At 66.6% G+C, this 124,531-nt stretch overlaps 7 protein-coding genes and 1 long non-coding RNA gene across 15 annotated transcripts in view; 5 read left to right on the top strand and 3 right to left on the bottom strand.

The window, feature by feature from the left end:
- FGFRL1 (fibroblast growth factor receptor like 1) overlaps window positions 1-9,089 on the bottom strand; it is a 12,016-nt gene extending 2,927 nt beyond the window's left edge. The window contains exons 1-2 of the mRNA XM_054724305.1: window positions 9,069-9,089; window positions 8,512-8,604 (exon numbers count right to left, since the gene is read on the bottom strand). Coding sequence (XP_054580280.1) covers window positions 8,512-8,590 — 79 coding nt within the window. The 5' untranslated portion in view covers window positions 8,591-8,604; window positions 9,069-9,089. The remainder of the gene's footprint in view (window positions 1-8,511; window positions 8,605-9,068) is intronic.
- A 6,977-nt stretch (window positions 9,090-16,066) lies between these two features.
- On the bottom strand, window positions 16,067-33,001 carry IDUA (alpha-L-iduronidase). 4 transcript variants are annotated; one of them, XM_054708787.1, is made up of 14 exons: window positions 32,746-33,001; window positions 31,839-31,979; window positions 20,861-20,946; window positions 20,577-20,684; window positions 19,802-19,897; window positions 19,468-19,670; window positions 19,203-19,382; window positions 18,898-19,114; window positions 18,413-18,625; window positions 18,189-18,310; window positions 17,980-18,105; window positions 17,812-17,892; window positions 17,401-17,501; window positions 16,067-17,282 (listed from the first exon to the last, which is right to left on the bottom strand). In XM_054708787.1, exons 1-14 carry the CDS (start codon window positions 32,889-32,891, stop codon window positions 16,658-16,660), a joined length of 2,445 nt encoding a protein of 814 aa, XP_054564762.1. In that variant the 5' UTR covers window positions 32,892-33,001; the 3' UTR covers window positions 16,067-16,657. The 4 variants fall into 4 exon arrangements, with proteins under 4 accessions (XP_054564762.1, XP_054564760.1, XP_054564761.1 ...); XM_054708785.1 differs by having other exon boundaries at window positions 18,898-19,000; window positions 32,746-32,957; XM_054708788.1 differs by having other exon boundaries at window positions 17,083-17,282; window positions 17,816-17,892.
- SLC26A1 (solute carrier family 26 member 1) lies at window positions 28,187-30,823 on the top strand. The gene is made up of 2 exons (XM_008150927.3): window positions 28,187-28,771; window positions 29,291-30,823. Exons 1-2 carry the CDS (start codon window positions 28,187-28,189, stop codon window positions 30,821-30,823), a joined length of 2,118 nt encoding a protein of 705 aa, XP_008149149.2.
- Window positions 33,002-33,101: 100 nt separating the features above from the next.
- On the top strand, window positions 33,102-36,093 carry LOC129150958 (uncharacterized). 2 transcript variants are annotated; one of them, XR_008557752.1, is made up of 4 exons: window positions 33,102-33,259; window positions 34,745-35,224; window positions 35,520-35,698; window positions 36,010-36,093. It is a non-coding gene; the product is annotated as an uncharacterized LOC129150958 (long non-coding RNA). The 2 variants fall into 2 exon arrangements; XR_008557750.1 differs by having other exon boundaries at window positions 35,520-36,093.
- A 1,350-nt stretch (window positions 36,094-37,443) lies between these two features.
- On the top strand, window positions 37,444-49,394 carry DGKQ (diacylglycerol kinase theta). 3 transcript variants are annotated; one of them, XM_054708790.1, is made up of 23 exons: window positions 37,444-37,823; window positions 40,199-40,278; window positions 40,845-40,944; window positions 41,215-41,300; window positions 41,404-41,529; window positions 42,265-42,418; window positions 42,485-42,556; window positions 42,654-42,754; window positions 43,079-43,317; window positions 43,446-43,536; window positions 43,640-43,694; window positions 43,783-43,844; window positions 44,177-44,327; window positions 44,690-44,728; window positions 45,121-45,236; window positions 46,785-46,936; window positions 47,097-47,245; window positions 47,364-47,542; window positions 47,807-47,907; window positions 48,023-48,169; window positions 48,304-48,415; window positions 48,483-48,635; window positions 48,900-49,394. In XM_054708790.1, the coding sequence occupies exons 1-23, from the start codon at window positions 37,544-37,546 to the stop codon at window positions 49,011-49,013; spliced, it is 2,859 nt and encodes a 952-aa protein (XP_054564765.1). In that variant the 5' UTR covers window positions 37,444-37,543; the 3' UTR covers window positions 49,014-49,394. The 3 variants fall into 3 exon arrangements, with proteins under 3 accessions (XP_054564765.1, XP_054564764.1, XP_054564766.1); XM_054708789.1 differs by having other exon boundaries at window positions 42,265-42,556; XM_054708791.1 differs by lacking the exon at window positions 42,485-42,556.
- Window positions 49,395-49,853: 459 nt separating this feature from the next.
- TMEM175 (transmembrane protein 175) lies at window positions 49,854-60,240 on the bottom strand. Of its 2 annotated transcripts, XM_054708797.1 has the most exons (12): window positions 59,966-60,240; window positions 57,725-58,168; window positions 57,269-57,438; window positions 56,971-57,009; window positions 55,758-55,852; window positions 54,196-54,247; window positions 53,966-54,001; window positions 53,399-53,482; window positions 52,922-53,086; window positions 52,114-52,192; window positions 51,855-51,990; window positions 49,854-50,697 (listed from the first exon to the last, which is right to left on the bottom strand). In XM_054708797.1, the coding sequence occupies exons 3-12, from the start codon at window positions 57,428-57,430 to the stop codon at window positions 50,043-50,045; spliced, it is 1,503 nt and encodes a 500-aa protein (XP_054564772.1). In that variant the 5' UTR covers window positions 57,431-57,438; window positions 57,725-58,168; window positions 59,966-60,240; the 3' UTR covers window positions 49,854-50,042. The 2 variants fall into 2 exon arrangements, with proteins under 2 accessions (XP_054564772.1, XP_054564768.1); XM_054708793.1 differs by lacking the exon at window positions 57,725-58,168.
- A 118-nt stretch (window positions 60,241-60,358) lies between these two features.
- On the top strand, window positions 60,359-100,749 carry GAK (cyclin G associated kinase). The gene is made up of 28 exons (XM_054708807.1): window positions 60,359-60,592; window positions 62,641-62,702; window positions 63,370-63,429; window positions 64,198-64,312; window positions 66,281-66,423; window positions 70,611-70,736; window positions 71,639-71,728; window positions 75,225-75,360; window positions 75,622-75,734; window positions 76,944-77,034; window positions 78,540-78,663; window positions 82,753-82,802; window positions 83,272-83,420; window positions 83,864-83,986; window positions 84,722-84,855; window positions 87,647-87,841; window positions 88,151-88,268; window positions 88,507-88,586; window positions 90,436-90,629; window positions 91,195-91,341; window positions 91,483-91,929; window positions 92,243-92,416; window positions 92,853-92,963; window positions 95,074-95,190; window positions 98,338-98,562; window positions 98,844-98,992; window positions 99,743-99,919; window positions 100,303-100,749. The coding sequence occupies exons 1-28, from the start codon at window positions 60,448-60,450 to the stop codon at window positions 100,402-100,404; spliced, it is 3,897 nt and encodes a 1,298-aa protein (XP_054564782.1). The 5' UTR covers window positions 60,359-60,447; the 3' UTR covers window positions 100,405-100,749.
- Window positions 100,750-108,602: 7,853 nt separating this feature from the next.
- CPLX1 (complexin 1) lies at window positions 108,603-121,260 on the top strand. The gene is made up of 3 exons (XM_008150921.3): window positions 108,603-108,633; window positions 117,664-117,839; window positions 121,063-121,260. Exons 1-3 carry the CDS (start codon window positions 108,603-108,605, stop codon window positions 121,258-121,260), a joined length of 405 nt encoding a protein of 134 aa, XP_008149143.1.
- Window positions 121,261-124,531: the final 3,271 nt, after the last annotated feature.

Raw genomic sequence — 124,531 nt, forward strand, 5'->3', positions numbered from 1 at the left:
CTCCCAGACCGTGGCCGGCACCCGCCGGGGCCCACAGCCGCTGGGCGCCAACCACGGGCCGCTGCACGGAAGCAGGAGCCCCGCGTGGTTCAGCAGCTCCCGGACGCGTGTCCACGGGAGAGCGGGGCCCCCCGCACGACCCCGCAGGGGCACCCGAGTGTCTGTGTGTGCAGCCGTGCCCACGAGTCAAGTGGCACCCGCATGGGACCCCAGGTCTAGGGCCCATTTCTGTGTGTGTGGGGACCCGTCGCCTGGGCCAGGGCCTCCCTGCTGCCAGCCACACCCAACACGTAGCTGAACCCAGGCCCGGGGGTCACGGGGCCAGTGAGGGGCAGTGGCGACCAGGGCTGGAGGGGACTGTGACCGGCTGGCTGGGAAGGACACTGCCCGTGTCAGAAACGACAGCCCCCGCCCCCCCAGCCTGTGGCCGAGGCTCCGAGCCGGGGGCGGTACACGGTGCAGCTCCTGTGTGTGGGTGGCCCCCGAGCGCTGGGCTCTCGTGCAGTCGCCCGCCCACTGTGCCCCAGCCCTGAGGAGGCAACCCCAGGCACCCAGCTGCCCTCCCCAGCTCCCGGGACCCGCTAGCGCCCCGCCACGGCCACGGCCCGTGTCCCGGCCTCACGGGGGTGCCGGGAGGTGGTGGGGCCGGGACGCGGCCGGACGGGCCTTTGGCGCACGTGTTTTCAGGAACCAGCCGCTCCTCCTTCCACAGGCGACTACCAGCTGGCGACGGCGGGGCCGGTGCCACCGGGGCGCCAAGGGCCCTGCGGGTCCGTCGAGACCGCCAGCGGCAGCTTCTGCCTCGTCATCGCCCGCCCCCGGGACCGCCCGGGGCACTGAGCCCTCACCACTCATCTGGGGCTGAGGGAGGGGCAGGCGCCATCCCCTGTAAACAGGGGTCCTGGCCGGTGTGGCCTGCGGACCGAAGGACCCGGGTTCGATTCCGGTCAAGGGCACGTACCTCAGCTGCAGGCTCCCAGCCCTGCTCGGGGCCTGCAGGAGGCACCCGGCCGATGTGTCTCTGACATCGGTGTTTCTCTCTCTCTCCCTCTCCCCTCCACTCTCTAAAAGTCAATGGAAAAGTCCTCAAGCGAGGACCTAAAAAATGAGAGGCAACTTCCAGCTCAGGGTTCGGGGTCTCTGGGCTCCCAGTGGGGAGGGACTCCTCCCAGGCCCCCCGCCCCGCGCCCTCACCCTGCCCGGCTCACCCCACTCCGCCAAGCCCCCCGGCCCAGATGCAAGCCCACTCCCCATCCTGCCTCTACTCAGGTCCCTCCCACCCACCACGGGGCTCCCCGACTGTGCACCTCGGGCCCCAGGCCGCTGCGCTCCCCGCCAGCCCCTCCTCATCAGCTCCCACCCATCCCCCGAAGGGATGAAAGCAGAGGGTCAGGGGTCTGAGACCCACCTTTCTTTCCCTAATGACTGAACTGTCTGCAGCCCCCCCCCCCCCGGCACCCCCCTCGGACCCACAGACAAGGTCCGGCCTCCTTCCCAGGCAGACCCTGTCCACCACCTGTCACCGCCTGAAGTCCCACCACGCACAGGGCCTCCCGACCGCAGGACAGAGGGTCCCCGCCAGCCTGCCCGGCCTCCAGGGCTGCCACCTGGGCCGGCGGACCCCCCGACTGTTCGAGTGCAGGGAAGGGGGACAGTGCCAGGCCGGAGGGGCCTGCCCGTCCCAGCTCTGCCGGAGGGCACAACGGGGCTGGTCCGACACCCGTTCCCCAAAGGAGCCTGCTCCCTGGCACAGAAAGGACCGAGCTGCCCGGGGGGTCCCCTCCAGGCCCAGCCCACCCCGGGCAGAGGCGCCGGGGCCGTGGGGGTGTCTACAGGGCCAACAGCCGCTGACCGGTGCGGCCGGGGAGGTCAGGACGCCCCTCGTCACCGCAGAGGGACAGAGCCAGGAAGCGTGGCCCCGGCTCGGCCCTGAGCGGTGCTGGGGGCCGGCCGGCTGGAGCCAGCCTTATCCTAAAGCAAACAGCCCCTCCCCCGCCCTGCGGCCAGCCCGCCCCACCCACCCCTGCTGGACCCAAGGCCAGGCAGGGCCCGGGGCAACCCCCACACCAGCCTCTCAGAGAGAGACCCCGCAGGCGGGCGGGCGGCCACGGCCACGGGAGGGAAGCCCTCCCCCTGGCAGATTCCTGGGGATTCTGGGTCGGCGTGGCTGCTGCGGCTCTATATTTAGCCTGGGAAACACAGCCCCCATTGTGCCACCTGGGCAGGCGTCCGCCCTCAGCCACGGACACTGAGGCAGGGCCGAGCCCGAGGGCACCGGGAGGGTGTGGCGTGCCTGGGAGGCAGGGTGTCCGCCCCTCCCCCAGCCCTTCCCTGCGGCACCTCCTTCAGGAAGCCCCCAACCTGCCCGCAGCCTGAGCCACAGCCGGGGAAGCTCCGGGCACAGGCAGGACATGGTGGCCGTGCGTGGAGGGGGCAGCCGTGGGGTGAGCGGGGCCGGGGCAAGGTCTCGCCCCAGTGAGAGCTGAACCCTGAGGGGGGAGGGAGGGAACCCTCTCCTTCCTCCTCCCCCAGCCGTGAGAAGGCGGCAGGAAAGGGGTGCCAGGAGGGGCCAGCGGGCAGCACCCTGGAGCCTCGCACCAGCCAACACCAGGCTTCCCAGCTGCTCCCCGGAGCCCAGGTGCACACAGACCTGTCACACAGCCCCCAGACACGCAGGCTGCCCCAGACACACTTGATGTCCCCCCTAGACCCATGCTGTCCCCTGAATGCCTGCTCTGCCCTCAGTCCCCAGGTGTGCAGGCACACGCACACGCACATGCACACGCACGCACACACATACACACATACAGTGGATGCAGGCCCCTCCCTGAGGGACAAAACCCACCTCCAAGCACCTGAGACCCCAGGCCACCCACCACCCGCCCCCCGCCTGCCGGCCGGGTTTAGTAAAACACGGCCCCTCTGTAAGCCGAGACGGCCCAGGCAGGGCAGAGAGGCAGGGCGCTGGGTAGGCGGCGAGGTGGCCCAAGAGGGGGGGGGGGGACGGACCCGCTGCACCACCATCAGCCTCCACCGCCCTGGCCCGCACCACACCTCGCTGACCCCAGGGCCTCCACTCTGGCACCCTCCCTCCCCTCCTCCAGGGCTCCCACACCCCCTTTTGGGGCGGCCTGGGCACATCCGTCAGGGGCCTGGCCCTGGGCTATGAGTCTCGGGCCCTCCCACTGCCCAGGGCAGCCTGTGGGCCTGACCTGCTGACCAGCCGCTCCCTCCAGGGGGCTGGGCCAGGCCCCACCCCGCTCCAGCCCCACAGGGTGGCAGGGGTTCGGCTCCGGCTCGCCCCACACTCTCCCCCTAGTCGGGTCCCCCCGCCCTGGTGGCCGCAGACGCCGATGGGAGGGAGCGTCCAGGGACCCCCTGGCCAGCTCATCGGGGTCAGCTCCGCCCCAGCACGCCCTGCGAAGCCCCAGGACGTCCGGCCTGGCGATAATTCTCTGGCCGGGGTGGGTGGGCATCAGGCCCCTCATGCAGGGACCAGCCATGGGGCGAAGGTGCCACCGGAGCCGCTGACCTGCTGGGCCCACCCCTCCTGGAGGAACTGAGCGGCCTGGGCACAGCGGGTGGGGCCTGTCCGAGAGGGAGGGGCGGCAGGTCCAGCCTGAATGCCCGCACCGGGCGGGGCAGGTGGGCACGTCCAGGAGGGCGGGGGCCCACGTCCTCACCCCACAGTGAGAGCGCTGGCAGACCGGCACACGGCGCCCCCGGGGCCAGCCCCCCCCCAAGAAGGCGAGACGTGGGGGCGGGACAGGGATGCCCACAGACGGGGGCACAGGGGACAACCAGGGCAGGGCCCGAGGGGCAGGCCAGCGCTGCCCAGGCCCCGAGCCGGTCAGACACCACACACACACACACACACACACACACACACACGCACACGCACACTCACACACATGCACACACACACGCACACACACACACACACTCACACACACGCACACTCACACACATGCACACACACACATGCACACACACACACACACTCACACACACGCACACTCACACACATGCACACACACACGCACACACACTCACACACACGCACACTCACACACATGCACACGCACACGCACACGCACGCACACGCACACACACACACGCGCGCGCACACTCACACACATACACACACACGCACACACACACATGCACACACACGCACACACACACGCACACACACACACGCACACTCACACGGGCTCCCAGTCCCTGGGCGGCCCCCGGGGCTGGACCCACAGGATCCGTGGTGGAACTGGTAGGACCCGCAGGACAGGTGGTTGCCCCAGAAACCAGGCCATTCTGGGCGGGGCAAAGGGACGGCCTGACCCACCGAGCAGCCAGCGGGCGGGCGGGCGGGCTGGAACGTCCGTCCCCACTCCTGCCCAGCGGGGCCCCAGGCGAGCCGACAGGTCTGCTTCCTTCCCTGGAGTCCTCAGGGGGTCGGTCACAGGAAGTCCCTGACCACAGGAAGTCCCAGGGGGCACAGAATGTCACACCGATGATGCCACGGCCCTGGGGGAGCCCCAGGTAAACGGCCAGCAGCCGGCGGTGACCAGGTGCCCAGCCAGGGGCTCAGCCCGCCCCATGCCCAGTCCACCGGGCTCCGAGGTGACCCCGCACCCGGCAGGTCACAAACTCCGTTCCCCTGGACCTCGGGTCCCCACCCAGCTGACGGGGAACCCAGAAGGCTCTTTCCGCTGGGCCTCCCTCGAACGCCAGCCTGGCCCCTGCCCACCTGAGCACATGCCCCCTGGACGTGTGCGAAGAGCCTGGAACCCTGGGCCCGAGGGCGGGCTCTGGCAGAACGGATGCTCTGGCACACGGGGCAGCCCAACCCACCCAGCACTGGCACTGGGCACCGCCAGGCCTGAGGCCCCTCGCGCCCGCCCTTGCCGGCTCCCGCACCATGGCCCGCGGCCCGTGGCCCAGCAGGCTCCCCAGGACAGGCTTGAGGCGGGGCCGCCCAGCTCGAGGGGTACACGTCAGGTTCAAGGCGTGCCCCGCAGCCCCACAGGGCAGGGCAGGCCACGGCGGGAGCCCAGAGGCAGCCCCAGCCCGAGCCCGGATGGACGAGGAGCCGCTGTGAGCTCGGCTCTGCCGGGCTCAGCACTGTGGGGGCCGAGGGGGTCCCCGCCCAGGTCTGAGGCCGGGACGAGGCAGAGCCCCCCTCCCGCCCCGGCCGCAGGCCCTCCAGTCCCTCCTCCGCACTCAGCGTGTGTCAGTCTCTCACGAAACGGACTCGCCCGGCAGGAAGAGCATTGTTCCCAGCAGGATGGGGAGCCTGGGTTCAGCGGCCGACGCAGGAGCACCCTCCTGCCTCCCCTCTGGGCACGGCCCGGCAGCCCGCACCCACCCACCCCTGCTGGCTGCCCCGAGGCAGGCCCTGTGTGAGGGTGGGCAGGCCTAGCTGACCTGCCCAGCTCCAGGGCCTACCCGAGCCGCCCGTGGGGGCACGGATATGGACTCCTTACTCGAGACGGGGGGCTGGGGACAGGTGGGAGAGCCCCAGCCCCCCAGCCCCCCAGCCCCAACCTGGCCTGTCCCCACTCACAGCCCCCCGCCCATCTACACCCGGGCACCCATGTACCCTGGGTGTCCACCTGGCCAAGGAGGGCCGCCCCTCTGCCCAAAGAGCCCCCCGCCCCCGGAAGCCTGTCCTCTCCCAGGCCTGTGTGCCCAGCCTCTCCCGGTCCCACCCACCTCCTTCTGGACGCGGCCCCAGGACAGCCCACACAGCAGCCCTGGGCTCGACCGAGGGCACCCAGGGGCCACCCCCAGGAAAGGAGCTGGTGGGCAGGGGGTCGCAGCACCAGGAAGGGTGCCCGTGGGGTTTGGGGACCTAGGCACCCTCCCTCCACGCTGAGACCTGCCCACCGAGGCCGCCCCCGGGACACACCAGGTGAAGCACAGAAGGAGCCAAGGAGGACGCCCCACGTGGGTAGGTAGCCGCCGGCCAGCGCTCCAGCCTGCGGGTCACACTTGCCCCCCCACCCCCACCCCCGGTGAGCAGCGCTGAGCCGGTCCTGGGCAGGCCACAGGCTGGGGCCGCTGCTGGCTGGGGCCGAGGTGCGGGGAGCGGGGCCATTGATCCCGCACAATGGAGGAGCCAGCCTTTCCTGGCCCAACCAAAGGCGACTTTGTTCGCAGCTCCCTCCTCCCCATCCCCCCGGGGGCAGTGATTTATCCTCCCGTCCAGGAGTGGGACCGAGTACAGGAGGCAGCTGGCCCGCACCCCACCTGGCAAGGCCTGGGCCTGGCTCCCGCACCCACCTCAGCCCCACCACTCAGGCCAGCGCCGCACAGCGGGGGCTGGGAGGCAGGCGGGGGCCCCCAGCAGCCTGGCCGGAGCGGCGCGCCCCACCACAGCCATCCTGACGACCGCACACCTTCCAGCCGAGTCACACACCACAGACCCCGACGGCCCCGAGACCGCCCTCCCCGTGGGGTCGGGGCCCCCGCGTGCCGGCCAGCACCCAGGCTTCTGGGACCCGTGTTCCGTTCACCAGGGCGCGGGCCGGCCTCGGGGCCGGCTGCTCAGAAGCCGGTCGGCTGCGCCAACCCGGGAGAAGTTCAGACGCGGCACTTTCCAGAAAACCCCGAAACAACTGCCCCCCAAGCCCCCGTGCAGCGCACTGCGCCCGAGCCTCCCGGGCTCCCACTGGGAGCGACAGAATGGAAGTGGAGAAAGCCAAATCCGATCTTTTCTCAAATTTGGGGAAAGAAAACAGAAAACGTTTTAGACAAACCCACCAAGATTGTGAAACTTTGGGAAAAGGGGAGCTTTAAAAATGTGATCCGACTCTGGAGACGTGACTCCAGACATTGTGACACCACGGGCCACGGCTGCCGAACCAGCCAGCACTCTGCGCACAGGTTCCCGGCCTGAGGAAGTCCGCGCGCCCGGCGCCCGGGGAGTGGGAAGTGCCAGCACATTTCAGGGAGAGTGCCCCCGCCCCTCCCAAAACCACAGAGGCCCTGCCCCTGGACGGCGGCCCCCAGCTCCCACTGCCCGGAGCCAGGCTGGGCTGGGCTGGGCTGGGCTCAGGCTGGGGCTGGATACCGACGCGGGCCCGCTGCCCACTACCATCCACTGCCGACCGCCATCACCCACTCGGCCTCGGGGCCAGCCAATGGCCAGGCCGGGACGGTCGCCTCAGAGCCTCCCTGACCAAGTGGCGAGGGGACAGGCAGGTGCGAGGATGGGGGGTCCAAGCAGATAAAAGATCCGCGTCCGGGCCGCCCGCTGCCAGGAGGGCCTTGCTGAAGATGACCGGAGCGCCCGCTGTACCCAGGACGCTGCCCAGCCCAGTCCAGCCATGGCTGGGCAGCCCCCACCCTCAAGCCAGCGGCCAGTGCCCAGCCAGGCGGGCGGAGAGGGGGGGTACCATGGCCTGAGGCCCACCTGGGCCGCCGCCCGCCACCCAACACCGAACGCGGCCATATAAGGCCACGCTGGGCTCGGTGCGCCCGCTGGGTAGCAGGGGAGGGGTTCGAAGTCTCAGAGGACTGGTGGATGGGGCAGGGCCGATCCTGAGTGGTCAGCACACCCAAAGGTCCCGCCTAGCTGAGGGGAGGCCAGCACTGACCATGGCGGGCAAGCGTCCGCGGGCACTCATCGCCCACTGCCTACCCGCGAGGACGGCCCCGCTCGCCCGGCTGGGGGCGGGGGCAGGGTCCGGGTCCCTGGGGTGCACACCGGCCTGCCCACCTGGACATCGGGTGGGTGAGCACACACCCAGCCTGGCGTGGCGCAGGCGGAGGCAGAGTGCCACCCCAAGTAGGTAGGCCTTGGGGTCTGCCATGAACAGGCACCACCCCCTCCGTGCAGCAACCCCAGGATCTGTACTTAAGGGTGCACAGGCCCAGGGCGAGGGCTGGGTCACGAGTCCCAGGCACCAAGCATGTCCCCCCGTCCGCACACTGGACCCTGGCCACCCTGGGGGTCTCGGCCGGTCCCTGGGGATCTAAAAGAGTCCACTGTGGCCAAACACCTCACCCGCCAAGAACCCAAGGTGACCAGCTGCCCTCGGCGGCAGGCACGTGTCCTGTGGGGAACTGGGGCCAGAGCCCACCCTGCCAGCAAGGGCGAGTCCCCACGGCTGAGCTGGGGGTGCCCTGTGGGTAAGAAGGGCCCTGTGGGGTCCCAATGGGTGAGCTGGGGATCCCAATGGGTAGGAGGGGTCCTTGTGTGAGCTGGGGGTCCCCTGTGGATAACCTGGGGGGACCTTCAGGGTAGGCTGAGGGTGAACCCTGTGGGTTACCTGGGGTGCCCTGCAGGTGAACTGAGGGGACACCACGGGAAGGTTGGGGTGCCCCAGGGGTGAAAGGGGACACTCCACCGGTGAGCTTGGGCCTGCGGGTGAGGGACCAGGAGCGCGGCCGGCAGGGGCGGGGCGCAGGCACGCGCCAGGCGGGCACTGGGGCAGAGTTGAGGGCCGGAGGGAAAGGGGCGGCGCTGGCGGAGGCCGGGGCGCCGGGCCGGGCGCCAGGACTCACCTCGGGCGGCGGCGGCCGGCGGGAGGGCCCCCAGCAGCAGCGGCGGCAGCAGCAGCAGCAGCGCGGGGCTCGGCGTCATCGCGGCCTCCGGACCTGGGAGCGCGGGGCGGGGGGGCGGTCACCGGCGCGGGCGGGGGTCGCCCCCTCCGGCCTCGGCCCCAGGCCGCGGGGTCGGGTGCGGCCGGGGCTCCGGGCGGAGGCGGCGGCGGGGAGACCGCGGATATCAAAGCAGACAAAGGGTTCACACTAATTACCTCCCGCCGCCCTCCAGCCCGTCTGGATTCCGGCGCGGGGAGCCGGGCCTGCCCGCGGGACACGCAGCGCCGGCGGCCCCGCGGTAATCGCCTGCGCCATTAGCGGACAAATTTGCGCTGGGGGGCCACGTGGGGTGCCGGGGGGGCGGGGCGCGCAGGACCCCGGGCGGCGGCGCGTGCCAGTGCCCGCAGCGGCCCCGGACCGGGGACCCGGACCCCCGGGCCTGCGCCCCGGACCCCGGACCCGACCCTCCCGCTCGGCCCCCAGGGGTCCCCGGGCCGCGGGCGCGCGCAGGAGCTCACCTCGCGGGGCTCAGGGCGGCGGGCTCAGGGCCGGGCCCGCGGGGCGCGCTGCGCGGTCATCGCCGCCCCGGGCGCCGCACCCGCCGCCCCGCGCCCCCGGGCCCGGCCTCGGGACGGCGCGGCGCTACCTGGGCGCGGGCGGCTCGGGCCGGGGCCGGGGCCGGGGCCGGGGCAGGAGTCGGGGCGGGCCGGGCGGCTCGGTCGCGTCCGGGGCCGGGGGCGGCGCCGGGGTCCCGGGGCGGCGGGGCGAGGGGCCCGGGCGGCGCGCCGCGAGGCGTCCTTCCCTGCGGGGCTTTGTCAACTCTCCCGGAGCGAGCGCCGAGCCCGCCGCGCGCCCCGCCCCCGCCCAACTTCCCGCCAATCGGCGCGCCGCGGCCCGTCCGCCCCGCCTCTCGCCCCGCCCCCGCCCGAACTTTCCACCAATCGGCGCGCTCGCTCGCCCCGCCCGCCGGACCCGGGGGCTTAACCCTTGCGCTGCGGGCGGCCCGCGGGCGGGGCGTCTCCCTCCACCCCGCCGGGTGCGGTCCCGCCCCATTCGGCCCTGCCTCCTCCCGGGCCCGTCCCCTCCCGGCCCGGCCGGCCCCACACCCGGCCCCCGGCCCCGCCCCCACCAGGCTCCGCGCACCGCCAGGTGCCCTGGCGCCCACCCCACACCTGCACCCACCCGCGACCGGCTCAGAGGTCCCAACCCCAGTGCGCCCCGCTCTCCCGGACCCCAGAGCTGACCTCGGGCCAGTCCCCTCCGCGGCCCAGGAGAGGCAAACTGGGTGGCCTCGGGCGCTTCTGGGCCTTGAGGTCCGCGTTTCCCGGAGCTGTTGGGAGCAGAGGGGTGACCCAAACCCGGCTCCGGCCCAAAGCGGCTGCCGGAGCGGGGCAGGTCTCTGGGGAGCGGGCCAGGCTTACCTGGTGCCTTTGACCGCGGGCAGGTGTGTTCCCACGGCCCACCTGCGGGCGTCTGGCCTCCCACCCGCTCCTGAGAGCAAACAAGGAGTGAATGATAACAGGACACCGCGCTCCGCGCCGCCTCCATCCCACAGGCGGTGTCTGTGCGCAGGTGGGCCGTGCAGGCCAGAGGGGCCTGGAAGCGCCCGCCACCTCCCAGCCAGGGCGTGGGGAGCCGGGCTGCGGAGCCCAGCTCCCGCTGTCCCTCCTCCACACGGCGCTTTCCCTGCGCAGCGCCCTGTGCAAATGGCTCCCCCCCCCACCCCCCACCCCCCGCCGCACCCTCTGCCTGAACTACTGGGCCAGGCTCCCCTGGCTTCCCTCCCACTGTCACTGGACCAAACATCCTTTTTAAATACAGCCCTTACTCCGTGTGGCTCACCAGTGCCCACCACACAAACCCCATGACCTTTGGGGCCCTGGAGCCTGGGCCCTGTCCGTCTCTAACCCAGCTCTGCCCAGATGGCAGATGGCAGCGGCCTCGCCCCACCCCCAGGGCAGCAGCCTCTCCATCCCCCGGGACCTCTGCCCATGCTGTTCCATTGGGGTCCCCGCCCCCCCCCTTCCAGAGAAGACGGGGGCTGGAGAGCCTACAGGCCAGCACCCCCAGGGCAGAGGATAGCTCGGGGAGGGGTCCAGCCATCAGGGGCAGGGCCCATCAAGGCCCAGTCTGCCCACCCGTCCACAGCCAGTGAGCGGCAGGTTCTCGCCCTAGCTGGTGTGGCTCAGTGGATAGAGCTTCGGCCTGAGGACTGAAGGGTCCCGGGTTCGATTCCGGTCAAGGGCACATGCCCGGATTGCAGGCTCGATCCCCAGTAGGGGGCATGCAGGAGGCAGCTGATCAATGGTTCTCTCTCCTCACTCTCTCTCCCCCTCTCCCTTCCTCTCTGAAATCAATAATTATATATTTTTTTAAAAAAGAAAAAAAAAAAAGGCAGGTTCTTCAATCCTCTCGGCCAGTGTGAGCACCCCGGGATGGTGGGGAGGAGCCTGGCCGCCCGCCTGCCTGCCTGCACCGGGTGGGGACCTGGGCAGGCAGCGGGAGGAAGCTAGGAGCCACGCCCAGGGCCCACCAGGACCCCGAGGCTGCGGTGGCTCTGAGACACACTGGCATGCGGGTGGGGAGGTCCCAGGCCAGTTCGAAGGGGCCCGGACTTGGAGGACAGGGACACCCCCGGCCGTGAAGAGCGAGCGCACAGGTGCGCGGGCTGCCAAGGGCAGGTGTGTGGAAATGTGGCTCTGAAGTAGGGGGAGGTCAGAACAGGAAGTGGGGGGGCAGGGGGGAAGGGGTCACAGCAGGTGAGCAGGCCACGTGGGGGTGGCAGCCCAGGTGCAGGTGGCAGCCCGAGGGGTGGGTGTGATGGGAAGGGCTGTCCCTGCATGGTGACACGCTGCCCCCTGGTGGAGGCGCGGGGCGAGGCGGCCCCCCTCCCGGGCGGTTCCAGCTCTGACCCTGCGGTCCCTGCAGGCTCCCCAGCCCCACGCCCACGCCCGGCCTGCTGAGCGCTCAGCGGAGGCCGCTTCCTGTGAGAAGCCTGAGGCCCGCAGGCTCCAATGTCCCTTCATGACGACGGTCCGGGAATGAGGAACCCGTTCAAATCTCGCCCCTTTTCCACGGAGGCTCAGGGCAACTAGCTAGCCTCCGGTCTCGGCCCCACCTGGGCGACCCCATCGCGCAGAATTACCAGGAGGATGGCAGGGTTTCCGTCGCCCCCGGCCCGGCACAGGGGAGCCCCTCGAAGGACTGATTGGCTCGTCATAGGGTCCTCATTCAACCAGGCTCTGTGCCAGGCTCTGTCCCGGGGCTGGAGATGTGGGGTGCAGTCTGGAGGACGGGGGCGAGCAGGAGTGGACGGTCCGTGGCAGGGATTAGAACTGGCTGGTGCACAGCCTTCGGTTCCCAATCGGGCACAGGCCCGGGTGTGGGCTCCATCCCCAGGAGGGGGCGTGCAGGAGGCAGCCGATCCATGATCCTCTCTCATCATGGAGGTTTCTATCTCTCTCTCCCCCTCTCCCTTCCTCTTTGAAATCAATAAAAAATATATATTTTTAAACTATTTTAAGGAAAACTGACCAGAATCTTTCCAAATGTAACGAAAAACATAAACCCCACAGCTCGCAAAAGCGCGACAAAGTGTAAGCACAAGAAGCGGCGGGGGGGGGGCATCACTCTCAAAATGCTGAAAACATCCAGAAACATAATGGTTTAAAATCAGCCCACGGCAGAGAGAAACATCGTGTTTGCGGGAACAAGAAAAGGAAGCTTTGTTGATGTCTTGTCGCATGAACACAATGCAAGCTGAGCAATATCTTTAAAATACTGAAAAAAGAAGCCCAGTCAACCTCTATTCTTTTTAAAAATATATATATTTTATTGATTTTTTACAGGGAGGAAGGGAGAGGGATAGAGAGCTAGAAACATCGATCAGAGAGGAACATCGATCAGAGAGAAACATCGATCAGCTGCCTCCTGCACACCCCCTACTGGGTATGTGCCCGCAACCAAGGTACATGCCCTTGACCGGAATCGAACCTGGGACCCTTGAGTCCGCAGGCCGACACCCTATCCACAGAGCCAAACCGGTTAGGCAACCTCTATTCTTTACTAGCAAAAAGATCACTTGGGCCCAGCTTGTGTTGCTCAGTGCTTGAGCGTTGACCCATGAACCATGAGGTCACGGTTTAATTCCTGGTCGGGGCACATGGGTTGTACCCTCAATCCCTAGTAGGGGGCGTGCAGGAGGCAGCCATCAATGATTCTCTCTCATCATTGATGTTTCTTTCCCTCTCTCCCTCTTCCTTGCTCTCTCTGAAATCAATAAAAACATAATCTTTTAAAAATGGTTTTCTTGTTGTCCTGGCCTGGTGGCTCAGTTGGTTGAAGCATCATCCCATACACCACACACACACACACACACACACACACACACACACACACACCACACACACACACACACACACACACACACACACACACACACCACCACACACACACACACACACACACACACACACACACACACACACACACACACACACACACACACTCACACACACACACACACACACACACACACACACACACACACACACACACACACACACACACACACACCACACACACACGCACCACACACACACACGCACACCACACACACACACGCGCACACACACACGCACCACACACACACACACACACGCACACACACACGCACCACACACACACACACACGCACACACACCACACACACACACACACACACACACACACACACACACACACCACACACACCCACACACACACACACACACACACACACACACACAAACAGTTGTGGGTTCCATTCCTGGGAGGCAACTGATCGATGTTTCTCTTTGTCTCTCTTACCCTCTCTCTAAAATCAATAAAAGCATATCCTCGGGTAAGGGTTTTGAAAAATAAAATAAAAAGAGAACTCCCTGGATAGGAGGGTTTCCCCTTCTCTGTGTCTTAACAGGAAGACACGTGTTTTTCTCATTTCAACCTCTAAAAAAATGATCGACTGCTGAAAGCAAGAACACCGACGTGCTGTGGGGTTTGTCTTGCATAAAAAAGTAAAATGTGAGGCCCAGAGCACAGGCGGGTGGGGACCAGGACATAGAGCTGTGAGGGCACCTCGCTGCAGGGCGACGGCACCCTGTCCCTTCACAGCAGACACGGGCGCGTTCACCAGGTACCTCGTTAGATACCACGGTGGATGCACTAACGAGGCAGCCAGGGAGACATGTGGAATGGTGTTTTTTTCTTTTTTCTAAGTATATTTTATTGATTTTTTCCATATCAAACCTGGCTGACGTGCTCGGTTGGCTGAGTGCTGCCCCATGAATCAAGACGTCACGGGTCCGGTTCCTGGTCAGGGCACATGCCAGGGTTGCGGACTCGATCCCCAGTAGGGGGCGTGCGGGAGGCAGCGGATTGGAGCTCCTCTCTCACTGATGTTTCTATCTCTCCCTCTCCCTTCCTCTCTCTCTCTAAAGTAATCAATACAACCATTTTAAAAAATACAGTGGAATAAGTCGCTGTACCTCTCTGCCCACTTCTAAGAGGCACGGTGCCCGGGGGGCTGGGACTTGGGGGGCCCCCGGTACCACACCTGCAGCTCTGACCCGTTTCCTGGGCAACAGGTCACGTTGGCAAGACAGCCTCTGCGGCAGTGCAGGTGTGCCGTGGCCCCACCCCCGGCGTGGGCAGCCGGCTCCGGGGCTCAGGTGACCCGAAGCAGCTGAGGCAGAGACGCCTCGGCGGCACCGAGAGCAAGGCTCCTGCCCGGACCCGGGCACCCCAGGCAGGCCCGCTCGGTCCTCTCCGTCAGCCCTCCTCCCACCGAAAATGTCTCCGGCCTGCAGCTGAGCGCTGGGAACCGCCTGACCTGGGCTGTGACCCCAGCACCCAGCCAGCGCCAAGTGTAGGCAGCGTTCTGTCCAGAAATGAGTCACGTGTTGGACTGGAGGCTCCGGCTCCGCTGAAGTGCCGCCCTCCCTCGCCCGCGCTGGGCTGCCCGTCGGCTGCGCGGAGAGAAGGGAATGGCACAGACGGGGCTATGGCAGCGGGTACACACCCGCATCTGGGGGTGAACCAAGGTGGCACAGCGGGCCCGTGTGGCTCTCCCATGGGCAGCAGCCAGGAGGTCGACCAGTTAACCAGACTCAAGGCCCAAGATGAGATGTGTGGGGTGAGGAGGTCTGGGGTGCCCCATAGGAATGCCTCGTTGACCCCGACAGCCTCCCCTCTGGGACTCTCATAAGCGGGGCCCAGGGGCAGAGGCTGTGTGAGCCATTCATGTGGCCCCCTCCCCACCTCAGCACAGCGCCACGCCCAGCCCCAACCAGCCACGGCCAACGCCAACACAGCAGCCTGACGACCATCTGGCTACACGGAAGCCAGTCCCGGTGCAAACGGTGGCTTTCCCCCTGGGGACAGAGGGACGGGGCAGACGACTGCCCACAAGCCACAGCCACCTCCCAAGGAGGGGCCATCTTCCCAGGACAGGAACCCAAGCTGAGGTGCGGCCTCGAACGTGTGCTGCTGTTTTGCTGGAAGCCAGAGCGCTCAGGGCTGGGGAGGAGGATGGGGGAGGGCCACCCACCACCCCTCACTGCCCCACAGGATCTGCGCTCAGCACTTGCAGGCCCTGCTGTCCAAGGAAGGACGTGGTCCGCCAGGGAACCCAGTCCCCTCCCAGTGAGCAGGAAGCTGAGGTGGCCCGACCCAGCAGGCCGAGAGGCTCTGCTCTGCCCTTGAGGTGATGGGTCCTGACACCAGGGGACACAGGTCAGGGCCTGTAAGCTGAACCGTCCCCCCAAAGTTCATATGTTGAAGGTCTAGCCCCCAGCACCCCAGAAGCGGTCCTATTCAGAGATGGCGCCTCGGAAGAGGTGATGATAGTATCATGAGTAGGCCCTACTGCGTGTGACGCGTCCTCATACGTGGAGATCAGCAGCACACAGCCAGCCACGGAGATGGCACCGTCTGCCTCTGGGACTGTGAGAAGATCCATTTCTGTTGTCTGAGCCGCCCAGGCGGCAGTGTGTGTGTGTGTTTGTTTTTTAAATGTTTTTATTGATTTCAGAGAGGAAGGGAGAGGGAGAGATAGAAACACCAATGATGAGAATCATTGATCAGATGCCTCCTGCATGCCCCCTACTGGGGATTGAGCCTCAAACCCGGGCATGTGCCCTAGGCTGGAATCGAACCTGGGACCCTTCAGTCCACAGGCCGATGCTCTATCCACTGAGCCACACCAGCTAGGGCTATGGTAGTGTTTTGTTATGGCCGTCCGAGCTGACTCAGAAAGGGCTTCGTTATGGGGTAGGAACCCTTGTGCGGTCCCAGTGGTCAGTGGGCAATGGTGTCCCACAAAGACACAAGGCCCCCCCTGGCCCCGAGCCCTCAGGCATCCACATGGGGAAATGGGCATGGGGAACAGGTGCTGGCTTTGGGGTTCACATGGACATATGACCAACTGATGTCTCCCCCCCTCCCCCATGACAAGGAGTTGGTGGCCCATGAACGTTTCTTTTTTTAAAAAAATGTATTTTTATTGCTATCAGAGAGGATGGGAGAGGGAGAGAGAGAGAAACATCCATGAGAGAGAATCATTGATTGGCTGCCTCCTGCACACCCCACACTGGGGATTGAGCCTGCAACCCAGGCACGTGCCCTGACCGGGAACCGAACTGCAATCTCCTGGTTCACAGGTCGATGCTCAACCACTGAGCCACGCGGGCCGGGCTGAACTTTTCATATCAACACTGGATGGGCAGTCTGCGGGTGGACGGGGCCTTGTCTTCCGCCTGCCCTTCCAGACCCATCCCCTCCCAATCTGCGCTCAGGGCAGCCCAGAGGGCGGTGGGTAGGAGTGGGATCGGGCCTCCACACCCTCCACTCCACCCGCAGGGACCCCAGGCCCAAGGTGGGAGTCCGCTCCTGCCCGGGAGAGCTCTCCACACCTCTCTGGTCTGCACAGCCAGTGCTCCCTCACCTGCTCTGTCTGCCGGGAGCGGTGGGCTGAGGGGCTGAGGGCTGGGGTTCTGTACGCCCCTGTGGCTACCCTGCCCTGCCCACAGCCCTATAGATGTCCCCAAACCGTCTTCAACTGAGCACACCATCAGTCTCCCTCGGGGCCCAGACAGGGAACCAGGATGTCCGTGGGAGCGGGCACAGCCCACGGGCGGCCTTTTCTGCTGCTGGCCACAGTCTGTGCCAGGCAGCCTGGACCCCACCCTGTCCCCACCTGGGAGGTGCAGGGAGAGCCCAGCTGGGCCTCAGGAAGTGGGTGCCCCCTGTGGGCAGAAGGTGGGATGGGAATGGGGCCTGCTGCCCCTGGGTGCCACCAGAGACCCCAGCTGGACAGGGAACCACCGAAGAGCAGTGCCTCGGCCCCTCCGCCTGCTCCCCAACCTGGCACTCGCGGGGGGTGGGGGGTGTGAGTGGCAGGGAAGCAAGTGAGACTTGCTCCAGCCGGTGTCTCCACAAGGGTCAACTCCAAGGCCCAGGTGTGGGAAGGCACTTTAAGGGGGTGAGTGACCGGGCGGGGGGGTGAACAGATCTGACAACCAACGGACAGCTGGTGCCGGTCCAGCCCACCGGTCAGCACAGGCGCCAAGTCACTGGACAGCAGGGCCCTCACGGGGCAAAGGCCTCCAGGTACCGCACTGGGTTCGAGAAGGGGCCTGGCCGGGCCCAGTAGTCCACCGCTCGAACCCGGTAGGAGCCAGAGACGACAGCCGTGTCTGGGGACACAAAGGTACATGCGTGTTCTGGAGCATGGGACCCCCTGAACCCACATCCAATTCCTGGCGACCCCTGACCGCAGGCCTCGCGAGGCCCCAGGAGCTGTGGCGGACGCACCTGGGCTGAACACGAAGAGGTTGAAGGTGGACGGCTTCCGGCTGACGGGCGCAAACACCTGGCCATCCGGGGAGAACTGGACCTCGTAGGTCCACAGGCACCTGGGAGGTCAGTCGGGACAGGGCTGGGGTCCAGGTGGTGGGCGCGCAGGGCCCTCCCAGAGCCCAGTCCCCCCAGCCTCCTCCTGGCTCCTCCCAGGGCCCTGGGCACTCTGCCCGCTGGGAGGACAGGCCACGGGGGGGGGGGGGGGGGGGGGCAGGGGTGTGAGGGAGACAGCGTGGCCTCCGGGTGGTGAGGGTGGTGAAGGCTACAGTGGGGTGACCACGTGGGCTGCGCAGGCGCTGGGCGCATGTGGGTGGGGAAGGATGGGTGAGCGGCGCGCAGGGGCCGGGCCGGAGCGCCCACACTCACGCACTTGGAGCCCATGCGCTCATCCGACCAGACCAAGAGCAGCTGCCCACGGGTCAGGGGCAGAGCGCGGAGCCGAGTCACCTGGGAAGAGGGAGGCGGCTGACGGGGCCGGATGGGCGGGGTGGACGGGGGAGGGACGCAGTGGGCGGGGCCGGGGCCGCCACTTGCCTGGCCCGGGGGCTCCTCGGGGCGCGCGCACACGTGCACCAGCAGCAGCGAGGGCAGCGGGAGCTCGCGGCGCAGCGTCAGGCGGCCGTCGGCGGGGAAAGGGCGCGGCGCGGTGGCCACAGGGTCCTGGGGACAGAGCCGGTACTCAGGGCCCTTGGACCGGCGGGCAGCCCCGCCCCTCACCCCCCCCACCCACCCCGCCCGCGGACCTCGGCCGCACGCAGGCGCCGGAACTGCTCTGGCGAGGGGAAGACCGGCCGGCCGAGGCGCTGCCACTCGCCGTGGGGGCTGCAGCGCTGGTTGTCCAGGTAGAGAGAGACGTACACGAGCCCTGCGGAGCCGGACAATGGGCCCCGCCTCCCGGGCCGCCCCCGGGCCCCGCCCCAGACCCAGCCTGCTGGGGCCCCACCCCACGCTGGGGCCCCTCGCTCACCCGGGCCCGGGGGCACCCCGTGCAGGCGCAGGGTCACCGCGGCGCTGCGGTTGGCGTGGGCGCGGGTGTCATCGCTCGCGTAGACCAGAACCGTGGCGCGCCAGGCGTCGGCGGGGCCGGAGGGGCGGTGGGCGCTGGCCAGGACGCCCACCGTGTGGTTGGCGTCCAAAACCGCCCCAGCTTGCGACACTTGGGCCCAGAGCTGCTCGCCGTCTGCGGGGCGCGGGCAGCGGTCACCACACGGAGGCTGCCGTCCCTCTCCCCGCCCAGGGCCTGGCTGCCCTCCTTTTGCTCCCCTCCACGGGGGCACCGCCAGGAGGTCCCGGACACACCGCAACCTCTGCGCCCACCCGGCAGGGCACAGCCACCGGCTCCCGGCTCCTCGGGGCCTGGAATGACAGTCCCGCCCAACCCGGGGTGTGCGCGCCCAGCCCCGCAGGGATACGACCTGGGCCGGACCGGGCCGGGTCGGGCCGGGGGCTCACCCAGCAGGGCCAGCAGCCCCATGGCCGTGAGCACCGGCTTGCGCAGCAGCTGCACGTGGGGCGGGCGCGTGTCGTTGACCTGGAAGCGCGCGGTGAGCGTGCGCTGGGAGAAGGGGTGCGGGTGGTAACTCAGGAAGGCGTTGTCGTTGCTCAGCAGCGCGTAGCGGGTGGAGGCGCTGCGGTTGGCCACCAGCAGGTCCTGGTGCTGCGCGATGACCTGTGGGCACCAGGCGGCTGGGACCTTGGCCGCCACCCACCGCCCCACCTTCCGCCGCGGAGGGAGCCGCGCCCGGGGCAGGGCCCACCTTCACCACCAGGGCCGCGTAGGTCACGTCCGCCCGCCACGGCTGCGGCAGGGACCAGCCCACCAGCGGGTCGGCTTCGTCGTTGTAAATGGGGGTGTCGGCGAACTTGGGGAACAGCTGCTGTATCTGCTGCACGACCTCCTTCTCCTGCTCCAGGATGTAGATGGAGCTGCCCGCACCCTGCGGTCGGCAGCCCGGCCTCAGCACGGCCGGCCGGCGTCCACCCGAGAGACCAACCCCGAGGGCGCGCAGGGTCCCTGCGTACCTTCCTGTGGAGCGCGATGTAGTCCAGCCGCACGCCCCGCTCCCCGGTGAAGAAGTTGGCGCCCCGGTGGCAGTGCGCCAGGAGCCCCCAGCTGAGCGGGGAGCGCGGGGGCGGGCGGAAGGCGTCCCCAGGGCCGCCCAGGCGCAGAGCGGGGCTGGCCGCGCGCAGCCCCTCGGAGCAGGCGTCGTAGTAGTTGAAGAAGCCTGCGAGGGTCAGGAGGGCGCATCCGGCACTGGAGGCCCCGCCCCCTCCACCCCCCACAGGCCCCGGAGGCCCCGCCCCTCAGCCCGGAGCCCCGCCCCCTCCACACACGGGTCCCGGAGGCCCCGCCCACCTTGCAAAGTCATGGACACGTTGTCGAAGTCCTTGTGGTCCGGCTCATTCCACGTCTCGAAGTTCCACTTGGAAACCTGCTCCAGGCCGTACCTATCTGCAGAGTGTCCATGCGGTGGCGTGTGGGCCCCTGCCCTGCAGCAGGGCTGCCCAGGGTTGGGGTGTGGGTGTCGGGCTGTCTGACGCCTGTGAGTCTGCCCCCGCCCACCACCCTGACCTTCCTCCCCATCAAGTTCATGACAGATGCCCGGCCAGTGTGGCTCAGCGGTTGAGCATCAGCCTATGAACCAGGAGGTCACAGTTCAGTTCCTTGTCAGGGCCCAGGCTCAATCCCCAGTGTGGGGCGTGCAGGAGGCAGCTGATCCATGACTCTCTCTCATCACTGATGTTTCCCTCTCTCCCCTTTCCTCTCTGAAATCAATAACAGTTTTTTTAAAAAGGTCATGACAGCCAAAACCGGTTTGGCTCAGTGGAAAGAGCATCGGTCTTCGGACTGAAAGGTCCCAGGTTCGATTCCGGTCAAGGGCACGTACATTGGTTGCGGGCACATCCCCAGTAGGGGGTGTGCAGGAGGCAGCTGATCGATGTTTCTCTCTCATCGATGTTTCTAGCTTTCTATCCCTTTCCCTTTCTCTCTGTAAAAAAAATCAATAAAATATATTTAAAAAGAAAAGTTCATGACAGAGATTGGTGAGGAGGCTGCAGAGGTGCATGAGCACAGCCAGCCTAGGAGCACCCCCCCCCCAATCCCTCCAGGTCCCCGCTTCCTCACCCACCGATGTACCTCCTGGCCAGGAGGGAGACCAGTTCCTTCCACTCAAACACCTGCTGTTTGTCTTCAAAGTCGGTGAAGTGTCCAGAGGGGCTGCCCATCAGCTCGAAGCCTGCAACACAGGAGGCTGTCTGTCCTGCTGTCCGCCTCCCACACAGCCCCATGCTTCCCAGGCCTGGCCCCACCATGTCGTGCCAAGGCCAGTCCTGGGGGAGCAACCAGCCAGGACCCAGAGGGGCCAGGCCACGGGAGAGCGCACCGTGGGCAGAGGCCGGGCCAGCCACTTACCCGGGAAGAGCTGGTTCTCCCTGAGAAGGTCCAGGTACCCATCCAGGTGAGTGAAGTTGTAGCTCAGGCCCTGCCCAGCCGACCTTCTGTAGAAGAACACGGAATGTCAGGGCAGGAGGAGACAGCCCTGGGCTCGAACCGAGGCCACATTCATGCAGGTAGAGAATCCACAGGTGTACACAGGATTCAGCTCCAGACTCATGGGCCCCTCCCCTTGGAAAAACACCAGCTATGGAAGCCTATCCCTCACCGCCTAGTAAGAACTAGTGTGTAAACATTTCTCTCTTTTCCGCATCTAGCGCGGCTAGAGAGCGGTCTGGTTCCTGAGTAGGGGCTGCTGGGGATTGAGAAAATGAAAGAAAGAGACAGACACAGAGACAGAAGGAAAAAGCTGGGGCTGGGTGGGACAGCTGTCCTCTGATGGAGAGACAGAGACCCAGAGTTTGATACAGCGCATTTACTTTATACAGCAAAATACCAAGAAGTTTTACTAAAGCCCAAGACAAAGGAGATTATGTGCATTCTTGTGGGTTCTTTGTAATCGTCACTTCTGGGGGGGCCCGGATAATCATGTTTGTTCCTGGTGCTTGGCTGGATTTAGTTAATGAAACCCACCCCCTGGCGCCTGGGCGGAAGGTCAGACTGACAACACACCTGCCTCTGGCAAGGTGTGTTTCCGGGATGCAGCTCTGCCAATGCCACTGGATTCAGCTGACAACAATTAAAGAAATGCTCATGTGCCTTCCCAGGCGCTCTCTACACTAGTGCCTGTCCTGGAATCCCCAACCCAAAGCCATCCGGGGCTCTGAGCAGCCAGGGCCTCAGGGGCTCGGCAGGCAGACAAGTCTGAGAATGATGCAACAGGATAGAGCAGGGAGAACCGGCATCCTGCAGACAGCTGGCCTAGACCAGGGGCTGGGGGACAACGGTCGACGGGACCTGCTCTCCTCTGCCCTCCTGGAGGCCAGCGCCCCTGTCTCCTCTCCCACACTCCAAGGGGCAACCTGGGCAGACAGGAACGGGGAAGGCAGCCTCCCCTCCCTGCACACATCCCAGACAGAGGCCCACTGCCCTCAGGGCTCCTATTTGGAGAGGAAACGGGCATCACCAGGCAATTAAACAAAGCAGATGTGCTGGGAGGGGGATGTGACAGGGAGCCAGGGTCAGGCGGGGGCGGGCCTTCCAGGTAGCGTCCAGGACCCCCACGTGATGGGACAAACCAGCAATAAGAGTGCACAGGGGACAGCGTGTGCAGTCCTGAGGCAGAACCAGGGTGTGGGTGTGAGAGGTGAGGTCACACGGGGCCTGGCGACCACAGTGAGGAGGGACCCCGACTCAGGAGGAAATGCGGAGCCCTATCAGAGACTCAGGGAGAACAGTGCCATGACTTTTTTTGTTTGTTTTTTGTTGTTGTTAATCCTCATCTGAGCACATTTTCCCATTGATTTTTAGAGAGAGTGGAAGGGAGAGGGAGAGACAGAGAGAAACACCAATATGAGAGAGACACATCGATTGATTGCCTCCCGCACGCACCAACCAGGGCCAGGATCGAGCCTGCAACCCAGGTACATGCCTTTGACCGGAATCGAACCCGGGACCCTTCAGTCTGTGGGCTGATGCTCTATCCACTGAGCCAAACCGGCCAGGGCTGGGTTTGCTTGTTCATAAGACTTTTTTTTTTTTTTTTTAACAGCAGTTTTAGGTTTACAGCAAAATTGAGGGAGGTACAGAAACTTCCCATCCTGCCCCCCACAGCCTCCCATGATCAGCCTCCGCACCAGAGCGGGACATCTGTGACGACCAACGAGACGACACTGACACAGCATCGCCCCAGAGTCCTCAGTGTGCATGAGGGTCACCCTTGGGGATGCGCATCCTGTGGGTTTGGGAAGATGTCTAAGGACCCCTCTCTACGTCGTAGAGTCTCAGGGCCCTAAAATCCTCCCCTGCCCCCTCCCTCCACCCCACACCCGAGACAAACACATCTCTTTCCTGTCCTCACAGTCTTGCCTTTGCCGTGTTTGAAAGGATCCCCCTGGTACTAACTGGAGCCAGAAGATGGTCCCCAGGGGCAGGTGTGGCATTCAGACCAGGAGGGCTGAGAGGGAGGGGGGAGGGCTGAGAGGAAGGGCTGAAAGGGAGAGGGGGCGACCAGCACCTGATAGAGCCAGGGGAGTTGGGGGGCGTGGGGGGGGGGGGAGTCTAGCACAGCCCTCATTTCAGCTTGAGCAGTGTGGCAGGCAGGGGTGCAGGTGGCAGAGGCAGGCAGGGGTAAGCAGCAGTAAGATAGGCCACAAAGGTGGGCGTCCCAGGGTGGACCTGGCTTTGGGCTGGGAGGAAGCGGGTGGTCCTGGTCAGGCCGTGGGCCTGGCAAGCAGGAGGTGGCCCAGGCAGGTGGGGAGGCAGGGGGTTGAGGGCTCCCCTTGAGGGCATGCCCGGCCCACCCACAGATCTGAGGGTGACAGCAGGGGTGGGTGGTAAGAGGGTGATGGCAGCGGGTTCGTGGCCTGTGCACCTGGAGGAGGGGTCACATGGGTCAGGCCCTAAACAACCCTTGTCTGTCTGTCTCCAGCCCACCCACAGCCTGGCCGGCCCAGCTTGTCCCCTGAACAGGTCAACACCCTCCCAGGTCCTCTCTCCCCCACCCCTCACAGCACCCCATCCAGGCAGAGCCTGGGCCTGACCTGCCAAGTCCACCCACATGCAAACCCTCCTGCTCCTTCCGGCTGCTCCCTCGCTGGCCCCTCTGTGCAGGGGCCACTTCCCACTCTGGGCCCAGCAGGACAGGCGTGTGCACAGGACAGGCGTGTGCCCAGCAGGACAAGCGTGCGCACAGGACAGGCGTGTGCCCAGCAGGACAGGCATGTGCCCAGCAGGACAGGCGTGTGCCCAGCAGGACAGGCGTGTGCACAGGACAGGCGTGTGCCCAGCAGGACAGGCGTGTGCCCAGCAGGACAGGCGTGTGCCCAGCAGGACAGGCATGTGCCCAGCAGGACAGGCGTGGGCCCAGCAGGACAGGCGTGTGCCCAGCAGGACAGGCGTGTGCCCAGCAGGACAGGCGTGTGCCCAGCAGGACAGGCGTGTGCCCAGCAGGACAGGCGTGTGCCCAGCAGGACAGGCGTGTGCCCAGCAGGACAGGCGTGCGCACAGCGAGGCTACACCCCTCCCCCCACCTCCCTCCCATCCAAAGGTCACAACTGGTAGCAAAAAAAGAAAACTTAACAAGCTCTTGGGTAAAAATTAAATGCATGCAGCAGGTGGGTTCCAAAGTCCCACAGATGTGTGTGGGTGTGTGGGGGGGGGGAGCGGGGCGGAGAGACAGGTGCAAACAATGGTGACCGAGTGCAAAGTGAAGACACAGGTCCCTGCACACCTGCCCACACAGCGCTGGGCCCAGCAAGCCTTTCTAAATGTGGCCCCTGCTCGGCCCTGGCCAGTGGGGTGCCCCCGGGGCAGAGGTGTGCCCAGCCTCAGCCTGTCACCTGGATGAACTTGTGTGTCTGCTGGCCCGGCCAGCCTTTCCAGGGCCAGGAAACCCGAAGGCGGGGGCTAGGAACCCCGGTGCCTCCGCCCTGTTGGGAGGGGAAACGGTGCCGTACAGTCTGAGCTGGGGGCTGAGCGGTGAGGTGAGCGCACTGCCCATCCCAGGACGCCCCCCGCAGAGGCCTGGCTCGCACACGCGGCCTTGGCCACCGCCCGACCCGCAGGGCCCCTCCATCCGACGGCCCGGGCGGGTAGAACCGGGGTGCGCGGCACAGCGGAGTAGCCTCCCGCACGTGCCAGGGCGCGGCTGCGGCACAAGGGCTGCATTCACAGCGCGCGGGCCGGCGGTGCGCGGCCCCGGAGCCCCCACCCCAGGGCCTGAGCACGTGGCCCCGAGGACGGAGCGGCGCACCGCCCGGTGAGTGCTCGGTGCTGGCGGGAACCCAGCCAGCCCGTCGCCCGTTGCTTGGCAGGGGGGACGCGGAGCGGGGCGCGCGCGCGCGCACGCGGGGCAGGCGGTGGGATAGGCAGGTGGAGACCCAGGCCGGCGGCTTCCAGAGGGGGGATGGCGTGCCCGGAGGCGCGGTCTGCCCTCCCGGGATGGGGGTGGGAGGGTGTCAGGCCACGGGGCCGGGAGACGGGTCTGCTTGGCCTTCCTTCTGGAACCCGGGAGCGCTCGCACACGCGCTGTGGCGGCGGGGCTTTGGGGGAGGGGGGAACGGGACGGACTCGGGTCTGTCCTCAGGGGCCTGGAGGCTTCGCTTTCCTTGTAGGAATACAGTGTTTCCTTCTCCAATAACTGACCTTAACCATGAAAACCTCGGCTGGAAGACAAATATTAAGGAAGTAACCGTGTGGGTGTGGCAGGGAATGGGCAGGCGGCTGGTGCAAGGCCCTGGAGACCCCAGCCCCTGCCCTGAGCCAGAGCCTGCAGCTGGGGGGAGGGGCACGGGGAGGGGGAGGGGGCCCAGACACCTGCCCACGTGCCTGGCCAGACCACAGCGGCATTGTCACCCAGGGGATACCAGACACAAGAGCAGGCCGAGGTGGGGGTGTGGGTGCTAGACCCAGGTGCTCAGCCGGGTAGGAGCTGGGGGTATCAGGCTCAGTCCACACTGCCAAGGACAGCCGAGGCCAGGCCCCCACGCAGCTGACAGGATGGGGCGCACGGAAAACAGCCCTCCCCGAAATTCCCACCTGCCCAGAATCCCAGGTCCTGCCCGCTCCTGCGAGGGAGGAGGGGCCCCCTCCTACATTAGGGTTCCCCCCAAATAACCTCCCCCTTCCTAAGCCCCCCACATCCTGTCCCAGCACGGATGCTCATCACCCCCAGCCCCCAGCCCATGTCTGCACCCCAGAACGCTCCATGCCTCTTACATGTGTATATGGTATTGATTTCAGAGCATAAGGGAGAGAGATGGAAACATCAAAGATGAGAATCATGGATTGGCTGCCTCCTGCACACCCCACAGTGTGGATTGAGCTCCCAACCCCGGCGTGTGCCCTGACCCGGAACTGAACCGTGATCTCCTGGTTCCTAGGTCCATGCTCAGCCACCTCCACGCCTTTCAGCTCTGGTGTTCCCCACCCCAGGCAGTGAGCCCAGGGGAGTTCCCTCTGCCCTTTTCAGGTAGCTGGTTCAGGAGACAATTGTTCTATGGCCCCTCAGTAGCTGCCCTCCCCCACCCACACCTCCCTCAGAAGGGCACCTTATCTGCCCCACGTTGGGGCCTGAGGCCCTGAACTTCTGACTCACCCCACCCAGACTGTGGGCCCGTGAACTGCAGCGCCTGGTCCTGGCCAACGGCTCCCCGGGCCGACTCCCGGTCAGTACGGCCTGGCTCTGCCCCGTGCGGCCTAACCCACTCTTCAGGGACAAGGGATCAGATCTGGAGAGAGAGCCGGCCTAGCCAGTGGGGACCTCACTGCCTTGAGGTGTGGGGACCCCTCCCAGTCCCTGGCCATCCACCCCTGGGCACCACTCCCGTCTTTGCCCCCAAATGGGGCTCCTGGTCTCCCCAGCCAGGCCAGGACCTGAAGGCAGGCTTCCCAAGGTCCCCAAATGGGCAGAGTGTGATGTGGTCTGGAGGGAGCCCCTCAGCCCCTCACTGTCCCGTCTGGCGGAACAGAGTCCTGCAGGTTGGTGGCTGCTGACTCTGGCAGGGCCCGTGGGGATGGGAGGATCAGCTGGGTCAGGGCCAGGGCCAGGGCCTCCGGGACAGCAGCCAGGCCAGCTCGGCCCTCCAGTGCCAAAGGGACCACCACCTCCAGGACGGGGAGCCCTTGAGGCTTCAGCACCCCCAGGATCGTCCCCTTCTCACCCACTCCTTTACTTAAAAAACGGGGGACCGAGGTTCTGACTAACCACTGTAAACACAGCAGCCTGCCCTTAGCGTGTCGTGTGGGGCACGAGGCCGCGTGCCAGCCCTGCCAGGAGGGCCCTCCCCCCGGAGGGAATGCACCTGCAGGAAGCCAGGCGCCTGCCACTCACGGAGGGTCAGCACGGGGCTGGGGCGCAGGTGGTCGGGCTCCGGGGGACAGACTCCGGCGTGCCCACAGCAAGAGGGGCACGCCTGGCTGGTCCCAGAATCTCAGTCAGCACCTGGCAACCCCCCTGCCCTTGGCAACACACACACGCGCACACACACACACACACAGCAGCCTTTCACACAAAGACAGAGAACAGAGAGGATGTCGGGGGCCCTTCCCTGGTCCGTACCCATCCTTTAGGGTCCCGGGTGCCAGGGCCTTCTCCCAAGCATCCTGCCCAGCCACGCGCGGCCACGGGCGGCCCGGTCCCCCACCTGCAGCCCCGTCCCCGGAGGCTGGGAGCCTATCGAGGCCACACATGTAATTATTCGGGCCTGATTACAGCACAACTCCCAGGCTGGCCGCCCAGGTCACACGCGTCGGGGGAAGTGTGGGGGAACTGACTCAGCAGTCTCTGGGGTAAATAATTTAATGGCCAGCCGGGCTCGGGGTCCAGCCACCAGCCAGCAGACCCGGGCCGGGAGGACAGACAGCCGCCGGCCCTCACCACCCACCGAGCCCGAGCCCGGGAGGGTTCCCTCAGGTGAGAGCCCTGCGGGGCCTGTGTGGACCTGAAGGCCCCCTGGGGAGAGGAACGGGCCTGGCTTCTTTGGGGGACCCTCAGCACAAGGCAGGTGGCGTTTAAAGTCCCGGGCCGTGTGGTGAGGTCTCTGGACACAGCTTTCCTCGGTCCCCTAACGGGAAGAACCACCCGGAGTCCACGGGGCTGTGCCCACGCCTCGCGCCCTCCACGCCCCGGCAGTCCAGGCCCGTGTCCTGGCCCGGCTCTCAGCACAGGCGGGGAGTGACCAGGGTGAGGTCACTGAGAGGGCAGCGTCAAGGGCCCCAGGCCGGGCTGAGCAGCCGGGCCGGGATGCTCGCTGAGCGCCCGAGTGCGGGGACAGGGTCGGGCCAGATGGCAGGCACGGCCCAGCACGCGTGTTTGCACGGTGCACCCGTGTGTTTTGAGGCAAGACCGGGAGAGCTGCCTCACACGTGGAAAGGGGGACCCGCAGTCGGAACGGACAGCTGGCCCTGCAAGGCCCCTCTCCCAGAGCAGGTGCCAGGGTTCCCGCCACGGGGCCCGGCAGGTGGGGAGGGCTGCCGCTCCTTCCCCGGCCTCCGTCCCCCCAGGGCCACAGGGCAGGGGGAGCTCGGTGGTCTGGGCGGGGGCGTCGGGTGAGGGGCGAGGGCAGGGCCTGGACAGGGAGGTGGACGGGGCGCAGCAGAGCCTGGGTCCGCGACGAACCTCCCACTGCCCCAGGGTTGACACCACGTCTCCATGACAGGTTCCCGAGGGCCTGGCTCCCCACGATGGACGCGTCCCCCGAGCAGCAGGGCGGAGCACCGGTGCTGGTCCGCCGGCGGCCCCCGGCACCCCCGGGCCTGCGCCGGACGCTGAAGGCCAGGCTGCGGCGGAGCTGCGCGTGCAGCGTGCAGGGGGCGCGGGCGCTGCTGCAGGACCTGTTCCCCGCCACGCGCTGGCTGCGCAGGTATAGCCTGCGGGAGGACCTGGCGGGCGACGTCGTGTCCGGGCTGGTCATCGGCATCATCCTGGTGCCGCAGGCCATCGCCTACTCGCTGCTGGCCGGGCTGCAGCCCGTCTACAGCCTCTACACGTCCTTCTTCGCCAACCTCATCTACTTCCTCATGGGCACCTCCCGCCACGTCTCCGTGGGCATCTTCAGCCTGCTCTGCCTCATGGTGGGGCAGGTGGTGGACCGAGAGCTCCTGCTGGCTGGTTTCGACCCCGCCCAGGACGGCCCCGGCCCCGGGAACAGCAGCGGCGCCCTCAACGCCTCAGCTGCCGGCCTGGCACCCGGGCTGCTGGACTGCGGGCGCGACTGCTACGCCATCCGCGTGGCCACGGCCCTCACGCTGATGACTGGGATTTACCAGGTGAGGAGCGGGCGCAGGGGTCCTGCCGAGCTGCGGGGGGGCCCCTCTGGGTTCTCACTGTGCCCCGGGAGGGCCACGCCCGGGGGAGCGCAGGGCTGGAGCCTCGAAGGATGGGGGGGTTTAACCACAGGAACAGGACAGAGCAAGGCACAGGCAGAGGGAGGCCTGAGATGGCGCCCGGGGCAGAGCGCCTGGGCTGAGGGTGCCCAGGGCCCATGGAGCCTGGCACCCGGGGGCGGCCTGAGCAGGGATAGGTGGCCCACACGGCCTCCCCGGGCTTCCTGCCCCCGGTGGGACCCTGGGGGCTGCCTGCCTTCCTGGGGCCTCCTCATACCACCCTCTCCTGTACCGGCTTGTCCACCGCAACCCCAAGGCCCCCTCCATGGGTTCTGGGTCTCGGAGGGGGCAGTGCCACTTGTGGGGCGGGAGGGCGTGCCTTCCCGTGGCTGGTCAGGCTCTCTGTGCGGCCACCCCCTTGGCCGCAACGGACGGCCACTGCCTCACGACCTCTGCCCCCAGGTCCTCCTGGGCGTCCTGCGGCTGGGCTTCGTGTCCGCCTACCTCTCGCAGCCACTGCTCGACGGCTTCGCCATGGGGGCCTCGGTGACCATCCTGACGTCCCAACTGAGGCACCTGCTGGGCGTGCGGGTGCCCCGGCACCAGGGGCTGGGCCTGGTGGTCCGCACGTGGCTGAGCCTGCTGCAGAGCGCCGGGCAGGCCAACCTGTGTGACGTGCTGACCAGCGCCGTGTGCCTGGCCGTGCTGCTGGCGGCCAGGGAGCTCTCGGACCGCTGCCGGCGCCGCCTGAGGGTGCCGCTGCCCACGGAGCTGCTGGTCATTGTGGCGGCCACGCTCGTGTCCCACTTCGGGCAGCTCCACGCCCGCTTCGGCTCCAGCGTGGCCGGCGACATCCCCACCGGCTTCGTGGCCCCCCGGGCGCCGGACCCGGAGCTGATGTGGCGCGTGGCACTGGACGCTGTGCCCCTGGCCCTCGTGGGCTCCGCCTTCTCCGTCTCGCTGGCGGAGATGTTTGCCCGCAGCCACGGCTACTCGGTGCGCGCCGACCAGGAGCTGCTGGCCGTGGGCTGCTGCAACGTGCTGCCCGCCTTCTTCCACTGCTTCGCCACCAGCGCCGCCCTGGCCAAGAGCCTGGTGAAGACGGCCACCGGCTGCCGCACGCAGCTGTCCGGCGTGGTCAGCGCCGCCGTGGTGCTGCTGGTGCTGCTGGCCCTGGCGCCGCTGTTCCGGGACCTGCAGCGCTGCGTCCTGGCCTGCGTCATCATCGTCAGCCTGCGGGGGGCCCTGCGCAAGGCCGGGGATGTCCCCCAGCTGTGGCGGCTCAGCCGGGCCGACGCGCTGGTCTGGGTGGCCACGGCGGCCACCTGCGTGCTGGTCAGCACCGAGGGCGGGCTGCTGGCAGGCCTGCTCCTCTCGCTGCTCAGCCTGGCCAGCCGCACCCAGCGCCCCCGCGCCGCCCTGCTGGCCCGCATCCGGGGCTCCTGCTCCTACGAGGACACGGCGGAGTTCGAGGGCCTGGTCCCCGAGCCCGGGGTGCGGGTGTTCCGCTTCGCAGGGCCGCTCTGCTACACCAACAAGGACTTCTTCCTGAGGTCCCTCTACAGCCTCACGGGGCTGGACGCGGGACGCCTGGCGGCCGGGAGGGCGGAGCGAGGCCCGGGGGCTGGGGTCAGCGAGGGCGGCCCCGTCCAGGACGAGGACCGGGGCCCGGCGAGCAGCACGGCCGCGCTGGTGCCCGCGCCGGCGGCGGGCTTCCACACGGTGGTCATCGACTGTGCCCCGCTGCTGTTCCTGGACGCGGCCGGCCTGGCCACGCTGCGGGACTTGCGAAGAGATTACGGGGCGCTGGGCATTGCCCTGCTGCTGGCCTGCTGCAGCCCCCCGGTGAGGGACGCCCTGCGCAGAGGGGGCTTCCTGGGGCGCGGCCAGGAGGGCGCGGGGGAGGAGGCGCAGCTGCTCCACAGTGTGCACGACGCCGTGCAGGCGGCCCGGGCCCGGCACAGGGAGCGAGCGCCCGCCAGCTCCTCGCTGTAGCCGAGGCGGCGCTGCCCAGACCCAGCCCCAGCGGTGCCCACGCCGATGCCCTCACCACCGATCACCCAGACCGACTCCTCCAGGGCATGGGCGCCATGTCCTCCCGGGAGGAACAAGGGAGCCTTTACAACAGACGCCGCCTCTGTGCGGAGCTGGACCCTGGTGCTGGCACTCGGAGTTACTGTCTTATTTGAACGAGGACCCGAGACAGCCCAGTGGCCTGCAAGGTGCCAACAGGACACCGGGCCCTGGGTCCCCGCAGCCCCTCCCCCCGGGGAGAGCGGGCCGCTCTGGCCAGGCCGGAGGGTCTGAGTCTCTGGAAGCTCCCCCAACACCCCTCCCCCAAGTGTCCCTTACACCTGGCCGGGCCCCGCCGGGCCTGTAGGGCCAAGGCCATGGTGTGACCAGCGCAACCTCAGGCGGCCCGCGGGCACCACCTCCCCGCACAGCCGGCTCACGAACACCCAGCACATGTCTAGCCGGTGTGGCTCAGTGGATAGAGCGCTGGCCCATGGACTGAAAGGTCCCAGGTTTGATTCCGGTCAAGGGCACATGCCTGGATCGTGGGCTCGGTCCTCAGGGGGGTGCAGGAGGCAGCCAGTCAATGGTTCTCTCTCATCACTGATGTTTCTCTCTCTCTCTCCCTCTCCCTTCCTCTCTGAAATCAATAAAAATACAAATAAAAAACCCGGCACAGGGTCCGAGTGTGAATACTCGCCGGAGCGGTCCAGCCACAGAGCCAGGGCGGCGGGACCCAGCCCCACCCTGAGCGCCAGGCGACCAGCAGGAAGCCAGCAGTGCCCGTCCCGGACGGCCCAGCACCCACGGCCCCGTGAGCCCCGGAGACGTCTTCCCTCCTCCCATCCCCACAGGACACTTTGCTCGGAGCCAGGTCCCCCTCCCCGGTGCCCCCCCAACAGCCGCACGGCACTGTCCTCCCCGGACACAGCCTCGGTCCTGTCTCCGTCGAGTGGGCTCTGCCCAGCCGCTCGGCTGCCCACCCCCCACCACCCACCTGGCCGTGACGAGCTCCAGCAGCCAGTGGGTCCGAACCTGCTCGATGCCGCCGTGGGGGACGGCGCCCACGTAGGCCAGGTTGAGCTGCTGGTCCCAGCTGAGGTCGTACTGGTCAGCCCGGCTGTGTGGCAGTGGGGGGCTGGGGACAGAACAAGGGCGTGGGAGCATCAGGCTCCGTGAGGGAGGCCCGCAGACCAGCCTCACCCAACATCCGCACGGACGAAGCCCGGCCAGGCCTGCCCGGGACACGGCTCCGCAGGCAGGCTGGGAAGTGTCCGCGAGCGGACGACGCTCTCCTTGGTGCGACACAATGACCCCCAAGGCCGGAAATGTGATGAAGCCTCATGTTTCGGGGGTCGGGGGCTCCCTGAGAGAGGACCTCATCCCCACCCTGCTCCTTGCTCCGGCAGCCGCGGATCTGAGCTCGAAGCCTGACACAGAGGGGGTTGGGGACCCACAGAGTGGGGACAGGTGCCAGGGCAGGGGTGCCCTACCGCCCTGGGGCTGCCCCTGGGAGGGCTCTGGGTGGCCGAAGAGCAGGGTCCGGGGACAAGGCCCTCCCAGGGCCAGGCTGCCTCCCATCCCCGCCTCCGCCATCAGCCACTCAGCCTGGCCCAGGCCTCCACCACCCAGGTCCTGCCTCAGCTAGAAACCCCCGGAGGCACCCCAACACCCATGGAGCCGGGACAGAGGAGACCCCACCGAGTGAGGGCGGGCCTCAAGGAAGGAGTGGGCCGGCTTGGGCCGCCTTCCTGACTTGGTAGCGCCTACTGTGTGCCATGGGCGCAGGAGCCTGTCTCTCCACGCGCGACAAGGGGGTCCCAGAGGCCCGGGAGCCGGGCAGGGGCTCAGGTTAGAGGGGCGCTCGGCGGGAGAGGCGCGGGGGCCGCCCGAGCCCCGCTCACCAGAAGCCGGTGCTCCTCCAGAAGGGCCGGAGGGGCCGCAGCGCGCGAGCCGCGTCCACGCGCACCAGGTGCGGGGCCTCGGCCAGAGCCGCCGGGAGCGCGACCAGGAGCGCGAGCAGCAGCGCCCCGGGCTTCGGGGCGCGCATGGCCGGGCGCGGCGCGGGGACACCCCGGCCCCTGCAAGCCCGCGGGGTCCTCTGCGCTCCCAGCGCGGAGATCTGCGCCACGCCGGGCGGTTCCGCCTCCGGGTCGCGCGCCACCTGACGCCATCAAGGGGCGGACCCTCGGGGCCGGGCCGTCGGGGCCGGGGCGGGGCTTCGGTGGGCGGGGCGGGGCGGGGGGGCGGGGCCGGGCACCCTGGGTGGGGTCTCTGGGCTCCCGCCGCCCGGAGGTTGGGTTGCTGATTCCCCGGAAGGTTCCTTCCCGCTCGCCCTCCCCGCCCCCGGGATGGCAGTCCCGTCCCCGGCCACGCGCGGGACCCTGGGCAGCCGGGCCTCTGGGCAGCGGCACGCGGGTGAGCCCCGCTCCGGCTGCGTTGGAAGCGGCCCTGGAGGCCGGGAGGGCCGAATGGGGCTCGGGGCGGGCTCGCTGGCGGGCGGTGGGGTGAGGGGGCTCCTTGGGGCTGGATGTGTGGGAAGAGGAGCAGAGTCCAAGGCGGCCCGGGTTTGGGGGGCATTTTCTGAAAGTGGGGCTGTTGTAAAGGCACGGGCACGGCCCAGGACAAGCTGCCTCTAAGAAGCCAAGTGACGTTTCTTTTTTTGTTTTTTAATTTAAAAAATATATTTTTATTGATTTCAGCCCTGGCTGGTGTGGCTCAGTGGATAGAGCGTTGGCCTGCGGACTGAGGGGTCCCAGGTTCGATTCCGGTCAAGGGCATGTGCCTTGGTTGTGGGCACATCCCCAGTAGGGGGTGTGCAGGAGGCGGCTGATCGATGTTTCTCTCTCATTGATGTTTCTAGCTCTCTATCCCTCTCCCTTCCTCTCTGTAAAAAAATCAATAAAATATATTTAAAAAGAAGAAGGAGGAGGAGGAGGAGGTCCAATAGACATTTCAGAGAAACAAGCTCTGAGAACATTTGCCGTGAAGGGTGCCCTTCCCGGAAGACAGCGAACAGGCCTGGGGCAGGAGGGCGGGGCAAGAGGAAGTCGCGGGGAGCGGCCTGGAACACCGTGACAGGGTGTTGTGCGGGGCTTACCGTATGCCCAGGGAATCAAAACGTGTGACAGCGACACGGAAGGGGGAGGGGAGTGACCGGAGCGTGGCCCGCGGCCCGCCAGGCCTGTGAGTGTGACTCCGGGTGAAGGGACTTTGCGGGCGTGATTAAGTTAAGGCTCTCACACGGGAGATGATCTCAGATTATCCGAGCGGGCGCTAATGTCATCCTTGTGAGGGGAGGCAGGGGGACACTGGATGCGCAGAGGCCAGACCTCGGAGAGGAGGTTTGGCCCGGCCAGTGTGGCTCAGTGGTTGAGCATCGACCTATGAGCCAGGAGGTCACGGTTCAATTCCCAGTCAGGGCACATGCCCGGTTGCGGACTCGATCCCCAGTGTGGGGGGTGCAGGAGGCAGCCAATCCATGATTCTCTCTCATCATTGATGTTTCTCTCTCTCCTTTCTCTCTGAAATCAATCAAGACATATTTTTATTTATTTATTTTTTTAAGAGAGAGATTTGGAGATGGTTCTGAAACGTGTTTGTCTTTATCAGTAAGGCGAAGCAGCCACACGGAAATGATTGTCATAAAGGGAGCGCTGGTGCCACAGGCCCTGGGAACAGGAGGCAGGGCCACAGGGGGAGGGAGGGCTGGGGCGCGTTATTCCCCCTCCTCCTGGGAAATGCAAGGTCATTTCTCTCTGGCTGAAAGGAGAGAAGGGAGCCAGGCAGGGGCCGGAGGTCTGGGCAGCCCTCTCCCGGGCATGGCCCCGTCCACAGTAGCATCAGGTTTTCCCCTTCTTTCTTCTCTTAAACAAAACACCTATTGTCTTTTCTCTTAAACAGAGTCTGGCTTGCATCTCCAGACAGACAGAAATGTTCCCTCCTCCCCCCCGCCCGGCTGTCCGCCCGACTCTATCGACTGTATCTGCTTGTTTCCTGTATTCCGGACTCTGGGGGCCTTGGTTCTGGACAGACTGCCCCAACCCCCCGGCCCTCCAGTCCCTGGAGCCGGCTAAGACGCCCCTGTGAACACCTCTGATTACAAGTCAGTCCATCCAGAGCCCGCGCCCACCCGTTCACCATCGCACCTCAGACACCAAGCCAGGTCCCGGACAGGAGGGCCTGCCCTCCCTGCGCCAGGCTGCTGAGTTTGTCCCCACGATGCCACGCTAAACTCACCCTCTCCCTCCTGTGAACGCCCCAATCAGACCAGAACCCTGGGCCACGCTCCCTGGGCTCCCGAGTCTGCCTCCAGCCCGCACTGGGCCTTCCCTGTGGGGCCCTGCAGGGCACGGTTACCCCTTCTCCTGGGACGTGCAAGTGGTAAGTTGTTCCTTCAAAGGCAGTTGCCTCTCTCTGTCACCTTACCACATCGGACGGGAACGTATCCTGTGGACACATTTTATTTCCTCTCTCTCTCTCTCTCTATATATATATATATATATATGCATGTTGATTTTAGAGAGGAATGGAGAGGGAGAGAGTGCTAGAAACATCAATGATGAGAGAGAATCATTGATCTGCTACCTCCTGCACACACCACACTGGGGATCGAGCCAGCATGCAACCTGGGCATGTGCCCTGACTGGGAATCAAACCCTGACCTCCTGGTTCATAGGTCAACCCCTGAGCCATGCCAGCGCCCGGGCTTGGGGACACGTTCTGGAACACAGATGCTGTGCTGCTGCTTCGGCGGTGGAGGAAGGGCCACCGTGCGGGAACGCAGGTGCTGGACGAGGCGGGCAGCTGGCCTCTGGGGGACTTGGTCCTCCCCACACCGGACACACACAGAGGCAGGTGCTGTCCTAGACCCGGCCCCCAACGTCAGGGCCCTAAGACGGGGTGGCCCTGGGCACCTCAGGGACACAGCAGGCCCGCACAGTGGCGTGGACTCCCAAAGGGCCACATGGTTTTGTAAAAGTTGCTAAACTAAGATACCGTGCCCCCGGAGGTCCCCACACGATCGACCTCACGTTCCCTCTGCCACGCTTCCCCTCTTGTTGGGGTGGCGCTGGGGAGGCGGGGTGCCTTCGGGACCTGACGGAGGGGAGTCGAGCTGTGGGAACAGTGGCCGGGTTGGCTGAATGTGTCCTCTGTGTCACTTGCAGTCCCTTCTCTGCATAGCGAGGTTAGCGCCCGACACGCCGGCAGAAACAGCGTCCGGAACACCCGGGGCAGTTAACCGCGGGGAATCACACGGGGCAGTTAACCGCGGGGAATCACACTGGCTGCCGGGAGAGGGTAAAAACGGGCTGCGACTTGACAGGAAGTGCTGGGTTGGCCAGATCAGCTGCAGCCGCACAGCAGTGTGGCCAGGCCGGGATCAGAAGGGGCATCTTAGATGTCACCGCACCCAACGCCCCCGAAACTCTCCAGACAAAGTTCTCTCCAAATCTGACAGCGGAGGTGATGCGACCCGTGCGGGCAGTCCAGCCGGAGCGGCTGTGAACAGCCACCTCCATTTGCTTCCCAGCCTCCCGTGCTAGAGGGACTCGAGGCGCTTTCTCTTTGCTCCCTGGAAAATGATATTGTAAAAGGAGACAAGACAAAATTGGATTAAAAAGTATCATTGCCCCGAATAGTGTGTCTCCGGGGTGCAGCGTCATCGCCCTAAGAACCAGGAGGTCACAGCTCCATGCCGGGTCGGACACAAGCCCAGGTTGCGGGCTCGGTGGGCCGCCCCTCCGCAGAGCCGGGCGCCCAGCGGCAGGGCTGGGGTGGGATCCACTGCCCGGAGGGAAGGAGGGACGCCGGCGCCTTCCCGCGGGAGAACTGATGGGAGGGGCCCTGTAAGGCCGTCCGCAAACAGGCGAGGCAGCAGCAGCCTGGCGGGCTGCAGGTCCCGCGGACGCTGGCTGACGCATCCGTCCCGGTTGGCGGTGAGGACGGGGGCCGGGCGCCTGGGGTGCTGCGCACAAGGGGGTCCGCGCGCCCGAAGACGCCCAGGCCCGCCCAGCCCAGGGCCGTTTCCACCGCCCTCTTCCTCTCCCGTGGACGCCGGCCTGGCCCCGAGTCCAGCCCACCGGGGGCCTCGGGATGTGCCGCGCGCTCGCTGGGTCGCCCTGAGCAACCGGGAGTCACAGGCGGGATCCGGGGACCGCGTGGGAGGAGTCCCTCTGCGCAGACGCGCTCCTGGACGCCGCAGGTGCCGACGCCTCGCGTGGATGGCGGGAGGCCGCGTGCGCGTGCGAGGCAGGCACCGTCCTGCTCGCCCGGCAGCCCCACGCGGCGCTGTCGGGACCCAGACTGGGACCCCAGCTCCGCAGGCCCGGCCCCCGCCTCCCGCCCGGAGCCACGCCCCTCGCCAGGCCCCGCCCCTCAGGCCCGCCCCGGTAGGCCCTGCTCCCCTAGACCCCGCCCCAGGCCCCTCGGCCCCGCCCTCTCAGCCCTCACTTCCGCGTCAGCCCCGCCCCCAGCTTAACCCTGCGGCCCCGCCCCGCGTCCCGGCCCCGCCCCCTCGCCGCACCCCTCTCGGCCTCGCATCCTGCCCCGCCCGCCGCCCGGCCGGCTCGGTCCCGAGAGTGCGCGCCTGCGCAGTGGCGGCGGGCGCAGTCGGAAGCCTGGCGGACCGGACCGCGGGGGCACCGCTGGGACCACGGCCGCTCCGGCCCGCAGCGCGGGTCTGGGCCGCCCGGGTCGGAGATGGCGGCGGCGGCCGCGTCCGGGGCCCGCGCCTGGCTTGGCGGCGGCTCGCCGCGCCCGGGCAGCCCGGCCTCCAGCCCCGATCTGGACAGGGGAGGCCGCGCGCGGCCGGAGCCGGGGCCGGGGTCCGGGCCGGGGTCGGGGCCCGAGCGGGCCAGCGCCAGGTCCCCGGGCCCCGCGGCGCTGGGCCACGCTTTCCGGAAGGTGATGCTCACCAAGCCCACCTTCTGCCACCTCTGCTCCGACTTCATCTGGGGGCTGGCCGGCTTCCTGTGCGACGGTGAGCGCCACGACCCCATCGCCGCCCGCCGCCCGCAGCCCGCAGCCCCGGGCGGCCCGCCCCGCACCTCTGGCCTCTGCCCCCGGCGGTGGCTTCCCGCGGGGCAGGAGTGTGCGGGCCAGAACCTCCCCAGGGAGGCGGTGAAGACCAGCTCTGCTAGGGTTCGGGGCGTCCGTGCCCGCGCCCCTCCGGCAGGACTCCCTGGACGTGCTCACCTGGGCCGGGACCCAATGGGGGAAGAGCGTGGGGGCCCCGCCTGGGGCAGGGCGAGCGAGGGGCAGGTGCAGCGGCTGGGAGGGAGGCCCGCGCACCCGGGCAGCCCACTCCTCCAGCGGGGCTGCCTGGCTGGCTCCGTGCTCTGCTGGGCCTCCGCCCAGGGGCTGCCTGCTGTCTGCTGCTCGGGTTTGGCTCCAGCACAGCCCTCCCCAGGCTGCTGTCCCACCTGCGGCGTGTCCCGACAGGGCTCCCATCCGGCTGCCAAGCGTCTGGGCGAGGGGCCCTCCCTCCTCTGGCTCCTGGGCAGCCTGGGGGGGGGGGTGCTTCCAGGGCCTGCTGTCTTCCAGTCCTGCCCCCTCCCTCAGCCACGTGGGCGGTGGCAGGGTGGCAGGGAGACAGAGGGCCCTAGGCAGGGGTCTGGAGCCTCGGCTCCTCACACAGGATGCCTTCTGCCAGGGTACAGGGCATGGTTGTCCTGACCCCCCCCCCCGGGGCTGCCCCAAGGTGGCCTGGCAAGCTGGCGGGGGGGGGGGGGGTGTCAGGACAGAAACATGGCACTGTCCTGCCTCCCCTCTGGGAGTTCCAGGAGGCTCTCAAGGTGAGATGTGTGTGCAGGCCACTCAGCTCCAGCCTGCGGCTAGACCCAGGGCCCCCAAATAGGTGAGAGGTGAAGGCAGGGACCCCCAAACAAGTGAGAGGTGAAGGCAGGGACCCCCAAACAAGTGAGAGGTGAAGGCAGGGCCCCAGCTCTGAGGGCTCAGCAGCTCATTGGAAGAAGCTGGGCACGGGGCCGGGCGGGGGGGGGGGGTGTGGGGAGGGGAGGCTTTCACGGGGCAGCCGTGTGGAGAAGGGGCTGGTGATCTCGGCCAGTAGAGGCCTGACCAGGATGCGGGGGGAAGCCCCCCCGGCCCCCCCAGGAGCACCGGGACATGTGGGTGGGCTGATGGGCGCTATCTTCGTGGGCCAGAGGAGGAAGCTGGGTGCCGCCTGCCCACAGCACTGCCTTCTGTGGCAGAGCTGGTCCGGGTGCCGGGAGGGGAAGCTGGTAGGGGGCTCACTCCACATCTCCCACCTGAGCCCGGCTGCTTCTGGAATTTTCTGTGAAGCCAGGTCTCCGGCTGCTCCTGTCCGGAGCTTGTCTGCCTCCCTCCAGGGAACGGGTGGGCTGGGGCTGCCTGGAGGCCCGGTGGGCAGTCTTCTCAAGGCTGCTGGGAGAGTTGTCCCTCCACCACCTGCCCCTCCCCAGGCCCTGCAGCCTCGTCCGTCCCAGCCCCCCCCCCCCCCAGGTCCCCATCCTCACAGGCCCTGTCTTCTGTGTGTGCCACCAGCGGCCGCTCCAGCCACTCTTCTTGAGGTCCCCGCTCCTATTCACCTTGGGGTCCATCCCACGCTGAACTGTAGTCTCGCTGGGCCTCTCCAGGACGGGTGGGGGTGCCCCCATGCTTCTGGGGTGGGCCTTGGGAGCACAGTCTGAGTGCTCACCCCTCTGGACGGGCACATGCAGCCCTCGCCAGGCCAGCTGTCCAATGGGCCTCCGTGGTTCTGGTCTCACAGACTGGCTGTGGGGTGGGAGGGGTAACTGGGTGTATGCCACTGCGTGAGTGAGGGAAGGGCGTCCCTTTCCAAGCTGGTCTGCCGGGTCCTGCCTGTAGGGGTCCCATCCACCTGCCTGCCCTTGCAGAGCCCGGAGGAGAGCTGAGCCTGCGTGTGGGAGGAGGCCCACTCTTGGGGTACCAGAAATGTCATCCAGGATGGTCAGAGTCACCAGGCCCCTGTCCCCCAATCTGGGCTCTCGGGGGGGGGGGGGACAGAGGATCAAGGTGTCCCTCTGTGCTTCTTGGGGGGGGGTTCTGTTGCTATGGCTTCCCTCTCCCCCATGACTGTGAGGAGTGGGAGGGTACGAGGGGGGAAGGGAGATGGCGGGAACCACACCCCCACAGTGGGATGGGGCAGGGACTGCACTGACTCACCCAGGCAGGAATTGGCCCATCAGCCAGGGCCGAGTGCACCCACTGTGACGGGTACTCTGCCCTGGCAGAACACTGGTCCCATCACGGCCCTTGGGGTGCCGCTGGCTGAGGCTCCCCATCTGCATGCCAAGCCGGGGTCTCTGGACTCCTGGGCAGCACAGGGTCTGACTCCCGGCTTTGTTCCCACAGTCTGCAACTTCATGTCCCATGAGAAGTGCGTGAGGCAGGTGAAGACCCCGTGCACCAGCGTGGCGCCCAGCCTGGTCCGAGTGCGTACGGATTGGGGCTGCCATCCAGGCCGGCGGGCAGAGGGGTGGGAGGGGCATGAGGGCTCTGCGGGCAGGGCCTCAGGCTGGGTGGGATGGCCAGGACCAGCCTAGGGCCTGGGGTGGGTCCCCTCCCAGAGCAGCAGCCAGGCCTCACTGCCCACTGTGCTCACCCGTGTCTTCCGCGTCCCAGCGCGGCTCCTGCCTGTTGGTGGGCCCTCCTCCACCTGGGTTCCCTCTGGGTTGCCCCAAATGTACCACAAGGGAACAGACACAGGGAGCGGTCAGTGCCAGGGCTCCCTGGGCAGCGGCTGGGCAGGGAAGGACCAGCAGGGTGGCCCCCGGCAGAAGGGGCTTCCTGGGGTCGCAGTGAGGGCCCTGCACAGAGTGGGGAGGTCACTGCGAGGCACCTTGGGAAGAGTGCGCAGGAGAATGGGGCTGCGGTGGCCAGGCAGCGGGTGGGTGGTGAGGGGGCTCTCTGGGGTGTGGAGGGCTGGCTGGGGGGGGGGGCTGTGGTGGCCAGTGGCCCCCAGCTGAGGGGCTGAGGCTATGCGCCCCCCCACCCCCAGGTCCCCGTGGCCCACTGCTTTGGACCCCGCGGGCTCTACAAGCGCAAGTTCTGCGCCGTGTGCCGCCGGAGCCTGGAGGCGCCCGCGCTCCGCTGCGAAGGTACCGCTGGCTCAGGGCCCGGTCCCTGCTGCCCGGACGGCCTGGCGGCGGGTGGAGGGTGGAGTGGCGGGAGGGACCTGGTGGAATGTTCTGGATTCTGGAGCTGCCCAAGCAGGCGGCAGGCTCAGCGCTGAGGCTGCAGGTTGAGGGGGGCCGGCTTGGAGGGGGGCGTGTCGCAGCCCGGCCCCTCAGGCCCCGGAAGCTTGCCCTTAGCGGGGCTGGGGCGGGACCCAGGCCGGCGAGAGGCCCCTGACCCTGCCCGCCCCTCAGTGTGCGAGCTGCACGTCCACCCCGACTGTGTGCCCTTCGCCTGCAGCGACTGCCGCCAGTGCCACCAGGACGGGCACCGGGACCACGTGAGCGCTTGGCGGGGCCGGGCCGGGCCGCGGTGGGGTGGGGTGGGGTGGGGTGGGGTGTCGGGGCCGCAGGGAGCCTGCTGACGACCCCCCCCCCCCGCAGGACACGCACCACCACCACTGGCGCGAGGGGAACCTGCCCTCGGGGGCGCGCTGCGAGGTGTGTCGGAAGGCGTGCGGCTCCTCCGAGGTGCTGGCCGGTCTGCGCTGCGAGTGGTGCGGCGTCCAGGTGGGCGGGGCGGGCTGGAGGGCGGGGAGGACCCGCGGGAGGGGTGCCCGTCCAGGTGGGCGGGGCCGGGGTCCCTTCTTTCAGTTGGAGACCCGGATCTTTTGGAGCGGGGATCCCCGTTGTACACCGTTGTACACAGAGGCGGGCTCCCTGTGGTGGGGGCGGGGCTCCGTGTGGTGGGGGCGGGGCTCCGCGTGGTGGGGGCGGGGCTCCGCGTGGTGGGGGCGGGGCTCCGTGTGGTGGGGGCGGGGCTCCCTCGGTGGGGGCGGGGCTCCGTGTGGTGGGGCGGGGCTCCCTTGGTGGAGGCGGGGCTCCGTGTGGTGGGGCGGGGCTCCCGTGTGGTGGAGGCGGGGCTCCGTGTGGTGGGGGCGGGGCTCCGCGTGGTGGGGGCGGGGCTCCGTGTGGTGGGGGCGGGGCTCCACGTGGTGGGGCGGGGCTCCGCGTGGTGGAGGCGGGACTCCGTGTGGTGGGGGCGGGGCTCCGCGTGGTGGGGGCGGGGCTCCGTGTGGTGGGGGCGGGGCTCCGTGTGGTGGGGGCGGGGCTCCGTGTGGTGGAGGCGGGACTCCGTGTGGTGGGGGCGGGGCTCCGCGTGGTGGGGGCGGGGCTCCGTGTGGTGGGGGCGGGGCTCCCTATGGTGGGAGCCCTCAGTCCCGCCTGGGCCCTGCGGGATCGCTGAGGACCGCCTGGCCCCGGCCCCCCAGGCAGAGCCCCGGGCTCAAGGCCGTGCCCCCCCAGGTGCACACGGCCTGCTCCCCGGCGCTCGCCCCGGAGTGCACGTTCGGGCGCCTGCGGACCCTGGTGCTGCCCCCCGCGTGCGTGCGCCTGCTGTCCCGCAACTTCAGCAAGACGCACTGCTTCCGCGTCTCGGAGCGCGCCTGCCCCGAGCCAGGTGAGCTGGTGTGGGCGGGGGAGCCGGGGGCGGGACCCCGAGTGAGGCCCGTGTGTGCATCCACAGACGAGGGCGACGACGGCGAGGACGGAGGCGACCCCGCGGGCTCGGGCAGGGAGCTGCCGGTGCCGGAGTCCAGTACGTGCCCTGGGCCGCCGCCCAGCCCCCCGCCCCGCCCCGGCCCCGCCCCCGCTCCAGCCGGGTCAGGGTTCACACCCGCTTCGCTCTGGCCCAGACAAGCAGACCCTGAAGATCTTCGACGGCAACGACGCGGTGCATCGGAATCGCTTCCGAGTGGTCAGCGTCCCCCGCCTGGCCAGGAGCGAGGAGGTGCTGGTAAGAGGGCCCAGCCCTGGCCGGTGTGGCTCAGTGGTTGGAGCGTCCGTCCTGGGATGGAAGGGTCCTGGGTTCGATTCCCATCAAGGGCATGGACCTGGGTTGCAGGCTCGACCCCGGCCCCACTCGGGGTGTTTGCGGGAGGCAGCCAATCCACGTGTCTCTCACATCCGTGTTTCCCTCTCTCTGTCTCTCCCTCTCCCTTCCACTCTCTCTAAAAATCAATGGAGAAAATATCCTTGGGTGAGGATTGACAACCACGAAAAAGGGGGCGGCTCAGGGGTGGCAGGGCCATCCAGCCTGCCCCTTGGTCTGCCCCCACAGGAGGCTGCGCTGCGGGCCTACTACATCACGGAGGACCCCCGGGGCTTCGAGCTGCAGGCGCTCCCCTGCCCGCTGCAGGCCGGCGACCCCGAGGCCGGAGGGAAGGCCGGGAGTGGCAGGACTTTGGAGGAGGAGGGTGGCAGGGGCCCCAGGTCCCGAGAGGTCACCCCTGAGGCCTGGGTCATCCGCACCCTCCCTCGAACCCAGGATGTCCTGAAGATCTACCCCGCCTGGCTCAAGTGAGGCCCAGGCTCCGTGCGCAGAGTCTCTGCAGGGGTCGGGAGGGGTGGGGGGGTCGGAGGGGTGGGGGGGTCGGAGGGGTGGGGTGGGGCTGTGTGGCCCCAGCTCCCGAGCGTGTCCCCTGCAGGGTGGGTGTGGCCTACGTGTCCGTCCGCGTGACCCCCGAGAGCACTGCGCGGACCGTGGTACTGGAGGTCCTCCCGCTGCTCGGGCGCCAGGTGTGTGCGCGGGGCCGCCCGGGCCCGCCCCGAGTGGGTGCCCCTGGGTGTCCGGGGGGGGGGGGGGCTGGCCCAGGCCTGACACCCCGACTCTGCCCCACAGGCCGAGGGTCCTGAGAGCTTCCAGCTGGAGGAGGTGTTCATGGGCAGCAGGCAAGGTGAGGGCTGGGCGCTGGGCCCCGGGCCGGGCAGCTGTCTGCTCAGGCGGCTCGGTGCCGCGCTGACGGCGGTGCTCTCACCCTGCAGTGCAGCGGACGGTGCTGGCCGAGGAAGAGCGTTTGCTCGACCGGCTTCGAGACATCCGGCAGGTCAGTGGCGTGAACGCTGGCCCCTGGGAGCCACTGGCCTTTGGCCATGGTCGCTCCCTCAGAGAGAGGACCCCAGGGCCGCCTGGGGGCCGCTGGCCATTCAGGCCTCCCTCCCAGGCCTGGCGCGTCCATCTGCTGCCCAACGGAAGGTGGGGTTTCGGGCCACAGCCCCCTGCGTCCCCGAGGGGCCTGCAGGGCGGGAGCCTGTGTCTTCGTCCTCTCCTCTCCCTCCTTCCCAGGCCCCCTTTCCGGGTGGAGGTGGCCGGGCCTGGAGTGGGGAGCTGCCCTGCCCTGCGCTGTGCTCAGCGCTGCCCTGCTCCCCGCCCCCACAGACGTCCCTGCGGCAAATGAGCCAAACTCGCTTCTACGTGGCTGAGAGCAAGGCCGTGGCCCCCCGAGTCTCCCTGTTCGTTGGGGGCCTGCCTCCCGGCCTGTCCCCCCAGGAGTATGGAAGCCTGCTGGACAAGGCTGTGGCCACCAAAGGTGTGACCGCCTGGGCTGGCCTGGGGCTACAGCCACTGGGGGCGGGGGGGGGGCCCTGAGACAGACTAGGGGGGCTGCTGGGCGGGGCCAGGCCCCCCCACTCCCCCGTCGCTGCCACAGCCTTCCCCACCCCGTGGTCTCTCCTCCTGGGGCGCAGACTGTGACACCTCCTTGGAGGGGCTCTGAGCCTCCGGAGGCCCAGTCTCTGCTCTAGGCTCTGGGAGACGGGGGGAGGGGCTGTGCCTGGAGTTGGGGGTGGCCCTTCCTGGGGTCGCTGGCCCTGCCACGTGGTGTGCCGTTTCCCCTGAACACAGGGCTGGGCTGGCGTGGCCTCTGCCTCCCTGACCCGCCTGTCTTTGCAGCTGACCTGGTGACCCTGAGCCACGTCTACTCCTCCCAAGGTGAGCGCCCCACCCTGGTCCTTAGGCCGGAAGTCGCTCCTGCGGTTAAAGGGAAGAGCCCCGCGTGAGGGCGGGGGTGGGGGGTCAAGCTTTGCTAAACCATGACGAGGCCAGAACACTGCATCCTGCCCCTGGATCCGCATCCTTGTCACGGGAAACTTCGTATCTCCCAGAAACGAAGTGGGCTCGTCCCCCGTGGGTCCCGGGGGCTTGGTGGCCCGGGAGTGGGGGGGGGGGTTCCGTCCTGTGTCCCGAGAGCCTCCCTCACCTCCTCTCACAACATCCTGGCCGCCGGTGAGCTCCCCAGGGGGGTGGGCCTGCACCCTCTGGACGCCCTGGGGTGGGCGGACCTGAACCTGGCGAGGCCCGAGCTCACAGCCCACCTGCCACAGGTGCCGTGGTGCTGGATGTGGCCTGCTTCGCGGAGGCCGAGCGGCTGTACATGCTGGTCAGGGACACAGCGGTGCACGGCCGGCTGCTGACGGCCCTGGTGCTCCCGGACGTGCTGGTGAGTGGGAGCCGGGCCTGGGGGGACGTGGCTCCCCTACTGGTTTTATCTAATGCTTGGGCGTCTGCCACATACGCCTGATTCACACACGTGAGAGGCCTCCATGGACCAAGAGGACTTCCCACAGGCCCTTGCCCTCCCTGGGGTCCCTGGGCCTGGCCGCCCTGCCTGTGCCCTTGGCCGCCTCGGCCAGCAGGTGGCACTCTCTAACCAGATACCATTCTGCAGACCCAGCACTGCCAGAGGAGGGTGCCTGGAGGAGGGGTGCCTGGAGGAGGGGTGCCTGGAGGAGGGGTGCCGGAGGAGGGTGCCGGAGGAGGGTGCCGGAGGAGGGTGCCGGAGGAGGGTGCCTGGAGGAGGGTGCCGGAGGAGGGTGCCTGGAGGAGGGTGCCTGGAGGAGGGTGCCTGGTGGAGGGTGCCGGAGGAGGGTACCTGGGAGGAGGGTGCCGGAGGAGGGTGCCTGGAGGAGGGTGCCGGAGGAGGGTGCCTGGAGGAGGGTGCCGGAGGAGGGTGCCAGAGGAGGGGTGCCTGGAGGAGGGTGCCTGGAGGAGGGTGCCGGAGGAGGGGTGCCGGAGGAGGGTGCCGGAGGAGGGTGCCTGGCGCCAGCCCGGGACGAGGGTGGGCTCCGCCATGGGCACAACATGGGTCAGGGCAGGGTGTGGGGTCCCCAGGCATCTGCAGCCGCCCTGTCCGAGGGTCCCGGGGCAGCAGAATGACAGCTGTGACCTGAGCGTGACCGAGTGGGTGATGCCTGCAGGTGCCCGCTGCCCCTCCCCCTGAGCGGGCTCAGGACAGGGTGCCCACCAGCCCTGGGCAGAGCTGGCCGATGCCGACTCTCACTTCCCTCCCGGGAGCCTCCCGCCCGGTGAGCGGCGCATGGTGCTGCAGGCAGCTCTGCCCGTGGGTCACATGTCACCCCGTGTCCTGGGCTACTGTGTTAGTGCCAACCTGTACGTCTCACCAGCGGCCACCTCCCTGTGGGGACCCCGGCCTCCTGCCCGCTGTCTCCTGGGCACGGTGTCTGGAGATGGGGGAGGAGGGCTTCGTCCTGACCCTGAGGGGAGGCGCGTGGCCTCCCTGTGCCCTGGGCTCCTGGCTGCTGGGTGGTGGGTGGGGCCCTGGGAGCGGCGGCCTCCCAGGCTGCACACCAGGAGGCTCTAGTGGGGCCAGGGTCCAGCCTGGCTGTGCGGCCTGGACGAGGCGGTGGGCGAGGTCTCGGGGGCGTGTCAGCGGCTGGGCCTCGGCCTGCGAGCTAGAGCCCCGGTGGCCGCTGCCCCCTCTGCCTCCGGGTCCCCAGAGGTCAGTGGCGGGTGCCCCTCGAGGTCAGGGGCGGGGTCCCTAGAGGTCAGTGGCAGGCATCCCTAGAGGTCAATGCCGTGTACCCCTAGAGGTCAGTGGCGAGCTGGGATGCCGTGTGGCCCCTTGGGCCCTTTCCTGGGGAGGGCTGCTCCGGGTGGGCCCAGGCCAGGTGGGCTGAGGGGTTGGGGCAGCCACTGCCCAGGCAGCGAGGTGGGGACACGCCTGCCGTAACTCGGCCCCGTCTCGCAGCACACGAAGCTGCCCCCGGACTGCCGCCCCCTCCTCGTGTTTGTGAATCCCAAGAGCGGAGGCCTCAAGGGCCGTGACCTGCTCTGTAGTTTCCGGAAGCTGCTGAACCCTCACCAGGTCTTCGAGCTGACCAACGGGGGGCCTCTGCCCGGGTGAGTCCGCGGGGCCCGCACAGGCCCTGCGAGGGGCTCTCACGCCTGTGGGCGGGCTGGTGGCCCAGGCTGGGGTTCGGTGTCTCAGGTGGGGGTGAGCTGCAGCCTCTCCTCCTGCCTGTGGCAGACAGTCCCCGCCTCCCTCCCTCCCTCCCTCCAGGCTCCACGTGTTCGCCCGGGTGCCCCGTTTCCGGGTGCTGGTGTGTGGAGGGGACGGCACCGTGGGCTGGGTGCTTGCTGCCCTGGAGGAGATGCGGCTCCAGCTGGCCTGCCCGGAGCCTGCTGTGGCCATCCTGCCCCTGGGCACAGGTGGGCAGCCATGGGTGTGGAGGCGGGGCTTGGGAGTCCTTCCTTCCTTCCTGTCCTGTCAGTTGAGGCCCGGGGGTGGGGGGGCTTCGGAGAGTCAGGCTGCCTCTCGCCGTCCCAGGGAATGACCTGGGCCGGGTCCTCCGCTGGGGCCCGGGCTACAGCGGAGAGGACCCGCTCTCGGTGCTGGTGTCGGTGGACGAGGCCGACGCCGTGCTGGTGGACCGCTGGACCATCCTCCTGGACGCGCACGAGGCCGGCGGTGCCGAGAACGGTGTGGCAGACCTGGAGCCCCCCAAGGTGCGGCGTGCCGGGAGGGAGTGGTGGCCGGGGGCCCCGCGGGTGACCGTCCCTGGCCATCTCTTTAGGGAAGGGGAATTGAGGCTCGGGGCAGTGGTCCTGCGTCCGGGAGCCCGTTCGCTCGCACGTGCCGTGCGGTCGTCTCCCGGTGCTGGCGGCTACCAAGCAGGCCTTCCCGGAGGGGCGGCTCCCAGCACGCGGTGCCGTCGGGCTGGAGCGGGGCGCCGGGAGGGCTGCCCAGGCCACGGAGTTGTCTGCCCCCAGATCGTGCAGATGAGCAACTACTGCGGCATCGGCATCGACGCGGAGCTCAGCCTGGACTTCCACCAGGCGCGGGAGGAGGAGCCCAGCAAGTTCACGAGCAGGTGCCCGCGGGAGTCAGGCTGCTCTGGCAGAGCAGGGAACTGGAGAGGTGCTGGCCCGGGGCTGACTGAGGCTGGCCAAGGCCCACCTGGTAACAGCGGGCGTGTCCTCCCGCAGGTTCCACAACAAAGGCGTGTACGTGCGTGTGGGGCTGCAGAAGATGAGCCACGCGCGCAGCCTGCACAAGGAGATCCGGCTGCAGGTGGAGCAGCAGGAGGTGGAGCTGCCCAGCATCGAGGGCCTCATCTTCATCAACATCCCCAGGTGCCTGGGGGAGGGGCTCTGGGGCTCTGCCCAGCAGCAGGCTCGGCTCCCGCTGGTCCTGGCTCGGGCTGGGGCGGGCGCGGGGCCCAGCGCAGCCTGCACCCTCACCCATGCACCCCTCCCTCTCTGCACAGCTGGGGCTCAGGGGCTGACCTGTGGGGTTCCGACAGCGACTCGAGGTTTGAGAAGCCTCGGATGGATGACGGGCTGTTGGAGGTGGTGGGGGTGACCGGCGTCATGCACATGGTGAGTATGGGGGCCGGGGGCTGGCCCAGGTGCTGCCGCCGAGTGCTGAGCCGCCCGCCCCTCCCAGGGCCAGGTCCAAGGCGGGCTGCGCTCCGGCATCCGCATCGCCCAAGGCGCCTACTTCCGGGTCACCCTCCTCAAGGCCACGCCCGTGCAGGTGGACGGGGAGCCCTGGGTCCAGGCTCCCGGCCACATGATCATCTCAGCCGTGGGCCCCAAGGTGAGTCGTGGGCTGCGCCACATGGGCTGGCAGGCGCGGCGGGAGGGCATGGGCCCGGGCAGGGCGAGGTGGGCCCTTGACAGCACCTGCCTCTCCTCTGGAACGAGCCCCCGGGCCTCTGAAGGAGGCGTCTGCTGGGCCGTGGAGGGGCTTGAGCCCCGGCCCCACAGGCCACACCACGTGGCCCCTACTCCTCGCCCTTCTGTGAAATGGGTTCTGGGGCCCTTGGCTGCAGCGTCCTGCCCTCTGACCCCCCTCTGACAGGTCCACATGCTCAGGAAGGCCAAGCAGAAACCCAAGAAGGCTGGGACCCCCAAGGACGCCCGAGCGGAGGAGGGGCCTGCCCCCGAGGGGGGCCCCAAGGAGAGGCGGCGCTGAGCAGCCCAGTGGCAGGCAGTGGATGGACGTGTCTGCAGCCCTGACCTTGGGGTGCCCCTCCCCACATCCTGCCTCCCAACCGACGGGTGGGCAGGGGCTCCGCCGGCCTGAGCACTGCGCCTGGACCTCCTCTGTCCCCTGGGCGGTCCCAGGTGCTCCTGGGGCAGCCGGCTCCGAGGGTCGCGGTGTGCCCAGCAGAGACGTGGGGACCCGCCCCCACCAGCTCCTGCCTGGCTGTGGCCGGGAGTGGCGACTACACTGCACAGGAGGCCGGCGGGCTGGCCCCCTTCCTAGGATGGCGTGGGAAGGGCGGGAAGCAGTGCCTGATGGGACCGAGCTGAGCAGACCAGTGCCCCAGGCCAGAGAACGGAGACGGGGAATGTGGAGGAACCAGCTTTAGTCGCCAAGGACCACTCGCACTTTGTGTTGTTTGCCAACAATGGACGCGGACATGGAGGCCCAGCAGGGGGCGTGGCTGCTGGGCCATGGGTCACCCCGAGGCCCCGGAGGGGGACCCGCAGACCATGCCCTTCCCACTGTCCGGCCCGGTGCCGGGTCCCTTTGCTGCTATTTGCCCTGAGGTTTGGCTCAGCCTCAGCCGTGCCACCCCCCCCCCCCAGCTTCTGCCAAAGCCGCACCTACATGCACTGAGCAGCCTTCGTCCCGTGCGTCCCCCTCTGCCCTGCGGCGCTGCTGTGTCTAAGAAGCCGTGGGTGGGGGCTGTCCTGTTGTCTACGTGCGTCTGTGCCCTGAGGTGTCTGTGGCTTTGCACCGGCGCCTGCTGTGCCACACACGACCTGCAGCCCAACGAGGTCGGCACAATACAGTCTGGGCACGGCCTCCCTCGTCTCCCTCCTGTCTCTGCGTCAGGACCACTGTGGGGAGGGTGGGCCAGGCCGGGCCATGGGGTCCCAGGACGGCCTGCCTGGCACCGAGGACCCAGGGCCACAGCACACCCACCTGCCTGGGTGGGCCCAGGACACAGATGGGCGCGTGTCCCCACAAAGCCGAGTCCTGGCAGGGGCGGTGCTAGCAGGGGGCAGGGAGCAGTGGGGCCCTCGGGTCCAGGGTGTCCCGTGCGGGCGGGGCCAGGCCCCGCAGGGCCCGCAGGAGGGCCAGCGCCAGGCGCACGAGGAGCCGCAGCAGCAGGAAGGCGAAGGGCACGGCGATCTGCATGCTGTGGAAGATGGCCGTGCTGAACCTGCTCAGCACGCAGGTGAGGGTGAAGGCCAGCAGGCTGGCGCAGGGGTACAGCGCCAGCTTGGCGCACATGAAGGCGTGCTCCCGGCCCCCGAACCGTGCGGAGGGCCGCAGCGTCTCCGCCTCGCGCAGCAGCGCCGCGGTCCACATGGCCAGCTGGAAGACGCTGGCGAAGAAGATGATGGCGCAGCTGACGCGCACGCTCTCGAGCTCGTCGCGCGGCCGCCGGGCGAAGGCCGAGGTCTGCTGGTAGGCCAGGGGCAGGCCGCCCACGAAGGCCAGCGAGAGCGTGTTGAGCAGCCCCATGGACTGCGTGGCCTTGCGCACGTGCAGGAAGAGGGAGTGGTGGGCGAACCAGAGCAGGCCCACGGTGGCAAAGGAGCCGAAGTAGGCCAGGAACTGCGGCCCGTCCACGCTCAGCGCGGCCACCAGGCTGCCCTGGAACTTCTCCTCCACGTCCTTGGCGTCCGGGACGTTGTCCTCGCTGCGGATGGGAACAGACGGCACCTGAGGGCCTCGCCCGCCCCCCAGGCTGCCGTCCGCACCGGAACGCCGGGCGAACGGGGCGGACTTTCGGAACATGAAGTTCGTCTTATCCCCGCTATCAGGGCTCAGGACCGGCCCGAGCCGAGGCCTCTGGGCTGTCTGTCCAGCCTCCGGCAGTGGTCTGTCCACTTGGGATGGTAAGGGGCGACTCTAATCCCCTGAGGCCGTGGGGCCGCTGCCCTCGGGCGCAGCCAGGAGCCTGTGCAGCTCTCTGGTCCTCCAGGCGAGGTGCCCGAGACACCCCCATAGGGGTGCTGCACATGTCAGTGGGAGGGGGGCTGGACTCCAGGGTTGGAGGAGGAAGCAGGACACAGAGCCCAGGGGAGCCGTGAGGCCCTCAGGGCCCGGAGGGTAGAGTGGAAGCAATAACATCCCTCCCCAACCCCAGCCGTCCACACACCGCTCACGGCGGGGCCCGAGCCAGCCACCGGTCATTTCGGAAGCTTAGGTCTAGGCCTCAGAGATCAGCACCAGCGGACGCTTACGCCCAATTTTAAAAACAAGTTACAGTAAAAAGAGTTACCAAGGGAGAATTAGACTTCAGACTGACAGACAAACACGGAATCAGGGTTTCTAACACATCAATGAAATAGGATGTGCTGAAACTCAACAAGGAACACAAGGCTGTAAAACGGAGGGAGACCCCGGCCAGTGTGCTCAGTGGTCAGAGCGTTGCCCCACACACCAAAGAGTTTTGAGTTTGATTCCTGGTTGAGGGCATGTACCTGGGTTGCAGGTTCGATCCCCGCCCCTTCTGGGCGTGTGCACGAGGCAACCAATCGATGTGTCGCGCTCACATCGATGTTTCTCTCTTTCTCTCCCCCTCCCTCCCTTCCACTCTCTAAAAATCAATGGGGAAAACACCCCTGGGTGAGGATTAACAAACAACACAAGAGGGAGGCTGGCAGGAAGCAGGTAAACCTTGGAAGTAGCAGGACCCAGAGGCGGTCAGGGGGGGCTGCTGGCGGAGACCCATAGCTGGGAGCCCTGCCGGGAGCGGGATTCCTTCTCCTGGGCTGAGAACCCGACCAGAGGCACTTCCTGGACAGGGAGCCCCGCCCAGTACGCCCAGGGTGGCCTGAGCAGGATCCTCACCAGATGTCCAGAATGAGCAGCGTGGCCACGATGGCGTAGACCCCGTCGCTGAAGGCCTCCACCCGCTCTTTGCTGAGTGGCTCCTGCAGGTCAAAGGTGAAGAACTCCACGCTGGGGGCTGGGGGCTCCCGGGGGCCTGTGGTGCGGCAGGAGGAGGAGCTCGCACGCCCGCGGACCCTCCGCCCTCTTCCCCGAGGGGCCGGGAGCATGCAGCGGGGAGGGGACCCCCAGGGGCGCCTGGCGCGGCACCCGGACGCACCCAGGAGCCTGCCTCTGCACCAGCTGGCCGCCTTGCTGGCGTAGGGGAGGAAGATGACCATCACCATCAGCAGGTACGACTGCGAGACACAGACACGTCAGATCTGCTCTGAAGGGCGGGGCACCGCCAGTGGCACAGGTGACAGCGGCGCGTCCGAGAACGTCCCCGGGAGGGAGCAAACGCCCACCAACCACGTCTGACACGGGACCGCAGCTCCGCTCAACGGGGAGTCCGGGGCCCCCACGCCCCGAGGCTGCTCAGCACCCCACAGGCGGGCACAGGACCGAGGCCATAGCGAGCTCCCCCTCACGCCCTCGTCCCCACAGGACAGCTCCTCTCACACCGCCAGACACCGTGCTGGCGCGGAGAGGGCGCGGGAACCGCGTGCACGGAGGCAGGAACGCACGGAGGTGCAGCCACTGTGGCAAACCGGAGCTCCCCCACATCACAGAGCCCACCCACAACCCGGCGGTCCCACCTCTGAGCATCGCCCAGGAGTGAACGCGGGTCCCCGAGGGGTCCGTACCCCCTGCTCGCAGCGGCCAAGGTCCATGGAGGGGGGACGGCGAAGTGCACGGCCCACTGGCACCGCGGCCACCATGGGGAGGACAAGCCGGGGGCCCGACATCTGCACAGGTGGGCCTCGCGGACATGACCGAGCGAGGCAGCGGCAGACATTTATATGCCACCCTCCTGCGGCTGGGCCCTCCCTCCCCACGAGGGGTGTCACCCTCCCCTCCGCCTTCCCCCACTCACCCCCCCCCCGCCCCCGCCCCCCTCTCCCACCCCCTCTCACCCCCCCACTCACCACCGGGTAGAAGAACAGGGAGAAGCCTGCGGCCAGGAAGCACAGAGCTGGGCCTCGGAGGACGATGTGCAGGATGTGCCGCCGGTAGAGGCCCCGGTGGGCGGAACGCCCGATCTGGGGGTTCAGGAGGTGGGGCAAGCTGAAGGCATACACCACGATCAGCGCCTGTGGGAGAGCTGGGCTGCAGGACCAGCAGAACGGGGCCTCGGAGGGCAGGCTCCGCTGTGGGGCCCAGCGTGGACGTCCTGGGGGCGCGGAGGGGACGGGCACCCTGCTCTGTGCATGTGGGTCTCTTCACTCTGTCTCCACGGCACGGGGCCCAGGCCCTGCCTCTGGACAGTCGGCTTCGGCCACAGCAGGTGCCCCAGGGCAGGCAGGCAGGCAGGCGTTCCACGGCGTCCGTGCCTGGTGCTCACTGCGCCCACCCCACCTGCACCCGCTCCGAGAGGCTGCCCGTGGGAGCCGGGGGGCGCCTACCTGCACGGCCCCGATGGCGATGACGCAGGCACAGAACAGGAAGATGCCCAGCGGCACCTCCGGGAAGGCCATCATCAGGGAAAACTGCAGCCAAAACACAAAGCAGGCCCTGCAGCCCCGGGTCCAGGCCCGGGCGTCCCCACCAGGACGGCAAGTCCATCGGATGCTCGGCCCTGCACTCAGCACGGCCCTCCGCCAGGTGCAGAGGGAGAGGCAGGCGGGTGGGGAGCCACATGCTGGGCATGGGCTGGGGGCCGGCGGGAGCTGGGAGCACCAGTAAGCGGGGAGGGGGCGCCCCTCCTCGGCCTTGGAGGCCCAGGCACATCCCTGCCAGGCAGGCTGCTAGGGCCCCTGGGCGTCCCCTCCTCCACCCGCCTGCACACCCAGGTGCCCCCTCCCAGGCAGCATGCCTGCCGGCCGCCCCCCTCAGCCTCCTCTCCTCCTTGCCTGCACCCCCCGCTGGGCTGAGGTTCTGAGGATGGAGCATCTTGGGTCCTGAGTCCTCTCACCAGGCTGGACCCCGGGGGCGGGGGGACTCAGCGAGGCCTGGAAGCGGCCAGTACTCACCGTGAAGGGCAGGAAGGTGATGGTCATCATGCAGGCCTAGGGCAGGGGCGGGAGTCAGGAGGCAGGAGGGTGCGGGCAGGGCACTCCAGGCTGGCTGGGCGCCCGCCCCTGCTGCCCACCCCCATCTTCTCAGCGGGCTGGGCCTCGAGGAACTGGCTGTGATGGGCGGTGCCTTTCACTCCTCGGAGGGAGGAGCCACAGTCACTTCCCCTCGGCGGAAGGAAACTCACCAGGTTGAGCAAGGCCAGGGTGTCGTCTATTTTCCCAACAACCTGGAACAACCTAAGCAGGTGAGAAGGGCCCGGACACGCCATCAACAACACGGGTCCAGCAGCACCATCGTCACAACACGTTGCCGTGTGCGGAGGTTGGAAAAGCCGGAAAACACGCAGAAGAGAACGGAGGGGCCTGAGACCGCCGCGTCAGCATCTCCACGCGTGTCCGCTCTTTCCTCCCGCTCGCAGCTGCTGCTCGAGCAGCAGTTTGTGGAAACCAACGGACGCGCGTGGCAGCGCTGGGGGTCCATGTCCTCGCGCCCGGGGCAGGCGGACCATGGGGGCCGTTTCCCGTTCCCGCAGCCACACGCCCGAGGAGGCCGTGGTGGCCTGTCCCGAGGTGTGAGGCCTGCGCCGGGCGCACAGGAGCCCAGACCTGTGAGGGACGCCGTGCAGCCCACAGCAGACTTGCTCTTCAGGCCTCGGGTCCAAAGGCCATTTAAGGAAGGCAGCCCGGGCCCTGGCCTGGGCGGCTCAGTGGGTGGGCGTCGTCCTGTACACTGAAGGGCCGCCAGTCGGACCGGCAGGGCCCCTCCCGGGATGCGGGCTTGTCCCCCCATAGGGTGTGCAGGAGGCAGCCCCCTGTGTTGTGCTCTCATAGAGCTGTTCCTCTCTCTCAAAATCAACTTAAAAAACCCTTTAAAAAATAAGACAAAGTAAAAATAGACAAGGAATCCCTCTCAGGAAGGCCCACACTGCACCTGCGGGCAGCTGCTCCCAGAGGGCTCCACGTCGTGCGGGCGAGGAAGCCAAAGCGGATGCACACGCAAGCTCCCAGGTCGCACACGCAAGCTCCCGGGTCGCACACGCAAGCTCCCGGGTCGCACACGCAAGCTCCCGGGTCGGCCCAGCAGCTGGCGACACACCCAGAGCCCTGCCCGCCTCCCCGCCCCTGGGTCTCCTCAGGGCTCGGACCCGGGATGCGCCTGCTCCTGGCCTGGGCTCAGCGCCGAGTCCTCCACCTGGTGGTCCGTGTCCACCAGGGCCAAGCGTGGCCTCTGCGGCTGGCGCTCAGGGCAGGTCCCGGGTGAGGACAGGCCCCGGGTGAGGGTAGGCCCCGGGTGAGGGTAGGTCCCGGGTGAGGACAGGCCCCGGGTGAGGGTAGGTCCCGGGTGAGGGTAGGTCCCGGGTGAGGACAGGCCCCGGGTGAGGGCAGGCCCCGGGTGAGGGCAGGCCCGGGTGAGGGCGGGTACCAGGTGAGGGCAGGCCCCGAGTGAGGACAGGCCCCGGGGCCTACCCTGAGTGCCAGCCCCAGAGGCAGCTCTAGAAGGCGGCAGCGGTGCCCACCCGGACCTGGGAGCTCTCCCCGTCACTGCCCGAGGCCCGGCCCGGCCATGTGCAGGGACAAAGCCAAGGCCTGGAGTGAGAACTGGGCGAAGGGGCAGCCCTTGGGGCTTAGCCCAGGAAGCGAGGGGCAGCTCGCCCACCCCCAGAACGGGACCTAGTGGGCGCTGTGAGGGCACGCAGCTGCCCGTGACCCCACCCGGGTGGGAAGCTGCAGCCCAGCCCAGCCGCACCTCGTGTGTGCCGCCCAGGCCACAGTCACGATGAGGAACGTCATCAGGTAGACGGCGATCCTGGTCGCTAGAAGTCTCTGGATGCTTTGGTCAAACTACGGGGACAGAGCAGCGTCCGGTCAGGGTCAGGGGTCAGGCGGCTGCACTTACCCTCAGCGTCACCGGCGCGCGGTCGCCCCCTGGGGGGCCGGCCCTGTCGGTGTGGCTGCTGCTGCCCAGGCAGACCCACCGTCCTCCTAGTGAACTCTCACCCGAACCCCGAGAGGAAAAAGCCACACCCAGCACCCACGGCCCGTGGCATCCAGGCCACGTGCACTGGCTGGGACCAGACCACGGCCGTGAGGGGCGTCCTCACCCCTCAGCTGAGAGGATGCCACCGATTTCACGGGAGGAGGCACCCCAGGACCTTCCGGTGTCTTCTGAAATCAGGTCCAGCTCCTAACTGTGCTATTTACCCCACAGAGCAGAAATGCTGCACGCTGGCTGCTCACGGGGACCCTGCTGGCTGCTCACGGGGACTCTGCTGGCTGCTCACGGGGACTCTGCTCACGGGGAGAACTCTGCTGGCTGCTCACGGGGACTCTGCTGACTGCTCACGGGGACTCTGCCCACGGGGACTCTGCTGGCTGCCCAGGGGGACTCGGCCTTAGGAAGAACACCCTTTCCACTCACTCCGTGACGTTAACCTGTCTTTCAGGCCATCAGCCACTAGGCCCTCGCTCCGAGAACCCACAGCAGGGACCCGACGCCCTCCCTCCTAACCTGTCCTAGGCTCCCCACGTCCCCCCCAGCCTGTCCTAAGCTCCCTGCATCCCCCCCCAATCTGTCCTAGGCTCCCCACGTCCCCCCCAAGCCTGTCCCAGGCTCCCTGTGTCCCCCCAATCTGTCCTAGGCTCCCCACGTCCCTCCTATCTGTCCTAGGCTCCCCGTGTCCCCCCCCACCTGTCCTAGGCTCCCCTGTGTCCCCCCCCCCAGCCTGTCCCAGGCTCCCTGTGTCCCCCCCACCTGTCCTAGGCTCCCTGTGTCCCCCCCAGCCTGTTCTAGGCTCCCCACGTCCCTCCTATTCTGTCCTAGGCTCCCCGTGTCCCCCCAACCTGTCCTAGGCTCCCTGTGCCCCCCACGAGCCTGTCCCAGGCTCCCCGTCCCCCCCCCCCAAGCCAGGTACTGAAGTGGACCCTCCCCGCACCAGACACTATAGACTGTGCCCAAGTACCTGCTCAGGGGAGATCTCCGTGTGGGTCACAGGCAGGATCTACCAACAGACACAAAAGGAACGGAGGGACGTGTGTCTCTCGGGCTGGGCGCTCACTGGTGTTGGGGGATTTGGGTCCCTGATGGGCTGCTCCTCACCCCCACCCCCACCCCCGTAGCTGTCTGAGGGGCTGGGAGCCCAGGATGCTGCTGAGATGGGCCAGGCTCAACCCAAAGGCTGCCTGGGAGGGTGAGGCTGGGTCCCGTGGGAGTGGCTCTGGGTGGGGGCAGGCTCTGAGCTGGGTGCGACCCCCACAGACCATGACGGTGGCGATGATGGACAGCAGTGCGTCGCTGAAGCTGAGCATGCGATGCGAGTGCTGGGTCCCGTCGTCGTCGTCGGCAGCGGCCTCGTCCCCCGTGGCGGTTGTGGAGTCTCCCTGCACGTTCAGGGCTGGCTCTGGGGCCTGAGACCCGGACATGGCGGGGCCTGGGAAGAGGCACAGGCCTGAGCCTGCTGAGTCTCCTGGGCCTGCCCGCTGGCTCCGCAGTGAGCCCAGCAGGGGTCCCACGGGTGTGCCGGGGCAGCAGCATGCAGATCCACGCCGCGCTGGGCTCAGCAGTGAATGCCCCAAACCCTCTAAAGGGAGCAAATGTTAAACCCCAAATGGACTTAGAAAGGGCTGTGAACTGCCCGGCGGGTGTGGTGCAGTGGCTAGCGCATCGGCCTGTGCACCAAAGGGTCACAGGTTCGATTCCCGGGCAAGGGCACATACCTGGGTTGCAGGTTTGATCCCCAGCAACTAATCAATGATGTGTCTCTCTCACATCAATGTTTCTCTCTCTTTTTCTCCCCCTCTCTTACTTCCTTTCCTTCCACTCTCTCTAAAAAGCAATGAAAAAAAAATACCCTCGGGTGAGGATTAAAAAAGAAAAAATGAAAGTGCTGTGGACTGACTGTGTGTGTCCTGAAGAGTCACATGTGGAAGGAAGCCCTGGCCCGATGGCTGGGAGGTGAGGGAGTGGGGTTAGATGAGGCCGCGAGGATGGGGCCCGTGATGGGCTCGGGGCCCTGGTGAGCAGAGACCAGCGCCCGCTCTCCGCTGTGAGGACGGTGACAGGCCAGCGAGCGGCCCTCCCCGAAAACGGACTTGACCGCCACCTGGTTGCAGACGCCCAGGTAAGTTCCTGCCTGTGGTACGTTGCTCTGGTGGCCCGAGCTGAGACAGGAAGTGACAACGGATGAAGCAGAGCCACATAAATAAAACTCAGAAACAAGGCTGAGAGGAACACGTCAAATTGCCCAACGATACAGTGTTGGGCCATTGATGTGAATGTTCACACAAAACCACCACCCACCTCCCTCACGACTAACACACGGCGAGAACACAACACGAGTGAGAACAGCCACCCCTTCAGGGCTGCTGCAGCGACCTGGCGGGAGGGCCGGGCATGGGCTGTAGCTGTCTCTCTCCTCCTCACTTTGCTCACTGCTGTAGGTTCTAGGAGCTTCTGACAAGTGCAGACACAACAGGAACTAAGGGACATCTCTTGGTAACCACAACCACACCGGTCTGTCCCCGAGCAGTCCCTTTGTGGCCAAGCCTTCCTCCACCGCAAACCCAGCCACCACTAAGTTTCCTATGTTTGTTTAAAAAATATTTTTATTGACTTCAGAGAGGAAGGGAGAGGGAGAGAGACAGAAACATCAATGATGAGAATCATTAGTCGGCCGCCTCCTGCACACCCCCACTGGGGATTGAGCCCGCAACCCGGGCATGTGCCCTGACCCGGAACTGAACCGTGACCTGGTTCATAGGTCGATGCTCAACCATGGAGCCACACCAGCTGGGCTCACTAAAGGTTGCTACTGTCATTTTGCCTTTTCCATATTGTCCCACAGATGGGCGTGCCCCCGTGGCACCTCCCGCGTCTGGTTTCCTTCACTTACGATGATGCATCTGAGATCCACGTGTGTTTTGTGAGTACCAGTGTTTTCTGTGCAGTTAAGTGCTGGTGTGGATGGACCTATATGCTCCCCCATTCACCGGCTGTAAAATGTGGGTTGTTCTCAGTTTGGGGTGGTTCTGAATGAAGCCACACCCCTGCTCGCAGCAGCATCATTCACAGCAGCCAACGGTGGAGGCAACCCAACGGTCCACATGCAGATGAACGGTCAGCAAACATGTCCATCCAGAGAGCAGGATGCTGTTCAGCCTTAAAGGGGCAGGAAACCCCCACAGATGCTGCAGCACGGATGGGCTTGAGGACTCCACGCTCGAGGAGTGAAGTAAGTGGTCACGAAGGGTAAGCGCTGTGTGATCTCACTTCCATGAGGTCCCAGAGTGGTCAGGACCAGAGACAGAGGGCAGAGGGTGGGTGCCAGGCACCCCAGCCCCTGTATCCCATTTTCCAGACAAGTGCACTGGCTGGGAAAGCCACGTGACCCGTGTGCCATGCTAGCTCAGGTGCTGACCTTGGCCAAGTAATGACACTGTTGAGTATGTTTTCTCACCCCCAGAAAGGGACGGGGGGAGGGTTAACCGGACTGTGCCCTCTTCTCCCAGATACCCCAGGGTGGTAGAGAAGGATGTGTGAGCACCAACGCGCTGGGTTAACTAGGCTACTGTTACTGTTAAGATGGCAACAAACAGAGCAGCCAGTCTGGAAAGCGCTCTGAGAGCTCAGCATTCGGGGAGGATCGGGCTTTCGTGTGCATTTTTTTCGGTTGGAGACCGAATACTCCGTGGAGGGGTTGCAGCCTCAGGTGCCTACTGCACCCGCCAGGACCAGAAACCAGCCACGAGGTCGGTGAATGACCGTAAGCCCCGAGGGGGGCGGCTCTAGGTGATGGGTGACACGTGGGGTTCTGGGTCTGATGTTTCTACAGAAACTGGGAAACTGGGTTTTTGAGTTTTTCAGCCTTTAGCAACAACCAGTTCTTAAAAGCAATCCCACTTATGTGCCCCCCAACCCCACAAGCCAGGGCCGTCCACGGGGCAACGAGTCTTACTCACTGAAGTCGCAGGGGCTGTGGGTCGCGGCGGAGCTCAAGCTCCCCGCTGTCACTGCTCCCCTCGCCCCGCCGGCAGAGGCCGTCCGCCGCACACACCGCCGGCTCCCCCGGGCCTGGCGGGGCACCTGACCTCCGGCCTCCGCAGACTCGACCCCCAGGGGAACCGGCGGGGCTGGGGGGCAGCGGGACGGCCTGGGCAGGAGTCCCCGGGGCCACCGCTCCGAGCGTCTGTGCCCCGATCCGTGGCGAGACGGGAACTCGACAGCCGGAAGTCCTCCGAGAGGCCGGCGGCGCCGCGCATGCGCCACCCGCACCTAGGGCTCTGCACACGCGCCGTCGCCCAGCGGGGGCGGAAGTGAGACGCCGGCGTCCTTCCGGGCCCGCGTCACGGCCTCGGGGCGGAAGCTGGTGCGGCTCCGGCCGGCGGTTGCTCAGCTGCCCGGACGCCCTGGACCCGAGCCCCCGCGCCCGCCGCGGGCCGCCATGTCGTTGCTGCAGTCTGCGCTCGACTTCCTGGCGGGCCCCGGCGCCCTGGGCGGCGCTGCCGGCCGCGACCAGACCGACTTTGTGGGGCAGACGGTGGAGCTGGGCGAGCTGCGGCTGCGGGTGCGGCGGGTCCTGGCCGAGGGTGAGGCGCGGGCAGGCGGGCGCCGAGGGGCAGCGCGTGGCGGGCGGGCGGGAGGGCCCCGGCCTGTTCGGGCTGGGAGGCCGGTCTCGGCTCGGGCACGTCCTGGTGGGCGCGGGGCCGGGCCGGGCTGGGCAGCCCCCGCAGCAGGTGCGGCCGACTGCGGGGTGCGGGGGGCTGTGGCTGGGGGGGAGGCCGGGCCGGCGGGGAGTTCGGCCGAGCGCGGGGGCTCCGTGGAGGCCGAAGGCTGGAGGAGAGAGCACGGCGGGCGGGCGGGCGTCAGGCAGACCCTTCCCTTCACGTCGGGGCTGCCGTGGGCGGGCGGGACTGGACGTGGGCGCGGGGCCGGCGCCCCTCCGCTGAGCGCGGCGGCGGCCCTGTCCGCCCCGGGCGCTGCGCTAGGCAGTGGGCGTCCTGCTCTGACCACCTGCCGTCCGTGCCCCTGGTGTCGTGTGGGCTCGGTTCCTGCGAGCTGGTCCTCGCCTCCCGATGGCCTCCCCCTCCCCACACGGAAGTCGCCACCGGCGCTGGGGAGGCCCCTCTCTCCTCTGGATCCTCCTTACCTCTGTTCCCGGTTCCCACAGGGCGCCGGACTTCCTAGTCCTGCTGCTTCCGGCTTTGGGCCTGGCGCTGCGACAGCCCTGCGTATCCCCCCACATTGCACATTGACTCGCAGGAGTAGGGTGGGCCTGTCCCCGTGGCCACCCCTCTGCCAGTGTGAGGCCCCCGTGACCTCTGAGTCCTGATGTCCTTATTCTTAAAGGCCACAGCAGCATCACCTACTTTTTCTCCAGTTTGTTCCAAAAACAGATTTGTGTGTGATTTATCGGGAAAACCACAGGCGCTCTCCTTTCAGAGTTGAGGCCAGCCCCTGTACTGACGCCTCCCCAGGCCACCTCATTTGCCCTGAAAATACCAGGCAGTTATCTTGTTTCCTTAAGAAACTCATGGTGGACAGCAGGTGGCTTCTGCCTTAAAGTAAGGCACGCGCTCCAATGATGGAAGGACAGCCAAGTGCAGGGGAGCCTCAGGTGGGGCATGCAGTGGGGAGAGGGGCGGGAGCGGGCCAGGGCCAGGGCCAGGGCTGGGAGGGGAGTCGCCGGTGGGAAGGGGTCAGGGAGAGAAGGAAGCTGTGCCTCTGCTCAGCACCCAGGAAGAAGAACGAGGAAATGTGCCAGCCCCTTCCCTGGGCCCTGCAGGCGAGCCAGGAGGTAAAAGCAGCCGGTGCGGCGAGGGCGGTGGCTCACAGCCTCTGAAGCTCGTGAAGCCTCTTGGAAAGGAAACGGTTGAGATCAGTGTGAAGTCTTGGTGCCGAGGCTGCGGGAACTGAGACTGTCTTGTGTCAGTAAACATGGGCTCGGTCCCAAGCCCTCGACCCGGGGGCCAGAGAGCAGTTCAGCTCCTCAGGTTTTAGAAAGATGACCTGTCCCCGCCGTGGGGAGCACCCCATAACCAGGTGCGCTGACGTGCCAGTAACGAAGCGGGGAGGTGCCGTGACCGTGGGATGAGCTTTAAACGGCTCCATGGCAGTTCATGCCGGGGTTGCCCCAGATGCCGGTCCATTTACAAAAGACCACATTTTGCTGTCAAACGATCTAGGAGGAAAACACGGGTTTTCATCGCTTTTTGGAATTTGCAACTGTAGCACGAAATGGGTTTGGGGCAGAGTCGTGGAGCTAGAGAGCTTTGTAGTCTTTTCAGAATGTGAGCTACGTTTCCATTTAAATTTTGCAATTTAAAAAAAGGGGGGGGACGGGGGAGACTGCTGGGCCAACCCAGTGGGGGAGAGCCGCCGATGGGTCCTGGGAGACGGTCCCTCGCGGGCAGGGATGTTGGACCTGTTTTCATGAGCTCACTCACACCACCTGTCTGTACTTGAGGAAGTGTCTTTTTAAAATTTTTGCTACTGAATTTTGCGTGTAAATTGGAGCCATTGTTTTTGCAGGAAACATATTGCTATCTGCAAGTCCAGTTTGTATTGACTTAGCAAAGATCTCTAAACGTTGACTAAGCCACAGCGCGGACTGACGTGTTTATTTTCCTGGTTCCAGGAGGGTTTGCATTCGTGTATGAGGCTCAGGATCTGGGAAGTGGCAGAGAGTATGCGCTGAAGGTAAGGTGGGCGACTCGTTCTGCACGGGTTTTGCTTACTTGAAAGGAAATCTCAGAGTGACAGTGTTGAGGGGGTTCCCTATTGGTGTGTTTCTCTGTGCGCTCTCTCGTCCTGTTAGTGCCCTCTGGTGGCCAGGAGCCGTCAGCATTTTCAGTGGACATTATGGCTGCGGTGTCCAGCTTGGGGCCTGGGGGCGGGAGGAGCTCGAGTGCCGAGAGTGCACGTGAGACTCGGCAGAGAGCGGGAGTGGCACAGCGCCTCGGGTGGGCCGCGCGTGCAGGCCACGCTCGCACGTCCCAGAGCAGCTCACGGTGGGACAGGGGCAGGGCTGTCTGGTTTCGCCGAGGAGGCTGGTGTCCAGCCTGGGCAGCGGAGTGGCGTGGCTCCTGGGCGTGCGGCTAAGCTGTACGGGGCCCACGTGACTTGGAGACGAGGGCGAGGACTCTCCTTTCTGCTGCGCCTCCTTTTCCATCGTATTTTACTGCAGCCTGTTTGCAGGAGAGGCTCCTCGGTGGAGTGTTCTTGTGTCCTTGGGCTGCAAAGGCCATTTCCAGGGGCCTCTGCGCTGTCAGTTTCGGCGTAGGTCAGGTGTTGGCGCATTGATTTGCTCTGCGCGGACTAGCCAGACGCGCGGCCACTCACCTTGTCTGTGTTCCCTCCAACGCAGAGACTGCTGTCCAACGAGGAGGAGCGGAACCGCGCCATCATCCAGGAGGTGTGCTTCTTGGTATCCTTTCCTGGGCGGCCGCCCTGCCGTTCTTGTCGATGACCTGACAGCGGCTTCGCTTTGCCTGGCTGATCTGTGGCTGTTTCTAGTGAAATGGAGCTGTTTCCTTGTTCTTCACTCTCCGGGCAGCAGGAAGGGATCCCATGGTTCTGGGAGTGGAGATGTGGGTCCTGCCCCAGAGGTCTCTGTGCCCGGGGTGGGCAGCCCTTCGACCTGCGGCCACGGCGCCCGGCCATCCCTTCACCCCAGGCAGAGCATCAACCAACAAATGGTTGACGGCTGGCGTTTCTCCTTGGCCTCCCCGGCTGGTGCTGCCCCTTCGCTGCCAGAACCTGCTCTTTTCCCTCCTGAAGCTCTGTCCCTGGGAGCACGCCGGCCGCTGAGCCCGAGGGTGCTCGCCGCCCTGAGTTCCGGGTGGACACCCTCACTGCTCACGGCCTCCCGCCGCGCCCTCCCGCCGGCCTGCCTGGCTGTGGTCAGGTGTGTGGTTCCGTGCACACTTCGCGGTCCCTCCCCACACTGCCCTCTGCTGGCCCTCCTTTCCGCTCTGAGGTGCTGAGGTCTAAGATCACGTCGTTCAGCATCGTGGTTCGTACGGGGGAGGGCAAAAGCAGGCTTACAGCTGTTTGCGTGGGCAAGAACACAATATTAAGTAATAACACGAGAGCAAGTCCTCGTGCTCACAGCTGTGCGCCTCCCCCTGCCCACCGCGCTTGTTTGTGTGAAGTGTGCAGACTTACGCATTCTCCTTTAACAAGACACCTGCAGAAAAAGCTTTCTGGCCACCCCAACATTGTCCAGTTTTGCTCTGCAGCGTCCATAGGGAAAGAGGAGTCGGACACGGGGCAGGCCGAGTTCCTGCTGCTCACGGAGCTCTGCAGAGGTAACGGCTCCCGGCGCACGCAGGTCCCGGAGGAGGGGGGGCCCTTCCCAGGAGGAAGGTCTCTCTCACCAACAGGATGGGGGGGCCCAGTGCCTTCTACAGAGTCCCAGGGGCGGAGGGGTCACGTGCGTGACCGAGGAGGAGGAGGTGGGCTCAGTCAGCCCGCGCTGCCCGTGGAGGGCCGGGGGTCCGCCCTCCTGGAGCCACCTCCTGGGGCTCAGTGGTGTTGGTGTACCTTAGGGGGAGCGGAGGGCACAGGACATGCGAGGCCCAGTGGGCCAGGGGCCGGCGGCCAGGTGGGGCCCTCGTCCTGTGGCGCGGTGCTGCCTCATGCGTGGGCAGCGTGTGTGGGAGGAGGCCAGGGCCCTGCTGCCCCAAGGCCGGGGAGCAGCAGCAGGGCACCCTGAGGCAGGCGTCTCCCTGGGAGGCTCGCATGCTGCGCCCACAGATGGCCCTCCCCGGGGTCCAGCCACCACGAGCAGGGCTGTCCCGGAGGAGAGGGGCGTGAGCACAGGCACCTGCAGGAGGAGGAGGAGATGGTGCAGGCGGCGGCGGCAAGGGGCTGAGTCCTGAGCAGCCAGCGCAGCCCTGGAGCGGGTGTGGGGGTCGGGGGGCGGGGGGAGGCAGCGGCTGAAACAGGTGCAGGCGGCTTTATAGGCTGGGGAAGCCGGGCCCGCCCCGGGGAGAGGGCTGTGCTGTCCGATGGGAGGGGGAGAGGGCTGTGCTGTCCGTGTCTGGGCCCTGCTTCCCGTTGGCTCACTGGGCGGGCTGCGAGGTGCGGGCTCCCCACTCGGGTCTTCCAGGTGGCAGGTGTCCGCCGTCACTGCTGGTTTTAGTTGCGCGAGTGTGTGCTCCTTGGAAAAGCGCTGAGGTGTGCTCAGAAGCGGGGTTCCGTAGACCCACTCTTCCTTCTGGAAAGCGTGCTGTGCCCGGGGCTGCCTTGTGCCCACAGGCTCGCCTGCTCTCAGGCCCAGTGTCCGCAGACCCAGACCTCAGGCCCTTCGCCAGTGTCGGTGGGACGTGCTCCTTGCCTCGTGCACGCGTGTTGGTGCACGGGTTGCTGCGTGTCTCTCCCGGGACCTGGCCTCCCCGTGGCTGGCATTCGCAGGGGGCTTGTTGGTTGGGGGTGCCATTCGGTGGCCTGCTCTGACCCCTCGGGTGGCGTGGGTGAGGCCACGCTGCTTTCCATCCGGGCAGCGCGCTCTTATGCCGGGGCCCTGTTTGCGGCTGCGTGCCGTGGAGTCTGTCCTGCTCCTCACATGGGAGCTCAGGCGGCCTCTGCGTCGCTCTGCGCTGGGCCTCGTCAGGCTGGGGCTCATGCCCTCGCCCCTCGGCAGGTGGTTCACCAGGTGAGCGTGGTGTGTGGGCACTGTTGTGTGCAGGCGCAGGTTCAGCGACCCGCCCAGCGTAGGGGGAAATGAGCTGGAGCGGGTGCCCGTGTCGCAGGCTGGCAGAGCTGGCTTCCTGGAGGGTGGCGGGGGGGTGTCTGAGCGCAGGAGGCGGGGCAGCGTGGCTGAGGGCCACCATGGAGCTGGAGCGTGGTAGCCATGGTGGCTGCATCTGTCACTGAGGTGGCCTCGGGCCTGGATCAGGGACGGGCACTGAGGTTGAACACGTGTCCCTGGCGACAGGATGGGGCTCCCTGGGCCCAAGCCTCACCGTCCCCGCCTGTGCTGTCACCACCCCCCGGTCCTGTGTGCAGCCTCACTCGGTGTGGAGTGCGTGTTGGAGATTCCACGCCCCCGGGCAGATGGCCGTGTCATTTAGGGAAGTGGAGCAAGTGTGACATGAGAGACGCGAAGATGGGGTGTTGTGGTTTCTCTGGTCCCTGCCATCTCCGACTCCGTGTGGGAGCCTGTGCTGCCCGCGCCGTGGCCACAGGTGTCCCACGTGTAAGGGCGGTGGCCCCGCCCCTGCCCGGCGGCCTGCCCCTGCCCTGTGGGGATGAGTGTCTCCTGTCTTTTCCAGGGCAGCTGGTGGAGTTTCTGAAGAAAAGCGAGACCAAAGGGCCGCTGTCGTGCGACGCCATCCTGAAGATCTTCTACCAGACGTGCAGGGCTGTGCAGCACATGCACCGGCAGAAGCCGCCCATCATCCACCGGGACCTCAAGGTGCTGCCCCCACCCGCACGCCCCGCCGCGCCCGCCTGGGAGGTCTGGCTTCTGCCAGTGAGGCCGCCAGGCTCTGCCGAGTCTCAGAGACCACGCAGGAGCCCCTTCCCGGCGAGTGGCTTTCCCGAAGCTCCTCGGTTGAAGCCGTGAGAGAGCCCTGTGGGGCCTGGGCTCCCCCTGTGCCCCCAGCTCTGGGCTGCGGCCCTCGTCCTCCCCTGGAGATGAGGAGTGTGCCTCCTCTGGACGTGCCCTCGGCTCGGGGTCCAGGGCGGCCTGCAGCGTGGGTGGTGTCAGCGCCTGCCTTTCACGCAGGGTTGCTTTCCTGCTGCAGCTGCCGGAGGTGCTGAGTGTGTCCTCCCGGCAGGAGGGCTCCAGCGTGCCACTGGCCGTCCGTGCGCAGAGCTGCTGCCTTCACGTCGCTGGCGGGGGGGATTGTAGTGGTTCTGCTTTTCCTGGTTATTAGTGAGTTAAGTGCTTGTTGCTGCTGCTCATGCTCTTCAGTTAGCGTTTGTTTTCTGTCCTTTTCCTGCTTTTTGGTCTGTCATGTTGATGGATTGGAGCTCCTGTATGTTCACACAATGGTCTTTATTTGAGTTATGTGTGCTGCACATGTTTTCTGGTTTATGGTCTGGTGTGTTTTTAAAAATATATTTTTATTGATTTCAGAGAGGAAGGGAGGGAGAGAGAGAGAAACATCAGTGATGAGAGAGAATCATGGATCGGCTGCCTCCTGCACGTCCCCCACTGGGGATGGAGCCTGCAACCCGGGCCTGTGCCCTGACCGGGAATTAAACAAACCATGACCTCCTGGTTCATACAGCGATGCTCAGCCCCTGAGCCACGCCGGCCGGGCTGGCCTGGTTTTTATTCCCCCTGTTGTGTCTTTGAAAAACCCAAGACTTTGTGGAAATTGTCCAGTACCCAGAGCTGTGCCCGGCTCTGGCCACGTCTTGGGCGACAGCCGCCCCTCGTCCTGCTTCCTCGAGAAGGTGGTTTTCCTAAAGGATTTTAAAGCCGGGCCCCAGACATCACTCCATTTCACGCCTGGACACTTGTGCACAAAACTGTGGGAGAGCAGGGCCGTTTTCTTAGCAGCTGCACCATCCCTGCCTTAGCAGCACCCAGACTCTCGCTAGCACAGAGGCGCTCACGGGGCGCTGTGAGGATTGGCTGTCCAGTCAGGGCGCCGACCTTTCCCTTAGCCTCCCAAGTAGGGAAACGGCAGCAGCAGCACAGTAGGTGTCCAGTGTGAATGCGTCAAAACTGCCCGTTTTTGGTCAGATCAGCAGAATGCAGGCAGTCCTCGGGTCACGTTGCCATCTCCCGTTTATAAAGTTCCGTCATTTCGGCGTCTGCACATAATGCGCTTTATGTTTTTTATTATTTACCACAAGTAAAGGTCAGGAATTACCTTTCTTTTAAATTTTCTTTACTGTTTCACGTCATTACTGCTGTGTCTGTGCTCCATGTGAGTGACGTAGGTGCTTATGTAGGTGGGTTCCGACTTACGGCGAAAATCGCGTTACGTCGCGCTGTGGGAACGGATCTCCGAGGTAACCCAAGGACCACTACGCTTTTTGGTGCGCTGCAGAATCTCAGTAGTTAGTTTATGTGTCACAAGATGGAAAGATGGGAAACCGCTGCTCATATCCTTTCACACCAGTCGCAGCCCGTTCCCTGGGGCTCCCCAGATGTGCTGTCTGAAACCCCGTGGTGGGCCTCCTTGTGGCCCTGGCACCCCGTCTGTGGGTCTTTGTCTTCGTCTAGATTTGACCTCTGAGGAGCCTGGCCTTCTCTTTCCCCCCGAATCCGAGAGGTCATTTTAAGCTGTTGGGAGGACGCCGGGCGGTGGTGGTGCTAGGGCTTGGAGGCCTTTTTCTGTCGGGGCGCTCCCGCTTATCGGCGGGGGTTTCCCGTGCCTTCAGGACTGCTCTGCTCACGTGTTAGCCACGTGCTTGTGCGTGTGAAAAGGAGGAGTGGAATTGGAGAGCCGTGTCTGTGAGCATGCCTGGTTTACTCCCTCACCTCAGTGCCCGTGTGCGCCAGGTGTCCCCGCGGCCTGTCCACGGGCCCGGGCGGCGACCCTGTCTGCGCGTGGCTCCGGAGTGCGTCCTTCGTGCGGCGTTCTGCTCAGCGCTGTGGTTCAGGGCTTGTCCGTCTCGGGCCCACAGCTGGCAGAGTGCGCTGTGGGGTCGCTGCTTCCCGTCGGGTGACCTCTGTGCCTTGCGCTTGGGGCTCTTGGTGTTGGCAGCAGACCGTGGCCTCCGTGGCATTTTCCTTGTGGCAGAGTTGCCGTTTTTAGGGTTGTTGGCGTTTGGATTCCTCTCTGGGGACGTACCTGTGGCCTGTGGCGGTGTTGGCCTGTTTCTGTCTCCCCCGCGGGAGCGTGTGCGGGGAACGTGTGGGGTGTCTGCGTGCTTGCTCTCAGCGGCGGCGTCCGCTCAGGTGCGGCTTGCGGTGGCTGGTCAGCTGCCCGGCTCGGCGGGCTCCTGCCCCGAGTGTTGACCTGAGGCCTGTGGCTGCCCTTGCGTTTAGAGGCAGGGCTCTCTTCCCTGGCCTGTCCCGCTCTCCCGGCACGGGTCCTGGTCGGCGCCCTCCCCTCGGAGCGGCAGCCAGGCTCGCCTCTGCCTCGGGATCGCCTGGCTCTTCTCAGCTCTGTGTCTCCTCACCACGTTTTAGCCCGTCGGTCAGGTCCCACCCGTGGGATTGCCCCGGCCGCCCCCGAGCAGGTCGACGGGCTTCTCTGGGCAGGGCCGACTGTAAACCTGGCTGCTCTGCGGGTCCACGGCCCCCGCGGCCCCAGGGGTGAAGAATTACTGGCTTTTCCCAGCACTCAGATTGTAAAAGCCGACCTCAGCCGTGGGCCTTGGTGGACGTGCCCTCGAGGGGCTGGGACAGGTCTGTCTCTGCTCTCAGAAGTGGTTCCTGCTTATGTTGCATTTAAAAGTGCCTCTCAAGCGGCAGTTTCTGGCGGATCCTGCACAGCTCCTTCGTCTAGTTGACCAGAGGCCTGGTGCACGAAACGCGTGCGCGGGTGCGGTCCCTAGGCCTGGCCGGCGATCGAAGCGCGAGTGTCTGGTGTGGAAGGGCAGGTCCCAGCTGACCTCTGGGCCCTGGGCAGCACCTGGGCCCCCGGGTCCCCACGCGCCCCCCTCCGCCTGAGTCATCGGGCCCTGCTCGCACCCACCGTGGCCTGGCGCCACCCGCTCACCCGCTCCACCATCCCACCGCGGTCCCGCTCTCATCGGGGCCAGCAGCGCCTCCACTGTCGCCCACTGCCAGTGCTGCATCACTGACACCTGCCATGTCCGTGCCACCCCCTTGTGGTCAGCGCACATCATAGCGAGCGGTCGAACTCCTGGTCAAACTCCCGGTCAAGGGGACAATTTGCACGTTAGACTTTTATTATATAGGATATTAACTATATAAGACTAGAGGCCCAGTGCACGATTCATGCACTGGTGGGGGCACGGCCTGCGGGGATCGGCCGCTGTGGGAGCACCACTCATCCCGGTCAGCCAAGCGGCTGTGGACCTGCCCTCTGAGCGCTGCTCCCTGGTCCGGCATCTTCCGTGGAGCTGGAGCACTCGCCTCTCCAGAGACCTGGTCGGGGCCGGGCCCAGGGCCAATAGCACTGAGCGGTGGTGGAGTAGGCCTCAGTCCCACGAACCCACTTCCCAGCCTCTAGGGTCAGCCTGCCAGCCTGGCGGTGGCGCTGCACGGCCTGCGGGCGCTCGGAGGAGGAGCCTGGGGTGAGGAGGCGATGATCACAGCCCGGGTACCTGCCCGTCGCCTCGGGGTTCGCAGCGGGAGCAGCCACTCATCCCGGTTGGCTGAGCGGCGCTCCCACTGTGGGAGCGCACTGACCACCAGGGGGCAGCTCCTGCGTTGAGCGTCTGCCCCCTGGTGGTCAGTGCGCGTCATAGCCACTGGTGGTTCTGCCGTTGGGTCGCTGGGCTTTTATCACATAGGACGGCTTTCAAACAGTGTTAATTCAGCCTTTTCTAAAGGCTTTCATTGTGTGTCCCGTGGTACTGATGTCATTTGCCTTTTTCTGAATTATCTGCTTCTAAAGGTACACACGCTGATCTCGACCAAAACGAAGTGGGGGTGCTGCATTTTCTCCTCAGAGCCAGCTGACTGTCTGCACCCCAAATCTATAAGGACTGTCTCCTGGAATTTTTCAGGTTGAAAACTTACTGCTGAGTAACCAGGGGACCATTAAGCTGTGCGACTTTGGCAGCGCCACGACCATCTCGCACGTCCCCGACTACAGCTGGAGTGCCCAGCGGCGGGCCCTGGTGGAGGAGGAGGTGAGCTGTGGCAGGCGCTCAGCATTGCGCGTGGGGCGGCTTGCACCCACTCCTCGTGCTGTAGGAGCCTCGCGCTGGGCTGGGGGTCAGTGCCTCACACGGCTGCCTAGCACGCCGTCTCAGCGCAGGGAACACACGTGCACACATGTGGGTCACGGGCCTGCAGCTTGGTGACTTCCTGTGTGGAGGCTCTGCGGCCACGTCCGGGTCGCAGTGCCCTCTGCCCGCCTCCCTCCCGGGCTCAGCATCCTTATGCACCTGGACGTGGCATTGTGTTGGCCCTGGGTGTCTCCCGGGCGCTTGTCCCGCCCAGGCCCTCCTCCTCCTGAAGCAGACCTTCCCGGGAGAACCGTGGGTTAGCCTCCCTGTCTCGCCCAGGTCACAGCATGTGCCAGCGGCAGCTCTGGCCCGGGTTGGTGTGTGTGTGTGTGTGTGTGTCAGCCACACGTGGGCCACGCTGGCCTCCCCGTGCTGGGTCCCCAGTCTCGGCCACGGGGCCCGCCCTGCCTACCTGGGTCCCGGGTTTCTCACAGAACAGCCTGACTGTCCGTGAATTCAGTTCAGCTCTCCCGGACGAGGGTCTCTGTCCACGAGAACTCGTAGGAGGTGGCTTTGAGAACACCTCCTCTCGGGCCGCAGGTGACCCACCTCCCGGAGCCGGCGGGGGCCGCCTGTCCGCTTCCGCTGGGACGTGTCTCCTGGACACACAGCTGACATCCCACGTGGGTGCTGGGTGTGGCCACTCCGGCAAGAGCTGGGGCTGGAGGCGGCCGTGGGTGAGGAGAGGGGGCGAGCACCGGGCGAGAGGTGCTGGGCCCGGGGGTGGACGTGCGCATCCTGCAGGGAGGCCGTGGGCACCGAGGCCAAACAACTTCCCTGTGAAAAGTACGTCTGTTCTTCAGGTCACCAGGAACACAACGCCCATGTACAGGACGCCCGAGATCGTGGACCTGTACTCCAACTTCCCCATCGGCGAGAAGCAGGACATCTGGGTGAGGCCCCAGTGCCTGTGCGCTGTGCTCCCTGTGGGCCCTGTGCTCCCTGTGGGCTCTGTGCTCCCTGTGGGCCCTGTGCTCCCTGTGGGCCCTGTGCTCCCTGTGGGCCCTGTGCTCCCTGTGGGCTCTGTGCTCCCTGTGCTCCCTGTGGGCTCTGTGCTCCCTGTGGGCCCTGTGCTCCCTGTGGGCCCCGTGCTCCCTGTGGGCTCTGTGCTCCCTGTGGGCTCTGTGCTCCCTGTGCTCCCTGTGGGCCCCGTGCTCCCTGTGGGCCCTGTGCTCCCTGTGGGCTCTGTGCTCCCTGTGGGCCCCGTGCTCCCTGTGTGCTCTGTGCTCCCTGTGGGCCCTGTGCTCCCTGTGGGCCCCGTGCTCCCTGTGGGCCCCGTGCTCCCTGTGGGCCCTGTGGGCTCTGTGCTCCCTGTGCTCCCTGTGGGCTCTGTGCTCCCTGTGGGCCCTGTGCTCCCTGTGGGCTCTGTGCTCCCTGTGGGCCCTGTGCTCCCTGTGGGCTCTGTGCTCCCTGTGCTCCCTGTGGGCTCTGTGCTCCCTGTGCTCCCTGTGGGCTCTGTGCTCCCTGTGGGCCCCGTGCTCCCTGTGGGCCCCGTGCTCCCTGTGGGCCCCGTGCTCCCTGTGGGCTCTGTGCTCCCTGTGGGCCCCGTGCTCCCTGTGGGCTCTGTGCTCCCTGTGGGCTCTGTGCTCCCTGTGGGCTCTGTGCTCCCTGTGGGCCCCGTGCTCCCTGTGGGCTCTGTGCTCCCTGTGGGCTCTGTGCTCCCTGTGGGCTCTGTGCTCCCTGTGCTCCCTGTGGGCTCTGTGCTCCCTGTGGGCTCTGTGCTCCCTGTGCTCCCTGTGGGCTCTGTGCTCCCTGTGGGCCCTGTGCTCCCTGTGGGCCCCGTGCTCCCTGTGTGCTCTGTGCTCCCTGTGGGCCCTGTGCTCCCTGTGGGCTCTGTGCTCCCTGTGGGCTCTGTGCTCCCTGTGGGCCCTGTGCTCCCTGTGCTCCCTGTGGGCTCTGTGCTCCCTGTGGGCTCTGCTCCCTGTGGGCCCTGTGCTCCCTGTGGGCCCTGTGCTCCCTGTGGGCCCTGTGCTCCCTGTGGGCTCTGTGCTCCCTGTGGGCCCTGTGCTCCCTGTGGGCTCTGTGCTCCCTGTGGGCCCCGTGCTCCCTGTGGGCTCTGTGCTCCCTGTGGGCCCCGTGCTCCCTGTGCTCCCTGTGGGCTCTGTGCTCCCTGTGGGCCCCGTGCTCCCTGTGGGCTCTGTGCTCCCTGTGGGCCCTGTGCTCCCTGTGGGCTCTGTGCTCCCTGTGGGCCCTGTGCTCCCTGTGGGCTCTGTGCTCCCTGTGGGCCCTGTGCTCCCTGTGGGCCCTGTGCTCCCTGTGGGCCCTTGTGCTCCCTGTGGGCTCTGTGCTCCCTGTGAGCTCTGTGCTCCCTGTGGGCTCTGCTCCCTGTGGGCCCCGTGCTCCCTGTGGGCTCTGTGCTCCCTGTGGGCTCTGCTCCCTGTGGGCTCTGTGCTCCCTGTGGGCTCCGTGCTCCCTGTGGGCTCCGTGCTCCCTGTGGGCCCCGTGCTCCCTGTGGGCTCTGTGCTCCCTGTGGGCTCTGTGCTCCCTGTGGGCTCTGTGCTCCCTGTGGGCCCTGTGCTCCCTGTGGGCCCTGTGCTCTCTGTGCTCCCTGTGGGCTCTGTGCTCCCTGTGGGCTCTGTGCTCCCTGTGGGCTCTGTGCTCCCTGTGCTCCCTGTGGGCTCTGTGCTCCCTGTGGGCTCTGTGCTCCCTGTGGGCTCTGTGCTCCCTGTGGGCTCTGTGCTCCCTGTGGGCTCTGTGCTCCCTGTGGGCCCCGTGCTCCCTGTGGGCTCTGTGCTCCCTGTGGGCTCTGTGCTCCCTGTGGGCTCTGTGCTCCCGGGGCTCTGGACGCCACGCTTCTTTGGCCTTTCTTCTTCTTTCTTTCCTGTCACGGCTGCCAGTGGAGATGGGCTGAGGAGAGGGCGGTGGGTCGGGGTGGGTGGAGTCAGCCAGCGGTCTGCCACCTGCGGGTCAGAGCCCCTGCACCAGCCAGGCCTGACGGAGCCAGGGTTCGTGGGGCCAGACCCCGTGTCAGGCTGGGAGTCGTGCCTGGCTGGGCTCCTTCATTGCGCGTGGGTGCCCTGCGGTCTCCCTGTCTCCCTAAGAGCAGGGACAGGGACGCCTCAGCCCCAGGCCTCCCTGCGCCTTGCACCTCAGGCTCCCAGTCTGGGCTGTCAGTCCGTGTCCGGTGCTGGCCTGCTGCGGCAGGAGCTCCTGTCCTGGTGCCGGAGAGGCAGGTGGCCGTTGAAATGAGTGACTGCTGGGACCCGGGGGCTGGAGCTGTGCTTAGTGATCTGTCTTCCCTTCCCCAGTCTCAGGTGACCCCCAGTGGGCCCTCAGCCGCCCTAGCCCAAGGACACGCACACACACAGTCACACATGTGCACGTGCACACACACACGTGTGCACACACACACAGGTGTTGAAAGGGTGGCCCTGGAGTTGCATGCTGTGCTGGGGCACCTGCGGTGTGTGCTGTGATCCTCAGCTGGATGTGTCCCAGTGTCTCCGCCGTGTCCCCAGTGGGTGCTGAAGGTCAACAGTGAGAAGAGACGGGGCTGGGCTCGGGGCATGTCTGTGGACGTCCCCGCCACCTGTGGTTCCTTCGTGTTCTGCCCCAGGGCCGTCCACCTGTGCTCAGTGTTACCACGAAAAACGTGGACGTGGCCCCTTCATCCTAGTCACCCAGCTGTCCCCTCCCTCCCTAGTCACCCAGTTGTCCCCTCCCTCCCTAGTCACCCAGCTGTGTCCTCCCTCCCTAGTCACCCAGCTGTCCCCCTCCCTCCCTAGTCACCCAGCTGTCCCCCTCCCTCCCTAGTCACCCAGCTGTCCCCTCCCTCCCTAGTCACCCAGCTGTCCCCTCCCTCCCTAGTCACCCAGCTGTCCCCTCCCTCCCTAGTCACCCAGCTGTCCCCCTCCCTCCCTAGTCACCCAGCTGTCCCCCTCCCTCCCTAGTCACCCAGCTGTCCCCCTCCCTCCCTAGTCACCCAGCTGTGTCCTCCCTCCCTAGTCACCCAGCTGTGTCCTCCCTCCCTAGACACCCAGCTGCCCCCTCCCTAGTCACCCAGCTGTCCCCTTCCTCCCTCGTCACCCAGCTGCCCCCTCCCTAGTCACCCAGCTGTCCCCCTCCCTAGTCACCCAGCTGTCCCCGCCCACAGATCCAGTGCTCGGATGTGGAAATTTTCATTTTGAAAGGGCTTTTTCACCAGGAATGAGAGATTGGAGCTTGTTTACTATACCCTCCATGTTCATGGTCCCTGAGGAGCACAGAATGAGGGCTGCTGTGTGTTGGGGCCGGGGGGGGGGGGCGGGGGGGACTGTGTACATGGAGGGAGCTGTGCGTGCGGGGAGCTGTCCCACTCCTCGCTGGCGTTAGTCAGACCAGCCTGAGTCTGACTGCCTGTGGGCCCAGGAGGGCCGCCCGCCCCGCCCTCACCCTCGCCCTCGGCCGCAGGCGCTGGGCTGCATCCTGTACCTGCTGTGCTTTGGGCAGCACCCTTTCGAAGACGGCGCCAAGCTTCGCATCGTCAACGGGAAGTACTGCATCCCTGCTGACGACACTCGGTACTCCGTGTTCCACGGCCTCATCCGTAAGTCCCGTGTGCAGGGACCTCGGAGGACACGCCTCCTGTAACGTGCCGCGTGGCCCTTTGGCGGCCTCCCTGTGGGCTTTTCCCCCCCGTCAGCCGTGTGAGTTACGTGCTCCAAACGGTGTCTCTCGTTGCTCTTCGTGCTGTGGCCTCGCTTGCTGTTGAAGTCTGTGAACGAGGCTCCGTGGTCCGTCACCTCACGAGGGCAGGGGGTGGGGCCCTGGGGTCCGGGGACCCTGAGTGCGCCCTTCCCTTCTGCAGGCGCCACGCTGAAGGTCAACCCGGAGGAGCGGCTGTCCATCACCGAGCTGGTGAACCAGCTGCAGGAGATCGCGGCTGCCCGGAGCGTGAACCCCAAGGCGCCCATCACCGAGGTAGGGCCTTCCAGGTGCTGCTCAGAGCAGGGTCTCCGGGGCCCCGTCTGCTTTAAAGGGGTGACCGTTGTGCAGGCCGTCCCCGTGCCCCGGGGACTCCAGGGCGGGGCCCCCTGGCAGGAGGGAGTCGGCACAGGCAGACGGCTCTGAGTGTGGGCAGGAGCTGGAAGGAAGACGTGCCCTGTCAGACAGCGGCCAGCGCGGGGAGGAGGGGCAGGGAGGGCGTGGGGTGGACGAGGCTCAGAGGCGTCTGCTCTGGGGCTGCCACATGTGTGCCGCCAGGAGTCCTCCGGGGTGCGGTGGGGGTGCCAATGGACAGACAGGCCGCGGGTCAGTGGGCGCCAGGGCACCTTTCGATCCTGGCGCTTTCAGAACTCGGGGCCTGGTGCAGACACTGCCCCCTAAGGGCTCTTCTGCCCGGGCAGTGAGGACCGTCCGTGCCTGCGGTCGGGCCTGGAGCCCAGGAGCAGCCGAGGGAGGACCGGTCGGCCTGACGCAGGCGAGGACAGTGGTGTCTGCGTGCCCTCGGCAGCAGGGCCTCCGGCTGAGTGGCCTGGCGTGTGCGGTCCCAGCGGACGGTGTGCCTGCCTGGCAGCCGGAAGCCTGTTGGTGAGACGGCGTGGAGAAAGCCTGGCTGCCCGCCGCCATCCGCCTGCCACCTGCTCGGCCAGAGAAAGGCAACGTCACCTTCGTTTTACCGCGTGAGCTTCATGTGGCGAAACTTCAGCTCCATAACAAGGATGTTCTCAGACACGGCACCGGAAACGGCCATGGCCGAGGACCTCACAGGAGAGGAGCAGGCACCACGGCCCATCGAAGGCCACGCAGGGTTGCGTCCAGCGCCAAGAGGCTGGCGGGAGGCTGCGGCCCTCCCAGCCGGGTCCCGAGCACCTCTCTGAAGGTTGCGGGTCGAGACTCTGGCCAGCGCCAGCCGTGGGCTCAGTTTGGGGCAGGCAGGGTCCTCGCTGCGCAGCCCACCCCTCTGGCAGGCAGGCTGCGAGCCGCTGGGCGGGACTGGCACTCGGTGGGCGTGCGGCAGCGGGCAGGCTGCCCCTAACCCAAACGTCCGCTCGCAGCGCTGTGTGACCGCCCTCCGTGTAGGGGTTTCCAGGGTCGGGTGGAGACGGGCTATAGTCAGGAGGAGGGAGGGTTTCTCCCTGCGCGGAGCTGGCCCCGTACCTGCTGAGGCCTTGCTGTTCGAACCCTCAGCTCCTGGAGCAGAATGGGGGCTATGGGAACGCTGCCCCGTCCCGAGGGCCACCTCCTCCCGCGGGGCCCGTGAGCAGCGGCCAAGGCGGAGGTGAGTGCACGCGCTGCTTGTTCGGGTCCCCTAACTGCCTAGAGCTCCCAGGACTGGCGGAGGCGACACTCTGGGCCACGTTTAGGATGGAACTTGGGGAGCAGTGTGCGTGCCAGCACCCTGTCCTGTGCCGCAGGGGCTCTGAGCACCTTTGGGGTGGCCTGCAGGGGCCTTTGGGGTGGCCTGCAGGGGGCGGGGTGCAGGTCCCAGGCCCCTGGGGAGAGGCGGGCTCCTCGGGCAGGAGAGGGTTGTGGCCGCGGCAGAGGTGGCTCAGCGGGTTTCCTCCCGCTCGGTCGTATTTGTGAGTGAGCTGCACCCTCATCCAGTGGTTGTGGGTGGTCTGAGCGCCCCGTGCTGGCACACGGAGCTGGTCCCAAGGAGCCCTCAGCCGGGCTTGGTGCAGCAGGCCCAGGAAGGCTCTGGACGGCCCTGCCAGGCAGTGCTCTGCCCCGCGCCCCATCCCATTGGCCACTCTGGCTGTTTGGGGTGGAATCGGGTTTGTTTCCTGGGGAGGGGCCATCCCAGCAGCTGGCTTGCCCTGTGTCCCAGGCTCCATCTCCACACAGCGTGGGTCTGGTCGCCTCTGCATGTCCAGCACGTGGGGCCACCTGGACAGCTCTGGGGCGTTCTCTAGGTGCTGGGACAGGACCATACCACACACGTGTGCACACGTGCTCGTACATGCTTACACCACGCTCATGCACACATGTGCTCAACACACACGAGTGCTGGTCACTTCCTGGGGAACGGCCAGCAAGAACGTTCTACACGTAGGACATGTGGGCTGCTTTCTGTGGCTGCCTGACAGCCGGAGCGCGGGGCCTGGTTCCCACTGTGCCCCAGCCACCTGTGCCAGCGCTGCTGGCTGGTCTCCGAGGCTGCACACAGGCCGCAGGGACCCTCGGGCACAGATGCAGTGTGTCGGCCACGACTTCCTCTTGTTACCCCACCGCCGCCCCCCCGCCCCCACCAGCCGCCTTCGGGGACCACATCCTCCGGGGTTGCCATCACTGTTCACACCCGGGCCCTACGCTGCAGGCAGATAGCAGCACACCCGCTGTCCAGCCCCACGGCCTCTCTGCTCGGCGGGGGCCATATGCATGACCCCCCTCCTGCCCTCCATGTCCACCTGTGTCCTCCCTCCTCGGGTGGAGGCTTGCCTTTGCTGGGCCCTCAGGGTGCGTGTGTGCAGGGGGCCCGGGGTCCAGGTTTGCTGTCGTGAGTGGGTGCACATCCTAGAGACGGGATGGAGGCTGTGGGCACCCGGAGGCTCCGCTCTCACCGGCTGGGTCCAGGCTCGGCCCTTGTGAGAGCAGCTGGTGGGCTGTGGGCGTGGGGCAGGCTTAGATGCCAGCTGCTGGTTTAGTTCCTGTGCCCACACGGGGTCCAGCAGACGGCGGGGTGACGGGGAGTGTGTGGCCCTCACAGGTTCTGGGGATGCTGACGCTCCTGGTCCTAACCCCACTGACCCCGCCGGCCTGGCCTGAGCTCGTCTCTGCTTGCAGGCCTGGCGGTTGCTGAGTACGAGCAGCCCTACGGCGGGCTCCTGGACATCCTGCGGGGGGGCCCCGGGCGCCTGCTCACCAACCTCAAGGACACCTCCTCCAAGGTCATCCAGTCCGTCGCCAAGTGAGTCGAGGGTGCGTGGGTGCAGGGCCTGGGCGCGGCTCGGGCCTTCTCCATGGCATGGGGGTTTTCTGACCTTTTGCGCTGCCGCCTCCCAGCCTGGCACAGCCTGCACTTGTGGCCAGTGGGTGGGCCCCGCTCCCCCGCCCCCCCGCCCCATTTCTCGCCCCATTTCCACCCCTGCGGTGAGGGACTTGGGGGGAGCGGACAAGTGCTGGCCCGCTGCCAGGCACGCGGGGCCTGGAGCTGAGGGCACCACCTCGCTGGGGTTTGGTGCCTCCTGCCCGGGCTGTGGGGCGTGTGCAGTGGGCATGGCGCCTTGCTCGTGTAGATGTGAGCGCCCGGACTCAGCCGAGGGCTTAGGTTTTTATGTTTCACTTTGTGAAAAAGACAAAAACAGCAGTTTTTCCTTGTCAGTTACTTGTCTTTTTCTGTTGGGTTTTAATTAAAGCACACATCTACCCCTACTTCCCTTTATGTCTTTTGTTTGTTTTCCTGAGTAGGAAGGTTAGATGTGTTTCAAAATACGTGTTTCAGAATGTTTAAATTAAATGTGTTTTTAATGGTTTTCTTGTACATCCGGGTCTTTAATCTACGAGGACCTTACTGGGGATTTTTCACTGGTTCTTGTCTGCTGATGCAAGCAGGGCACTGTCCCCGTCCGTGACCCAGGTCCCCCACCCGTCCCCTGAGCTTCCCCCTCCCGTCCGCGCCTGACGTCCCGCAGCCCTCGGCGCTGCTGCTGCTGCTGTCTGTGTGCGTGCCTCTCTGTCCGTCCGTCCTTCCCAGGAGAGTCGTGTTCCTCTCAGCTGTGTCTGCACAGGAATTCTAGAGCTAACGTGTCAGGCTGCCTGCGTGCTTCCTAGGCTCCGTGTCTTACTAGTTTGCGGCCAGACTAGGGCCATGGCCTCAGTGGTGCTGACGCTGGGCTCCAGCAGGGACGCCTCCCCAGGCCTGCGGGCGCCCCTCCTCCCTCCGAGGTGCCCGTGGAGCCAGCGGGACCCCCTCCCTGCTCAGCCTGCCCTGCCTGGCTGAGTCCAGCGAGAACCATAAAATTAGACCTGAGCAAGTGGAGAAACTTACATTGGGGAGAATTTTAAAGGTGGTATCACTTTTCAATTAAGCTATAAATTCATTGTCATAAAAGTTGTTTTCATAGATTTTTAAAAAATATATATTTTATTGATTTTTACAGCGAGGAGGGGAGAGGGATAGAGAGTTAGAAACATCAATGAGAGAGAAACATCGATCAGCTGCCTCCTGCACACCCCCCCCCACTGGGGACGTGCCCGCAACCAAGGCACATGCCCCTGACCGGAATCGAACCTGGGACCCCTGAGTCCGAAGGCCAAAGCTCTATCCATTGAGCCAAACCGGTTTCGGCTTCATAGATTTTTTAAGACTATATTTGTATTGATTTCAGAGAGGAAGGGAGAGGGAGAGAAACATCAATGATGAGAGAGAATCATGGATCAGCTGCCTCCTGCACGCTCCTCACTGGAAATCAAGCCCTCACCCGGGCATGTGCCCTGACTGGAATCGAACCCCGACCTCCTGGTTCATAGGTTGACACTCAACCACTGAGCCACGCTGGCCAGGCTGTTTTCATAGATTTTGATCTTAAAATTCATGTTACCAATTATTGCCAGGAGTATTTTAAAAAGTAAGAATATAGAGGAGGATCCTGTTACACCTGTGAGCTTTCTCTGGCGTCCGTGTGGTGAGTTGAGTGCTGAGGCTGACAGATGGCGCACCGAGGCCTGGGAATCCCACGAAACACCATCTGACAGGAAGCCCGGCCCCGTGGTCAGTGCAGGCGCCAAGCCCTGTCTGCAGAGGGAAAGTCGGGTCCCTGTCCAGCAGTGAATACGTTATTCTGGCCAGTTAAACGGTTAATTCTAAGAAGCGTGTGTTTTTAAGAAAAAATTAACAAACTATAGAGGGATATTTTTATAACACTGGATTCCTTAAATGAGACAAAAAATACACAAGCCACGGAGGAAAGGTTAATAAAGTTCACTAACTTAAAAACTCTATTCCTCAAATTACCACATTTCCTTAAAATAACAAAAAGACACAGCACTGATTGGGAGTGAATACGTTCAAACTATATAGCGTGCAAAGAAGTTACCCGGACAGGCTGAGTAAGCCTCGAAGAGGCGTCCCTCGCTGTGCAGATGGACCCCTGGCTGGGAGATGGTTGGTGCGGGCGTCTCTGCCTGTCCCCGGGCGTGGAGGCCACCGGCTCGGAGGTGGTTGGTGCTGGGAGATGGTTGGTGCGGGCGTCTCTGCCTGTCACCGGGCGTGGAGGCCACCGGCTCGGAGGTGGTTGGCGCTGGGAGATGGCTGGAGCGGTGGGTCAGCAGCTGCCCATCTGTTGCTGCTTCCTCCTCACCGCTGCTCTTTGTCCGTTTTCTTCTCCTCCTGCCTCTTGTGGTTTGAGTGGAGTGTTTTATTTGGTGCCACGATCGCCGTTCTTAGCATGTGTTGCGCTAGTTTACCTTCCCGGCGGTTGCTCTGTGGGGGCGGCGTGCACTCACAGCCAGTGCGGTCCACTCAGCACTGCAGCCGTGGGATTCGGGGGTTCGATGCCAGTGACCCCACCACCACCACCACCAACCATCTCCCAGTGACCCACTCCCCTATCGTCACGGCATTCATCGCTGATGTGGAAGCACACGGTCCACGCACACGCACACGCGCACACACGCACACAGTGCGTGCTGAGCACACAGACGCTCTGTTGCCACCATTGTCTTGAGCAGGCTCGCTTGTCGGATAATTAAGACTAAAAAACAAAAGTATTCGTTCTCCCTTCACCTGCTCCTTTTCTGATGCTCTTCCTTCTTCACGTGGATCTGGGTTTCTGGCCGGTACGATTTCCTTTTCTCTCTAGGAGACTTTTAACAGCGTTTCTTGCAAAATAGGACAGCTGGCAGCAGGTCCTTCGGTTTCTGTTTGAGGAAAAAATGGTCATGTTTGGAGGACAGTTGCACAGCCCGCTGTGCTGGCGTGCTTCCCTTAGCTCTCCAGGCCTTCCTCCCGCTGCGTCCTCGTCCCCGTAGGCCCGGTGTGCCCCACCCGCTTCTCTCGGGACCTCGTCCTCACCGACTTCCTGCAGGTGGCACCGTGTGCCCAGGCGCAGGTTCCTGGCGTTTATCCTGGGCGGGGAGGGGGGGTCTCCGAGTTTCCTGGATTCGTGGTTTGGTGTCTGACGTGAACGTGGGGAAGTTCTCAGTCGTTACTGTCTCAGATGTTCTGTTGCTTTGCTGTGTCCCCATGACGTGAGCGTCAGGCCTCTGTGCTTGTCCCCCAGCCCCGGTGCCCACCTGGCGTTTGCAGTCTGTTCCCGTGGCCTTTCTGTTGTGGAGGCTCCTGATGTGTTCTGTGGCTCGGAGACGCTTCCTCGGCCGTGTCCCACCAGGGAGCCCAGCGCTTCCTCGTGCTGCCGCGGCGGCGGCCCTTTCTCAGGGTTTCCTCTCTGCCCACATTGTCTGTTCGTGCGTGCTGTCTGCTTTGTTCACTAGGTCATTGGTCACGGTTGCTTTACACTCTGGTCATTTCAGCATCCCGCCATGTCTGGTGCTGATGCTGGCTGTGTCCCTTCAGGCTGGGTGCTGGCCTTTGGGGTGCCCTGTAGTTTCCCGTGTCCCGTGGTTGCCAGGCACGACGGTGCGGGTCAGAGGCTCGGCCGTGCGTGTTTGCTGCTGCTTGTCACAACCAGCTCCCCATCACACCTTCCGGGGGAGCAAGCCCTGAGTCACGGCCTGTGTGGGTACCTGCCTCTCCCCCGCCTTGCGGGGACGTCAGCTTCACACACACATGCCTGCGCTCACACGCAGTGACCCACATACATCCCTTGAGTACACACCACACACACACACACACACACACACACAACACACACCACAAACACACACACACACACACACACAACACACCACACACACACACACACACGCGCGCGCGCACACACACACACACACACACACACACAGGCTCACCCCAGGCCTCTCCAGGACTCGCTCTCTTTAGCTCTCATCATCTCACTGGGCGTTTCCTGTCCTAACCAGCTGTTCTTTTGGATTCCAGTTACGCGAAGGGAGACCTGGACATATCCTACATCACATCCCGCATCGCAGGTGCGTTGGTCGCTCTCACCACGGGCTCCTCTGGCCTCCTGTCGGCGATGGCACGGGACACGGGCCTCCCACTCAGCCTGCTGCAGCCTGGGCGTGGAGGGCGGGGGCGGGGAAGGGCCCTGTGTCCGGGCGCCTCCAGGCCCGCAGTGGACGGTGCGTGGGCAGCAGCTTCTCCCGGGCTGGAGTGTCTGGGCTCCGCGGTGGAGGAAGGAGCGAGGCCACGCACAGTTGAAATGCGGTCTCCAGGCCAAATCGAAACCAAAGACGAGATCGGAGCCTTGGAGACCCTGCTGTGCGTGGGGTCTCGGCAGGACCTACCGCCCAGATGCACCGTGGGGAGGTCCCGAGGGGCTCCTGTGGGTGGCAGGCGGGCCGCGGGCGGGGAGGTCTGGCTGCACCTCAGCACTGCGTCTGCCGGCACCAGCCGGAGGCAGGATGGGGCCTGAGCTGACGGGCTGTTTCCTTTCAGTGATGTCCTTCCCGGCGGAGGGTGTGGAATCCGCCATCAAAAACAACATCGAGGACGTGCGCTTGTTTCTGGACTCCAAGCACCCGGGGCACTACGCCGTCTACAACCTGTCCTCAAGGACGTACCGGCCCGCCAAGTTCCACAACCGCGTGAGTGCTCCCGCCTCCCCTGCCGCGCCCTGCAGGGCCTCACAGGCCTGCTGACGACACGCAGCCCGTGCAGCGGGCTCTGCAGGGTCTCGGCTGTGATGCCAGGGCTGGTGTTCAGGGGCGTGCTGACAGCCTGGGGTCATCTCACGGACACGGACGAGTCGGGTGGAGGTGCAGAGACCAGCGAGCCTCGGGCCTCGCTGCTTCTCGCCCGTGGGAACCTGAGGCCACATGGTTTTCATGGTTCCTGAATTTTGGGTCACGGACGCTGTTTACGGCTGACCCAAGCGTGGCAGGGGCTGGCTCCGGCTCCCGGCTCCCGTTGCCGGTCCGTCTGCCCGGCACCCGTCCTGTCGCAGAGCAGCGTGCCAGCAGGGCGGGCGCTCGTGGTGGGAGCCCCCCGACGGGCGAGCGTGTCAGGCTGAGCTGGGCCCGTCCTGCAGGTGTCCGAGTGCGGGTGGGCCGCCCGGCGGGCCCCGAGCCTGCGCAGCCTCTACAGCATCTGCAGGGACATGCACTGGTGGCTGCGGCAGGACCACAAGAACGTGTGCGTGCTGCACTGCACGGTGAGTGTGCGACGCGTTAGAGGAGGGGAGGGGGACCTGCCCTGGGCCCTGGGCTCCGGGGACGGGGGACAGTCGTGCACCCCGGGCGTCGGACGGGGCGGTGTCCTGGGTGGTGGCCCGGGTGGGGAGTGGGGCACCAGCTGCCTGCCCCTCCCTGAGCCGGGGACTGTGGGGCGCTGGGCTGGCGCGTGCCCCCTGGCAGGGTCTGGGTGCCCATCAGTGAAGCGCCCTCTCCCCGCGTGGGTGCACCCCAGGCCCCTGGGCATCAGCTGCTGCTGGGAAGCTGCCCACACAGGTGGTCGCTCTTCTGGCGCAGCATGCGGGGCCCAGGTGCGTTCTCTCGTCTCCCCTCGAGGCAGCACCCACAGGGGTCTTGACGGCCCTGCCCCGCACCCACTTCTGTCCCTCCTGACTGCAGCTGGGCACCCCTACCCACTGCACAGTGAGGCTGAGGGGTGGGCGTCACAGCGCCCGCTGAGTGTGGGCGCGAAGGTTAGCACAGCTGTCCTGGTGTTGGTCAGTCACTCGCAGTGACACCAGGAGGGCTCAGTGAGGGGTGCACGTGGGGGCAGTGAGGCCGCGTGTCCCGTTGGAGACGCCACGTCTTGTGCCGTCACGAAGGCGCCCGTCTGTGTGGGCGTGTCTGCACGGTCAGAAGCTGCTCTGCCGGGGAGGCCGCTGTCTGCCCGCGGGAGGCGGTGCTGAGCCCCAGGGGCTGCCTGTGCCCTCTCCTAGGACGGGCGAGCGGCGTCGGCTGTGGCCGTCTGCTCCTTCCTGTGCTTCTGCCGGCTCTTCAGCACCGCCGAGGCCGCCGTGTACATGTTCAGCATGAAGCGCTGCCCACCGGGCATTTGGCCGTCCCACAAAAGGTACCGTCCCGCGGTCGGACGCTGGATGCGGTGTCCCTGGGTGTTGCCGCCGTGGCCCTGGAGGTTGGAAGGGTTTCGGAAGGGGGTGTGTGGTGTGGGTGGGGCTCCAGGTGGCGAACCCAGCCCTGCCCGTGCTGCCAGGCCTGTCCCTGCTGTGCCGCCAGGAGCCTGGCCAGAGGGTCAGGGTGGTTGGAGTCAGCCTCCCCGGCCCTGGGCGGCGGGCCGTGCCTCTGTCCCGTTCCCGGGCACCAGCCCTCGTAGCACATGTGCCCTGAGGCGACGGGCAGCACTCTGGCCGCCAGCTCTGGGCACGTGGGCCTGTGTGGGCGGGCGATGGTGGAAGGAAGGAAGGGGTTCAGGCCATTCCTTCTGCCCTGGATGGTGGCACAGCCTGTGGACAGTGGGCGGGCGGGCAAAGGCCGTCCTGCTATGGGGCCACCCCGATGCCGGGCTGGGCCTGGTGCCAGGGAGCCAGCCACCAGCTGTGTCCTGTGTCGCTGGGAAGTGGCGAGGTCACCAAGCCAAAGGACTGCTGACCCTTTCAACATGACCTGAAAGTCTTTTTAAAAAATAGGTTTTTGTTGATTTTTTTTGAGAGAGAGAGAGAGAGAGAGAGACGTCAGTGAGAGAACACCCATCAGCTGCCTCCTGCAGGCCCCCCACTGGGCATGTACCCCCCCCCCCCCCCCGACTGGGAATTGAGCTGTGACTTCCTGGTTCATGGGTTAACCCTCAGCCACTGAGCCACACGGGCCTGAGAGCCATTTTTGCTCCTGAATTCCAGCTGTGCCGAGGGTCCAGAGCCTCCGTGAGATCCCGCCGAACAGCCGCTCACCATCAGGCAGAGCGGGAGGAGGGCTGTTAGTGGGGTGTGGCCTGACAGTGGGAACCCCCGACCCAGCAGGGGACGTGCGGGTGCGCAGAGCTACTTAAAAAGCAGTGGGACCAGCTTCAGACGCAGGAATAGCGGTTGGTCCTCGGAGCAATGGGCCAGTCCGCAGTCGAAGCAGCGGACGTGAGCCGGGTGCCAGAGAGGAGGGCCAGCCAGTGGTCAGCGCGTGTGCAGAAGCAGGCGAGACGCGGAGATTGGGAGTCCGTCCTCGAGTCCCCGAGGGCGCTCCCAGACGGGACAGAGTGTGGCTCCAGGGGCACAGGCAGGAGGAGCCCAGAGGTGCCTGGCGGGAGGGTCCCCACAGCCGAGGACAGGGTGGCAGACACTGAAGAGAAGGCGCGCCTGCGGCAGAGGGGCTGCGAGGGAGCGGTGAGATGCTGGGCCTGGCGGCGCAGGCGCGGGAAGGCCGCCTCCCAGGCGTCGGTCTCAAAGGGAGAGCAGGAGAGGACCCGAGAAGGCGCTGGACAGTGGGCGGGCGGGCAAAGGCTCCTGGGGGGTCACGGAGCTCTGACCAGCCAGGCGCCGGGAACTTCCTCAAGGTCCCGACGCACCAAACCTCAGGTGCTCAGGACCCAGCAGGACTGAGCAGCACCGACGGACACGGAAGGCCAGCTGCTGGCCGTGCTCCCTGCGGAAGACACGCGCAGGTGAGCGGAAACTGCTGACAGCCACTCCGGAAGGTCCTCGTGAGAACCTGGGCAGACGCCGTGCTGTCTCGGCGGCCAGTGGAGGAGGCAGCTGAGCGCTGGAGCCTGCTCAATGACCAAGAGAAGACCAGGGAGAAGGACCCGGAGCAACCGACAAACCACCCCGGGCCGGAGGGTGCTGCCGGCCATGGCGGCCACGGGAGGGTGCGGCAGCAGGCCCAGCGCAGGGCCGTCTGCACTCGGGACAGAGTCCGGCCAGGCTGCGGTCAGTGAGGGAGCCTGAGGGTCACCGTGGCACAGCCGCCTGGACTCGCGCCCAGTTCTGGGCCGGGCAGGACGGCATCGGGTGCTGGTGGTGCTCCCGGGAACTCCGCTCTGAGCCGGGGCTGCTCTCGCCCCACCCGCTTCCCAGCTCTCGGTTTGGCTGTGCTCAGGTCCCGGCATCGGCCTCCTGCTGGGGTTGGCGAGAGCCCAGGCAAGAGTCCGCTGGTGAGAGGGGCTGCACGGAGGGACTGCCCATCCCTTCTGATTGGAAGCAAGTCCAGGAGGGGTCCCCGGGCAGGAGCCCAGACGCAGGGGGCACTGCGGAGACGTGCCAGAGAGCGCCGAGCGGCTCGCAGAGCGGAGCCAGGAGAGACGCCGTCCCAGGCAGTGGGACCAGCACCCGCCCTCTCAAAAGGACAGACAGTGCACGCCCCCAGCCGGGCCTACCTGATGTCCAGAGCACGTTCCATGGCGGGACGCGTCCTTCCCGGCACACGGATGTTCAACAAGAGCTGCCACATGCAGGGCCCTTCAACCACAGCCAAGTTAGAACAGACACTGGACAAAACATGGTCACGGGCCAGAGGACTCCAGTAGAAGTTGGAGCGGGGGCTGGGAAAACCCTGCGTGTTTCAGAGTTGGCCAGTCTACTCCTAAGTAACCCACGAAATAGAACAGCATTCTGAACGGAGTGGAAATTACAGCATCACGTTTGGGAGATGGAACTAGAACCTGTGATGTGGCGTGTGGCATGCATGTGACATGGTGTGCACAGAGTATGCATGTGATGTATGTAGCCATGCAGAGCATGTGTGTGATGTGTGTGTGACTTGCCATGCAGAGCACGTGTGTGGTGTGTGTATTTGTGCAGAGCATGTATGTGACTTGGTATGCGGCCGTGCACAGAGCATGTGTGTGGCCATGCAGAGCATGTGTGACGTGGTGTGTGGCTGTGCACAGCACACGTGTGACGCGCTGTCTCCTGCAGGTACATTGAGTACATGTGTGACATGGTGGCGGAGGAGCCCATCACGCCCCATAGCAAGCCCATCCTGGTGCGGGCCGTCGTCATGACGCCCGTGCCGCTGTTCAACAAGCAGAGGAGCGGCTGTCGGCCCTTCTGCGAGGTCTACGTGGGGGATGAGCGCGTGGCCACCACGTCCCAGGAGTACGACAGGATGCGGTGAGGGCAGGCCAGGGCAACGAGGGTGCTGCAGGGAGGATGGGAGGGGCCCTGGCGGCTGGAGCCCCGCCGTGGGTCCCTGAGGCGCAGAGGTGTGGAGGCTCCCGCGATGGCGGCAAGCTCCCCACGACGGTGTGCTGAGAAGCTCCATGGACGTATTGCCTGAAGCACCCTCCTCCCCCGCCCAAGGGTAGTTTGTAGCCAAACCAGGGAGCTGAGGCGGCCGGAGCCGGCGTGGTGGGTCCCAGGCCTCGCGGGGCCGCCCCACGGCACTGCTTTGTCTCACGGGGACCGCCGTCCTCCCCACAGGGATTTCAGGATTGAGGACGGCAAGGCGGTCATCCCCCTGGGCACGGCCGTCCAAGGGGACGTGCTCATCGTCATCTACCACGCGCGGTCCACCCTGGGAGGCAGGCTGCAGGCCAAGGTGAGCGCGCTCCGCAGGCCTCGGGGGCCGTGAGCTCTGACCTCTCCTTCCTGCTGGTCCCCCAGGTCGGCACGGCCATCGGCCTGGGGTCCCGGAGCCTGAGGAGACGCTTGTCGGAGAGGGTGCGGTCCACGCCCACGGCTCAGCACCAGGAGCTGTGCGCGGGGCTCTCGGGCTCGGGGGCGGGTCTGACGGGAGGCCGGGGCCCCTCCCAGCTCCAGGTGTGCTCTCCCCGCAGATGGCGTCCATGAAGATGTTCCAGGTCCAGTTCCACACGGGATTCGTGCCTCGGAACGCAACCACCGTGAAGTTCGCCAAGTGCGTTGGCGTCCCGTGGGGAGGGCAGCAGGGGTGCGCGCCGACGGGTCACCAGAGGGTGTGTCACACACAGTCTGGGGCCTATGGGCTCTGGACTTGGTCAGGAAGGAGCTCAGGACACAAGTCCAGGTGCGCGAGCAGCTCCTTGGAGCCTGTGGGGTCGAGGAGCAGGGTCACGGCCACGGCCTGGGCTGGCGCGGCCACTTGGCTGAGGCTCGGGGTTGCCTGGGACCCGCTGCCGCTGCCCCTGCTCCCTGGCTGCGTGCCTCGTGGGAACCCCTAGCGCTGAGGAGAAAGCCAGCGGGAGGACCCCTGAGGACAGGAGGGCAGGGCGGGGCAGGGCTCGGGGAGCGGGCGGGGCCCTGGTTGGGTCTGTGCTGTAGGTGGGAGTTGAGGGGCATCTCAGTCAGTGTGGCAGCTTTCTAGGAGGGTCTTTCCACGTGGGGGTCGGTGGGGTTTGGGATCACGTGCTGGGCAGGCTGCCCTCTGTCTGGGCTCTCTCCGGCGTTGGGAGGGTTGCAGTCCTGCCTCCGTCGGCACTTTGCTTCCTGGCAAGTGTGTCAGGAGCAGTGGGCTGAGCCCTGTCCCTCTGCCGTCCAGGGCCGGTCGCTCCCTGCTCACAGGCCCTCATTGTGCCCTCACTGGCCTGCTGGGTCAGCGGGGGGCCCGGCCTGGCCAGTCTCCTGGGCCAGTGGGGCTGGGGAGGCCGGATGGGCAGCCCCCGGGTGGTGCCTGGGGCTGACCTGCCGAGGCCATGTGCTCCCCTGCGTGGCCCCGCCTGGCTCCCTCCTCCCGGCCTCGCTGCAGCGGGGCTCCTGCTGTCTCGGCTCCCCTGGGCCCCCCCGTCGCTGCTCCGGCTGGGGAGGCCGCCGGTGTCATCGGCTCGCTGCAGGTGCCCAGCCTAGGAAGGCCGGCCGGCCGTGGCCTGGGGGCGGGGCAGGTGGGCAGGGGACGCCGCAGCTGAGGGCGTGTGCATGGCGGCACTCTGCTGCGTCTCCCGGTGGAGAGGGGGCGGGGGAGGCGTGAAGCAATGGGCGCCACCCAGGGCGTGTCACTCGCCCGTTCTGTGGAGAAGCTGCTGTGGCTCCACCGCCCTCGCTGAGCACCCGTGCGGCGTCTCCGTGGCCCCTCCTGTCGGGGGGCGGTTTGGGTGGGTGCCCCGGACGGTGGGGGACGGCAGAGCCCCTCCCTCCACACCTGTGGTCTCAGGAACCTGCTGCCGTCTCGTGTTTCCATGTTTTGTTGTTTTACTGCTCTGATACATGAAACGAGACGCACACGGATGTGGGTGCGTGGCCTGAGCCCGAGCCTGCCGCTGAGGGCTGCGGTGTCTCGGCATCGTGAGTCGCAGGGTGACCTCAGGCCTCAGGTGTCTGTGACCTTCCTGGGTTCCCTGGAGAGCCGAGCCCATTGGTGACGCGGTCACTGGTCACTGCTGCCGCTCGCCCTGGACACATCTGTGCGCCCGGCCCCTGGCCGCTGCCTCTGGTGGCGCATGGAGACCAGGTCCTGTGGCGTCTCGCCTGTCCCTTTCCCTCCCAGCAGGGGCGGGTGCCGCCTCCCTGCAGGCGATTGCGGGGCCTCTGTCTCAGGGGCACCTGTTAGCCATCGGGGCGTCGGCCAGGGCGATGGCATCGTTTCCACGGAAACACATTTAGTATCTCAGACGGCCTGACCTGGACCCAGGACCCAGGGGGAGGGCAGGCCCAGTGCGCCCGACAAGCCGGTGCTGCTCTGAGGGGTGCTCAGGCCCGGCACAGACTCCTGCGGCCAGGCGGGGTGTGGCCTGTTCTGTGCTCGTGTTCCGGGGACTCGAGGTGAGCTCCCCTGACGGGTGTGGCGCCTGCAGGTATGACCTGGACGCCTGTGACATTCAGGAGAAATACCCAGATCTGTTCCAAGTGAGCCTCGAGGTGGAGGTGGAGCCCCGAGACCGGCCCAGCCGGGAGGCGCCGCCCTGGGAGAGCACCAGCATGAGGGGGCTGAACCCCAAGATCCTCTTTTCCAGCCGAGAGGAGCAGCAGGACGTCCTGTCTAAATTTGGTGAGTCCTTGGGGGTCAGCGCCGGGCCCCGCAGCAGGGCCAGGTCTATCTTGGCGGCGGTGCTTGTTTCTGCCTGCGCCTCCCCTTTGCCCGGCACCGGGAGCCGGCATAGAGCCTCGTTCCGGACCAGCTGGGCCCAGCCAGGCCGCCGGCACGCCAGAGCTTCTTCCTGGCGACCCTCCCCCAGCACAGGCGTCTCGTCTTCTCATTGCAGAGCAGTTACAGGAAGTAGCGTAGGCAGTGCGCTGGCGGGGCTGTGCTCCCTGTGGCCACGGCACAGCGCCCCCGTGCCCTCGGGTGCAGTGTGTGCGTTTCCTTACGTGAAGGCAGCCAAGTGCCCGAGGTGTGCGTGTGCGCTGTGAAGCGTGTGTGTGCGCGCACATGTGTGCGTGTACATGTGTGTGCACATGTGACCCAGGCCAGCGTCTGAGCCTGCACTGGGCTCCGTGTGCAGACTGGACTCGGTGGCCCTCAGCGCAGGGTCCCGGCGGTCTGGAGCGGGCCTGCCGGTTGCTGCAGGACGGTGCGCGGGGCTTGCCGGCCTGATGCCCTCCTCTCCCCGCAGGGAAGCCCGAGCTCCCCAGGCAGCCAGGCTCCAGCGCCCAGTACGACGCCGAGACGGGATCTCCCGACACTGAGCCCACGGAGTCAGAGTCCCCGCAGAGCAGTGGCACGGACACCAACCACTTTCTGCACACGCTGGACTGGCAGGGTACGCACGGCGGGGCCGCCAGTGCCGCGTGTCTGAGCACCTCCGTGCCCTCGGCCTGCGCTGCTCAGCTTGCTTCCAGACCCTCTCCCCCCGGCTTGCCCATCAGCGTGGCTCGGCCGTCAGCGCACTGCTCTCTTTCAGAGGAGAGAGACGGAGAGCCGGGCCCAGAGAGCAACTTTGCCCAGGAGACACCATCCGTCCCGGCTGCGGACGCAGGGGAGAGCGAGCCATCAGACGAGGATGTGGCCACGCTCTCCGCCGAGAGCAGGGACACGGCAGACGAGGACACGCCAGGCCCAGCAGCGAAGGCCCCAGAGCAAGAGTTGATTTTCGATGCAAACAGGCCAGCCACGCCGCAGGAGCCCAGGCAGCCAGAGGATGGCGTCGACCTGCTGGGGCTGCACTCCGAGGCAGGGCCAGCACCCCCTCAGGCCCCTGGAGGGCCCCCCAGCAACGCCGACCTGCTCAGCTGCCTCCTGGGAGCCCCGGAGGCTGCTCCCGAGGGTGCCCCAGGCGACCTCCTCGGTGGGGAGACCCCCCTGCTCTTCACGAGTCCCGCCCCCACCACAGGCGGGCCCCCCGCAGCCGGTATGTGAGCTGAGAGGGTTCCAGTGGTTTGGCCTCCAGGTCTGTGAGCTGCCAGGGCCTGGGAGGAGCTGAGGATGGTGGGCGGGGCTGCAGCCAGGACCGGAAGTGGCCCGTCCTTCTCGGCTGCTTGTCTGAGGCGAGGGCGTCGGGACGGAGGCTGTGCCCAGCTCTCGGTCCCCCTGTGTCCTCCTGGGTCCGCGGGGTTGTCTCATTGTCCAGGCCGTGCAGCCGGGTGGGGCCTGGCGCTCTGGGCTGGGTGCTCCCGTGGTGCCCGCACACGCCTCACTTCACCCGCTCCTGGGTGTCTCTGCAGCCGACCCGTTCGACTCTCTCCTGCTGACATCCGATCCAGACGCCCAGCCCTGCTCCAAGCCCAACCTCTTTGGTGAATTTCTTAATTCAGACTCTCTGGCCACTCAGCCTGCGTCCTTCCCCTCCACCCACAGCGCCCCGCCCCCGGCCTGCAGCACCGACTTCCTGCAGCTGGGTGAGTAGCTGCGGGGCTGCAGGGCCTCCCTCCCCGGAGGACGAGGCGGCCGCTGGTGTCCACCCTCGTGCTCTGCCAGGTTCCGGGGAGGTGGGCAGAGGTCCTGGGGCGCCGTGTGCAGTGAGTGAGTATGAGCCTCTGCGGGAGGGCGACCTGTTGTGTTGTCCTGGGAGCTTTCCACCCACTCACCGTCCCCTCGGTCCCTTCAGTGGTGTGAGGCGTCCACAGCCTGTGAGGGGGGAGGCTGGTCAGTGCTGGCTGAGCGAGTGCCCAGCTGGGCCCACTGGGACTCGGCCAGGTGCCCCGGCCAGCCGTCCTCTGTCCCTCCTGCTCCCATTTGGCGGGTGTCTGTGTGTGGGTGTGTCGGGGGGATAGGAGCCATTTGAAGGCCAAACCCACCCCACTGGGGGCCACACGTGGTGCTGCTCTCTCCCAGGGGACGCGCCAGCCGAGCCCAGCAGGATGTCCGCCTCGGCCAGCCACCCGGACCTGCTGGGAGGATGGGACTCCTGGGCTGAGGCGCCGGCCCCTGCTCCAGCCACAGAAGGTACGGCCCTGCCCCTCCTCCACGTCGCCAAGACGCAGCCCTGCCCTCCCAGGGTTGGGGGTCCTGGTGGGCGTGGCCGCGCCCTGGTCAGCACGTCCAGGGCTGTCCCAGGGCGTCCTGCTCTCCTCCCCGCCCGCCCCTGCAGGTGTGCACAGGCGCCTGGCGCCCTCCACGTGCTCCCTGCTCGTCTCCTGTGGGCGCGTAGGACACGCCCATGGCCGACACTCACCACGGCGTCTCTGCGTGGTTTCTGGGTCCTGCGGCTGCTGTGCCTCTGGAGGGCCTGCCCAGGACAGGAGGGTCCCGCGCTCACTGGCTGGACGTCTGTCCTTCCTCCGTCTGTGGTTCTGTCCCGGGGAACTGGCTTGCCGGGGCTGTTGGAGGCGACCCTGTGACGAGGCCTGTGGCACGCGTCCCCTCAGGACCTCCTGGCGACGGGCTTGCCCACGAGCCCCCGGCCTCTGGTCTCACAAAGCTGGACGGCGACTAAGACGCTGTTCCCACTGGGGTAGACGCCGCTGTCCCGCTTGCGTCCCGTTCTGCACCTGAGCTGACGTACGGCACGTCCTTGGCTTTGTGTTTCTTTTGGGAACTCTTCGTGTTCCTTTTCGCACAGGAAGTTCCCTCCTCCTGTTAGCCTATGAGAGCCCTTCCCGTAGGAGCAGCCGGTATTTGCAATGATGATTACGTGCCTCCACGTGGCTGTACAGCAGTTTGCTCAGAATATCCTCAGACTGACACTGTTATAAAGAATACCATACATCAAAGTGAAAAGGAGCTCCCTGAATGGGAGACTATGTTCAACAGCGATGCATTTGATAAGGGTTAATTTAAAAAATATATAAAGAACTTAGACAACTTGACAGAAGGAAGACAATCCAATTAAACATGGGCAAAGGACCTGAATGGACACTTCTCCAAAGTGGACATACAGAAGGCCAAGAGACGGATGAAGACATGCTCAGAGTCACTGATCATCAGAGAGAAGTAAATTAAAACAACAATGAAGTATCACCTCACACCTGTCAGAATGGCTACCATCAGCAAATCAACACACGACAAGTGCTGGCGAGGATGCGGAGAAAAAGGAACCCTCGTGCACTGCTGGTGGGAATGCAGACTGGTGCAGCCACTGTGGAGAACAGTATGGAGTTTCCTCAAAAACTAAAAATGGAACTCCCATTTGACCCAGTCATCCCACTCATAGGACTATATCCCAAGAAACCAGAAACACCCATCAGAAAGGATATATGCTCCCCTACGTTCATAGCAGCACAACTTACAATAGCTAAGATCTGGAAACGGCCCAAGTGCCCATCAGCAGATCAATAATAATAGAAGTGTAATAGGCTAATTAGACCGGACGTCCTTCCAGACGACCTTCCGGATGAAGGGGGCTGAGAGGGAAGCCCGGGTCCAGTGTGCCAGAGAGAAGCCGGTGCTGGCAGTCGGAGGAAGGAAGGCCTACTCTTGCACAAATTTCGTGCATCAGCCTCTAGGGAATAGATTGGAAAAGCTGTGGGACGTCTACACCATGGAATACTCTGCAGCAGTAAAAAAGGACTTCTTACCCTTTGCAATAGCATGGAGGGACCTGGAGAGTATCCTGCTAAGTGAAATGAGCCAGTCAGAGAAAGACACGTATCCCATGATCGCACTCATGTGGAATCTGATGAACACAATAAACAAAATAGACCAGAGGCCTGGAAGCATGGAGCAGACTGACAGAGGTCGGGGCGGGCGGTGGGGGACGCCTGGATGGAAGAGGATGAAGGGATTAGCCAAAGAACTACGTGCATAGCCCATAGACCACAGTGTGGTGGTGGCCGGGGCGGGGAGGGCAGGGCTGGGTGGAGGGGGCAGAGGGAGAAAGCGGGGCAGCCGTCATAGTATCACAAAGCATGTTCAGACGTGAGGGGTTCCAGGAAGCAGCATCACCAAGTCGGGACACAGTCGTTTTAGGTCTTTACGCTTCAGGGCGTCTTCCGTGGGGGCAGCTCTGGTCTCGTGCGTGTCCGTGTCCTGCGCGAGGCCGGCGGGAGCCTCAGCAGAGAGCTGGGCTGCGTCTCCCTTTGGTGGCGCTGCTTTAACGTCCTCTGTCCTCCTCCAGGCCCCTTCTTCCCTCCTGGTGGCCCGCCAGCCCCTCCTGGCCCCCCGGCCAGCCGGGCCAAGTCTCAGAGCCTGGACCCGTTTGCAGACCTCGGGGACCTCAGCTCCAGCCTCCAAGGTGAGGTGCAGGGCGGGTCGAGAGGGCGCAGGGCGGGTGGGGGGGGTGCAGAGCTAGGCCTGCGCTGGGAGGTGCAGTCGTCTGTTCTCCTCCCACTCTGCCAGGCTCAGTGCCTAGACACGCCTTCCCTCCGTCCCCAAGGCCCAGGGCACAGTGACCCTCGGGGCAGCCGCCTGCCCTGTGGCAGAGGCTTGGAGACCAAGCTGCCGCGCAGGTGCTAGGTGTGTAAGGGGGTGGGTCTCCACGTGGGGGCCCCAGGGGTGTCATGCCTGCCTGTGGCCTCGAACCTCTCAGAGCTGACCCGGCGCCCTGGGACCCATGTCCCTGGCCCCTTGGTGCCTCCAGACACATGTGGGTATCTGAGAGTCTCCTCCCTCGGCGGGCGGCGGGGTGGAACTCCAGGTTGGAAGTGGTGTCTTCTGGGGAGGCCTGCTCGGCTGATCCAGCGTCTCCCCTGCTGAGTGGGGGCCGCCTCGGCGCCCCTGAGCCTTCGTGGGAAGCCGAGGTCCCTCAGCACGAGGCTCCCTGCTGTCTGCTGCCCGCCCCCCCCCCCCCCCCCCGGCTCCCCTGCCTCGTCTCCCTCTCCTGCTGCGGGCATCTGCAGGGCCGGCCGGCATCCATCCCTCGTCATGTGGGCCCTTCTGCTACTCTTTTTTTAGGTAAAGGTTATAGGATTTCTTTAAAAAAGAATGCTGTTATTGATTTTTAGAGGGAGAATGGGAGGAGAGAGAGAGATATCAGTGATGAGAGGGAATCATCCATGGGCTGCCTCCTGCACGCCTCCCACTGGGGATCGAGCCCGCAACCTCTTGGTTCCGGGGTCGACAACCACTGAGCCCCGCCAGGCCGGCCTGCTGCCAGCCTTTTGAGCCCTGGAGGTTTTCGTCCCGTGGGCAGTTTGTTCTTTAAAGTTTCCTGGAGTTGAGGTTGCAGTGTCTCTGGGGTCTCTGGAAGTTTGCGTTGCCTTGGCGCCCAGCCCTGCGTGGCTCTGGCTTAGGCCATCCCCAGCCTCCTGGGCGCCCCCTGGGCTGTGGGCTGCAGACCCAGTGGGGAGGACTTATCGGATCTGAGTCGTCCATTCTCAGGATGGAGCCGGTCCTCAGCTCTGCACTGCGCCCGACACCCTGTCGTACCCGCCGCGGAATGGGTGTGAATAAAGCTGGTGGCACTGAGAGGAGAAGTAAACAGGCTCAGACTCCGCTGGAGACCTCACACCCTCTCCGCCAAACCTGGGGACACTGCTCGCTGCCAGCAGGCGCGGGGCTGGGCACCGCTGCCACGGGCCACGGACATCCGCCTGCCCCTGCGGCCTGCACTGCGGGGCCGTGTGACAGAAGGGTCACGGCCCATCGTCCTGCTCTGACCACAGGGCCAGCTGGACACCAGGCGCAGCCGTGAGAACCTGACAGAGAACAGCTGCTCTCGGGATGTGTGGGGCGGGGGTGCCGCACTGGATGAGGTGGAGGTGGGAGGCCCAGACCTGGGGTGCACGGCAGCGCCGCTGGGAGAAGAGAGCTCGTCACCACAGCCTCATCTCGGGTCCTGGAAGCCAAAGCGGAGCCAGGGGAGGAAGGGAACGACAGGCCAGGCCCGTGAATCCACGGCAGGAGCCACCGGAGGACAAGCTGAAGGACAAGCTGCTCTTTGAATGCCCGTCGGGGGGGACAGGGGGGAGAGGCGCTGCAGACAGGAGGAGGCCACCCGGCCCCACAGCACAGCACGCGGGTGAAACGGCCTTGAAAACAGCCGTGCCGGGTGGCGGGTGTGAGCAGGGGTGACGTTCCTGCCCCCGGCACCTCCTCGGCATGAGAACCACCTGCTGTCCATGGAACGCAGAGCGCCGTCCCGTCAGAAAGGGGGCAAGTCGGAGGAGACGCCCAGCATGGCTCACTTGCAGCTGCTGGGGTGTGAGGGCCAGTTTCTATAAAAGTAAACATACAACCAGCATTCACCCAGAGAGATGCAAGTGGAGGCCTGCACATGCCTGTACACATGTGTTCACAGCTGTATACACGTATTCACAGCAGCTTTGTAAACTCTCCAACCTGGGCTGGTGGCTGAGTGACCCTTAGTGCGTCCCCAGGAAATGCTGCTCAGAGTGAAAGGGGCGTCCTGGGTGAGAAGAGCTCCTTGCAGAGGCTAATCCATTCTGAGTCCCTTTCTAGAGCATTTAACGTAGATAGACAGACATAGACGGATAGACAGACGGATAGATAGACATAGATGGATAGATAGATGGATAGACAGGCAGACGGATAAATAGGTGGATAGACGGATGGGTAGATAGGCGGATAGACGGATAGATAGACATAGATGGATAGATAGACGAATAGTTAGATAGACGGATAGATAGACAGATGGGTAGATAGACGGATAGATGGATAGATAGATAGATGAATAGATAGGCAGATGGATAGACAGACATAGATAGACGGCTGGCTGGATAGATAGATAGATGAATAGACAGATTTCAGAGAGGAAGGGAAAGAGAGAGGAACATCAATGAGGAGAGAATCTGATTGGCTGCCTCCTGCACGTCCCACACTGGGGATCGAGCCTGCAACCCCAGCGTGTGCCCTGACCGGGAATCGAACCATGACCTCCTTGTTCGTAGGTCTATGCTCAACCATGGAGTCACACCAGCCGGGCCGTTTCTAGAATATTCTTGAAGTGAGTCACAGGGATGGTGAACAGATGGGTACCTGGACCCAGTGCTCACACAAATAGGAATGCGTGGTAAAATGGCACAGAGCTGGGCATACGTGTGCGCACACGTGCACACATGCATATGGCAGCACACACGTGGCTGCACACGTAGCAGCTGGCAGGAGCCTGAGCTATGCCGAGGTCGGTTGCCTATCTGCTGTGTGTGTGCCGGGCTCGCTCTGGCTCCGGGTTCCTGTGAGTGTTTCCAGATGAAGGATTTAGGAGCCAGCCCTGCGCTCTGCGAGCACGTGGGAGGCAGACCCACGCTCACCCTAACCACCCCACTGTCCGCGGCCCCTGCGGTTGTCCACCATCGCCCACGGGAGCCGCTCCGACGGCTGCTCGCCCTGCGTCCTGGCTCCCGACTGCGTGTGTCTCAGACGCCCTCACGGACCAGGCGCTGCCCCTGTTCACGCTCCCCGCCCGGCACTGTCTCCCCAGGCTCACCCGGTGGATTCGCTCCTGGGGGCTTCGGTCCCAAAGCAGCCCCCCCTCCCAAGGGCGGCAGCTCCTGGCAGACAAGTCGGCCCCCGGCCCAGGGCGCCTCGTGGGCCCCCCAGACCAAGCCACCCCCCAAAACCTGTGCACAGCCAAGGTCTAACTACACCACGAGCTTCAGCGTTATCGGCGGCCGAGAGGAGCGGGGTGTCCGCGTCCCCAGCTTTGGTGAGTCTGTCCTCTTCCCTCCGCGTGGACCTTCTCCCGGGAGAGCTCAGCCCAGAGCCCTTGCCCCAGGAGCCACGCCTGGTGGGGGCGGTTCCGAGGGTGTCTGGTGGCCGGGCTCTGCTGCCGGGAACTGGCCTGGCTGCGGTGTCATCCCTGGGGTGGCACAGCCAAGTCAGCCCCAGGCAGCGACCTTTGCCCCTGGGGAGCCCTGTGGGTGCTTCCCACACAGAGTCCAGCGGGCAGAGGGGTCGGCAGCCGTGTCCAACCCCCTCCCCCTCCAGCTCAGAAGCCGCGGGTGTCAGAGAACCATTTTGAAGACCTGCTGTCGAACCAAGGCTTCTCCTCCAAGGCCGACAAGAAGGGGCCGAGGACCATTGCCGAGATGAGGAGGCAGGACCAGGCGAGGGACGCGGACCCACTCAAGCTGAAGGTGCGCGGCGGGCGGGGGCGGAGCGGCCCGGGTCACCCAGGGCGTCCAGCCGGTGTGGCTGTGTCCTGGGCGCTGAGGCTCTCTGGGGCCACAGGTCGTCTGGCCTTGGCTGCGTGGGCAGCAGCCGCCGGGCCAGCTCGCCCCTTCGCGAGGGTTTGTGGGACGCCTCCCATCCGGGCTCTGGCCTTGGAGAGTTTTTGCAGTGGACGCAAAGCAGGGGCTCGGCCGTGGGAGGCGGAGGCGGAGGCTCTGCGTTCTCCTTGGGTTACTCGGCGCCTGGCTCCTCGGGAGTTCTAGCCGGACCTAACGCCCACCGGCCAGGGCGACGTGCCCCGAGGCCGCTGGATGTGGGCCTCTGCCGTGCACTCGGGCCTCTGCTGGCGGCCTCAGCAGGTGCCTTCACTGCGGATGGGTAGAGATGTGGGGGAGCCGCAGCGGGCCCCGTGGCCCTGGGTCGCTGACAGGCCACCGGAGGCCGGTCTGTCCTCCCTGCTGGCCTGGAGCTCCAGGACAGGCCGTGCGGCCGCAGTCAGGGGGCGGCCATGAGTTCCGCGCTGTCGTGTCCTGTGTGGGGTCGGGCCAGGCCGGGGAGTGGTGCTGACGGGCGGGTAGGTCAGCACATAAGGGGACAGGGCCTTTCCTTACGGCGTCGGAGGCTTGCTTGGGCGGACGCGTGTGGAGGATTGCGACGCTGGCCCACGCAGGGCGGCTGGGCCAGGACTCCTGCCCTCAGCCCCACGTCTCCCCCAGCTCCTGGACTGGACCGAGGGCAAGGAGAGGAACATCCGCGCCCTCCTCTCCACACTGCACACCGTGCTGTGGGACGGCGAGAGCCGCTGGACGCCCGTGGGCATGGCTGACCTGGTGACGCCCGAGCAGGTGAAGAAGCAGTACCGCCGGGCTGTGCTGGTGGTGCACCCCGACAAGGTGAGTGCGGGAGGCGGGGTCCACCTGGGAGGTGAGCACCCACTGGGCGGGGTCCACCTGGGAGGTGAGTGCGGGAGGCGGGGTCCACCTGGGAGGTGAGTGCGGGAGGCGGGGTCCACCTGGGAGGTGAGTGCGGGCGGGGTCCACCTGGGAGGTGAGCACCCACTGGGCGGGGTCCACCTGGGAGGTGAGTGCGGGAGGCGGGGTCCACCTGGGAGGTGAGTGTGGGAGGCGGGGTCCACCTGGGAGGTGAGCACCCACTGGGCGGGGTCCACCTGGGAGGTGAGCACCCACTGGGCGGGGTCCACCTGGGAGGTGAGCACCCACTGGGCGGGGTCCACCTGGGGAGCTGGCATGGGACCATCGTCCCCTCCGTCCCACAGGCCACGGGGCAGCCCTACGAGCAGCAGGCCAGGATGATCTTCATGGAGCTGAGCGACGCCTGGTCCGAGTTCGAGAGCCAGGGCGCCCGGCCCCTCTTCTGAGCCCTCTGGTCGGAGCTGCACGTGGACCAGGGGCTGCCGTTGGCCGCCGAGCCCTGCCAGGCTGAGGCGGGGAGGCGGCTGCACCGGCCGCTGCGCCTCGAGGACTGGAGCCGCCGCGGGCGGGAAGAGCATTCCGAACCCCTTGGTTTCCTTTTCTTTTCCCAAAGGAAAGTGTTGATTCGCGTTCCTCCCCGTCGTCACGTCTGTGATTTGTTGGTTCAGGGCCGTCCCCCGAGAGCGTCCCCTCCGGGCAGAGCGCTGCTGCGTCCTCTGCCCGCGTGACGTCCGTGCCCAGGCGTGATCAGCCTGAGGCCGCCTGTACATAATTAAACTATTTTCTGACGACGCTCGTCTCGGGCTGGTCTTGGCTCCGACCCGAGGACGCAGCGCAGGGCCCGGGCTCGGGCTGCGCGTCCCTGTCCTGAGCCGCCTCGGCCCTGGGGCAGCCTGGCTGGTCGGTCACGCAGGAAGAGGCGGCGGTGTGGGGGCAGACGGACGCCGTGGCGCTGGGCACCTGTGGTTGCTGCCCCTCCAGACACGGTGCCTGAGTGGAAGGCCCCGAGTCCCCCTTCGGAGTGGGGGTGCGGGACTGTGGGGCGTCCAGGGAAGGCCGGTTGGAGAAGCCCAGCTGCCGAATGCTGCGGGCCGTGAAGTGGCCGCAGAGGCTTAGGGCCAGGGCTCAGCAGGACCCGGCAGGACAGCAGGGTCAGGGTGCTTATGAGCCTCCTCCCGGCCGCTGGGCCCTGGAGACCGGCTCCCGGCGCTTTGAGGAGGTGACCCCTCCTCTCCTGTTGGTGAGGCAGGTGAGGGGGCCCCACCGCTCCCGTCAGCAGGCCCCCATGCCCACGTCCTTCACCCAGTCAGGTGCAGGCAGGCAGGGGCGGGGGGGCGAAGCGTGTGCATGTCCCTGCCTGGTCTGCGGGAACCAGGCACTGGTTCCTCCTCTCTCGCCTGGCTGAGCTCTGCTGGGTGCCGGTGGTGTGAGCACCTGGCCTGAGCTCGGGCCCACCTCCCGCTGCTGGAGGTGAGCTGGTCGGAGACTCGCACAGGCTGGGCCAGGACCCCTGTCCAGGAGGCGGACGGTGCTGAGGGGAAGGAGAGGCCCCAGACGCTCGGACCCAGGGCAGAGCCTGCGCTGGACAGTGCAGCCGTGGCAGCCGTGCCGCTGGCAGAGAGGAAGGGCCACGTTTGTTATGCACCCGCCGCTATTTTTAGCTTTTACTTCTTTTAAGAAATGATGAGCAGCCTAAATAGTCCTGTGCTCTCGCAGGAAGGTCTCGGGCCGGAGCCTGCAGGAGCCGTCTCCCCTTCGGTCTCCGAGGCCCACGCCCCTCCTGCCTGTGCCGACTGACTCCCAGGTGGTCCCGGATCCCAGGTGGCCGGCCAGAGCGGCTCCTACCCTACAGGCCACAGGCTTGTCCACTCCCGGAACGGGCTGGCCTGCGCCCAGGGCCTTGCCCCCGCCCAGCTCTAAGGGACATTCTGCCCACACCGCGGGACCTGGGGTGGCCCTCGCCCAGCCCTGCAGGGCCTTGCCCCAGAGACAGGTTCTAGGCTGGACGTGGGCTCGGATAAGGGGCCTGGTGCGGGATGCGCCTCCACGCTGCCTGCCCGGTTAGCACTCCAGACCCATGGTCTGGGCTGGCGGTCGACCCTGCCGTGGGGCTGGTCTGGGAGCCCAGGTCTGGGCAGAGCCGGGAGTCCCCCATCCCCGCCTGGGTCCACAGAGTTGGGCCTCCCTCCCTCTGTGACATCCTTAGAGCCAGCCTGGGTGCCCGGTAGCTGGGGGCAGAACCTCCCACACAGGCAGCTGTGGGGGTGGATGGGAGGGCTTCGGGCCACTGGGAGGGCATTTCACAGGGGTGTTGGCTCTGTTCCCACCAGGGCCCGGGATCCATCAGGCCCTGGTGCCCCTCACCTGTGGGCCTCACGCTCGGGCCAGGAGCCCTCCTGGGCGCAAGGAAACCCTGCCGCTCCCCTGGGGGAGGGGGACGCAGAGCGGCTCCTGCAGCTGCCCTGAGCCAGGCCTTCCAGGCAGGAGTGGGGGCCGGCCCACTGGCAGCACCCTGGGGCCCGAGTCCCCACTCAGCTGTGCGGACACCTGGGGCCTTGTTGCCTGCGGATGGTGTGATGGTTCCCACTCCATTCCCACCAAGGCCGGGGCTGGGCCGCTGCCGAGCTGTTATTCCTCCTGGTTTCCGGGCGGACTTGTCCTGGGGCCCTGAGCAATTCAGCCTGGGCCCCGATGCCCCCACCCGCCAGACCCCGATGTCCCCACCCGCCAGACCCCGATGCCCCCACCCGCCAGACCCCGATTACCCCATCCGCCCGACCCCGATTACGCCCCCCCCCGCCATGCCCTGATGTCCCCCACCATCGAGGCCACGATGTCCCACCAACAACCAGACCCGGTCTTTCACTCACTTGGTAGTGACCCTCTGTGGCCCTTAACGCCATCGGCTTTCCGTGTCGCCTAGATTACCGTGGTCGGCAAACTGCGGCTCGTGAGCCACATGTGGCTCTTTGGCCCCTTGAGTGTGGCTCTTCCACAAAATACCACGGCCTGGGCGAGTCTATTTTAAAGAAGTGGCGTGAGAAGAAGTTTAAAAAAAAAATTGGCTCTCAAAAGAAATTTCAATTATTGTACTGTTGATATTTGGCTCTGTTGACTAATGAGTTTGCCGACCACTGGCCTAGAAGGTACACTTTAGGAGGACAAAGCTGTACTGCCATCACCAGAGCCACTGCTGAACTCCCAGGGTAAACCTGGGAACCCTAACCCTAATGCTACCCGAGCCCTAAACTTAACCCTACCCTAATCCTCAACCTGACCGTACCCTAAACATAACCCTAACTACCCTAATCCTGACCCTACCCTAAAGCTAATACTAACTCTACCCTAACCCTAACCCTAACCCAAAATCTAATCCTATCCTAACCCTAACCCTAACCCTACCGCTACCCCTAAACCTAACCCTTACCCTTACCCTCACCCTAACCCTAACCCTACCGCTAACCCTAACCCTAACCCTAAACCTGGCTGGGCCCGCCTACCTTGGGGGAGAGGGAGTGGAACAGGTGCCCCTGAGGCTCCCGAGATGCTCTGCTCCCTTTGGTGAGTGTGGGGCCTGGACTTCCGCCCCCTCCTGGCGGAGCAGGGGCCCTCGCACGCTGTGCCCACAGGTTAGTGTGAGGCTGTCTGTTGTCCACGGTGTGTCCTGGGCACCTCCCTGGGCCAGGAGCTCTGCTGGGACGGGGCTGCCCTACCGCCCACCAGACCCTGGGCCCTGCTGGGCAGCCCTGAAGGGACAGTTCCCAGCCCCTGTGAGACCAGGGCCACCACCCTCCCTGACCCTGACCTGACCCCACCAGCTCTGCGGCCTCTGTGCTGTGTGGCAGGGCTGGTGTGGGGTGAACTGCCCAGAGCGGAGGCCAGGTGTGCAGGTGAGTGTGGGAGGGAGCAGGAAGCGCGGCCCCCTGAGCGGAACAGCCTGGGGGCAGGGCCTCTGTGGAAATGGACAGTGAGGACACCTGACTGGGCCCACGTCTCAGCACCCCAGGACCGGACGGGGTCTGGGGATCGAGCTGGTTCTCAAGACTGGGCAGCACTGAGCCTTGGAGACTGGACCTGCCCCGTGGAGGCATCAGGGAGGCACGCGCGATTCTGCCCAGCTGCTCAGGTTCCTGCTCCCTGTTGCAGCCTTGTAAGTAATAACGGGATCCCGCGGGAAGATGGCCCGGCGGTGGGCGGTGCCAGCGACTGTTACTCAGCTTGTTAAATTATTAAGTTTGCATTTGAAGTGTCTGGGGAGTCCCAGGTGTGCCAGGAGCCCCTCCCAGGCCCCCTCAGGGTCTGCACCCCCGCCCGCCCCCATGCAGCAGGGTGCCCTGGGGCACGGGAACGCCAGGGAACAGGCAGGCAGCTGGCACCAGTCAGGCCTCCTTGGAGGGAGCAGAGGGGTGCCCAGCAGGGGCTTCCCGAGAGGCGGGGCAGGGGCTGGAGCAGGGAGGGCAGCGGCTGCCTCTGCCATCCGGAGTGACCGTGGGGGGCAGAGGGGACCTGTGGGCGGCAGAGGTCCCACAGGCAGCACCAGGTCTCCTTCAGTCACGCTCTGGGTGGAGCTGCCGGCCAGTTTCTGGGGGGCAGTGCTCTGAAGAGCTATTGGGGTGCTGAGCTGACCTGGTGGGACACCTCCCCTCACCCAGCTGCCTGCCATATCCTTCCCCATCCCACCTCCGTCCACCTCCCCATCCCACCTCCGTCCACCTCCCCATCCCACCTCCGTCCACCTCCCCATCCCACCTCCGTCCACCTCCCCATCCCACTTCCATCCACCACCTCCAGGCCCAATGCCACAAGGACAGAGGCCACCCCCAGGGCCTGACGAGCCCCCCTGGGGCTTCAGCCACCCTCAGCCCAGCCTTGTTCACTGGTGCAAATTCCCACTAAGCTCCCACGGTCTCACTCAGCTGGCTGTGGGTCTGGGTCTGTCACCAGGACTGGGTCCTCTTCCCAGCACTCGCAGGACCCGAGTCCTCCTGGGTATGGCTCCGAGGCCCTGGAAGCCTGGCTCGGGGCCCACCCATCGCTGGGCACCCAGGTGTCGTGTTCTCCCTCCTGCCAAGCTGCAGTGCGCCCTCCAGTCCTCTGCTCCCCACTGCCCGCGCCCGCCTTCCTCCTCCCAAGCACCCATCACTCTGACCCACCTGCCAGCAACCTGTCTCCCTGGGAGGGCTGGCATCCCTGGCTCGGGGCCGGGCAGATGTGAACTGAGGGGCCGCTGTGTGTGGCGAGGGTAAGACGGGTAACAACAGAGAGAGAGAGACCGGTAGGAAGAGACAGCGAGAGGGAGGGAGATGGTGACCCCCACAGCTGACCTCTGAATGGTGACCCCCAGGGAGAAGGGGGGATGGAGACAGACGTGGAGGGTCAGCAGCGTCCAGGGGCCAGCAGAGGCCTCTGGCCTCTGTGCCTGAGCCTGTCCCGGCCAGTGAGCCCCCGGACTCCAGCACTGGGGCTGGGCCCTGCCCTGTCTGCTCCGGCAGCCTGCACCTCCCGGCCTGCAGGCCGCACCCGCCCAGCCTGGTGCCTTTAGGTCAGGGGGTGTCTCTCTGCAGGTGGCTTGTGGGGTCCTCTGGGGGGTTGCCCGCAGGATGTCAGCTGTGGGTCATCCCATCAGTGGGGCATGGACCCTGAGCTGGGGATCCTCAGACCCTGGAAACGGGTGACCCCTCCTCAGCTCCTGTCCCCAGACCTGCACAAGGCCTGACCTTTGACCCATCTCATAAAGAGATGAAGCGGCCAGGGCCGGCGTGGCTCCGTGGTTAAGCGTTGATCTAAGAACCAGGAGGTCACGGTTCGATTCCTGATCAGGGCACAGGCCGGGGTTGCGGGCTCCATCCCCAGTGGGGGGCGTGCAGGAGGCAGCCGATCCATGATTCTCATCGTTGGTGTTTCTCTCTCTCCCTCCCCCTCTTTCTCTAAAATCGATAAAAAAGTATATTTAAAAAGAAAAACAAAAGGCAGAAATGTGCTCCCATTCTTGGAGGTCTGCAGCCTCCGCCCCCCTCCCTCCCTCCTGGCTGGCTCAGTCCCGCCAGGGCCTGGAGGGGTCAGAGGGCAGCAGCCGGGCAGAGGGGCGGCGGACTGGGACCAGGCTGAGGTCCAGGGCAGCAGCGGGAAGGGGCGCGTGAGGAGTGGCCGCCCCTCCGTGGGGGCAGGGGCCGGGGCAGCCCCAGGATCCACCCCTTCCATCTCGCCCCGCGACTCCCCATGACTCAGCCTGGCGGGGCCGGTGACAAGTGACTGCTGCGGCCACCAGGCAGCCGGCCCTGCGGTTCCGGGAGATGCGGGCCCCGCAGCCCTCTCCCCGCACGAGGCCCCCGCAGGGACCCCCGAGAGGGGCGGGCGCAGGAGGCGGACCTGCGACCTTGCAGCGACCGCCAACCGCCGTCCCGCAGTGCAGCTCCGCAGAGGCAGCGCCGGCAGGGAGGGGGCGGCGGGCGGGGCGCCGGGGAGCAGTTCCCTCCCTCCCTCCTCTCCCTCCCTCCTCCCCCTCCCCCTCCCCCTCCCTCCTCTCTCCTCCCCCCTCCCCGCCGCGGCCCCGACTGTCCGCGGCCCGGGTCTCCCTCCTTTTCACTTTCATTGAAAATAGGCCAGGGCTCGTCTGCGGGTCTCTCTCCGCCAGGGGAGGGGGTTCAGAAGTCGGGGGGCTCCCTTCTCCCGCTCAGAAGAGGCCCGAGAGCGGGGGTTGGGGTCACTCGGGTTCGGGACCACTGCGCCTCCCCGCACCCGCGCTGGGCACCCCCTCCCGTGGCGGAGCGATTGGGGAGGGGCGACCCCCACCCCCAGGCCCCGGAGGGACTTTCCCACTAGGTTTGCGGGGTGTCGTCCCGCACGCGCTCACGAAGGACCCGGCGAGGGGAGTGCGGACCCTGCGGGAGGAGGGCGGCCCCCACCGGGTCCACACCGCGGGGCGCAGCGGGCACAGGGTCTGGATTCAGGCGGCCGGACCCCCCAGGACCCCCGACCCCCGAAGCCGGCGGGGGGCGGGCTCTGGAGGAAGATGGGGGCGCGGCTCCGCAGTCCCCGCCCCCGCCCCCCGCGCCGCGAGCCGCGCGCCCCGCCCTCCCCGTCACGCTCGGGGGGCGGGGAGGCCTCCGTGTGACGCGCCTCCTCGCGGTGCCCTTCAGCCGCCGCCGCAGTTCCTGGGGCGCCACATGGACCCGGTCGGCCCGAGCGCGCCCCGCCGCTGACGCCCGCCCGCTAGCCCGCACCCCGGTCCGGGAAGGTAACCGGCCCCGCGCGCAGCCCCATCCCCGGCCCGGCCGCCCGGCCCGGCCCCGGCCCCGCTGGGCAAGCCCTCGGCCGGCCGGCGCTGTCCACCCGCGCGGTGCTGAAGCGGCCGGCCCGGCGCGCCCTGCCTCCGGCTCTGTCCGGGCTCCTGCCTCCCCGGCTCCTGCCTCCCCGGCTCCTGCCTCCCCGGCTCCTGCCTCCCCGGCTCCTGCCTCCCCGGCTCCTGCCTCCCCGGCTCCTGCCTCCCCGGCTCCTGCCTCCCCGGCTCCTGCCTCCCCGGCTCCTGCCTCCCCGGCTCCCGCTCTGTCCTGCCCCCTGCCCTCCCCTGTCCTCTGTCTCCTTTCCTCCCCTGGCGCCCCCCCCCCCCCCAGGGCCGCTCCGCAGAGCCGGGCAGCTCGCCCGCCGCAAAGCCCAGAGGGACGGCGGCGACGGGAGCCAAGCCCGTGCCCTGGGGGAGCCCAGCAGCACCCCGACCTCTGCGGGGGGCCCTGCGGTCCCCTCTCCCCAGAAGCCAGGGGAGAAGTTTGGAAGAGAATCTGCTTTGCGGCAGAGGCGCCCTGCGCGCCAGCGCTTTGTGGGGGGGCACTCCCGCCCCCTGCCCAGCGCACAGCGGGTCCCTGCAGAGGAGGGCGCACAGGAAGCAGCGGCTCTGCAGGGCCCCCCCCCCCACACACACACAGGCAGGTTTTACAGGAAGCACCTCCCCACCACAGTGCCACCTGGCCTGGACCCAGGGGCGCCCCCATTTAGAGGCAGGTGGAGGGGTGGTCTGCCCAGGCTGGCCCCCCTCCCCCCAGCTCTCCCACCCCCCTCTTTGTGGTGGGCGGGTGGCAGTGGGTACGGGGTCTCCCCTGGATGGAGCCAGGCCTCCCAACACCTCCACCAGCAGCCACAGGGCCCTCCCCGAGGGGCACCCCTTCGGGCCCCACCCCCCCAAACCTGATTCTGGATGGACCCCGTCCCCCTCCCCTGGCCCGGGCCCACCAGGAAGCAGCAGAGCCAGTCACCTCCCAACTCCCCTGCTTCCTGCAGGCCGGCTTCTGGGAGCCATGCCTCTCCCCACGACTGACACCCCACCCCGCTCCAGGACCTCGGGGCCTGAGACCACTGCAGACCCAGCGGGGGTCCTGGGACCTGCTGCCCTGGCCAGGGTGTCGGGGGAGGGGGAGCCCCTCCACAGGGACCCGCCCGGGTGTCCCCTCCCGGCCGGGGTCCAGGGAATGATGCTCTCCCAGACCCCAGCGCACACTCGGGGGGAGGGAGGCAGGACGAGGAGGAGGCCCCGCAGGTGGGCCGGGCGGCCTGTGACCGGCTCCTCTCTCCCAGGCCCAGGACTCGGCGGCCACACTTGATTGTGAGTTGGGACCCCCGGAGCTGCCGCTGAGGAATCAAAGCCGGTGCCATGGAGTTCGTGATGAAACAGGCCCTGGGAGGTAGGAAGGAGGGGGTGGGGCACGGTGCACCCAGCAGGCGGCAGGCCGCACACTCGGCGGCCAGGGTGCTGCAGGGTCGAGGCTGAGCGAGCAGTAGCGCCTCCTTGGGCTTGGGCACCCCCGGGGAGGGTTTCAGGGGCACGAGGCAAACCCTCCTGCAGGGTGGTGGCCCCTCGGGGAGCAGAGCCACCGCCGCTGGACCCGGACACCGGGGACGGGGCTGGCTGAGCACAAGACAGGGACGTGTCCCAGACAGCGGGGAGCCGCCCCTCCGTGCCCAGTGCGACCCCTCAATCTGCTGACCCCCATTTGAAGGGCATCCTGTGCCTACAGGGCTCCAGGCATCCTCATGGCCGGAGACCCCGGCCAAGGCGTGGTGAAGAGGGGCCCGGTCCACACGGGCACCGAGCAGGGGCGCTCTGGTCAGCCAGGCGGTGGGCCATCCCGCGCTCCTGCCCGGTCTCCCGTGATGGGGCCCGGCTCCTGGTGGCCGGGACAGACGCTGCGAGGGCATCTCCCCTGGCCTGCTGCCGTCCACTGCGTGGCATGAGGTGCCGCTGCTGTGTCAGGGGGGCCGGGAGCTTGGCCGGAGGTGGGCGCTGCCGTCAGGGACGGGGTGCCTAGAGGGGCTCGCATGGGGCGTGTCTGCTAGAGAAGTGACATGAGCAGACACGGGGCCTGGCCCGGGCCGCACGCCCCGAGACTCCAGGGTCAAGGATAGACAGGCTCCAGGCTGCGTCTAATTATAATGATGACGTCACCGGGACGGGATTCAGGACCGCGCAGCATCCTGGCACCGGGGCCGCGTTCCGCCAGCCAGCGCAGGCTGTTGCAGATAATTAATTAGGCGGCTAATTCGGGCCCAGAGGTGGGCTCGCAGGAAAACCCAAGTCTCTGATGTGTCTGTCGACACGGCTGCAGTGAGCTGGGTGCCTGCCAGCCGCACGCCCTCTGCGTGTGTCACCCAGAGTTTCCCCTGCGGGGGTGACGGGGCGGCCCCGGGGTGTCCTGGCTGCCCAGTGCTCCCGGACACTCGCTGTCCTGGCTCTGGGGGGCTGGGGCTGCGCTGGCCTCCTGGTGAGACTGGACTTCTGTCCTGTTTGCCGTCCCTGGGCGCAGTGACAGCGAGACGGGCAGAGACCAGGAATATTCCGAGGGAGACAGACAAGCCCCAGGCACAGAGGAACCTGCAGGATTGACCCGGAAACCGTCAAAGGGGGTGACCCCAGAGAAGCAGGGACAGGGATGGAGCCGGAGAGAGGAGATACGGAGCAGAAACTAGAGAGAGAGAGAGAGAGAAAGAGAGAGTGAGTCAGAGTCAGGAAGTGCCCCAGGACGTGCGAGACGAGATGGAGGGAGACAGATGCGAGACAGACAGCAGCGAGGCTTCTGGGAGCCAGGCAGGGGCGCCAGCTGCCCAAGCCTCGAGGGAGAGACGGCGCCTGCACGCAGGCTGAGGACCCCGCGGAGACGGGGCCGGGGTGTGCGAGCAGAGAGGGCTGAGAGGGGCCACAGGGAAGGACAGAGACAGACACAGGTGCATCCAAACAGGAGTGGAGGGGGCAGAGACCCGAGCCAGCTCCACAGGCAGCCCGCAGCAGGGGGGGCAGGACGCCCTGCGGCCGAGGTAGGCGCTGGCCACCTGAGGCTGTGCCCAGGACACACTTCCAGCGCCTCCTCCCCTGCCCGACCCCGAGGCTCAGGTGACCGCCTGGTGGGGACCTGCAGGGGACGGGCGGGGGGGTGACTGCGGCCCCCGGTGCACGGCTGGCTCTGCTGGGCCTCGTCTCTCGGGCTGTGGAGGAGCCGGTCTGGACGAGCCGGCCTGGCACGCGGCGGTGCCCTCCGTGGTGGTGCCTCACACCTCTGGCACCTCTGGCACGGGCCTGGGCGGCGAGCAGAGGGACCCAGGTGCCGGCACACGGACTGTCCGGGCCTGCCCACCCCAGCAGGGCCCGCAGCACGGACTGTGGCCTCGTGTGGCCTCCTGGCGCCACGCTGTTTCTCGAAGGGCGGGGGCAGCTGTGGCCGGGCGCCCAGGGCCGCTCCCCCGAGACGGCGGGGTCGGCCCAGACACACCAGCCGCGGGCCCCGGAGTGGACGTGGGAGGCGCACACGGTGTCTCCGACGCGGCTGGAGGGGACTGGCAGGCCTGTGGGGGCATCGGCTCTCGGGGCCTGACCGGGGCTCCCCGTCCCCTCCAACCAGCAGACGTGACCCCAGGCACAGCCGCTGGGCCTGCCCCGAGGCCAGGGCGCCGAGGGGGAGGTGGCGAGAACGCTCCTGGGCCAATCATTCAGGAAGGCTCCGCGAGGCCAACTTCCCGCCACCCCAAGGCGCCTTAGACAAACGCAGATTCACGACAGCCCAGGCTCAGTCCTGAGAAGGGAGCCGGGCCTCGGCTCATGGCCGCCTCCCGCTGGGCCTGGCATCCATCACCGACCTGCAGGGTCGCTGCCTCCAGCGGATAATTTGAAGGAACTGTTTCCCCCGAGGCCAGGAAGTGCGCCCGGCCTGGAGCGACACTGACCCCTGGGCAGAGCGTGGCCTGTCAGGTGAGCGTGGCCGGGTCGACGCTCCTCAGGCCCAAGCAGGCAAAGTGGCTATTTTGGCCCAAAAGCCCCGGTTCAGGCGTCTGTGCCGTCACCCGCCTCAGGGCAACACGGTCTGTGTCCGGAACATGCCCAGGCCTTGGGGCCTGTGGGGGTGGGGGAGCAGGGCCGGCTTCCTGGAGGAGGGGACGTCTGAGCTGGGCTCAGGGCCCCCCTCACCGAGCCCACGGCAGCCGGGGGTCGAAGGAGAACTTTGCGGGACCTGCCATCCGGGGCTCCGGGGCTGGTCAGTGCGGACGGGCCTGCAGGGAGTGAGGGGCCCTGGAGGCACCGGGCTTTGTGGGGCTGGAGGGGCTGGAGGGAAGGACCTGCCTGCACGCGGAGTGGGCGGCGGTGCCCCGGGCGGCTGCTGTGGGGGGCTGGGCACTGCTCCCAGCCCTCCGTGGGCACAGCGCCAGGGAGGGCCTCGGGGGCTCTGCGGCCAGGGGCCCAGAGCCCTGTGGGTGGTGGGCCATTCACTCTCGGCCAGGTCGCCCTGGGGTTCCGTGTCCAGACCATGACAGCCCGAGAGAAGGGAGGGCCTGCCCACCCAGGGGCTCCCACAGGTCGGAGGTGCTGGGTGGGGGAGGGCAGGGGGTGGTCGGAAGGGGCTTCTGTTTGCCAGACCCTCGGGGAGGGAGCCACCCGGCCACTGCCCGCTCGGCCGTCTCGGGGGCCAGGAGGTGCGGGAGGGGGGTCAGGAGGGTCAGGTCCCCCCTGGTCCTGTCCCCTCAGACAGGTGCCCAGGCGGGGAAGGGTGGTGAGTGAATGGCAGAGAGAGAGGCTGAATGGAGGGACAGACGACGGGATTACTCCTGTCCCTGAAGCCCGGCCACGCCATCTGCCGCGAGCTTGTCTCTGTCGGCTCACTAATTGGCGTCTTCATCTCGCCTCCTCTCTGTGTCCTCTCCCCAAAGCCAAGACCAGACGCTCTGCCTACGGCCACAGGCGGGCGGGGCCTCTGAGGTCAGGGCGGCCGAGGGGAGGGGCTGTTCCCAGCGGGAACCCCCAGGCCCCTAACAAAGGTTTGCGGGACCACAGAGGGGCTGGTGGGGAGAGAGCCTGTCTCCCGCACTTGGAGTGGTGAGTGGCTTAAAGCTGGGAAAGGCATCCCGTGGGGGCTGGGGTGGTGGCCAGGCCGGGGGCAGCGACCCTCGACCTTCCCTCAGGTCACCTTCAGGAGGCGGGCCCTGGGGGCCCCCCACTCGCAGGAGGGGTGGGCTCTCCTGTGCCGGCAAGGACGGGCGGGCGAAAGCAGCCTCCTTCTAACCAGGCCGTCCTTGCTGGCTGGTCTGACCTTGGCCGGCAGGGATGGGGGTGGATGAGCGAGTGGGAAGCTCTCCTCCGAGCCTGGTTTGTTCCCTGACCTGGAGGGCCCCTCCCGTTACAGGGCCCGGGGTGCGCGCCCTGCGGGGGGCGGGGTGTCTGGTGAAGGGACTTTGCCTCAGCAAGAGGTTTCCTGTTCCAGGGGTCACACCTGACCCTCCCGACTGCGCCCCTAAAACGCTTCCTCGGTGTCACAGAGTTTCGTGGGCCGAGTGGTCGCTCACCCTCAGCTTCGCTTCGGCTCTAGTCGTCAGTCGAGGCCACAGCCGCGTCTTGGGGCCCTCGCCTTCCCCGGGGCTCTGCCCGCACGCGCCCCCCCTTCCGGCTTGTGGCTCCGATCCGGAGGACTGTGTTCCTCACACAGAAAAATGTTTCGATCTTTGCATTCAGTTTTATTAGAGACATTCACACACAGCTGTTTTTTTACCATGAGAGTGGATTTTCCCGTCATTAACATTGTGACAGGCCGGTGCGGCTCAGTGGATAGAGCCTCGGCCTGAGGACGGACAGGCCCGGGTTTGATCCTGGTCAGGGCACAGGCCCGGGCTGCAGGCTCCATCCCGTGTGATTCTCCCTCCATCAGTGATTCTCCCTCATCGGGGATGTTTCTCTCTCCCTTCCTCTCTGAAATCAGTGAGAGGAACAGTTCACTGCAGGGGATTGAATTCTGAAGGAAAGTGTGAAGAAGGACATGGAAAGTGGAGGCACCGCCGTCCTGGCCACGCCTGGCTGTGTGTGTTGTGGACAGTGTTACAGATGCGCCCGCCCCCAGGCCGTCACCATCCATTGTCTGGGGCCCCGTCTCCCCTCCTGCTGGATCCTTGGGGACCTTCTGAGGGGGGACACGCGAGGCCAGGGGCGTCTCTGTTCGGCTCTCACGCGTGTGCGGGCGTGAAGCTGGGTCACGTGTGTGCTCCACCCCGAGGTCGCACCGCCCTGCCCCTGTGAGAGGGCCCTGGGGGCTGGAGGTGGCGTGGGCAGGCGGGAAGGCCTCCTGGAGGGGTGAGCTGTGGCAGGCCCGTCTGCACCCCACCCCAGCGGCACCCTCTGCAGGGAGGAGGGCGCGGGGGTGTCAGGACGCACAGGGGCTCCGGATCCAGGCGCGAAGGGTTCTCTCATAGCGAACCTCCACTTCCTTAGGAGGAGCCCTCGGAGCCGAACTCTGAGAACAGCCGGCTCCTCGCCCGGCACGGCCCGGCCCCCGCCCCCCCAGCTGAGTGCTGGCGTCGTGCTCACAGAAACACACGGCGGGACCTCCCTCTTTCCCTCCCTCCCTTCGTCCGTTCTCCAGCGGGCGGGCACGGGCGGGCAGGCTGTTCTCGCGGCAGCCATTCCCCTCGCGTGTCCCCCGGAGCCGCTTGTCTTTCCGCTGTCCTTCCGTCCCCCGGAGCCGGCCGCCGTCGGGTGTTTCCGGGTTGAATTGTGCGCCTGAGCCCGGCTGCTCCCCAGAGCGGGAGCCGTGGGGGAGCGGTGCGCAGGCGTGTTCCCGCGCGTCCTGCTGACCTGGGGGCGTCCGGGACGCCAGTCCCCGTGCTCCGCCCTCGGTTCCCAGACGTCGGCCACGTGGTCGGACTCACGTTCTGACTCCTCTGCCTCGGAGCGGTTCCGCCCGGGCCCCTGGTTCCGCCCGGGCCGTGTGGCACCGAGCCTGACCTGTGCTTCCCCCTTTATTGTGATAACGACACAGAACGCACATCGGCCCTCACAGCCGCCCTCAGAGCCCGGCTCAGGGGCAGAGGCTCCATCGCCCCAGGGCTCTCCCCCTGCCCCGTCGCACACGGAGCCCCGCCCTCCTGTGGGTCTGACACCCCAGGTCCGTGAAGGACGTCACGCAGGCCCTTCACATGCCGCCTGGGTGCCACTTCCTCCTCTCCGGGGCTGGGCGCCACCCCACCCGGGGATGGACGCACCCTGTCCACCCGCCGCCCGCCGGGGCACGGGCTGCTGTGAACACAGGTGTGCGAACATCTTCCAACGAAATCCCTCCTTTCAGCTCTGCACCGAGGGCGGCCCGCCGGGCCACGCGCTGCTTCTGTGTAATTCTTTTGAAAATGTTTTTATTTATTTCAGAGAGAGGAAGGGGGAAGGAGAGAGAGAAACATCAAGATGAGAGAGAATCGGTGACCGGCTGCCTCCCGCACGCCCCACACTGGGGATGGAGCCCACAGCCCCAGGCCGGCGCCCGGACCCGGAATCCACAGTGACCTCCTGGCTCCCAGGTGGACGCTCAACCGCGGAGCCACGCCGGCTGAGCTTCTGAGTTTGCCTGCTCTCCACAGCGGCCGCCCGGCTGTGCCTCCCCGGCACGTGCTGTTGGCGGTGTTGTGTGCCTGCGAGTGTCCGTAACAGCCACTCCTGGTGTGCGTGGCCTCTCGCTGGGGGTGGACTGGCCTCCAGGAACATCCGGGGCCTCAGCGAGGAAGTGCCGGCCGCGTGGGCCCGGTGTGGCCGCGGTCTCTTTTCTATCCTTAATCACGTTCACACGTGGGGCTTTCTCCTCCTCCTTTTCCCAACACGGCATCGCTGGGATCCTCGTGTCCACCCCTGCCCGTCACGGCGCACACGGCCCTCGCGCTCACGGCCGCCTGGGCGTCCCTGCCGCGGCGCCTGGTGGCCGGTGCTCGCGCGGCCACGTGCCCAAGGCGTCACCTCATCTCCAGTCACTTGCCGGGGCCGCGGCCGAAACACGCAGCCTGCGGCGGCGTCTGCGGCCGTGTGCCCACGGAGGAACGCGTGTTTTCCTGGCACGGGCCCGGGGCAGGTGGCGGGCGGAGGGCTCTGTGGGAAATTCGGACCCTCCCGCAGGCACGAGCGAGCCGCGCGCTTCGCCTCCCGCCTGCGGCCTCCGCGGTGTGGGCTGGGCTGTGTACAGCGTGAGGCGGGCGGGATGGAGCTGTTGGCCGCGGGAACCTCAGCGCCTCGGGGCCGCTGTGGGAAGACTGGCCCTTCCCCACGCGTTATCTTCGCGGCTTTTTTAAAGTCAGTAGTCCTGGCAGGTGTGGCTCAGTGGATAGAGTGTCGGCTTGTGGACCAAAGGGTCCCGGGTTCGATTCTGGTCACGGGCACGTGCGTGGTTGCAGGCTCCTCCCCGGCCCTGTCTCGTCAGAGAGGCTGAGGGAATGGCCTTTGAATTCCACGTTCCCGTGTTTGCGTGTGGTTTACGCACCTCGTCTCTCCAGAGCTGGCTGTTCCCCCGGGTCCTTCGGATCCTCTGCACCGATGAGCATGTCCTTTGCCAACAACCGTTTGCTTTTCATTCGTTAAGAAATATTTTTTATTGGTTTCAGAGAGGAAGGGAGAGAGAGAGAAACATCCATGGTGAGAGAGAATCATGGATCGGCTGCCTCCTGCACGCCCCCCACTGGGGATCCAGCCTGCAACCCGGGCCTGTGCCCCGAGCGGGCGTCGAACCCTGACCTCCTGGCTCGTAGGTTGGCGCTCACCCACGGAGCCCCGCCGGCCGGGCTGCTTCTGTCTTACTGACCTTCACGCCTTCTCTTGTCTTGCTGTGGTGCAAGGCCTGGGTCCTCGGGGGGAGGGGGCGCGAGGGGCACCCCTTCTTGTGACTGAGCCGAGAGAAAGGCGTTCAGGACCTCACTGTGGACCGTCTGTTGGCTGTAGGCGTGCGAGGTCCCCTGACAGATGATGCATTTCTCTGAAACGTTAAAATTCTTTATCAGCCGGATATTTGCTGAGCACCTTCCGGGCATGGGTCCGAGTCCCTGGGTTGTGGGTTTGCGCCTGCCTCCCCCACACCCGCCAGAGAGGAGGCCGGCGGGCTCTGGCCTCGTTACCAGGGGAAATGTCGGGAGAATGTGTAAGTGACTCCGTGACCCAGTTTCCCTTGAGTCATTGGCCCCAGATCTGCTCTGCAAAGCTGTGCAGAGGTGGCTGAACCCGGACCTCAGGCGCTCCGTCGGCCTGGACCCGTGCCCACGAGGCCCGCGGTGACCGGGTCACCTGGACCTCCTCACACCCCATGAGCCTCAGAAGTTCCTGGCGCCAGAGAGGCCCCCGGGGATCGGCACGGCCCAGAGCCCGTCCAGAGAGCTGTGTTTCCCGCCAACGGCCGGTGGCTTCCCGGCCGGCGCCCTCTGCCCACACGGCGGTCGCTCCCGAGCCATCGGCAGAGGTGGCTTTTGGCACTCAGACCTGCAGGGAGGGGCCGCCCGGGTCCCGTCCCGCACCAGCTCAGCACCGTGGCCCGACACCCAGGGCGGGGAGCCGCGGAGGTCGAAGGGAGGGGTGGGGCTGGGCCTTGACGCCAGGCTGGGGACAGGCCTGTGTGAGCACCTGCCCACAGGCGGTCGGGGACTCTGCGTCTCCGCCTCAGGGCGTAGTCCCGAGGCGCGTGCTGGCAGCCGCGGGCAGCGCTCATGGGGGCGACGCGAGGTCAGAGGAGGGGACGCCCTTCAGAGACGGAGGATCCGAGTGCGTGGGGGTGGCCGGCCCTGGGGCAGCGGGTCCTTCAGGAACAGGAGTCCCACGGGAGCGTGCAGGGGCGGGTGGGCGGGCCCCGCGGGTGGCTGCTCCAGGCCGCGATGTGCCTACCGCAGTGCCCCCCTCGCTGCCCGTGGTGCCGGCGCAGCAGCCGCTCCGCTCCCTGGAGCCCCCAAAGGGCCAGGCCTCGCTGGGTGCCTGCCGAGATCAAGGCAGTAATTCCAGGGCTCCGTCCTCGGGCCGAGCCACAGGGGCGTCCGGGGAGGGGTCCGCTGCTGCCTGCGAATCAGGGAGAGTGGTGGCTGGTGCGGCGGAAGATTAGGCCCCGGTGCTGAGACACGAGCCGCCGGCCCCTCCATCCGCGGTCCTCTCCGCGGTCCTCTCCGCGGTCCTCCTCCGGGGGCTGGGCCGTGGCCGGACACAGGCCCCAAAGAAGACACACACCTGCCCGCTCTGGGGGCTCACGCACACACAGATACACACGCGAGCGCACACACACACACACACACACACGCATCCTGCTTCCTACACAGGCCCGTGCACACACACTGCCTCCCACCCCCACAAACCCACGCTCCCCCTGTGGACAGAACCCAGGTGAGTGCTGGGCGGCCCCGTCTGAGCAGGGCCGTCCGTGGTGGGGCTGCCCCGACTCACCCGCTTCCTGTTCCAGGGGCCACCAAGGACATGGGCAAGATGCTGGGGGGCGACGAGGAGAAGGACCCTGACGCGGCCAAGAAGGAGGAGGAGCGCCAGGAGGCCCTGCGGCAGGAGGAGGAGGAGCGCAAGGCCAAGTACGCCAAGATGGAGGCCGAGCGCGAGGCCATGCGGCAGGGCATCCGCGACAAGGTGGGCCTGCGGGGTGGGCGGGACAGCTGGGTCCCAGGACAGGGGACTCTCCCAGGGACCTCACCACGGGGGGTGCAGGACCCAGCTTGGGGGCTGGGGCTGGGGACCTGCCCTGGACACAGGGATGCTGCCTGGGGGGGGCCTGTGGGCTGGGGGGCCTCTCTCCACCCCCCTTTTCAAAAATTATATTTTTATGGATTTCAGAGAGGAAGGGAGAGAGAGAGAGAGAGAGAGAGAGAGAGAGAGAGAGAGAGAGAAACATCCACGATGAGAGAGAATCATGGATGGGCTGCCCCCTGCACGCCCGGCCTGGGGATCGAGCCTGCAGCCCAGGCCTGTGCCCTGACCGGGATCGAACCCTGACCTCCTGGTTTGTAGGTCGATGCTCAGCCCCTGAGCCAGGCCGGCCGGGCCCACCCTCCTCGTTAAGCTCCAGTGGACAGAGCTTGGACTGCGGCTCAGGAGCCGTGGGAGCTGTCCCCGGGGTGGCCGTGCCCTCTGTCCTTCCTGCTCCCCACGCGGAGCCGTCCTGTCCTCGTGGGTGGGGGCTCCCAGGCGCCCCTGGGGGTGGGGGCTGGGTGGGGGGCCGTGAGCCTCCGAGGGATCTCCATGGTTCCCGGCCCCGGCCCCGGCGAGATGCCTGGATGCCTCGGTGTTCCCAGTGAAGGGCCTGGCACGGGAGCCGGGCCTCGCGGGGCGGGGGGGCGGGGGGCGAGGGGGGCAGGGCAGCCGCAGCCTCTGCGCCCATCAGTCCTTCGGGGGCCACACACCCAAAGGTCCTTCCCGGGACCTGCAGGCGCAGCTCACAAGCCCCGCCCCAGGACGGCGGCTGCAGCCCGGAGCTGTGGGGGAAGAGCCGGGACAGGCACCGACCACCAGACCCCACACAGGCTGTGCCCGGGGGCTCAGGGACTGGTGGGGAGACGGGGACCCGATGGGGGTCGTCAGAGGACAGAGTCAGAGACAGAGAGAGACAGAGACAGAGTGAGGAGCCCCAAGGCCTGGCCAGAGGCAGCGGAGGGTCTCACAGGCCCAGGTCTGCGCCTCACGCTCCAGCCTCCAGACCGTGGCCTCTCCCGGGAGCACTCACCTCAGCAGAGGTGGCCCGGGAGGTGGGAGGCTGCCCCTTGACCTGCTGGGGCAGGGCGCCCCCTGGTGGCCAGCGTGGGCTTAGACCCGACCACCACGGTGACCCACGGTGTGCCCAGGTCCCCGGCACCGCCCAGTGACCCAGCGCCATGACAGGTGGGCGATGGCCCGTGACCGCTGGTTGGGTCATGGCTCCGATTCTCACCGTCCAGCAGCATGACGATGCCCCTCCCAGCCCCCGGGGGTAGGTCACCAGGACGGCTGGACGCCTGGGTGGTCAGTGCCCGGGGAACAGCTGTGACGGTCACCTGGGCTCTGGGCATGGGAGCCGCAGACACGCTCCCAGCCAGGACACGTGGGGCCAGGCTCTGAGGTGGAGCCGGCTCAGGAGCCCCTCCCCTTCGGGGTAACCCTGACCCTCAGGTCAAGTCCAGGGTGAGTGGCCTTGGCCTCAGAAAGCCCTCGAGCCTCCGGAGCACATGGGCTGGGTCCTTCCGGACCCCAGAGGGGACGCCCCCGAGGGTGCTGGCCCCCAGGTTCCCTCCCAGCCCCTCGTCAGGGGTCTCTGCTCCTCCGTTACACGTGTGTTCCCGCCGTCACCCTTGCTTCAGCGAGCACCGCGTGCTCCCGGGCACGTTCCCCTCTGCCGTGTGGGTGCGGGCTCTGGGCAGCACAGCCCCTGGGTGGCCCCGGCCCACGCGTGTCCCCGCCACGTGCACAGCGTCCTGTGGGGGAGGAGGCTGCCGGGCTCCCTGCCCTGGGCTGGAGGGAAGCGCTCGGGTCTGACCTACTTTCCGGCGGCGTCTCTCTCCCCCACGCTCTGCTCCACAGGCTCCCGCACGCGGCCCTCCCGCTCGGCGCCCTGGGGCTGCCTCCCCGCTCCTGCTCCCCTCCCCGGGGGAGGTCCCCCCAGAGCAGTGACTCAGGAGAGGGCTGTGCTCGCTGCACCCGTCCCAGGGGAGAGCCTGGGCCTGCCCAGAGTCCCGCCTGCCGCCTGCTGACCCCATGTCAGTGCTCAGTGGGGGGCCCTCTGGGCGATGTGCCTGCCGCTCCAGACATTCTGGGGTGCCCACTGCCCCTCGGGAGAGAGACCCTCCCGGAGGTCGGCTCGGGTTCGGGGCTCAGAGGGGCGCGGAGCCGCACAGGAACCCAGCCCTCGCCCCCCTCCAGCCGCAGGCGCCCTGATCCCAGAGCCAGAGCGTGGCTTCCTCTCCTCGTTCCCTGCAGAGGGCAGCCCTGCTCCTCCGCCTGAAGCCACCCATGCACCCCAGGGAGAGGGAGCTGAGAGGCCCCAGCGGGGGGTGGGCAGTCAGCCCCCCTGAAGCAGCGGGACGGGCTGGAGAGCCAGGTTTTGGGGAGGAGCTAATGAAGAGAGATAAGGGGGGAGGGGAGAAGAGGGGGTCGCCCACCGGTGCAGAAACCCCCCTCAGCAGGCCCTGCAGCCCGTCAGCAACTGTCAATCACTGACCCCCGCACCCTCTCCCCATCGTCCCTCTTTAGAACTTGTGATCCAGGGCCTTAGGCCTGACCGAGGGGCACCCCTCCCCCAGCCTTGGCGGGTCCTAGCTTAGTCCATGGATGGCCCGTCTCCCCAAAGCCATGAGGCCAGCATGGCCCTGCCTGGCTCCCAGCAGCCCTGAGGCCGGAGGTCCTGTGGGCTCAGTCTGTCTGACCACAGGCTCCCCTGGCCCATGCTCCGGGGGAGGGGGGCACCGATGGGTCCGGCAGGGGGTGCGTTCCTCTCCAGAACCCGTGCTCAGTCCTGGAGCCTGCAGGCCCGCTGTGCTCCCTCGAACCCTGTCGGGGAGCCCGGCCCCGCCCTCGGCAGCCCTCGGGGGCCCTGGCTTGTGGCAGCATCACTCCCACCCCCTCTCCGTGGGCGGGGCTTTCTCCTTGGCTCCTCTGTCTCGTAAGGAAACTGCCTGGACAGGACCCAGGGTTGCTGGGCTCCCGTCTCTACGGTAACTACACCTGCAGCGCCCGGTTCCCCCTTCGGTCACGGTCCGAGGTCCCGGGTGACAGGGATTCGGCGGGAACACCATTCAACCACTACAGCGGGCGACTTGGGCAGGGGGAGGCCTGGCGGGACCCCCGCCCCCCCGCCGGGGAGCCCCTGACCCCGCTGTCCCCACAGTACGGCATCAAGAAGAAGGAGGAGCGCGAGGCCGAGGCCCAGGCCGCCATGGAGGCCAACGCGGAGGGCAGCCTGACGCGGCCCAAGAAGGCCATCCCGCCGGGCTGCGGGGATGAGCCCGAGGAGGAGGACGAGAGCATCCTGGACACGGTCATCAAGTACCTGCCCGGGCCGCTGCAGGACATGTTCAAGAAGTAACGCCGCCGCCCCCCGCCCCCGCCCCCGCCCTGAGCCCCCTCCCCTCTTCCGAGGCCCCGCAGGGAGTCGGGAGCAGAGTGCAGCCCCAGCGCCCACATAAGCCATAGTCCCAGGTCCCCCGCCCCCTCGCCTCGGGAGCCTCCGCCCCTCCCCATCCCGCCATTGCCGCCGCCGACACAGGGCCCCTGCGGCCCGCGCTGGAGGCCGGGACAGCGCACCCCAGCTCCTCGGGCCGCGGGTGGGTTGGGCCCTCCCCCAGACCTGGAACCCCTACCGCTCCCGCCCTGCACCGCCCACCCCGCAGCGCCCGAGGCGCCCCCGAAAGGGCCGGCCCCCACCACCCTGGGCGCTAGTCCCCGGTCCCCGCGTCGGTGCGCGCTCGTTCGGCCCAAACTCAGGAGCACAGCCATAGGGGAGGGGGGCGGCCGTGCTGGGGGGCGGGGGTGCAGCCCCCCCTGTCGGTGAGCCGGGACCCCAGGACCTCCCCGGCACTGACACCTGCCCGCGGCTGCCCGCGTCTCTCCGTCTGAACGCATCAGGTTCGTGCGTGTTCGTCTGTCCTTCCCTCTTCCTTGGCCTGCTGTCCTGCGAGGCTTTGCCGCTTGTGAACGCCACGGCCCAGACTAAGGGAAACAGCAATACGATCAGAGGGGACATCCCGCCCGAGTGCACAGAGCGCCCCTCACACACCCTAACAACTCCCGGTGGCCACCTCTTCTCCGAGGCTGCTGGGGAAGTACCCGCCCCCTCTCACCTCTGATACCCTCCCCGGCAGCGGCCGGAGGGGACCCAGAGTCCCCCCCCACCTCCCCGCCCTTGACAGCGGCGTCTGGAGGGGCGTCCGGCCCTCCTCCATCCCTTCCGCAGGGCCGGGCCCCTCCAGGGGCGGATTCGACAGACACTCTGACCCGCCCAGGCCTGGCCGCCTCCTTGCCCTGTCCCCACCCTTGTTTGTTGAATCTCAGGTAAATGAGGTCGAGTGTGTCTGGGGGTGTATCTGGCCAGAAAGCCCGCCCAGCCCTTTGTGTCCACGTCCGTTCATCATGTCCACGTGCTGTGGCCAGGGCGCGGCCTCCCGCTGTTAGAGAAGCCATACACGAGACTGCAATACCACCGCGCGCCGTCCGACGCGCCCCGCGCCCTGCGCCCGCCCCTCCCGGCTCCTGTCTTTCACTTACAAAGCCAGCTCAGAGCAGACACCCCGCACCCGTTCCCGCGCATGGGGCGCCCGGAGCAGCCAGCTTAGCTAGACCTCGGTGTCGTCGTCCGTCTGTCCTTGCGCGGCGCCTCCTCCTGCATGACGGGGCGTCGCGTGTGTCCTCTCCGGATGGAGTCACAGCCAATAAACACAGTGATTTCACGCCTGCTCGCCAGAGTCCTGACTCCTCTGGGAGGGGTGGCGGGACCCACGGCCCCACAGGGGTCCACACCCCCGGCCGTGCCAGCTGGGAGACACCCTCCCCTCTCGCTGGGCCACGGCCGGGTCTCCCCACCACCCTGACCGGCCTGCGGAAGGACGTACCTCCCTGGGGAGCAGCCAGGGTAACCATCTGACACGCAGGCTGGCCCCGCAGCCACCCCCTCGCTCACACCGCCTGCAAGACCCCTGCGGCTTTTCCTTGCCCTCAGCCACCCCAGGCCCTGGGGGCCCAGGCCCCATCGTGCTGACCACATCCAGGGCCCTGCGCCGCCCAGGGGTCCTGCCCCGCGTCTGTCCTGTGGCCTTTCCTGGGTCCTCAGGCCTCCGTGCCCTGCAGCTCGGGGTCCCACCCGCAGGGGAGGCCTGCCCCTCTGGGCTGAGGCCATTTGCGGTGCCGGGGGACCTGCTTGACCTTGAGCACCCCGACCCAGCCCTGCTGTCCTTCTTGTGGACGCCGCCCACGTCCCGCCCGGGCCCACAGCCACTCCGGAACGTGCCGCAGGCACTCTTGTCCCCAGAAAGGCCTGCTGAATTCCACTTTTGGGGGCCTCTCTCCAGGTAGGCGGCGAGTTGGGGACACCTATGGTTTCCCTCCTGCTGCCGCTGGGCACGCAGGGAGCCGGGCAAAGCCGTCCAGTCTCCGAGGTAGAAAGGCCGCCCCGTCCCTGCAGGGCAGCCAGCACCGGCCCTGCCTCTGCCTCAGGCGCCTGGGAGGAAGCCCGCTCTCCGCCCAGCACAGGGCAGGGGGGGTGTCTCCCATCCCCCTCCTGCTGCCTGGGGGTTCAGGGGGCTCCGGTCCTGGGTACCGCTGAGCCGTCCAGTGCACCCTCCACCTGCGGAGGGAGCAGCTGTTCACCCTCTTTCTCTGGATCCAGAACTCAGTCTTTGCAGCCGCTCCGTAGGTTGGGCGCTAAGGCCGCCCCCTGCAGGCCGATCTTAGAAGGGCACCCACCATGCAGCCTCCCCGCCCCGCCTGGACGCGGCTTGGTCCTATGCACCGACCCCAGGTGCCTGGTGCCCTTCCCTCAACCCTGCCGGCCCGTCCTCAGAGCTGGCGGGCGGGGCCCCTCCGGTGCTGGGTCCGAGGGCCCCAGGGAGAGCCCGCCCTCATGCTTCCTGAGCCGGCTGTGCGCCCAGGGCAGTGCTAGGCGCCGCGGCCGTGGAGGTCCCTGTCTGGGATCTGGTTTCCCGGCGGCGGATAAACGAGACAGGGCCGAGCGGTGCCGTCCCGGGCGGCACGGGGCAGGGGGCGGCGGGGGCGGCGGGGCCCTGGCTCACTGGAGGGTGGTGTCCGCGGGGCGTCGTGGGAGACAGCGTTTCAGGCGGAGGAACGGCCAGGCCAGGGCCGGCTCCAGGGCGGTGACGGGGCCCGGTCCGGCCCGCTCGAGGCCACGCTGCCCGGTGGCAGCTTCTTCCTGTCCGGACGTTTAGCTGCGGGACAAAGCCGAGCCCCGGGCGGTGCGGGGCTCCCTCCAGGGACGTCCCTCCCGGGGCAGGAGGGCCCCCTGACGGCCCCTCCCTGGCCCGGGGCGCGCCAGCCTAGGAGCCCAGCGCTCGGCGGGCGGCCGGAGTCGCAGCCGCCGGCCCCCGAGGCCGCCAGGACAGAAGGTGGAGGCCGGCCACGAAGGGCCATGTGTCCAGCCTGCTAATCCGCAGCCAGACGGACCCTGCTGGCCACGGTCGCGGCCAGCGCGCGGTGAGCCTGGGTCCGCGCCACCGGCCGCCCGGGAGCCGGCCCTGCTCCAGGCGCGGGGTTCCCCTCGGCGGCGGGGTGGGGCCCCGGGGCAGGACCGGCTCGGGCGGGGGCGGCTGCCTGGAGGCTCAGCTGGTGCGTCCCGTCCGCGCGGCTCC

Source organism: Eptesicus fuscus, chromosome 2 (assembly GCF_027574615.1).
Source record: "Eptesicus fuscus isolate TK198812 chromosome 2, DD_ASM_mEF_20220401, whole genome shotgun sequence".
Classification (NCBI taxonomy): Eukaryota; Metazoa; Chordata; class Mammalia; order Chiroptera; family Vespertilionidae; genus Eptesicus; species Eptesicus fuscus.

Excerpts from the sequence above, each read along its gene's own strand:
- SLC26A1 (XM_008150927.3), top strand. The coding sequence starts at position 28,187 with ATGGACGCGTCCCCCGAGCAGCAGGGCGGAGCACCGGTGCTGGTCCGC. Across the intron at positions 28,772-29,290 it reads TGATGACTGGGATTTACCAG|GTCCTCCTGGGCGTCCTGCG; the intron begins GTGAGGAGCGGG and ends CTCTGCCCCCAG.
- IDUA (XM_054708787.1), bottom strand. The coding sequence starts at position 32,891 with ATGCGCGCCCCGAAGCCCGGGGCGCTGCTGCTCGCGCTCCTGGTCGCG. Across the intron at positions 31,980-32,745 it reads TGGAGGAGCACCGGCTTCTG|CCCCCCACTGCCACACAGCC; the intron begins GTGAGCGGGGCT and ends TTCTGTCCCCAG. Across the intron at positions 17,893-17,979 it reads CCGAGGAGCCCCCGGGCCAG|GTGACTCGGCTCCGCGCTCT; the intron begins GCAAGTGGCGGC and ends CCCTCTTCCCAG.
- GAK (XM_054708807.1), top strand. The coding sequence starts at position 60,448 with ATGTCGTTGCTGCAGTCTGCGCTCGACTTCCTGGCGGGCCCCGGCGCC. Across the intron at positions 87,842-88,150 it reads CAGGAGTACGACAGGATGCG|GGATTTCAGGATTGAGGACG; the intron begins GTGAGGGCAGGC and ends TCCTCCCCACAG. Across the intron at positions 92,964-95,073 it reads CCCTGCTCCAGCCACAGAAG|GCCCCTTCTTCCCTCCTGGT; the intron begins GTACGGCCCTGC and ends GTCCTCCTCCAG.
- CPLX1 (XM_008150921.3), top strand. The coding sequence starts at position 108,603 with ATGGAGTTCGTGATGAAACAGGCCCTGGGAG. Across the intron at positions 108,634-117,663 it reads GATGAAACAGGCCCTGGGAG|GGGCCACCAAGGACATGGGC; the intron begins GTAGGAAGGAGG and ends TTCCTGTTCCAG. Across the intron at positions 117,840-121,062 it reads GGCAGGGCATCCGCGACAAG|TACGGCATCAAGAAGAAGGA; the intron begins GTGGGCCTGCGG and ends CTGTCCCCACAG.
- DGKQ (XM_054708789.1), top strand. The coding sequence starts at position 37,544 with ATGGCGGCGGCGGCCGCGTCCGGGGCCCGCGCCTGGCTTGGCGGCGGC. Across the intron at positions 48,416-48,482 it reads TGACCGGCGTCATGCACATG|GGCCAGGTCCAAGGCGGGCT; the intron begins GTGAGTATGGGG and ends CGCCCCTCCCAG. Across the intron at positions 48,636-48,899 it reads TCTCAGCCGTGGGCCCCAAG|GTCCACATGCTCAGGAAGGC; the intron begins GTGAGTCGTGGG and ends CCCCTCTGACAG.
- TMEM175 (XM_054708793.1), bottom strand. The coding sequence starts at position 57,430 with ATGTCCGGGTCTCAGGCCCCAGAGCCAGCCCTGAACGTGCAGGGAGAC. Across the intron at positions 57,010-57,268 it reads CCATCATCGCCACCGTCATG|ATCCTGCCTGTGACCCACAC; the intron begins GTCTGTGGGGGT and ends GTCTGTTGGTAG. Across the intron at positions 53,087-53,398 it reads TCGCCATCGGGGCCGTGCAG|GCGCTGATCGTGGTGTATGC; the intron begins GTAGGCGCCCCC and ends GCTCTCCCACAG.